Source organism: Vulpes lagopus, chromosome 13 (assembly GCF_018345385.1).
Source record: "Vulpes lagopus strain Blue_001 chromosome 13, ASM1834538v1, whole genome shotgun sequence".
Lineage (NCBI taxonomy): Eukaryota > Metazoa > Chordata > Mammalia > Carnivora > Canidae > Vulpes > Vulpes lagopus.
Window position 1 is genome coordinate 3,714,274 of NC_054836.1, and position 115,359 is coordinate 3,829,632.

Sequence of the window (115,359 nt, forward strand, 5' to 3'; positions counted from 1 at the left end):
AATAAAGATGTGGCTTCTGGTAGGGATGATGACGACCACCTGTCACTGGAAGTCCTACTTGTTTTGGTGCTTCCTACCCTGGACCTAATGAAAGCAACCTGGAAGACACAGTAACTGTGTATATCAGGGACAGAGCAGGAGCTTGGGCCAACCTCTGGACCAATGGCAGATATTTACTTGGAAAATATTACCACAAGATTCCAGAAATATTCATCAAGTTCCTGCTAGATGTCAGACACTGAGCTTGATGCTGGGTATATTAGAGAGAAGGAGATGGACAAGCTACCTGCCTTGAGGGAGGATGCGGGAGAGATACTGAGCCCTATTCTGGAGACACAAAAAAGCCATTAAGGTCGACATGGTGGTTAAGCCACTGGCCTGCAAATCAAGGCCAGGGGCACTTATTTTCTAGAGTTCACATGAGTGGAAATAGAGTGATGGAGGGAAAAAGAACACAGCCATCCTCCCCTTGAGCACACTTGGGTGGGCTGAGTGGTAAATCCTGGCCTGACTGGGTCAGCAAAGACATAAGCTGAGAGGATGCCTAATATTTGTGGGTTTCTTCTTGTCTCCCATAAAAAGAAAAACAAAACAAATTTCCTTCCAGCATGTTACAGTGAAGCTGAGCAAGTGCTGATGAGGGACTGAGAGCAGTCTGAGAGCAGAACTTGGAGGCTGATGTGAAGGGTAACCTTGCTTCCCAGCTTATGCCTGTGGTCCTAGTATCACTAGTGACATATCCATGCTGCTCATAAAGTGTCCCTGCATGAAGGGTCAATCACTCCACTGATACAGTGTGTTTTACAAACATTTAGGGGATCTGCACCTTCATTTCTATTGCCTTGGTTTACAACTCCGTCGGCTCTCACCTAGATTACTGTGGTAACCCCAGCTGGTCTCCCAACCTCTCCTCATTATAACAATACTAGCTAACCTTTTTTTTTTTAGTTTTAGTTTATTATAAAAGATTTTATGTATTTATTCATAAGAGATAAAGAGTGAGAGGCAGAGACACAAGAAGAGGAAGAAGCAGGCTCCATGCAGGGAGCCTGATGTGAGACTTGATTCCAGGACCCTGGGATCATGACCTGAGCCAAAGGCAGACACTCAACCACTGAGCCACCCAGGTGCCCCACTAGCTAACTTCATTAGCAACTGACCATGTGCCAAACCCTATGCTAAGACTTTATAAAGATCACTTAATCCTTACAACTCATTGGGAGGTAGATATTTAAAATATTATTTGTTTGAGAGAGAGAGAGAGTACAGCAGGCTCCCTGCTGAGCAGGTAGCCCAACAAGGGGCTCGACCCCAGGCCCCTGGGATCATGACCTGAGCTGAAGGCTGATGGATGCCCAACTGGCTGAGCCACCTAGGTGCCCCAGGAGTAGATACTCTTGTTAACACATTTCACAGAGGGTGAATGTGAGCCACAGAGGGGTTCAAGAATTTGCTTAAGGTCATAGAGGGAGTAAGCAGTGGGGCCAGGATCTGAGCCCAGTCTAACTCCAAAAGCCAATAACTCTGATTTCTTTCCAATCCACTTCCCTTCTATACTTCTAAAGAGCAATCTGTTTGAAACACAAATCTGACTACAGCTTCACCCTTGATAAAAGCCAAACCCTTTGATAGGAAATGACCAGGCGTATTTCTCCAGCCTTTCCACTTCCCCAGAGGCTGCTTCCCTCCCATCTCAAGTTCCCACCATGTTAAACTTAGTGCAGTTTCCTAAATGCACAGTGCATTTACATCCTGCAAGGGTGTGGCATGTCCTTCACTCTGCCCACGTGTCTTTCCTTGTGTTTCTTCCTATTGTTCTCTTGATACTTGACCTTATCAATGGAGCTCTATGCTCCTATCACATCCTGTGTGTGCCTGTTTATAGCCTTTCTCACACCATTATGGTTGTTTACACGGCCATTTCCTTGGTGGGACTAGGAACTCTTTAAGAACAGATGTCACTTGGGGGGGAGGGGGAAAAAAAAGAAAAAAAAACAAAAAACAAAAAACAAAACAAAACAAAACAAAAAAGAACAGATGTCACTTGCTATTAGAGTTCTTTGCCAAGAAAAGGAGCTGACTCTAATTTAAACCAAAGGGAATTTATTGGAAGGATATGGGTTAGCTCACAGATTCAAAGGGGCAGCTGAAAAGCCAGAGCCAGAGCCAGAGTTGAATGCACTACCAGCAGAATAGCTCCATGGATTTAGGTAAGGGCGGCCAACTAAACATCTCATCAAATGCTGCAGCAGGCTGGGTGGTTTCTCAGGAGAAATTGAGGGGTTTCACAAGAGAACAACTTGGAGAATGGATGACTGGTGGCCAATAATAACAAATGTGCAGCACAATGTGACTCTCTGCTCTGTTCAGAGAGGCACTCTGCCATGGGCCTCAAGCATCTCTGCTCATCCTTGCTATGTAAGCCAGATTTCAGGACCTAAATGGGTTGTTTTGCTCACTTGCATGTTTCTGGATAGGGATGAAGAGTTTTATTTATTTATTTATTTTAAAGATTTTATTTATTCATGAGAGACAGAGGGGCAGAGACATAGGCAAAGGGAGAAGCAGGCTCCCTGTGGGAAGCCCAATGCAGGACTCAATCCCTGGACCTGGGATCACAACCTGCGCTGAAGGTAGGTCAACTGCTGAGCTACCCAGGCATCCCAGATTGAAGAGTTTTAGACAAATTGTCTTACTCTTTGTGTTTTCCTTTGAAACCATGTTTTACTCAACACTATGAAGGATTCTTTTTTTTTTTTTTTTTTTTTTGAAGGATTCCATTTTGATGGGCAGACTACACAGTAGCATTTTGGGTCCCCCTTTGGTGTTAACTCAGAGTCAGTGGCCCATGGTTCTTTAAAGTTTCTGTGTTTCCCTTTTATGAGGGCACATTATCAGTGTAAATGGCCCAAGGTCTCTTCAGAGATGCCTAAGAGGAACATGCATGGTAGGCAGTTTACAGTATTAGTAATAGTGTTCCTAGTTAAGGATCCCAGGCTTCCCTTTATTCAAGGAGATGGGCTGTGAGCAGCTGTGGTTCCCTAACTGTATCCATGAGAGCCAGCTTTCACTTGATGATCCAAATGACCTGAATCATTGCCTCTCCATTTTATTCCTAGAGACCCTAACTCAGTCCTGATCTTTTAGTTGTCAACAGCCAAATCTAGCTAGTTCAAGCATAAAAGGAACAGCTGAAAGGATATCGAGTAGCTGACAGACTCTCTGGAAAGGCAGGAGAGAAATGCTTAAGGCTTCCAGTTAGGACAAGGAACAATAGCCCAGCCAGGCTGCAGGACGGCTCCAACAAAGACCCCATGCCCCACTATTGCACACACACCAGCTCCCCCGTAGCCCTGGCCTGGAGTCCATCATCCCTGAGTTCTAAAATCAGATGCTTCTACTTCCCCCTGCCTCCCAGGGAGACCTCTGTGCAGGGCTAGCCTCCTTATGTTGCTCATACCCAAGTCAAGGCCTCATGCAAGTTAGTCTGCTTGGCGGAATTCAGTTTACAGGATGCACCTGAGCCGAAAGGGGGGCTGGAAAAGTAAGGTCTGGTCCCTTTGAGGAGATGAAACTCATAATGTGTAAATCCCAAAAAAGAAGCACAGGCAGCCAGAAGGCATGAAAAATATCCCCCAAACACCCTTGATTACGTACAGACACAGAATCTCAAAAAGTCAAACCATTCTCAGCTCTCATTATCATGCATAACTATGTTTCCGGTCCTTGAGTGCCCCAGAATTCTCTTTTTTCCCACTGAGATTATAGATCCCGTTCACTAGCTTAGAGACAGCCTCTTAAACATTCTAGTGCTCTCTCAAAACCTTGGAGATGTGCAAGTATTCAGGGCCTTCTTAAAGGGATGGGGTCAGGCAAGGGCAATGGCAAGTACGTGATCCAACTCAACTTTGTCTCCCAAAGGCTTTGAATTCCTTTTTCTATATCACATCAAGGAATTTCTGGCCTCTCATTCTCTAATGTGAACCAGGTTGAATCTAGCTTTGCTTCAGCTAACACAGTAAACTAAGAAATATACAGCGCTGTGAGAAATAGCACAATTATGATGTAATCTCTGGTAAGAGCATCCATATCAGTAAAATCAGCCTTATCGAAAACTCTGCTCTCCCTCCTTGACGGAGTGCCTTAAAAGTTCTCCTAATCAGTATTCACACACTTGACTTCAATATGTTTTCCTGGGTAAATATTCTCTTCCCTTTGCTGATTCCCATACTTACCTACCCATACCTGCTGGGGCATCATGGCATTGAATTCTGGTTGCTGGCAGAGTACCATGGAGGGGATTGTTCAATACCCTCCTGTAAGGAGAGATGGACTTCCTCTCCCATGGGATGGGCAGCGGGGAGTGTTGAGAAAGACCTGAGGGTTTGGGTCATCCAGGTCTTCTCTGTTATCCCTGCTCCAGCTGATGGAATCTCGCTGTTACATTGTGCCTCTTTTACACAAGACACCAGATGGAAGCTGTGATCTTGACAGCCTTCATAATGCAACAACCGAGAGACCCAAATCTGTTTTCTTTTAACTTTTGTTCTTTTTAAGTTATTCGGTGTCATTAGAAGCATCTATTGTACCCCAGTGTCCTGGAATTCTTCATACCCTTACTATGCTCCTAAGGCAGCAAGCACCTACTTGCAGCAGATACCTTCTGCCGTCAAGTGGCCCTAGCTATCAACAACTGGTCATTTAATGAGCTGGGGACCATTGACAGGTACGTTCTCACCCCAGAATATTGTTGGAATCTTGCCACATTCTATGCCGTCTTGTTGGGCTACTAAACTCCCTGGGGACCTATGACCAGCAATCCACTCTTTAGTACCAATCTGTATATCAGAGTTCTTCAGGTGCAAGCAACAGGAGTGACTCTGAGGCAGAAAGAGCTTGGGTTTGGTGTCCTCCTGTCCATTTGAGAATGGCTCAGACAATCAAAGAGGCCATCGAAGAAACTGGAATGGCTGGAAGGGGCAGACCCAGGGCAGCACCCAGGACTTGGATTTAATCTATGCTCTGTTGGGACACTCAATGGCATGAATAAGTCTCCAGCGTGTTCTCTGTCCTTGTGTTTATTCATTTAACATTCAGTGTCCCAGGAATCCTAGCTTGGGCCTTGTGACTCCATGTGCCAGTTACTTCTCTCCTCCCTCCAAATCCACTCCTCCTTTCTCCCCCTTCTCCATTGGTTCCTGCCTCTTCTCCTTGGTTATCTGTATAGGCTACACCCAAGGGCCCTTTGCCTCTGGAGCCCAGGTGGGTTTGGCTAGTGGGAAGTCCAGGTAGGAGGTGAGAGGGAGGGAGAAGAATGAGGTCGAGACAATTCCTCCCTCCCTTGTAGTCACATAAGGTGCGATGTAGGAAAGATGTTAGGGTTCAGAGCCAATGGCCCAGAAAGAATTCTTGAGATGTCTTTGGTGCAAAAAGGTGGTTTTATTAAAGTCCAGGGACAGGACCCTTGGGCAGACAGAGCTGGACTCGGATCACGAGGAGTGGCCCATTATATATTTTCAAGTTGGGAGGGGGTTAGGGTTAGTGTGAGTCCCTGAGGAATTTTGGAAGCAAAGTTTCCAGGACTTGAGGGGACTAGCTATTGTTAGGAAAAGGTCATTTATTACTGTCTAATAAAACCTTAGTCATGAGACCCTTCAGATGTATATTGATGGGTCATATGCTTGGGGAATGATTGTTAACATGTACCTTAGGGGGTAGAGATAAAGGAAGTATCCAAAGGAATTTTTATATGTTAAAGTAGACATACAGGATGCTGGTGGTTGGACTAAGATTGCCTTTTGTCCTTAACAAAGCATTAACATCGAGGCAGGTGAATCCCTAGAGGAATGTCACTCTGCCTGTCTCAAGGACTTGTCACTGGGCTATAGGTAGTAAGGAAATGTCATTTTTCTTTGCCTTTGTTTTGCACATCAAGATGGGCTGGCTGTGTCCCTGAACAGAAAGAGACTGCTCATTTCATGGTGGCCTCTTCTTCTCAACACTTTCCTAGTGATGGATAGCTGGAAGGCAGGCAGGCTGGGACAAACGGCCCCCACCCTAAAAAGAAACCACCCTTAAAAGGATTTTATACCACTCTGGAAGGAGCCCTCCACCCTTTCCCACCTGATAGATAGATGACAAAACCCTGATTGGATGACAGGCTCAGGGAGGGGTCATGAGATTAAAACGGCCCACTAGCGAGCCCATTAAAACCCCTAGATTTAGAACTCCAGCACAACCGTCTCAGGTCCCCTCCTTCCTCTAGAGCTTCGTATTATCACTTTGCTACTGCTCAACAAACTTGGCTTTGCCCGCTACCACTCTATCTGGTCTACCTCTTCCTTCTTCAAAGCAGTGTGACCAAGAACCACAGGTACCAACTGGAGAAGAAAAATCCTGTAACACTAGTTCCAGGAGTCACTCACCCTGCTAACTCTTCAGGTCCATTGTAAAGACTTAAGCTGAATTTTCTATACTGAGCAGGAATGTCATCCCCTTCCTCCTGAAGTTTCCTCTTGGTAAGCTTCCCTCCACCAACCTCATCCTGTTCCAGAGCTATGACCAAGTGGCCCTGGCTACACGACAATTGCTGGGCTGGTCTATTGCTTCTCTTCTGGTTCCCTCCTATCCCCCAAACCTGGTTCCCTTAACTTTCATTTGTGGTAAAGACCTGCCAATAGTTTTCCAATGAATTCCTTTTGGCTTGGGTTGACCTGTCAATTTTCTGCTTACAGCCCTGAAGTGTAACTGTGACACTGTTCCCAGAAAAATGGATGCTGTGTAGGCAAATATGTCAACCATTGGTATCTTACTCGTTTGTGTATCCTCCAATAACTGGTTCCTGCTAGACACCCAATTAAAGCTTGTTAAATAAACCCGTTTCTGCCATAGTCAGCTCTGGTGCCCCACATCGTTCTTCCCAACCCCAACACCCCCCAACAAGGGAAGAAACTATGGCCTTTGCTGAATGGACTTCATCATTAAAATGATTCCTCAAACTATTTCTTAGATGAAAATAACACCAGGAGGAAACCCTGGGTGGCGCAGCGGTTTAGCGCCTGCCTTTGGCCCAGGGTGCGATCCTGGAGACCCGGGATCAAATCCCACGTCGGGCTCCCGGTGCATGGAGCCTGCTTCTCCCTCTGCCTATGTCTCTGCCTCTCTTTCTCTCTCTGTGTCTCTCATGAATAAATAAATAAAATCTTAAAAAAAAAAGAAAGAAAGAAAATAACACCACATGAGGGATTAGTAAAGCTTTTAATAGCCAATAAACACATAATTTAAAGGAGAAAAAAAACAAAACATTGTGATCCAGTGTCAATTAGAGCCCACCAGGATATGACATTTGCAAAAACAATTGTCAAAACAATGCAAGAATGAATCTTAAAGTTTCTGAAATGTCCTCAAGGAATAATATCAAGACAGACTCACTTGAAATGTGCGATGCAATGAGATTAAAGCCTCACAAATGGCATCTTACAAAAAATAACAGCTGGTCAATTAAGAGTCTAGTGTTATTGATGAGACAGCAGGTAGAGGAAGCAGAGATCCCAGGGACACCAAAAGTGTAGAAATGAGTGCTCTCGAAGTGCATCCTGAGGATACCAAGGAATTCACTAAGCTCTCAGAATCAAGAGCCTTTGATTTAGAAAACAAAACACAGAGGTCTTATTTTCACCAAGAATCCCATTAAGTCAAATTCACCAGAATCTCCCTTACTCCTCAGTATTTTCCATCTACCAACTCCCACCTGCCCCTTAGCTATACATCCCCACTTGCCCAGGTACACTGGGAGTTGAGCCCAACGCCTGTCCCCTCACTGCAAAATTCCATCATAATGGTCCCTATACCAATTGTGATAGCCTCCCCCTGCCCTGCCCCCACCATAAAGTCCTGCTTAAAAAACAAATAAAAACAAAAAAGAGAACAAAAAAACCATAAAGCCCACAAGGGTTCAATGAAATCCAAGTTCTGTGGTTTCAATACTGGGAAACAACTGAGAGTGGTAAAGCTTCATAAAACAGGCATTTACGAATGAACATTTAGAATTATTAAAGCTAAGGCCACTTACAGAAGCTATAACTTGAATGGAAACAACCAGAAATACAGCAATCTAGAGACATTTTGAGAAGGGGTTGTTGTGGCTTTTGCTCTGTCTCTGACTCCTGCCTGATTTAGGGTAAATGAATTTCCCCACTGGGGATGTGGATAATATTTTTTAAAATTAAAATATCACTAAAAATTCTAATTATGCCCAAACAAAACACTGGTTTTGAATGTTAATACTTGCAATAGGAAACATACCATGTGCCCATGCGTACAAAGAAATAGTCACAGATGGTTTATTCTAAAATGGTTTTACAGCCTCCTAAAGTCACCAGTTAAGCACTTTGCCTTGCACAAAGAAGGAAAGGAATTTCTGTCACAACCATTCCCTCCCTTCACCGCCATGCAAGGGACATATCTAGACGCAAGAAGAATGTGACAACTAGTGGTATGAGATTGTCACCCACGCACCCTCAGGACGTTCCACTTGTAAACGCTTTGCATTTTTGAAAGTGTCGCCACATCAACAATCTAATGTGACTCTCATAATTGTATGATAGCTGTTTTTATGAACTATATACTTCACAGATGGGAAAAGTAAAACCCAGAACAGCTTGGCACGCACTTCAGGCAGCTCATGAGTCTCAAAGTCCAGAGGGCAGAAGGACAATGGCCTCTGGGCCTCTTCTCGCAGGCGTCAGTCCCCATCGTGCCCATTGCCGTCAGGGTTATCAGAGACCTTTGGTTGCAGGCTCAGCCCAGCCTGGCTGCTAAACCCAGACGCCCAGGCAGCCCGAGAACGCGCATTCCTTCCCAGGACTATGGAAGCTGAGCGGATGACTGCCACCAGGTGGCGCGCCACAGCCGCTGGGACCCCGCTGGTTGGCTCAGGAGGCTGAGTGGCCTGCTCATCCTGCCATCCGCGTTGACTGCTTGGGACCCCACTTATCAGTTTATAGTGTAGTTTTACTATTTTATTGAGTAGCCGATTCAATATACCTTTACCGGTCCTTTTATATTTTGGGGTTGTGTTTTTTTTGTTTTTGTTTTTGGGGGTTTGTGTGTGTGTGTGTGTGTGTGTGTGTGACTACTGCGTTCTGGGTACAAGTTTCTGTTTCTTTTTTTAATATTTTATTTATTTATGATAGACATAGAGAGAGAGAGAGGCAGAGGGAGAGACAGGCTCCATGCCGGGAGCCGGACGTGGGACTCGATCCCAGGTCTCCAGGATCCCGCCCTGAGCCAAAGACAGGCGCCAAACCGCTGAGCCACCCCAGGGATCCCCCGGGTACAAGTTTCTGATCATATTTCATTTCCACCTCGGATAGAGTCCTGCACCAGCATTTACATATTGGAACATATATGATTTTATCATTGCTTTTTTTCTTTTATATTACAGCTAGGCTAGCATATTGACTTTTAAAAATAATATATATAGGTAGGTTATAATCACTGAATTTTATTTCAGAATGGTAAAGGGGGTGTTAGAGCTTGTCATGGAAAAGGCACTTGGGTCTGACAAGGCTGAGAAGCACTATATTGGAGCGCTGACCTTGTCGTCTACATTGCCCTCTTGCCTTTGATGATAGTTTAACAGCAACATTTAGCCTACTTCACTCTCTCCACTTTTTTCCCCCCACCTCACACTGTGGCTGCTCCTCGAAGCTGCTTTGCTCTGCTGGTTCCACTTCTTCTTAGCTCTCAGGGAAGCAAGCTCCCAACAGCATCACTTGGGCCCCAGGACCATCCCAGCCAGGCGTCACCCTCTCCTCAGGCTCTCTCCTGGCCCTGCTCCAGGCCCACAGCAACATCCTGCCTAGTCAATCTTCACCCCAACTCACTTCTCATCTCCAACCTCCTCCAGAAGATCTGTCCAGTGAGATGCTCTCTCCCGGCGGTGTTTAAAACATCCTCTTCTCTAAGTGGGGGTATATCCTGTACTCATGGGGTGATCTGTGTTGATTCAGTCAGAAGATCTGAAAAACAGAGGGCAGAGCTGAGCTTTTCTGCTTCTGCTGAGACAGTGCTGTGATCAACAGGGCCTCCTCCTCTTGAATATTTGTCTCTTGTTTTCCCTGAGCTGATTACTCACTCCCTCAGACTGCCTCTCACCAATTTAGGGGGGTAGGAGTGGATGTAGGTGATTTGTGAGAACACACACCACAATTATATTAACTAGCTTTCTTGCTCTGTTATCAGGCCATACTTAGATTTTCTGTTCTATTCTTTGGCCACCACTTAACCTCTTGTTAGGTTGCCACAAGTTAAACTTTTGCCATTTAAAAAATTATTGTGTATTTACTATGGATGTCAGAGGGAATAATTCTGTATGGCTTCTTTGCAGAGGCTGCTGATTATACACTGATATCCTTCACCCTTAAATAATAACACCCCAATTCTAGGTGGGCTCATGGGCATCCAGCTAAAGCTACACTTTCCAGCTTCCCTTGTGCCTGGGTGTGGCCGTATGACTGAATTCCGACCAATGGGATGTGAGCAAAAGTGATTATGCCATTTCTAGGTCATGCCCTTAAAAGGAATGAGTGTGCCCTCCCCTTCCCCCTTCCCCTTCTCTCTGGCCAGTATGCAAATATGATGGCAGGAGCTGAAGCAGCCACTTTGAAACACAGAGACAGATAGTGACATATTGACAATGGCAGAGGTACTCTACCAGCTCAGGACTGCCTATCTTTGGACTACTGTGTAAGAGAGAACCAACATTCTATTTTAAGTCACTATATTTTGAAGTCTTTTGAACATGCCTAGACTAAAGTATATTGTAGGTTGCACATCTCCTTTATCCAGGAACCTGTAGTTATTTGTACTTATTTGTGATTTCTTATTTCAAATTGTATATTCTGTGTCTTCCTTTTATAAAAAATTAAACTGTTAGCCAGTGGTCTAATTTTTTTTTCAAAGAACCAGCCTATAAATTTATTTATTCCAGCATGCTTAGTATTTGAAGATTATTTTTGCTTCCTTTACAGTTGAATGAATGTCATTCGATGTAAATCCCATCTATGGAATTATGGGTCACATCCTTTTTCTCCAACATTCTTTTACATTGTTCCATTGTCTCATAGCATCTAAAGTTTCTTAAGTCTGAAACTAGTCTCATTTTATTCCCCTTGGCAGATTCTCTGCTTCTTCTATCCAGACATTTGTAGTAGGATGCTTTTGTTAGGCCTAAGATTAAGGAACTTGACAAGAGCTATTCTTGTCTCAATGGTTTCTTTACTTAGTTTACGTGGAATAAAGTAAATCCCATTGTTTGCCAAATTGGGTCTTTTGTTTCAGAAATGGCTTTTCCTTTCATGTGTTTGATGACTTTTTCAATTCCATTTGTTCCCTCTTGATTAGGGACTCCAGCTATATGTTGGGTCAATATAAATGTCTCCCATGTCATTTTCTTTCTAGTCTCCTCATCTCTTGCTCTTCTTTATCGTGTTCCATGTGATAGTCTCTGACCTGCTAAACATGACATTGACGCCATTTGCTACCATGTTACCTCCATTCCTTGTGGTTTCTAATGTGACTGTCAGATACTGAGTGGGTTTTTCTTCTTTCCCCCGCCCTTACGTCATCAGGTCTCCTTTTCATTTTATTTTGGTGTCTGATTATGTTTGTTTGCTGGCTTGTTTCATGGGAACTCGAAGGTCCCTTGAGTGCAGAGAAGATTCTTGTCAAGGACTTTATTCTATTTCCTGGAATCATTTTTCTCCTGATATATATGTATTCTTTCAACATATTTTCCTATGGACATTCTTTGGGAGAGAAGAGTAATATCTTACATAGATCCCATGGTAGCTCCTTACTAAGAAATAGTGACTATTTTAATAAAAAAAATTACCTGAAACCATCAGCCCTTTAGATATAAATTCTATTTCACAAGAAAAATAATAGCTAGGCAAGTGAACTAAATAACATGAGGAAGTAACCAGACAAATCCAGAAGGTGAGATATTCTGTAGGACAACTACTTCAATTGTTCCACTAGTAAGTGTCCTAAAAACGGGACTGTATTAGATTAAAATAAACTTAAGAGGAATGTGAAGTCTTAGATTGAATACTGATTTGGATAAATCAGTTTTAAGAATAATTGGAGTTAATTGAAGAAATTTTGATATGCCTCAGAAATTAGATGAGATGAGATAAAAGTATACCAAAGTACAAAGGTAGAAAGTGTTGACTAAATCATTTATGTTATAAAAAAGTTATAAACAATTTTTAGAGTAGTATCTCTCTCTCTTTCTCATTCTCTCTCACAAACACACACACACACACACACACACACACACACACACACACACACCCATACCCATGGTTGTTGCAGTGATGTTGGAGGTAAGAATATGCTGTTTGTTTTTTAAACTTGTCTCTATTTTCTGATGTTCTACAAGCACATGTCCTGCTTACGTAATAGTTTTTTTTTTTTAAATAGTGACACAGATTTAAATGGGACAGATTTACCATGAAGATAATAAAGCTTATACTTTAGAGCCCTTTGTTCACATGGAAACTTCCAAGCCCCGATGAGGGCTTCTAACAATTTTGTATCATACTTTTGTGGGGATTTTTTATTTTATTTTTTATGTTTTAGAAATCTTTTACTGTAGTAAAATATACATAAAATTTACCATTTTAAGTGTACAGTTTAGTGGAATAATGTACACTCACATTGCTGTGCAACCATCATCAACATCCATCTTCAGAACTTTGTCATCTTCCCGAACTAAAACTGCACCCATCAAACAATAACTTCCTATTGCCCCATCCCTCCAGTATTTTTAAGTATCTCCAAAGTTGTATAAACTTTAAGCTCCTCAGAACCCAGGTCCAGCCCCAACTGACAATCAGATACTTGGTCATTCCTGAGCAAGCTTTGAAATGATATTTGACACTATACCGAGTGATTTTAGCCTCAAACCACAGACCATCACCGGAGTGATCGCCAAATGTGCCCAAAGCAATAATTGTGGCAGCATCAACATCTCTGCATGCACAGAATGATAAAAGTTGCAACGAGTTTCTCATATTATGGGGACATATATTTACACAACTTTCCTCCCCAGAAGTCACAAGTTTGTCAGTCTTAAGGTCCTGACTACCTATAAATTAACCTTATTTTCTTCATTGCTTAGAATTATTGGTAAATAGCCTCATTATATCCTGTAAAATCAGTCTGGAAGAATAGACAGGAGTTTTATATAGTTGTATCAGCAAGTTTTAAGTCTGACTCAGTATAACAGAAAACTCAAATTTATTTCTTTCATACATAGAGGAAGTCTGGATGTGCATAGTCCAGGTAGGACTAGTATGACAGTTTTATGATCATCAAGGAGCTGGAACCCTTTTATCTTGCTATGCTACCACCCGTAGAATGCCACTTCATGGCCCAATGGGACTGCTCAGGCTCCAACTGTCAAGTCTCTATTCCAGTCAGAAGGAAAAAAATAAGGAGTGAAAAAAGTATGCCCCTTCCCACAGTGTTTCCTCAGCACTTTGCACGTTGGGCTTACATCTCTGTCACATGGCCTTATCTAGCTGTAAGGGAGGCCAGGAAATGTAATTTTGATTCCAGAAACTTGTGCCCAACTAAAAATCAGGCATTCCATTGATAAAGAAATGGAGAGAATGGATATTGAGAAAGGCAAGCATCCATCAAGTGGTTTTAAAAAATATTAAGTGTGCTAGTTTTTGAGGTTTGATTGGGGGCAAGTAGGAAGGGTAGGCATCTTGAAGACATTTGATTATTGCCTGGCATTTTGTTTAGAGCTGAAAGCTCACTTCCTCACAATTAGCTTTCTAGACCAGGCACTAAAGCCTCTTTCACATACCACAGAAGTGGGCTGAACAGGAGAGTACAGAAAACAGAAAAAGTCATCTTCCCCACTAAAGGGGACCTTTGGATGTCTCAGTGGCCAAATACATCCAAACCATATTCCCAGACCAATAAGTTTGACTGTGGTAGACAAGCTTAACTTATACCAGCGTGTTAACTGCCATCTTGTTTGTACTGTGTGTTGTTTCTAGAGAAATGTAAATCTCAGAATGTGGTCTCTTGACCCTATCCTTAGAGAGTATTCCATGGAAGACATTTGTCCCACATGATAAGCAGAAGAAAATGAGGAACAGGAATGCAGAAGTTGCTTTGCCAACCAGGAAGCAGTTTCAGGTACTTGACCAGGGGCAAACTAGAAGTGACCAGGTGAGGGGCAGATGGAATCGGATCAGAAGAGTCTTGTGACCTTTCAGCTGCCTCTCTGACTTGATAAGGAAATACAAACATATATCTTCATGCTTGTACGTTGCATATATGAGTTGTCAACTCACTTTTCCAAAGAGATCACATTTGATTTTGATGGATAATACATCATTTAGTAAATTCCAGAATTTTGTTCAAATTAGAATACAATTTCCCCCCAAAGGGGACTTGAGCGGTGGTCAGCCTGCTTTGTTCTTTGCCCCTGACCTAGCCACAGCAGGATTTGGGCTCTTGCTTCTTCTGACTCCAGAATAAGGAATGCTGTCACTCTCTGAGAGGGGGAATATCTTGTTGATGTAGCAGAACTGCCCATCCCAGTTCTATTCCTCTCAGCTGGCACCCTCAAAAGCCAGCCTCTGGGTAAGAAACTAATTACTTGTACTCCTCCTTCAGTTTGACCCGCTACGGGAAATAGGCCTGCAGGAGTAACCACCCAGGCGTAGCAGAGCACAGAGCAGAGCACAGAGCAGGGCCCAGCAATTCCTTCCAAAACAGAAAAGCGTCCTGCAGATAAACCAGGTCACGCGTGTTCCCATATCATGCAAGGCTCAGTAGGGCTGGGTTTTAAATAGAGAACAGCCCTTCAAACTATTTGAGGTAGGTTGCACTAAAAGTAAGGGAAGGTTGAAAGGCAGGGAGGAAGATCGCCTCCCAGAAACCTTCCTTCCTTGTTTTCTGCCTGGCTCACCACTTTCTCAGCAAGCTCTGGGGGCACCATGTCCCGGAGTTCTGACAGGGGCTGGGGACCATCAGGGCATAAACAAGCCCTAAAAGCACTCTGGAGGAAAAGGGAGGCTCCTCTGCATTTCCCTTTCCTGCATGCCTGCCCTGGTTTTTTCATGATGTCATCCATTCATCATTGTGAGCTGATTGGCGGTCCCAGGCCTTGGCCAGCTGCCCAAGGCCACGAGGGAAGAGAGAGATACCAGGACAAACTTGCAGCAGGCCCCTGAGCATGTGCAGAAATGTTGTTATCGGTTCCACAGAGAAAGACTCGGTGGAAATCAAAGAAGACAGTAAAAGTCACAAGATCTTTTCCAACCTTCCCTCCTCTAAATGCCTGGGAAGAAGTCAGGGGCCTCTTGCCTGTGGATGGGGAGCCAAACCCTGGAGTGGGCCTGGGTGTAGAGGAGGGACTGCTCTGCCAGATGCTTCATTCTCCAGAATTCAACCTATTTCCTGACTCAGTGGTATTTGAAAGCAACTTTGTCCAGGTACACTTGGGTGGCTCAGAATGGCATTCCTTGATTCTCCTAACCCTGTTCCCAAGATGTGACTGGGAGCATCTGTCCCTGGGACTGGAGTGGAGTGAGAACTGAGGCAAGGAGGAGTCAGTGGGCCTGAAATGCATCTGACCCTGACTTTGCAGAGCCTCAGACAGGGCTTCTTCTGCAGGCATTTGTCATCGTGGGGACAGAGGTCAGGGGTTTTCTGCTCTCAGTAGATTTGGTCTCTGAATCCCTCAATTTGTTTCCTCCTCCAGGCTGTCAGCCCAAAGAGATGAACAAAGAGGCAGTGAAATGGGTTGCCCTTTGAGGGCTTGTAACAGAAATGCTGATTGGTAAAAGAGGAGCTGGGTACCAAAAGGGCCCCAGGCTCAAGAGTCTCTGCTTTCTTATCAGGAGGTGTCATTGTGCAAGTGACCTGAGTGCCCCAAATCCCAGTTTCTTCTATTATAAAAGGAGTTGGGCCTGGTTGTTACAGGCAAACATGGGAAGCAAAGGCCTTAGTACAATGGGCACTTCTTGCATTTTTTAATGATGCAATAAAAAAAGATTTTTTAATAAAAAATATTTATTTATTTATTAGAGAGAGAGAGCATGCTTGCACACAGGGGCAGCACAGAGGGAGGGGCAGAGAGAGAGGGAGACAGAATGTCAAGCAGACTCCCTGCTGAGCATGAGCCCATCCCAGGCTCAATTCTAAGACCCTGAGATCATGACCTGAGCCGACATATCAAAAGTCAGCCACTTAACCACCTGTGCCACCCTGGGCCCCTTAGCGTATCTTTGTTTCCTTGCCTGCACTTCCTTTCCTGGGGCTGGGGTTGGGGGAACCCCAAATAAACAGACCTTGGGAGTTGCAAGGGATCTTACAGTGCAGGGAAAGTGCAGGAGATAATTGGGCCCCTCAAAGAATGACCTTAAGGACAAGTTTTTCCAAGAAAAGCCAGGAAACAGTGTGGGGAGGAGCCACAGGAATGTGACACAGGTCAGGGAACTCCTGGGTTATGGTTCCTGAGAGCAGTTGTTAAGAGGAGGTAGTATAAATACTTTACAGGTATTTAACCAATACAGGTTTCAACAGTGCTTCTCAACAAGCGTTGATTTTGCCCACCGCCGCCAGGGGGCATTTGGCAATCCCAAATGGTTATATATATATATATATTTTTTTTTTTTTTTTTTTTTCTCAAATGGAGATATTTTTGATGGCCACAACTCCGTGGGGGAAGGGATTGCTACTAGTGTCTTGTGGGTAGAGACCGAGGCTGCTGCTAACAATCGGGCAATGCATGCGAGAGCTCCCTCCCTCAAACAAAGAATTACCCAGCCCCAAAGGTGAATAGGCCTGAGGTTGAGAAACCCTCTGCTAGAATACACTGCTGCTTCTGCCAAATGCTCAGGCTGTGTCCATGGGGCTGCTTTGCAGGTCAGAAAGGGCAGGAGCTGGATAGACATCTACAAAGCCTCCAACACCATGGCCCTTGGGGTAACCTCCTCTGTGCCTTGCCTGCCCCTTCCCAATATCCTCCTCATGGCTAGTGTCAAATGGCACCAGGGACAGAGCCAGACATGGAACAGACCATCTACAGCCCCAAACATCAAGCTGAAGAGGTAAGTATTGCACATGGGAACAGAGGATGAGTAGCATGAAGGGTGGACCCAAAGCAGAGGCTGCTTTGTGACTAAACTCCAAGTAGTGAGAAGCAGAGAAGTCACTGGCAGTGACATTATTTTTTTAGGCAACAGTAGCCCAAGACAAGGTGCACCAGAAGCATCAAAGCCAGGGTGGGGAAGGGCCAAGGGAAGAGTTATGTAGTCCACAGTGTGAAGCTAGTCAACATGCCCCTTCTCGCTGCACTCACCCCATTGAGCATAGAACATCTCTCCGACTTGGGCCGAGGGGCAAGGAAGCAATGAGGTCTGGCAAATGGAGCACTGGTGGGAGACATAGGTTCTAGTCTCTGGTATCCCAATGACTCCAAAAAGTTTTTAGTCTCAAGTTATTTGCCTCATCTTAGTTTTCTACTGGTAGAATGAGTGGAACTGCATCTCAGAACTGTGACATACAATGACATCAGACCTCTCTGGGATGAAACAGTTCTTTTGGATATTTGAGCTTCTTCCAGTAATCTGTAGGATATCTCAAGAATCTCTAGAGAGTCCCAAAATCCAGGAAAACCCTTCATTTCTCCATGTTGGCTGGGAAGTACAGCTCAAATCCTTGAACTTTAGCCTCTTTTCGAAGAGTAAAGCATTAGGGTCAACAAATGGACAGGCTGGACAATGCCACTCTGTGGCTGGGAAGGGCAGTTCCCTTTATGCTATCAAGAAGAAAACTGACCCCAGGCACCTTACTCCAGGGCTACCTCTCTCAAACAGGATCCCAGGGAGCACCAACATGAGAATCATGGCAGATGTCAGGGCAAGCCCCCAGACCTACTGAATCTGAGTTGTAGGGGATATCTTCAGGTGTCTGCACTTTATTTATGTATTTATTTTAATAGGGTTTTAAAAAAGATTTTTATTTATTTAATATAGAGTGAGAGAGAGAGAGCAGAGAGTAGAGGGAGAGGGAGAAGCAGACTCCCCACTGAGAAGGGAGGCCAATGTTGGGCTCGAGCCCAGGACCCTGAGATGATGACCTGAGCTGAAGGCAGATGCTTAATCGACTGACCCACCCAGGTGCCCCCAGGTGAATCTGGTCTCCCCAAAGTTTGAGTATCACTGTGCTAAGCATTCTCTCTCCTACTCCAAAAGCCTCAGCCCTGTAGAAGACCTTTCTCATTTTAACAAAGACAGGGTTAAATCAGAAGTGATAGGGTTGCCACCTTGTGTCCTCCCTTGTGGCTCCAGGATTCTCCCATTGAAGTTTGTGGAGCTCCAGGTCTACGACCAGCTTCAGCGCATCCTGCGGTTGAGGACAGTCACTGAGAAGATCTACTATCTCAGGCTCCACCCTGACCATCCTGAGACTGTCTTCCACTTCTGGATCCGACTGGTTCAAATTCTGCATAAGGGCCTGTCTATCACCACCAAAGACCCTAGGATTCTTGTCACTCACTGTCTGGTACCCAAGAACAGCTGCAGCCCCTCGGGAGACTCTAACGTAAGTGGGCACCATTGCCACCTCCAGCAAAGTCCAGAGCTGAACTATGGAGTTTAGGTGAGCTGGTATGCGAGCAACCTGAGAAGGTGATCCCTGCCTTAGGCCTTTGCTAATCAGCTTTATTGAGGTATAATTTACAACCATAAAACCCAACCCTTTGAAGAGCACAGTTCAACATTCTCAGTAACCATGGAGAATTGTGCAACCATCACCACAAACCAGTTTTAGAACACTTCCGTCACCCTACAAATTCCCCTATGCCCATTTGCAGTCATTCAATTGTTCCTATTTCTCTGCCCTAGGCAGCCATTGATATATGTTCAGTCTCTATAAATTCATATTTCTTAGACATTTCATACAAATTAAATCCTACAATATATAGCCTTCTGTGCCTGGCTTCTTTCAGTTAGCATAATGTTTTTCAGGCTCACCCATGAGGTCAACTCCATGGCAGAGTCACAAACTCTCCATATTGCTGAGTGGCAGGGGTGCCTGGGTGGCTCAGTGGTTGAGCATCTGCCTTTGGCTCAGGGCATGATCCCGGCATCCTGGGATCGAGTCTCACACCAGGCTGCCTGCAGGGAGCCTGCTTCTCTCTCTGCCTCTCTCTCTTGCTGTGTCTTTCATGAATAAATAAATAAAATCTTTTTTGAAAATTACTGAATAGCATTCCATTGTATAGATATACCACATTTTGTCCACTGGCGAACATTTGGATTGTTTCCAGTTTTTGACTATTATGAATAATGCTGGTATGAACATTTGTGTACAAGTTTTTGTGCAGACATATGTTTCATTTGTCTTGGGTAGACTCCAAGGAATGCAATAGCTGGGTCATAGAGTAAGTTTAGATTTAACTTTTAAAGATTTTATTTATTTTGAGAGAGTGAGAGGGAGAAAGGGAGCATGGGCAGTGGGGAAGGGCAGAGAGAGAGAGGGAGAAGCAGACTCCCTGCTTAGCAGGGAGCCTGACACGGGACTCAATCCCAAAACTCTGGGATCATGACCTGAGCTGAAGGCGGGTGCTTCACCGTGAACCACCCAGGCACTCCTAGATTTAACTTTTAAAGAAACTGACAAAGCATTTTCCAAAGTGGCTACACCATTTTACATTCCTATCAGCAGTACATGAGGGCTTCACTTTCTCCATATCCTTATCAACACTGGTATTATTTATGGTTTTTAGTAAAGCCATTCTAATGGATGCATAGTGGATTTAATTTGGGTTTCCTGAATATCTAATGATGTTGAGAAAGTTTTCATGGGCTTACTCATCACTTATATATCCTCTTTGGTGAAACATCTATTCAACTCTTTTGCCTACTTTTAAATTGAGTTTCAAAAAAATAAATTGAGTTTTGTCTTTTTATTGAATTGTGAAAGTTCTTTGTATATTCTAGATACACATCCTTTATCAGATATATGTTTTGCAAATATTTTTCTACCAGTCTGTAAGTTTCCTTTTCATTTTCTTAATGGTGTTTTTGGGTAGCAAGTTTTTAAGTTTGATGAAGTTTACTTTATCGATTTTTTTCTTTTCTTTTTTGGATCAGGCTTTTGGGGTTGTAGCGAAGACTTTTGTTCAACTGGAAGTCACAAAGATTTTATCCTATGTTTTCTTATAGAAGTTTTATAAATTTAGCTCTTACATTTAGGTCTATAATCTATTTTGAGTTACTACTTGTATATGATGGGAAGTAAGAGTTTAAGTACTTTTTTTTTACATGTGGATATACAGTTGTCCTATATATAATAAAGGATTTTCCATTTGTTGAAAAGACTATTCTTTCTCCAATGAATTGTCCTGGCATCTTTGTCAAAAATAAATTGACCATAAATTAAGGATTTATCTCTGGATTCTCAATTGAGAGTTCCATTGATCTGTTGCTTATTCTTGTGCCAATATCACATTGTCTTGATTAGTGTAGTCTTATACTATGTTTTGAAATTGGGTGATGTGCATTTTCCAGTTTGATCCTTTTTCAAATTATTTTGACTATTCTAGATCCTTTGCATTTCCATACCAATTTCAGAATCAGCTTGTCAATTTCTACAAAATAGCCTGCTGGAATTTTGACAAGAATATGTTGAATTCATACATTAATTTGGAGAGAATTGCCATCCTAACAGTATTGAGTCTTCCAGTACATGAAAACGAGATTATCTTTCCATCTATTTTGATCTTTCATTTCTCTTAATAATATTTTTGTACATTTCAGTAAACATGTTCTGAATTTCTTTTATTAAGCTTATTCCTAAGTATTTTATTATTGTCGATACTATTGTGAACTGAATTATGTTTTCTTAACTTCATGTTTGCATCACTCATTGATGGTATATAGATACACAATTGATTTTTGTATATAACCCTGTTCATTACAGTAGTTCTTGCAAATTCCTTGGGATTTTCTACATACATACGTATGTAAATATCATCTGCAAATAAAGACAATTTTACTTCATTTCCAGTCAGGATCTCTTTGTTTGTTTATTGTCTATTGCCTTAACCAGAACCTTTAGCACCATACAATATTTATTAGAAGTGGCAAAAGCAGATATCCTCACCTTGTTTCCAATCTTAGGAAAAATACATTCAGTCTTTCATTAAATATGATGTAACCGAGAGATTTTTGTAGATGTCCTTTATCAGGTTGAGGACGTTGCCTTCTATTCTTTGTTTATTCAGAGTTTTTATCATGACTGGGTATTGGATTATGTCAAATATTTTTTCTGCACCTATTTAGATGATCATGTGGTTTGTCCTTTATTAATATAGTGTCTTGCATTAATGAGTTTTAGATGTTAAAACAACCTTGTGTTTCTGCAGTAAAAATTCCACCTGGTCATGGTATATATAATTCTTTCTTTCTATATGTTGCTGGATTCAGTGTGTTAGCATTTTGTTAAGGATTTTTTGCTTCTATGTTCATCAGTGATATTAGTCTGTAGTTTTCCTGAGAAATCTTTGTGATACCCTTGCTTTGGTCTCGGAGTAGTATTAGCCTCATTGACTGATTTGGGAAGTGTTCTCTCCCCTGTTTTCTGAATTTTTGAAGAATTGGTATTACCATTTCTTTAAATATTTGGTAGAATTTACCAATAGAACCACCTGGGCACTTTTGCCCCAAGCCCTAAGACCAATTTGAGCTGCAATGTAAACTCCATAAAGGCAGTGGGTTTTCCCTGTCTTCTTAGCTGCTACATCCCTAGTGCCTGGCACATAGTTGACATTCAATAAATATTGAATGAATGATCAAATGAATGAATTAGCAGCTGGAGTACCTATGGGGGTATCACAGGCAACAGGAAAGAAAACAATTTTACCCAGGTGTAAAAAGCAGCTCAATGTAGGATTTTTCTTAGAGAAATTAATTTTTTAAGCATCCATTAAGTTCCTACAATAGATATTTGATCCCCTTACATTTAAATATAAAACCAAGTAGCAAAAACCTTATTACAGTTTTATGAATAGACTACTCAGGAAAGTATGAAGGTATGTTAATAAGAATAGATTATCTACTAAATTATGTCTAAAGTTTTCAATGACACCTTGAGGCACCAAAGGATATTTGTAACAATACAGGAGATATAAGCAAACAGAAATGGCCCCAGAATGGCCTCTCTGAGCAGCTGACATGGCAGCCCAGAGGAATAGTTCCAAGTTCCAGCACTTTCAGGTTGGGACCATGATTAGGAAAATGCAGAGACCCTGAGTCCTTAACCACCTGGCTTTGCTTTTTCTCTCCATCTAGTTAGTACAGAAGAAACCCCAAGCCTCCCAGCCCAGTGAGAGCCTCATGCAGCTGATGGCCAAGGGGGAGAGTGAGGCACTCTCTCAGATTTTTGCCGACTTGCACCAGCACGATGAGTTCAGGTACATACATGCCTTAAATCAGGCCAGCCTGCCGTCCCTTCTGCAGCCCAGATGGTCTGGGCCATACAATCCAGAAACCTAGTCACTTGGAAAAGGAGCAGAGGGAGGAGCATGAAATGCTGACACTCAGTATCCAGGTTTTTTTTCTTTGATTCAGAGTAACCTTTTCCCTCATTCTCTTTGCCTTATTCTCCTCCACACAGCAAGCATGTAGGCTTGACTCCAGAGGAGGAATGTAATAAAAAATAAAAAGTAACTCTTCAATAATAAGAATAAATTAGTAGCACAGGTGAGAAAGTAAAACCTAACTTCTAGTCCAGTTCCTAGTCCTTACAGAGAAACAACTAAAATATTGTCTACTGATTGAGTTCATTTACCTACTGGCCTGCCTCTGCTTGGACTTTACAGAGCTTCTGTAGTTGCTTTCTAAATGTATAACCTGTTCTGGAAAGCTCCATTGTACAGTACCATTTTCTCCATGCCTGAGGAAATGTCCCTAGATGTGTAGGTGACTTAGGGTTGAGTCTTAAGTCAGACGGTATGAGACAGGCATTGAGAACACAACAGGGACCAGAAATGCAAAGACAAAACAAAAAAGAAAGAAAGAAAGAAAGAAAGAAAGAAAGAAAGAAAGAAAGAAAGAAGAAAGAAAGGAAAGAAAGACAAAAAGTAGAGTTGGAGGGGGTCGTCTCTTAGAGTGGTTAAGAGCTCACACAGTCCTGGTCACTGCTCTATGAGCCCTCAGGCACATTGCTTCACTTTTCTAGTCCTACATTTTCAGATGGGCAAAATGGAAATTATGGTAATGCCAACCTCACCCAGATATTGTAAGAGTAAATGACCTCATACATATCACTACTTGGCATGCTTCTCAGCAGATTTAGAGGCAGACATAAGGAAAGCCTCAATAAGTATTAACTTGTCTTATTAACTCAAACGTGGGCTGGAAGTAGAAAAGTATTAACACAAGAAAAAGACTCAGTTGCCCACTGCCTGAGAATTTATACTGGAGATTGTCACTCTGTATATCAGAACCTTACCCACAGAGATCTGTAGTTAAGCAATTTCTAGGTAAGATGTCACGTTGCAGAGCTGGAGACCCCTGGACTCTAATAGAGCAAGATATAGTGAAGCAACTTCTTGACTGTCTCAAAATGTTAAATCATGGATTTTTAAAAAAATTATTATTACTGTTTGAAGGATAACTTCTGTTTATATTAATGGCCAAAATTCTGTCACATGGCCACACCCAGCTACAAGGGAGCTGGGAAATACACTCATCATTGTGCATAGCCATGGGCCCAACACAAAATTAGACCTCTGTTCCCAAGGAAAAAGGGAAGAAGGGATGCTGGGGACCCGTTGGCAATTTCTGGCACAGACAGTTTATAATATTTCTGGAAGGTCAGAGGAAGCTAAGACCAGAAGGGAAAATAGCCACTAAATAGATGAAGGGTAGAGAAGGCTGTACAGGTTGAGGGACCAGATGAGACCTTATCCTGAGGAAGAGATTTGGTGACTTTAGAAAGAAGGAGGGAAGGCCAATGGGGAAGTGATGGTGATGGACAAATGGACGGAAGTTGAAGTGGGCAGGGGCCGAGGGCTGTGCCAGGGTCCAGTGAGCCATGGGAATGAATTCAGACTTTAGTGTTGCAGGAGCCTTAGCCTCATTTTAAACTGAGAAGTGACACGATCCAATCTACTTTTTGGAAAGGTCCCGTGCCACCCCCCACGCCCCTCCCACCCCACCCCACCCCCTCTGTTGCTGTGACAGTTGATTTGAAGAGAAAGGGAGTATAGGCATGGAGAATGGAGAGACCAGCCAGCAATCTAGGGCCACCGAGTCTGGGCTGTCATGTCCCAAATGGATCAGAGGCCTGTGAGAAATCGGGGGAAGTGAATTTCTGCTTCACTGTTATCTCAGTAATTGCTTTGTATGGACTTTGGTTTCTTCTCTTTAATTTCCTAGAACGAAGCCCTGAGTGATGGTTTTTCTCTTCATTCAGGCAGGTTCTAGTCTGGTTCTGGTTGCAATTATATCCATTTTTTTGCACGTTAGCAACAACAAGCAACTTACAGCAAATAAAATAAAAGGCTGAGACAAAGGACCAAACAGATGGAGTCACACCCACTCCTCCTCAGCAAAAACAGCAGCATGGGCTCTGCTCTCCCCAGCTCCCTTCCCCCTTCCCCCTTCCCTACTTTTTTCTTCTGGTACTTTAATATGTGTCACACCCACCCAGTATAGCCACAGCTGGCCTTTTTCATATTTATATCTGCCTCTAAAGTGTTTGCATTGAGAAAAATATAACTAGAAACAAGACTTGAAATGAGAGTTTCATGCTCTGTTCTTTTCCTTTCGACCTTTGTTTCCTTGATCCTGAAATGGCTGGAGCTCCAGGAGCAGCAAAAAGACACAGACCAAATGGGACAGCTCAGGTAATAGAGGGCACAGGGCACCCGTTTCTCGGAGAACTTTCTGCACCACAGGTGTAGGAATATGTCCCCCTCCAGCTCCCCAGCCCAGCTTTCCTGGATCTCTGTTGTCTTTCCAGGCCTTGGTTTGAGTTTCTCTAGGCTCTTTGGCCACCATAGTCAATTTGGCAGTGAATATCTTACCAATTTCTTTCTTTGAAATATTTCTCATATTTTTCCTCAGTTCTACTCCCGCAGATTCTACCCTAGTCCACCTTACTGCCGCATGCCCAGCCTGCTCCAATAAACTTCCACTAGTTCATTCTTCATTTACTCATTTAAAAACATGCAGTGAGCCCTTGGTAAGTGTCCAACACGGTTGAAGGCTTTGGAGTCACAATGAAAGAAAGACATTGTATGAAACCCTTTGAAAGGGTTTATAATTTGGTGGAGTCAGATGGGTAGATCCTAAAATCACAAAACCTCTCTTTCTAGGCAACATTCAAAACTCGTGCCTGGGATACCTCAGGAGCACAAAGACAGAGGCCCATCCCCACTCCCAGGAGGCTGTTGGGGAAGGCCGGGCATCTGAGTCAAGTCATAGAGAGGGAGCACAGGCAAGGCTGGCGGAAACACAGGAGGCAGAGGGGATCTGTGTGAGGGAGCATGACATATTCTGGACACAGCAGCCAGTTCCCCATTTATTGACAGGTTCTAGTTTACCCCAAATCTACTCATTTCGGCATGCATGACCCTCTTACCATCTCACCCTCAAGCAGAAGCCCTGTGCCTTCTCTTCTGCAGGCCTAAACTGCTCTGGTCAACCTTAGCTCTTCTTCCCCATGCCTTATTCATCCCATCTGCTCCCTTCCCCTTGATGCTCCACCCTAAATTCTACCCGTCCTTCTAGATGAATCTTTCCTTGGTCATAACTTCTTTTAAATTATTCCCTAATTGTTTCATGGGCTTAAGTCTTATGTCTTCAACCAATATTCATTCTTTTCATGCCTCTGAATTATCTGCAGTGGCAAGCACAGGGCTAGGAGCACAATGGGAATTCAATAAACATCCGTGCATCACACTACTGATAAATTATTGGTTCAGAAGGCAATGAGAATATCATGTTATATTTAGGAATTTAGGGGAATGTGTAGATCCTGGAGAAGCTCTGCCAACTTTCGTCCAAACCACGGATTACAACTCAAACATCCGCAAGTGGTATAAACAGGTAGAGAGCCTAGACATCATATAAGAAAGGTTGACCTTTCTTTCATCTCCATTGTAAGTTAAATAATAGCTGGGCTGACACTTGGTTGCAGCACTGAAGAGGCAGTAGGAAGTGGTGGGGATGGTCACAACAAGAAAATGGAAGTTTCCATGAAGACTTCAATTGTCACCATGCTGGAACACAGGCCTGATGCTGCCAGATACTCTGATTTTTCAACAAAGGCAAAAATCTGGATTTTTATGTGACATACCCCCCTGCCCCATAAAAACTAAAACACAGTCTAGGCTGACACTTAGTGGGCAAACAAAACGTATCTGCAGGCCAAATTCAGCCTGGAGGCTGCCAGTTCATTTAGCCCCTGTTCTAAATGGTAAGTAGAGCTGGCTCACATTTTTCCAAACCTAGGAGTGCTTTCTCATGTCATGTGACCACTAAATACAATGATGATTCATTAATGTTTTCACACATACATTCAATCACACACATACTCAAAACATATCCCATGAAATTATGGCTGAAGAAGACAGAGAGAATATGTCAAGCTTATTTCTAGGACTTGGGAGAACAGCTTGATTTTCAGAGTCACAAGACATGTGGTGTCATGGAAACTACCACCACTCCCAAACTGTCCTGAGGCTGATTGAACGAATTATCCCAGTATGTCCTCAGAACCCTTCACTTTCCTTGGAACCGAAAGAACTCCCTTTTCTTTCCTTTTTTTTTTTAAGATTTTATTTATTTATTCATGAGAGACAAACATAAAGAGGCAGAGGCATAGGCAGAGGGAGAAGCAGGCCCCCTGCAGGGAGCCCGCTGCAGGACTCCATCCCAGGACCCCGGGATCACGCCCTGAGCCAAAGGCAGACGCTCAACCACTGAGCTACCCAGGCATCCCAGAACACCCTTTTCTTCTTTGACTTTGGAAGGACAGCTGTACCCCAGCCTCTGGGAACTTCTGGATGAAAAGTAAGAGAGAGCTATATTTGGAAAAGATTCAGGGGAATCTGAACCATTCAACTTCCCCATTAAGGGGAAGCTGAACCATTCAACTCCCCCATCAGTGGGGGATGCACATTCGGAGTCAGTAGTTCTGGATGGATCCAAGACTGTGCATTTCTAATGTGTTCCCAGGTGATGCCAAAGCTGTTGGGCTGCAAGCCATCCTCTGAGTAGCTGAAGCCAACTGGACCAAGAATGGGCTCTGGCTTAAGGCCATCCGGGTTCAAGGCCATTGCCAGTTCGGCTAGCTGAATCTCAGGAAATTCACTCAGTGATCCTCTCCAAGCCATGTTGTTTCTCTCCTTTTACTGGCACTGCCTTGTTCAAATGATATAATAGTTAAAACATGGGCTCTATTGCCTAGCTGCCTGGCTTTGAATTCTCGCTCTGACTCCTCATTATGTGACCACGGGTAAGTGACTTAACCTCCCTGTGTCTCAGAATACTAGTAAAACGGCTGACCTCTCTGGCTCATTGTGAGGATTAAAAGAGTATTCATGCATGTGATTGTTTGGAATGGTGCCTGGCTCATAATAAGCACCCCATAAGTGTTAGCTATGACCTGTGAGACTTCCCTGTGAATTAAAGTTACAAACAAATGCATTACCTTTTTGACCTAGAGAAAGACACTCCCAGCGAAGACAGCATCCCTTGCACGCGTGATCTCAGTTGGAGAGATTCATTCACTTATGGAGAGTGGGAAAGAGAGAACCCCTCTGGGCCCCAGCCCCTTTCACTCCTCAGCACCCTGGCAGCCTCCACCAGGCCACAGCTGACCTCACTCATAGGTACCGTGATGGGAATAATCTGATTGCCTTCCTGGGACAGGCCTGGAGTCCCATCTCAGGCTTGGGTTCAGGTCCTAGTCCTGGGGGTGATTCCAGGAGGATGTGGGTGGGAGTGAAGCGGTGCCTACCAAAGCCACCTCAATCCTCTTTGCTCCTGCTCTGTTCTTCTCTACCTCCAGCTGAGTTGAGTGAAATCCTAAATGTGGCAGCTCCCTAGAGGCCCCTGGGAGTTCTTGCAAGTGGCCCTGAAGCCACAGAGACCTGGACAACACTCTTGTGGCTAGACCTGCTTTCTCCCTGGTGGGGGGGTGGGGAGCGCTGACTCCACAGAGTGCCTCTGGGCTCTTCCTTTGAGGGAGTGGGATGCTGGCTCTCCCTTTTCCTTTCCAGAGCTCTTGGGGGAGCCCCAACCTTCTATTGCAGAGAGTGAGAAGGAACTAGGACAGAAAGAATGGGGTGGAAGTGATACTTCTCTGGAGCCCAGCCCTTATCTTTGCATGTTCCAAAGGTTCATCCATCCATCCATATATTCATTTGGCAACCATTCATTAGTGCCAATATGTGCCTCTGTTTGACCAGAGATAGATCCCTAAAGAAAGTAGGAGTGGTTTGTGTTTTCTCAAGTTAAATAATAATAATAAATTACCAACTCTTACAGAATACCTGTTATTAATAGTAGGCAATAAAAAAAATTACCTTAAGTGTCTATGTGTCCAGAGCTTTTGAGGCAAGCTATATCTAATGGGACACTTTTCTCTCCTACACTAACAGGAAATTCTATTTGAGCCACCCTTTTGCACTGGGGAGAATCTATGCAGCCCTCACCAATACCACTCTGCAGCATTCAGCTTTCTGAGGGACTCTGGATGTGGGGGAGGAGAAAGCTACAACTAAGGAAAAACCAGAATCATCTCACGCTGACAGCATAGCCTTTCCTTGGAAAACCATTTGGGAGCATGGCTCCGGGTAAGAAGCATTATTCCAGCATGTAACTCCAGGTCCATGCCACCACCCATCACACCTCGCCTCCGTTACCACCGCAGGGTGAGCATGAGAAGATGTGCTCTCAGAAGGGCTATGGCCAAGAGATGGAGAGAAGGAAGGAAATGAACGTAGGACCAGAGGACAGGTGGGAGAGAACAAAGCGGAATGAAGAGGAGGTAGAGGGAGGAAGTAAGACAAGAGGGGAGATCTCACGGAGAGGTGGTGACAGAAGAAAACAGAACAGCCCTGAAGGAGAAGCTGAGGAGGACAAGAGAAGAAATAGACCATTGACAGATGCCTCCCTAAGCTTCTATTTATCTAATTTAAAACTTGAAAGTAAGGCCATATATCAAAACAGATGTGTTTTCTTCTCTGTGCCAAGTACTCTGGATAACTATGAGAAGGCTAAAAACCAATTCCACCCCACGGCCTCTCCTGAAGCTTCCTTTTTTTTTTTTTTGCCACTTTTGTCGTTATTAGTCTCTTATTTTATTTTATTTTTTAAGATTTTATTTATTTGACAGAGAAAGAGCATGAGCACAAGCAGGGGGGGAACAGAGGGAGAGGAAGCCCGATGTGGGGCTCCATCCCAGGACCCTGATATGATCCTCGGACCCTGAGATCATGACCTGAGGTGAAGGCAATGTCCAACTGACTGAGCCACCTAGGTTCCCCCCTCTTCTGCTTCAAGTTTTGCACCCTCTTCCTTAGCACATTCCCTAACTTGGACTTGCTAGCCTGACCCTGGTGTGTCGAATGAAGTATTGGGTTTGAGGCAGCAGAAAGGTTCCTGCAGGAGGCAGTGTAAGACAAGGCGGGTGAGGTAGGGGGACTTTTATGGTCAAACTTTCTCTTTTGTCTCAGTTCTACTGACACTTGCTCAATTCGCATTGACACCCTTTTAAATGTTGACATAACTTGTTAGTGCTTATTAAACCAGAGATTTCACAGAGAGAGGTACAGTCTCAAAACAGGTAAGTCAGAGGTTCCAGGCTCAAAGTAAAGGTAAAATCAGCGGTTCACAGATTATAGATCAAGGGAGTCACAAAGGAGTGTCTAGCCTCTTTGTTTACAATATATAATATTTCACATTCAGTAAAAAAAGACTATGAGCATTTCAGCCAACCTTCTCATTGGAAAGCTTTTTTATTTTTTATTTTTTTGAAAGATTTTTATTTATTTATACATGATAGACAGAGAGAGAGAGAGAGAGAGAGAGAGAAGCAGAGACACAGGTAGAGGGAGAAGCAGGCTCCATGCAGGGAGCCCGACATGGGACTCAATCCTGGGTCTCCAGGATCACGCCCTGGGCCAAAGGCAGGCACTTAAACCGCTGAGCCACCCAGGCTGCCCTGGAAAGCTTTCTTAGATGTCCTGCTCTGATTAAAGATATCCTACGAGGGTTTTTTTCCTTCACTGGAGTAATTGAAATGGTTGGAGGGCTAAAAAGTAAGCTCCTGGATCACCATCACTTTTTCCAAGGATGAGTTTTGTCCTGATTCTTGGTGATTTCGATATTTACCTGGATGATCTCTCCCACACCCCGGGTCGCTATTCTTTGAGCCGCTGCCCCAAAATCCTGCCCGCTATACTCATCAGCCATTGTGATTTTACCCTGGAGTTTGTTAATAACTGCACCCCACCCCATGACTCCCACTTTCCAGCTCTACCACCTCCTGTCTTTCCCTGAGCCCAATAATCCTTCCACCCACTAATCCCACAACCTATTGTTCCTGCTGTCTTTTCACTGTCCCTCACTCTCCTCATGTCCTCATTTCCCTCCCCTTCAGCCTACATTCTAGGATCAGTTATTATTATTATCATTCTCTCACATGCACCTTCAACACCTTTGTGTCTCCTCCACTTGGTTCTATTTACTTGGCCAAGTTCGACTCTCCACCAGCTCCAATGCCTGCATCACACTGCTAAACTTGCCTGGAGAAAACCATGTGATGTACTTCCCAGTCTTATCTCAAAGTCATAATCTCCAGCCTCAGGAGCATCCTCAATATTGCCTGGAGATCATACTATGCCCACCTCATCTGTCCTCTCTGCTGAATGGCTGCTTCACACCTCCTCTTGCCTCAAACCCCCAGTACCTGCTGATGACCCAGCTTCCTTTTTCACTGAGAACATCAGCAACAGAAAGGAAACTTCAAGCTCTCTCCACCATGTCCACCACTTACCTGGATTGAGACCCATAGATCTACCTTCTCTCCTTGCTACTATGGAAGAACTGTCTCAGTTCTAAGCAAAGTCCAACTCTTCCCCTTTTGTACTAGATCCCATCCTATCTCTTCTACCCAAGGACATTGCTCCAGAAATTCCCCCTTTTTCCTACATCATTTTTTTCCTCACTCTTAGACCCCTGTCATCAGCAATACACTGGTATTTCTTCTAAACCAATTTCTTCCATTTAAAAATAGAAGAAAATAAAACTTCTCTTGGCCCTGCTAGATCTCTGCTCCAATTTTCTCCACCTTTCTTTTTCTTTTCTCCACCCTTTTGAAGTAAACTCCTTGAATAGGTTTCCAATCTTGCTTCCTATTCTCTCCTGAACCCCTCTGGTATGTTTTGGCACCCACCACCCCACCAAAGCTGATCCCCCACATTGCTAAACCCAATGGCTAATCATTCCTCATCTCACTGTTACCAGCACGTGACATATGTGACTACTCCTTTCTCCTGGAAATGCTTTCTTCACTTGGCTTCTAGAGTACTACACTCTCCTGGCTTTCCTCCTTCACTGACTTTTCTTCTCAGTTTTCATTCTCATCAATACTCCCTACCATCTCCAAATCAAAACTCATGGTTACATACCACACATAAACCAATTACTGCCACATTTATATCTCTAGTCCAGAACACTGTGAACTCCATAGACACATATCCAACTGCCTACTTGACATTTCTAGTGGAATATCTAATAGTCTCTCAACACGTCCAAAACTAACCTTTCAGTATTATCCCTCAAGACCTGCTCCTCCCAAGGTCATCTCTATCCTAGTAAATGGCAGCTCCATTTTTCTACTTTCTCAAAACTTTGGAGTCATCCTTGACTCCTCTCTTTCTCTCTTCCCCATTTCCAACCCACCAGGAAATCCTTTTAAACTACTTTCAAGATATATGCAGGATCTGACACTGCTACCACTCTGGACCAAGTCATCATCATGATTGTCATCACCTGGATTGTTGCAAAAGCCTCCTAAGTGGGTGGGTGGTTTCTGATCTCACCCTCTTTGGCTACATGTAATCCTTTAAAAATCTTAGATCATGTCACTTTTCCACTCAAAACCTTCCAATGTCTTCCCATCTTATTAAGGTAAAGCTAGCTCTGAAAGAGATAAATCGCAATATATCAGTGGCATTAAGTAGCCAATAGAAATTCATTTCTCAGAAAAAGTCCAAAAAAGGTGTTTCTGTTCAGTGAACAGTTTTTTTTAACAGGAACCTGGGCTCCTTCCATCTTGTGATGTACCATGGGTTCTAGGGCTACCACAGTAAGAGAAAGATCTTGAACAAAGGCACATGGCAAGTTTGTAAGGCAAGTACTAGAAGTAGTAGACATTTCTGCTATTTTTCCTTTGGCCAGGGCTCAGTTACCCATCCTGTAACTAGAACTGTAGTCTAGCTATGTTCATAGAAGGAAGAGGAAACAGTCTGGTAAATAGCCAGTCTCTTCCATGTCTTCTCAGTCATAGTAAAAGCGAAAGTCCTTACAATAGTCTAAAGGCTCTACATGCTGTTGCTTTGCTCCTTGCAGAAATCTCTGCTACCTCCTCTCTGACCTCATTTTCTCTACTCTCCTCAATTACCACAGTCCAGCCACATGGGCTCCCTGCTGCTTCTCAAACATTCCAAGCATGCTTCAGGTCAGGGCCTTTCTTCTTGTTGTTCTCTCCCACCCCCCCACCCCCGCCCCCATATGTTCTTCACTACCTTCAGATGTTCACTTATATGTCATCCTCTTTATAAGCCTTCCCTGGCCACTCTAAGATTGCAGCATCATCACTCCGGATAGTCCCAGCACTCTTCTCTCCTTCCCTGCCTTATTTTATTCCTTGGTACCTATCATTACTTCACATTCTATATGTTTTGCTTTTTTATCTGGACTATTGGCTACAGACCAGAATAAAAGCACCATGAGAGAATTTGGTCCATTGTGTTTATTGCTGTCTCCCCGATGCCTAGAACAGTGTCTGGCATATGCCTAGAAGAGTGTCTGGCACATGGGAAACAGTGTCTGGCACATTTATTTGTAGAGTAACTGTTCAGTAGTACCATATGGCAGAGTAGGGAATGCTTGAAGAACATCAGCCTTTTGAGGTTGACATTCTTGCCATAAACAGTACTTCAGTACTTCTCTGACAGAATCCAGGACTAATGGGCTTTGGGGGCAGCTAAGGTGACATTTCTCATGTGTCACCCTTCAAGTCCTCTTCCTTCACCACCTACTTTCTAACTCTGGGGCTCCCTTGAGGCATAATGTGCTTTTCTCTCCTCAGAAAGCTCACTTATTCTCATGGCTGCCTTGTCCAATGATGCTTCTAAGTATCTCCTCCAGCCTATTAACTCTCTTTATTTTCATTTTTATTTTAAAGATTTTTTTCATTTATTTGAGAGAGAGAAAGAGAGCACGAGTAGGGGGGAACGGCAGAGGAGAGGGAGAAGCAGACTCCTCCCTGAGCAGGGATTCCCCACTTGGGGCTTGATCCCAGGACCCTGAGATCATAACCTAAGCCAAGGGCAGATGCATAACTGACTGAGCCACCCAGATGCCCCTATTGACTTTTAGACTTTCCATATCTTGAACTCATTCCCCTTTTCTTACACCCATTTAGTTAATTCTCTCAGTTTCCTATGATTAAAACTTTAAATTTTTGAGAGCTCCTTCATTTCTTTCATGTGAGCAATCACTAAGTCCAGGATTTGTTATTTTCACTTTATGTTTTAAATTTTTCTCTTATATATAAGAGTTTTTTTTTCCCGTTTTCCTTGCTCTGCCCAGTCCAAGCCCTTAACCACAGGGAATCTCAGGGTTGGAGGGCCACATCTTTGGCAGAGTCGCACTACTTTATCCAGCTTCCTCTAGGACACTTTCGAGATGGGTGGCTCTCCCACTGGGCTACAGTTCCTTGAGGGTGAGGACCATGTCCTATTCATTGTGGGTTTATCAGCACCTGGCACAGTGCTTGACTTCAAAGAGGCATTTTTTAAAGTTTTGAAAATACTTCCTGATGCAGTCTATTTTATAGTTAATCCCTATTAGGAGATGTTCCTCCTAGAAAGAACCTCCTTCAATTTCATTGTACCACCCACATAGATGCAAGTTTAGAAACCTTCAGAAAAAAGATTCACAATTCCCACTGCCTTCAGCTCAGGCTCCTCAGATTAAGACTTGGTATTATTTAGAGAAACATATCTCTGCTTTTTATTCATGCCCCCTCTACTTTTTTTTTTCTTTCTTTTTTTTACCTCCCTTATCCCCTACCTGGCCTAAGAATTTACCTCCCCTCTCTGACCCCTACTCGCTCTTGTTCCTGTTACTGCTGTTGTTGAATAATTGCATTCAGGAATTCCTTAGTCCAGTCTGAGTCACACTTTCTTAGGAAGACCTCTCAGGCTAGCACCAAGGGTCACTGTCACTCCTTTGTCTGAATTTTCACAGCATTCATCCTCAACCTTTCATCTTGACACTTAAAAGTGCATTAAATGGCTTTGTATTTAACTCTTTCATCAGCATATCACTTACATCTGAACCGGAAATTAAAAAATCGAGGCTTTGTGTGCTAAGAAGATAGTAGGTTTATGTTCCATTTGTGTTGCAAACACAGTAGTGCTCATTTCATGTTTCTTTGAATTTCATGACCTGAAAATGAGTAAGTGAAACATTTCCCCTATTCCTCTTAAATCAGGGACATGCAATTGGCTCCACCCATTCGGTTCACTTAACATGGTTAAGCATTTACTCTGAACTGGACAGCAAGGTCAGCTGTTACATAAAGAGACGAATAAGGCAGATCTCCAGCCTGGAGCTTAGCCTAGAGGAGGACATGTGGAGAAAAAGCTTTCTATAGCAAAATCTGGCACAGCGCATTGAAGATACAAAGTGTTAGGAAGGCAAATAAAAGAATTATTATTATGCCTAGTAGGGTCAGGAAAGACTTCTAAAGTTGACTGGGACTGAAGCGGGACTATTATTGGCATCCATAAGGCAGAGAATCAGGAAAATGCACTTAGCCCAGGCAGAGGAGGTCACTTGATGAAGACAGATAAAAGAGATGTGAAAGGGCAGGCTGTTAGCAAACGCCGCGGTGGTGATGGCCAGAGCACAAGACATGCGGAGGGAGTGGTGGGAGATAAAGCTCAAAGATACACTGGAGCCAACGAGCAAAGGGCCTCCGGCAGTCTCCATCCGGGCGATAGCGCCCAAGGGAAAGAAGCTGGGATTGTTCAATACAGCCGGCGGCTGATGCAGGGGCAGTAATTCGGCCCTGTGTGTTCGTGGGCATGAGCATAACTAGCCGGTAATCCAAGCAGCGCTGTGGCGGCCGAGTCACGCGCTGTGCAGCGGGACGTGGCCGCCGGGCAGCCGCGCCCACACGCCGCCCGGAGGCGCGGGCCGGGGCCCGCCATCCCCACAGGCCGGGACCAGGGCTGGGCGGGAATCCGGTCCACGCACTCGGCGCGCTCGCGGGGACGTGGCGCTTTCCAGCCAATCCCGGTTACGCGACTGTAGGGCCAATGAATGTCCGGAAAAGCTGTACGCTAGCGGCGGGTTCGTTGATGATTGGTCAGGAGGCCGCCGGTGAGGCGGCTGGGGGCGGGCCGCGAAGCTGCTTCCGGTTGGGCGGGGCTTGCGCGCCTGAGCTGAGCCGGTGGGTGAGCGGCGGCAGTGGGTTCCTGGGCCGTGGGCGCTAGGAGGAGAGGTGGGTACCGCGGTCCTCCGTCCCTCTGCAGCCTCGCCCTTTTACGCTTTCTTTTTGTCCTCAACCCTCGCTTCCCACGCGGCATGGATCCCCTCCGTTTGGGGCCCCTGTTTGTGCTAACGCGGGGACACGGCCCTGAACCTGCTTGCGACCCCCGGGCCCTCGGCGCGCGGTCTGAGTGGAAGGCCGCCGCCCGCGCTCGGGCGCGCGCTGGGGGGTGGAGGGGCTGGGTCTCGGCGAACTGCGGCTCCCGGTTTGGCCTCCTGGGTGGGGGGTGCTGTTTTGTGGCTGACTTGCCACGTCTTCGGTCCCGGGGCCCCGTCTCTCGCCGAATCCCTCCTGTTTGCCTACCGAAGGTCGGAGGGCGGTGGGGTAGCGTTATTGTAACCGTAATCTGCCACCTCCCACTAAACTGGCCTACCTGTGTCCTCCAGCCCAGCCCCAAGGCCACATCCCGAGCGTAGGCTGCGTCTGCCAAAAAAGTCGTATTCGCTGACTTTGAGGGTGTAGAAACGGGGCGGGGAGAAAGCGGGAAGACACTTAGGTGATTTAAAAAAAAAAAAAAAAACACTTTGTAATTTTAAAAAGCCGACTGCTTTGAGCTTCCATGTTTGGCTACATACTTGTCAGCGACGGGAAATAGTTTATAAAGCTTAATTGGGGAATTGTAGTTTCCTTTTTTTTTTTTTTTTTTTCTGTTTCTAGCGCTGGACCCTAGTTCTGATTTTTGGCATGCTGTATTGAAAAGTAAATTCCTACAGCTGCCCTAATTAAGCGTGTGGTAGGTGGTTGGTAGTTTTGAAAGAAGCTTTTGCACCAAGCCAAAGTTTATTAAGGTCTTCTCCTAAAGTTGTAGGGCCCTTGATCTCAATTCCTAAGTGTATAAGTTCCCAGAATAATGTCTCTGAGAATTGAATTGCATTCACTTCCTGGCAACATGTACTGTAAGGTCAACGTTAATGAATTGGGAATAAGATTGCTTCTAATGATGGTTTCATAGGGGGAGTAGGGAAGGTGTAATCACTGATAAATTATTTTTTGCCCTAGAGTGGAAGAAACAAGACAAATGCATGTCTGACCTCATTCAGCAAATTTAGTTAACCAAATAACAAACGTTGGCCATTGCTGAAGACTTTAAGTAGTATAGTACACATTTACAGTACAAACCTGCAAATTGGGCTTGTGGATAGAGGATGAGTTGCCTAGGTCTAATCTGAGTTTCACGGTGATTTAGGGGTCTCCAGTAGGATTTTTTTGAGAATTGCAACTGGGAGGACTATGAACTGATTGGTAAAGATGAATTGCATATGCTTGAATGAGTGGTACCCAGTTACAGCTTTGAAATCAGCTCTTCATCACTCTCAATATAATTGTTTCCGTTCATCACAAGATACACTTATTGGTGGCATTTTCTATGCATTGCACCAGTATAGGAGGTCAGTAATAAATATTAACACAAATTTTCTATAACATAGATGTGCCAGGGGTGTCGGAAGGACAGAGGTATAGCTAGGGATAGCCATTGGAGAGGCTGGACCATAGCATCCGAGATCCTTTGTGAACTCTGAAATATGGGTGTTGTTGATGTTGTAACTTACGTATTAGAGTTAAAACAGCTGAAATAACACGTTGCCTGTTGCTGCCTGATGGCCAGATCAGGTAAAGGGAATTGGGGGTTGGGTAGCAGGCAGGAACTGCATTGCTGCCAAGTGCTGTCCAACCAATCAAGTAAAATGTATTGGTATATAAAAAATGCAAGACATTGTATTAGGGACTGTAGAAAGATATTAATTTATATTAGATGAGAGTCCTGCTTTTTAAAAAATGTTGTATCTATAGGGGAGCTAAGGAGACAACTTAAAGTAGCCTAAGATCATTATTGTGGAGTGGTACAAACAAGTTTTATAAAAGTTTAGAGGAATGGATACGGATTACTTCCAGATGGAGTAATCATAATAGATAGGTCTTTTCATCTAGGACTTTAAAATTATTTATAGACATTTGGCACTGAAGGGAGGTTGAACTAAAATAACTATCAAATTCTCAAGGACTTTATGTGTGTTAAACATACACTACAAAATTGCAACTAGAAAACAAAGCTCCTGTTCCTACATTCTGCAAAGCATTCCCATGGCAGTTAATTATGTTTTAAAGTTTCATCAGCCCCAAAGGAAATTTTTTTCTCCTAGAATTTTTAGAACTTTTTTCTTAATTTTTTTCACTCCGTAGCCAGAAATTTTTAATTTTTTTTTAAGACCTTATTTACTTATTCACGAGAGACACAGAGGGAGAGGCAGAGACACAAGCAAGCTCCATGCAGGGAGCCCAATGCCCGATCCCGGGACCCTAGGATCACGCCCTGGCCGGAAGGCAGGCACTAAACCGCTGAACCACCCAGGGATCCCCAGAAAAATTTAAGTTTTATACTGGGTTGCTTTGGTTATAGAACTAATGAAGCCTGAGTAATAGTTTATCATTCTCAAAGTTCTTCTGTGGCTAAATTTTGCAGTTTTTCTATTCTCAGCTGTCTAAAAAATTGTGCTCTCAGTACCACAAATATAATTAGAATGTGTTAATGATTTGCCTTGCCACTAGAGAAACATTGAATAAATGGTTTGTCATTATCATAACTTGTATCAGATTGTGAAGGATGACATTATTCCTTTAATGTGATAATCCATTGGTGGTACTTGGACTAAAGTTAAAGTTGTAAATGAAGAATGTCAGATAACTAGATAGCTCTAAATGTTTAGATTTCATAACGTGGGCCTTAGGATACTTAAGCTGCTATCCAACCCACAGTTGAAGTAGACACTTAGATCCTGTTTTTGCTGCATTATAGTGGATTGCCCTTTTTTGCTGAATATCCAGCTCAGAGAACTGGAATTTTACCACCACACCCGTTTCTCCCACTTGTTAACTTTGAGCAATGGGTCTTTGGTCAACCAGAATACCTGTGGGATCACTCAGTGCTAATGTTCTTGAGAAGTTGCATTTAATCCAGACATCTAAATTTCCCCTGAAACAATTTAAGTGTTCTGTGACCAATGACTAGAGGGAAGGGAGGGAAATGGCAAGAATTTAGAGCTTTTAAGGAAATTTGTGAATGGATAAAATAAACATTCTTTTTAAATTATTTTTTATTTTTAAAGATTGTATTTATTCAGGAGAGAGAGAGAGAGAGAAAGAGGCACAGACAGGCAGAAGGAGAGGCAAGCTCCATGCAGCGAGCCTGACATGGGATTCGATCCTGGGTCTCCAGGATCACAACCTGGGCTGAAGGCGGCGCTAAACCGCTAAGCCACCCGGGCTGCCCAATAAACAGATTCTTAAGGCTAATCTTTGTTATTGAAGGAGATTCAAGTGTATGCTATTAATCTTTTCTCCTTATAAATTAACAAGCAATTCATGAAAATAACTTTGCAGAGGATATTATGGATGACATACTTCAAAAGGATGTTAGTTACTTTATATCTTCCCCTGTTCTATTTAGTTTGTGTCTCTAGGGATGCCTGGGTGGCTCAGTGGTTGAGCGCCTCCCTTCCGCCCAGGGTGTGATCCTGGAGTTTCCAGGATCAAGTCCCACATCAGGCTCCCTGCATGGAGCCTGCTTCTCCCTCTGCCTGTGTCTCTGCCTCTCTCTCTCTCTGTGTCTTTCATGAAAAAATAAATAAAATCTTAAAAAAAAATTTTAGTTTGTGTCTCTAACATGGCACTATCCAGTAGAAATAAGGTATATGTTACATATGAATACATTTTCACCTGAAATTTTAAGACAGATTAATTTTAATAATTTAACCCAGTACATAAGAAATGCCATTCTTTCTATATAAAGTATAACACTTATGTCACATCTTAATTTACACTAGCCACAGTTCAAGTGCTTAGCAGCCACAGGTGACTCACACCTACTGTCCTGAACAGTACAGGTCTAGTTTTGTTTTTGTTTTTTTTTAAGATTTTATTTATTTATTTGAAAGGGGAGAGAGCGCCCAGGCATTTGCCTGCAGGGGCAGAGGGAGAAGGAGAAGCAGACTCTTCAGTGAGCAGGGAGCTAGATAGACATATCTATCTGTCTGTCACGTGGGGGACGTGATGCTAGATCATGACCTGAGAGGAAGGCAGATGCTTAACCGACTGAGCCACTCAGGCACCCCTAGATTTTTTTTTTTTTTTTAAGAAAAATTATTAGATGTTACCCTTGGTGAGGGAGAGACAGAATTTTATTTTTATTTTATTTTTTTTATTTTATTTTATTTTTTAAAAAAGATTTTAATTATTTATTCATAGAGAGAGAGAGAGAGAGAGAGGCAGAGACACAGGCAGAGGGAGAAGCAGGCTCTATGCAGAGAGCCTGACTTGGGACTCTGATCCAGGGTCTCCAGGATCACGACCTGGGCTGCAGGCGGCGCTAAACCGCTGCGCCACCGGGGCTGCCTAGAGACAGAATTTTAGAAGAAATTACAGGCCATTTGAGAAATAGGAGATGGGGAGATGCTTTTTTGCACAACCATTCGTTTACTTTCTAGATCACATGGTGAGCTTTCATACAACTAAGTTCTTCGTTTATGTTTTCCTGATACTCTGTTATCCATTGATGTGTAGTTATAATGAAGAGGGAAGGAGAAAGAGAAGAGCCGTTTAGTTTTCTATCATTTGATTTCAGTTTGGTTAAAAAGAGAAAGATGCTTCAGAAATAACTGCACTAATGTAGTTCTTCAAATACCTTGTGTGAAAAGTTGTTTTGTACTGTTTTCACATCTTCCCACATAAAATATCCTTTGTCTTGGGGAATAGCCTTTGTTTCTACTTGAACATTTTTATGTATTGTATGGATTTAGATAAATCTAGTATTTTGGGTTTTTTTGTTTTGTTTTGTTTTTTGGTGTCTGTATTCATAGAACAAGAGGCCTTTGTGAAAGTTTCTAATAGCCAGGAGTTAGTATATTATATGTGGGCACAAAGCATATATATATTTTTTTTTTTTTTTTAAGTTAAAGTTCAGGGTTTTTTATTGCCCACTGCAGAGAGTGGAAGGTAGGACCATTGACTTTGTCTATCAAGTGATCCTTGATGACCTTTTTTTTTTTTTTTTTTTTTTTTTAGCACAAACACATTTATTTACTAACCAAAGGAATGATCCTAATTAAATCAACACTTTGAAATAGTTGCATGTAAAATGTTTGTGGTAAAGATAATTGAACACAGTAATGAAAAAAAAAAGCAGTATGGAGATTTGCTCATTGAACTGAGCTTGTTCATCCTCACAGCTAATTCCTGTCCAAAATGATGATGGAATTTTTACTCTACTTTTTCATAGATCCGTGTACAGGTGACATTGTTCATGACGCATTCCACCACCAATTTCCCATCTTCCAACTTTCTTGTTATTGTGCTTTCCTTCCCATCCCATTCCTGATGTTGAACCAATGCGCCGTCTGTGAAGTTGCAGACAGTCTGAGTTTTTCTGCCATCAGCTGTAGTTTCTTCAAACTTCTCTCCCAGATTACACGAAAACTGTGTTGTTTTCAAAGTGCTCTCAGTTTTTATGGTAAGGTTTTTGCCGTCAGAAGAGATGATACAATCTGGTTTGGCCATTGCACCCACTTTTCGCAGAGCCATTCCCACTCCTACTTCCTTCATGTATTCGTCAAAGCCCTTGCTCTCCACTAAGCGCCATCTTCCTACCAGCTGCTGAAGGGTGGCCATGGTGGGCGCGGGCGCGGGCGGGCGTGCGGAGCGAGCGGAGCAGCGGGGCTGGCCCCTTGATGACCTTTTTAAGAAGCAGTTTAGTGGGGCACCTGGGTGGCTCAGTGGTTGAGCAGCTGCCTTTGGCTCGGGACATGATCCTGAGGGCCTGGGATGGAGTCCCACATCAGGCTCCCTGCAGGGAGCCTGCTTCTCCCTCTGCCTATGTCTCTGCCTCTCTCTGTGTGTCTCTCATGAATAAATAAATAAAATCTTTTTTTTTTTTTAAAGGGCAGTTTCATCAGTGGTAAGCAGCTAGATTTCAGGGTGGCAGTAGGTGGTGAGGAGGCACAGATAGCAGCCTAGACACTCTTGCTGGTGAAGGAAAGGGAAGGGCAACCTTGAATGGATAGTGAGGTCTGGGAAAGAACTGATTTTGGATTGTGGAAACCTGAGAAGTATTGATTGACAAAATGGGGGAAGGAGCCTTTAGAGGCATGGGATTGGAAGGTTAATTCAAAGAGAAAGAAAAAGGGATCGATAGATGATAAAGCTCTTGACTTTTACTCTGGAATTCTCTTATCTCTTACCCTTGTTATCTTGTTATCAAGATCTTAGGCCTCAAATTTAAGTGTAGTTTTGCCTCTAAATCTCAGTGAATCAGTGTTACATTTCCATATATTTCATGTATAAAAACTTTGTACAATATCTTTTCCAGGCCTGGTAATGGGCTTACGCATTTATTCATATTGTCACATTTGAGATTTGCAAGAATTGTTGGGGTATTTTATTCTGAGGATATAATTAATTATTTATAAAATTTTCCTAAAAGTGAAGTTCCCTTATTAATAGGCATAAGGAAAATCTTCTGTTGCAGTGACTTGATTTTACTTGATTTTATAAACCTCTAGCAGTATATAGAAATCGTTGGGATATATTACAAAATATCAACAACAGAAATTTGTTCCTTATCTCTAAAGAGTTTTGTTGGTTTAAAGAACTATTTGTAGTTTGAGATGGAAGCTTTATTTTGCCCTTAAATAAAGGCATACTCATTTTGGCACTTAAAGAGAGCCACTAAATCTCTAATTTTCTTTTTTGTTCCACTGATTTGATTGATCAGTTGAATTATTGAAGGGTAAGCTGAAGTGTTATTCTAGAGCAGCATGTTTTATTTTAAAAAGTTTATGACTTAAGAATAGTGGGTTTTTTTTTTCAGTCTCCTTTTTCAGTCTGGAGAAATGGCTTGAAAGTGTTTTATTTGCAGGGCACCTAGGTGGCTCAGTGGTTCAGCGTTTGCCTTTGGCTCAGGTCGTGATCCAGTCCTGCATCAGGCTCCATGCAGGTAGCCTGCTTCTCCCTCTGCCTGTGCCTCTGCCTCTCTGTGTCTCATAAAAAATAAATCTTTTAAAAAATCTAAAAAAAAAAAAAAGTGGGGATCCCTGGGTGGCGCAGCGGTTTGGCGCCTGCCTTTGGCCCAGGGCGCGATCCTGGAGACCCGGGATCGAGTCCCGCGTCGGGCTCCCGGTGCATGGAGCCTGCTTCTCCCTCCGCCTGTGTCTCTGCCTCTCTCTCTCTCTCTGTGACTATCATAAAAAAAAAAAAAAAGTAATACAGGCAATACACTGTGTATTCATTTACAAAATATAGACAACAAAGTACAATATTAAAGTTCACACCAGCCTCACCACCCCCACCTCTTCTCCCTTGAGCCTGGGGAGATACCACTGTTTACAGATAGATGCTTATCCTTCCATGCCATTTCCATGCATATGTGTTCTATATTATACAAATATAAATAATCGGAGAGGTTTGGTTTGGGTTTTATTTATTTTTTTAATTTTTTTTAATTTTTATTTATTTATGATAGTCACAGAGAGAGAGAGAGAGGCAGAGACACAGGCAGAGGGAGAAGCAGGCTCCATGCACCGGGAGCCTGACGTGGGATTCGATCCCGGGTCTCCAGGATCGCGCCCTGGGCCAAAGGCAGGCGCCAAACCGCTGCGCCACCCAGGGATCCCGTGGTTTGGGTTTTAAATTGACATTGTTTTGCAACTTGCTTTTTTTGTTGTTCCCTTAACATGTCATCGTGAATTCTCCGTTTCAGTGTAGATAGATCCACCTCATTCTTTTTAATCTTTTGTATTGTCCCATAATATACATTTAATATGTATTTACTAGTTCTCTGGTTTAGTTTTCTATTTTTTTAATCATTATAAACTGTCATCATTGAATATCTTTGTACAAGTGTCTTTGTATACAAATTTGGGCATTTGGGTGAGATAGCATGAAACAGGATGCTGATTAACTTTCAGAAGCATAGCTGAGTTCTAACATTGGTGGGAACAGCTTAAGAAAAGGACCACCTTCTTCCCGTTTCTCTGACTCTCTTGGTCTGGCTTTCACATTGCTTAGGGGTTTTCATCAGTCTCACCAACCATTCAAGTAAGAGTACCTTTTTTTGGAGAATGGGCATTCCAGGAGTGACTGCCTCCCGTCATTTCCTTAGCGGCATTCTGTTTTGGACTTTTTGGGGCTGTCCTATTTAGAATACTTTCTACTTTCTAATGATGAATCCTCTGTTGTTTTAGGGCCTTCTCTCCCTTCCGCACTGTGCTGCTTTCCCAGGTATTAAATACAGACAGTGTCCTTTTATGCTTTTGCAGCCTGAAAGTTATTCATGGAGGCCTCAGGTTGTGCTTTCTTGAGGGTTACAAGAAAAACATAATTAAAATATGTCTAATCTGGGGCAGCCCGGGTGGCTCAGCGGTTTAGTGCTGCCTTCAGCTCAGGGTGTGATTCTGTAGACCCGGGATCGAGTCCCATGTTGTGTTCCCAGCATGGGCCTGCTTCTCCCCCTGCCTGTGTCTCTGCCTCTCTCTTTCTCTGTGCCTCTCATGAATGAATGAATGAATAAATAAATAAATAAAATCTTTTAAAAAATAAAAATAAAAAAATAAAATTTGTCTAATGTAGTGGCATATTTAATTTCTTTTTTCCCTGGAACAATTTATTCCAGGTTTCAAAAACTTTGAGGCAGGATCAGATAAATGCAGTTTCTTTGAAGTATACTTTCAGATCAAATTTCTTAAGAGAATGCTATTTGAGAGGTTAGTTAAAATAGTGGTTCACAACCTGGTTGCCTTTTCAAAATATTAATAGGTAGGGGTGAGACTTAGTGATCATATTTTCTTAAAAGTCTTTGGGTGATTCTAGGGTGCATGCAGTCTAGGTTGAGAACCACTAATTTAGGAGTTAGGCTGAAAGAATTTTCATGTTTTTAAAAATATTTACATATAAATTGTGAGCCCTTGGACTAGATGGTTCCACTAAAGACATCCTGAGGAAGGAAAGTCTAGCTAGTTTAATCTGCAAATTAGGGTAAAGTAACATATTTATCTTTTGTGTGTTGCATGAGCCTTAGTTTCCTTGGGCTGCTGTAACAAATTACCACAAGCTGGGTGGTTTAAAAGGTCAGATATTCTCTCATAGTTTTAGAGGCTAGAAATTAGAAATCAAGGTGTTGGCAGAGCCATGCTTTGTCTGAAGGCTCTAGGGGAGGATCCTTCCTTCCCTCTTCTTCGCCTCTGCAGTTGCCAGGAATCCTTGACATTCCTTGACTTGCAGATGCATCATTCCAATCTTTGCCTCATCATAACTTGGTATTCTCTTCTCTGTGTGTCTAAATTTCCTTCTTTCATAAGGATATCAGTCATTGGATTAGAGCCTACCCTAATCCAAAATGACCTCATTTTAACTTAATTACATCTGCAAAGATCCTATTTCCAAATAAGGTCACATTGATGGGTACAGGGGTTAGGACTTCAGTGTATCTTTTTGGGAAACACAATTTAACCACAACAGCAAGCCTCATGCCTAATAACCATCTGCCTATCCAGTTAGGGGAGCCATTGGTTTCAAGTGGAAATGAGTAAGAGATAACTGAATTTACAAAAACTGACTCTCACTGTAGGGGAAAGGCTTTCAGAATTCATGTTCTTCTGGTGAAAGATTAGTTAAAATATGAAAGTTGGAAAAATCTTTCCCCATAATTTTTACTTTTATTTTATTTTTTCTGTAAGACTGTAACTTCTCTAGACAATACTGTGGGACATTTGTAGAGTGTGCTAAACAAGTTACCATTCTGCAGCTTGTCTGCAATTTTTTGGTCAACACTTTTTGATAAAGTGTTCTAGCCTTGTGCATGTTCATTAGAGTCAACTGTGACTATCAAGATTCTGAAGGTATGGAGTAGGACCTGAGGATCTGTGCTTTTGAACAGTACTCCAAGCAGTCCTAATGCCTGGGCAAGTTTGGGAAACACAGTATAAGGAATGCTAAAGCCAGTTGTTCTCCATCACTGTACCATCTGAATGGTTTGATCTTTGAATTTGATTTGAGGTTGAGCATGGGTATGGGAGACAACTTGGTGCTGTATATAAGGACAAGTAATCTCAAATATTTCATGGTTCCTAATCTAATGATCATCAGAATCACCTGAGAAGCATTTAAAACTTTAGGTCAGGGACAACTGGGTGGCTCAGTTGTTGAGCGTCTGCCTTTGGCTCAGGGCGTGATCCTGTAGTCCTAGGATGAGTCCCACATCGGGCTCCCTGCATAGAGCCTGCTTCTCCGTGTCTCTGCTTCTCTGTGTCTCTCAGGAATAAATAAATAAAATCTTAAAAAAATAAAACTTTATTTATATTCATTCAATTTAGAGATTCTAATTCAGTAGGAGACATTTTTTAAGGGTTCTTAGGTGATCCTAATAATCATCCAGGTTTAAAGACCAGACCCCTGATATAGTACAAAAAATAGTTATTTGGAGTCGGTAGACCTGAATTTAAACTGGTGAAAATTGGGAAGTCTGATATTTTACCATTCTTATTTTATGGATTAAATAATAATGTTTGGTTTAGTATCAAGTTGGTTGTGAGCCAAAAAAAATTGGTTATGAGCTTTTAGTTTCTTATTTAATTAATTACAAAGCACATGGCTTCCTGAATTAACTAACTTCTGTTTTTCTTTAAGATCTGATTATCATGGACCTGCGACAGTTTCTTATGTGCCTGTCCCTGTGCACAGCCTTTGCCTTGAGCAAGCCCACAGAAAAGAAGGACCGTGTACACCATGAGCCTCAGCTTAGCGACAAAGTTCACAATGATGCTCAGAGTTTTGATTATGACCATGATGCCTTCTTGGGTGCAGAAGAAGCAAAGACCTTTGATCAGCTGACACCAGAAGAAAGCAAGGAAAGGCTTGGGTAAGGTGCCAACTCTCAGGGGGCTAAACTAATGACATTTCTTTATAAAAATAGCTCATTTTTTTTTTTTCTCTTTTGGCTTGGCCACACAGTAAAGCTGTTTTGAACTACACCTGAAAACTAACCAGAAATGCTACCACTAAAATTAATTGCTTGCTTTCATACATTTCTCCACTGAGTAACAGTTTTACCTCATTCTACAAAGCAAAGTCATTTTTGCATAAAAGTACCAAATGCTACAGGACCCAGATTGAATTGCATCTTATTTTCAAAGGAATGTTACATGGAGGGTTTCTCGGCCCTGATGCTTTTAATTTTTACGTACAATCTGCGACCTATTCATTGTTCCCCAAGCCAAGCCTTTGAGTAAATGAAACCCCTGGGCTAATTTCTGTAAAGTTGATGATTTCTGAGAATGTCTTTTACCTTGTTTTCATTCTCAGATATTTTCTTAATTACAAAAACAAAAGCAAGGAAACCAGCCTTGCCTTTTAGATTATAATAAGTGATAGGTTTAATGTCAGAGTATGAGTTGCTGTTTTTAATAACAGCTGGTCCAAAGTTGGATTCTGTGGCTCTCAGCAGGCATCTTTTTTACCTAGTGAGTTGGTTTGGTAGATTTCTGAGGATCTAAGAATGTCTTTTTTGGCTCTTCCAAAGCCTTGCTTTTTTGAGGAAGTGCAAGTTAATTTAGTGAACATTTCCTCCTTAATGAGCACCGTTGATGTAATTTCCTGAACTATATTAAAGAGATTTGTTTGGAAAGTTGTGCCACGTAAGAACTTCCAAAAGTATTTTGCCATCGTGGATAGTACTATGATTAGAAGACACTATAGAGTGTGTTTTGGGCGATACTTCAGAATAAGTCTATCTTATCCTTTCATTAGATTATCTGTTAATTGAAGGGTACAATATTTTATTCTGAAACACTGACAGAAATACAAGATTTTGCTATGTGGATGAGAAACTATCTTCAAACACCTGAAGGCACATAGAGTCAGTCTTCTCTTAGGTTGCTTTTCTAACTTTAAGAGACCATGCTCACTTTTAATTTTAATCTTATAACTGTGCTAACACTTGGGCTAAAAATAGGGATGCATGAGGGTGTTCTCCATCTTTGTCTTATACCTATTAATGTGTATGTCCGACCCCTATTTGGGTCTCATATGGCTCTTCACAGAATTATTCTTAAATAATGAAGGGCCTTTAGACTTGGTGTCAGTACATTCTGGCTCTGTGCAGGTAGTGGAATAGCTCTGCTAGCAGTTTTCAGTAGAGAGAATGTTCCTTTTTGTCATTAAATAGCAAAAGTTCAACACATGAGCAGACTTCAGATTTGTTTAGAGTAAGATAGTTAAAATGTTTTTCTTTTTTCTTTTTTTTTTTTAATGTTTTTCATAGAATGTGTGAACAAGTACTATTTTCTTCTAAATTTTGGAGATAAGGAGAAATAGAGTGATGTACCGCTATTAGAAACAAGGATACCAAGTGATTTTTTTTTTAAGATTTTTATTTATTTATTCATGATAGACATAGAGAGAGAGACACAGGCAGAGGGAGAAGCAGACTCCATGCAGGGAGCCCGACACGGGACTCTATCCCGGGACTCCAGGATCGCGCTCTGGGCCAAAGGCAGGCGCCAAACCGCTGAGCCACCCAGGGATCCCTGATTTTTTTTGAAGCTTATTTGCTATGGCATTTCTTTCTCTTTTTTTAAGGATTTATTTATTTATTCATGAGAGACACAGAGAGAGAGGCAGAGACACAGGAAGAGGGAGGAGAAGCAGGCTCCATGCAGAGAGCCTGACATGGATCTCGATCCCAGGACTCTGGGATCACGCCCTGAGCCAAAGGCGATGCTCAACCGCTAAGCCACCCAGGCGTTCCTGCTGTGGCATTTCTAAACATTGTTTTGGTAGGGGACTGCACACCAGAGGTTGGGAACAACAGATTCGGCCCACCCTCTGAATTTTCCATTTATATAGAAGGCAAGTGATTAGGAGAAAAGAACATTGTTTACACCTGTAGTTGCAAAAATTCACTACTATTTTTAAATCTTTAGTAATATCTAAAACATTTAATTTTAGTGTAGTTTTCCCTTTTTCTTAAGAATGTTGACAAATAGAACATTTTTTCTTATGTGTGTATTCTTCCCCTCCCACCGAAGAAGTCTTAAGTATACTTTTCATTTATGTGTCCTTCAGATGAAGTTTATTTGTTTTAAGGTGGTGGTCCTTAATATTAAACAGTTTTCACCGTTGGTGTATTTGTTTAAGAAATGAACTAGAGCAGTTCATCATCCTTTTTTAGGGCATAGGCCACCCTCTTTGAGAGTCTAAGGAAAGCAAAGAAGTCTTCCTCAGAAAAGTGCACATATGACTATATATAAAATTTTGCATGCTGAAAATTTCAGGAATATTGTGAATCCTCCTGGAGCCTACTTACCCAGGTTCTTTAAAAAACAACAACAACAAAGGATTTGCTTTTTGACTTTTGAAATGTAGAAGCATGTCTTATCTCTTAGGAGAAATAACATAAGGTCCGCTAAGTACGTTGTGTCTATCCTGAAATAAATGCTTATTTGGTGGCATCCTAACGACATCTGTAGAGTTCTTCAGGGTCGCAGGAAAACAACACCATTAGCTTCATAAATTTGCACAGGCTTTAAAGATCAGAGTTTAGAGCTTAGTGCCTAAAATAGGACATACCTGCTTCCAGTGTACCTTCATAGCTCCCTACAGGCTGGATGGCCAGCAAGATAAGAATGGCTTTTATACATATATAAGTTTGGGTTTTGTTTTTTTTTTTTAAGATTTATTTATTCATGAGAGACACAGAGAGAGAGAGACATAGGCAGAGGGAGAAGCAGGCTCCATGAAGGGAGCCTGATGTGGGACTCGATCTTGGGTCTCTGGGATCATGCCCTGGGCTGAAGGCAGGCTCTCAACCACTGAGCCACCCAGGCATCCCAGCTTTCATATTTTTAAATGACTATTAAAATATAGAGATATGGGATTCCTGGGTGGTGCAGTGGTTTAGTGCCTGCCTTTGGCCCAGGGTGCAATCTATCCCTTTGCAGAAAAAGTTTACCACCCTCTGGGTTAAAGCATTTGAGATATTTCTGTTGAAATACATAGAGTAGCGTTCAGCCAACTTCATTAACAAAACCCCATCTTGAATAGTCATAGGTCTCTTTATTTGAGTGATCCTTCTTTTTAGGCTATTTATAATAGTTTAAAATTTTCATTTGAGAACAGGAGGCATTCCAATACCTTACCCTTTTTTTCTTTTTTTTTTTTTTTTTACCCTTTTTTTCTTAATGGTACAGTGGCACTATTGGTAGTCAGTACCATTTGGACATAAAATGGGCTCCATTATAGATGATGCAGAAGTTTTTAATACTGGTATGAATTAATGTGTTAAAAACTTTTTAGACTCTCAAGGGTTAAAGTTGCAAAAAAAAAAAAAAATTGTCTTATGTCCATATAGATAGAGGAAGATATTTAAGAGAGAGCTTCTTACTGCTTTACTTTTTCTATTAACATTTTAGAGTAAAAGCTAGACGATTACACATTCCCTGAAGGAAAATGCTTGTTACATTACAGAGTTTAAGTAAATACTAGACAGTTAAGGCTAACAACATACCAGTATCAAAGTGAATCTCTTTTCATAGTGTCAGGAGTCCTCTGTGATTTTTAATCACTTTCCAGTGTTGTATTCATGAAATGAGTGCAAACTGGGAAAAGACAATCTTTGCTACCAAGTGACAGACTTCTTTCAATTCTGCAAATAGTAGAGGATAGGAGTATGCCAAGATTTCAGATCTCGTAGACATTTTTTTTTTAATTTTTTTTTTTTTATTTATTTATGATAGTCACACAGAGAGAGAGAGAGGCAGAGACACAGGCAGAGGGAGAAGCAGGCTCCATGCACCGGGAGCCTGACGTGGGATTCAATCCCGGGTCTCCAGGATCGCGCCCTGGGCCAAAGGCAGGCGCCAAACCACTGCGCCACCCAGGGATCCCTCCTCTCGTAGACATTTTGAAGTTCCCGTTCCAAACTGGGCTACTTACTTGGGTGACTTTACATAGATTGTCTGTGTCTCTATAAGTTAGAGTGGTGGCATCTTTAGGGGTTTTCATATCATGCACATATTTCAAAATTCTTAAACTTGAGATGGCAAACCTGGAAGAAAAGCTCATGAAGGATGAAGTATATTGATTCTTTAGTTTTATAGTTTTGCTTTATCATCTATATCCTCACCCTCTCAACTTACTAACATTCTTCTAAGCTCAGGTATGTTAGGGGCAGACATTCTTATCACATCATTTCCTCGGAGTTCTCTTTCTTTGTGGTTATATGTGAAAGTCCAATTCAACATAATGTATAATTAGCTGCTAGCTATTTTTTAGAACAAACATGCATCTGTCCTGCCTTTGTGTCACTGTGGGGGGGCTTGGGGTTTATGGGGGGAGGGGTTGGGTCTTTTTGGTTTTGGGGTGTGTGTGTGTGTGTGTTGTGTGTTTTGGTTTTTTGGCTTCTGTTTTTAAATCTTGACTTGAGGTGTAAGTGATCACAGAACTGTCTTTGTATTTTTATATTTTTAACAAAAGTGTTACCTTTTTAAAAAGCAACTGATTTTTTTAAATTCTAGTGTAAATTTTTTATTTTTTAGAAAATCCTACCAGTGATTGTGATTATTTACCAAGAAATTGAGATTCTCTCAAAAGCAATAAAGAAAAACATAAAGATTTGCATGTTATTTGATGCAAAGAATGAAGAATCCAGATAGGAATGGATATTCACTCCTGAATTCTGACCACTGGCTATAACCTGCCCTTAAAGGGATGAGATTGGGTTTGCATGTGAGTGCACCGACTATGAACTCTGCTTGCCTTATCTGGAAGGCTCATTTCAGATCAGTAACAGGCCATTTATGAGAAATATTTTCAGTTGCCTGTCTGGAAGGTTTTTTTTTTTGGAGACTTCTTTTATATGTCCATGCTTTAGCGCTGGGCAACACTTCTGGCTACAGCACACACCTGGCTAAGTCTAGAGCCTTGTGTCCTTTTAACCTCTTGCTGGATTTCTCTGCATTTTCTACAGAAAAATTGTAAGTAAAATAGATGGCGACAAGGACGGGTTTGTCACTGTGGATGAACTCAAAGACTGGATTAAATTTGCACAAAAGCGCTGGATTTACGAGGATGTAGAGCGACAGTGGAAGGGGCATGACCTCAATGAGGACGGCCTCGTTTCCTGGGAGGAGTATAAAAATGCCACCTACGGCTACGTTTTAGGTAGGTCCCTACTATCTGGGGGAAAAAGCCTTGTGGAGCTGGCACCTTGAAACGTAACTGTTTTGTCTTGTAGAATGATTGTAGATAAAATAGACGTGGATAAAGATGGGTTTGTGACGGAGGGGGAGCTGAAATCCTGGATTAAGCACGCCCAGAAGAAATACATATATGACAATGTTGAAAACCAATGGCACGAGTTTGATATGAATCAAGACGGCTTAATCTCCTGGGATGAGTACAGAAACGTGACTTATGGCACTTACCTGGGTAAGGGGCAAGATGTCAGCCTGATAGAGACCATGGTCTTGAGTCAAAGAAACAAATGGGTCACACAGTGAAAGGAGGAAATTGTACTTATTTTAAATAGTCCAATTCTGAACTGATTTTTTTTTTAAATTAACTTTAAATGTATATATTAAGTATTTAATTTGGTTTTCTAAGGTCTGGCATCTTATACATCTTTAGCAATTCAGATATTATTTTACCAATTTTTTCTTTCTGTGATCCCTCAGAGACCATGGAGTAGATATCATCTAAAAGGCTACATTATTTTAATAATGCAAAGCAGGAGACCTTAAAATGTCTCTTGACATGGTCACATTAAAGTATTGGACATGATGGGTGTTTTATATGCAACTGATGAATCACTAAATGCTACTCTGAAAGTAATGATACATTACATGTTAACTAAATTGAATTTAAATTAAATTTTTTTTAAGTATTGGACCTGAAATTCAAACCAAATTAGATTCCTTATAACTGGTGAGAATAGGAAAATTGCTCTTTCCTTAATGAAGTAAATATCAAGTATAATAGCTTTTCTTGGTAAAATTTAACTATTTTAGTATATCTGCCTATGAAGTTTAGAAATGAAAATTTCCCATTTGTTTTCTCTGGCACATGAGTTTATCAGCCTGCTATGCAAATGCTTCAAGGCAAATAAATATGACTTTGATTGCTTTCTGTGGATTTAGTAGTTTGTGTGCTTGGGCCACCTGTTAGTAATTTTCTTTTCGGTATTACACTTGCCTGTTGCTGAATGCTAGGTGGCGATCTTACTGAGTTGAAGACTTAGGATGTTTTTGTTAGTGAGATTCCCCTATGTGGTTACAATTTGAAATAAGATGTATATTAAATGTTACTTCTTGCATTTTTATCCTGGAAATTAGGCAAATTTCTGGGTTAAAGGAGGCATTCTCTACCACTGGTTAATAAGCAGTGAGTGTATAATGGTCTGTTTCTCCCACTGGATAGCCAGCTGTCTGTGTTAATTACAGGACTGCATGCATTTCTAGTGAAGAGACTTTTATTTCTGTATTGGGCTTGTTCTCATTCCTTAGACTAAAGTGGCAATCTCTGTTCATGCTTGACACTTAGCCAAGAACCAAACATATCCTTCACCCAATTAAGAACCTGTGTATTAAAAAGTCAGTGCAGATGGAGAGGCACCCGTGCTTCTTGCTTTCTGGCTGAGAGCCAACACCCTCCTGATTTATTTGGACTTATAAAAATAGAGTGAAGGGTAAGTTCTTGGTGATCTAAACAAAATGATATGATAATAAATCTCTATTCAGACCTAGACACTCACTTGCTACCCAGAATGAATCTTAAACCCTTTGTATGATTATGCACATAAAAAGCTGTTGAGAGCTCTTTTGCTGTCTTGGTCAAATGATTCAATGTAATGGGTATTTCTACTGAGGCTGAATAAGCTGAAGCACTCACTAGAGAGGAAATATCTTTATAAGGCACCTTTCCCTTGAGGCATGTGGGTGGATATTGCTGGGGCAGTAAGGTGGCTTACAGAAGTGCTAAGGGGTTTTTTGTGAGCTGAGAGTACATTCTTGATTGAATTTTTGAGCTCAGGTATAAATCATCTTAGCTTTTAATTAAAATCTGTCTTAATGAATCTGCTTTCCACAAAAGGAAAGTTAACACTGTCTCTACCACAAGTCAGATAAATACTAAGATCCATTCTAGCAAAATTAGATAAGAGCCTATCAAAACTGTGTAGGCTGGATAGCCCAGTAAACTGTACTTAGGATAGATCTGGCAATCAGTAATGACAGCAAACACATGAGTTTAATTGTTAAAAATAAAGTTATCTTCCTTTTTCATCCTCATATTTGTGCATGTATCAGGGTACTGGATTGTAGCCACCACATTTTACCTTAAGGCAGAGAGGAGGGCTCTTAGTTAAGAATCTAGTCTTTGTAAGTTGTCTTCTGTTATCTTATTTTTTTGTTGCGTAGTTAGTGCTGAAACTTTGTTTAGAAGAGATGACTCAGTATCTTAGAAAAGTGTATTTTCCTTAAATTCTCCCATCTTCAACCTGTTATGATTTTGAGTATGATTCAATAAGCTGTCTTACAGAATTTTGACACTCAACAAAGAATAAAGCTTCAAACTACCCAACTCTGAAAATAGAACAGTACTTTTTGTTTTCCCAACAGTGCTTAAAGTATGGAAAGATTGAACTACAGTATCAAAAATCAGTGTGATGTTATTGCTAAAGGGGCCCTGTGGGTCTTTTTATAAAACTAATGCCATATCTTTTTTTATTTGATCAGTATGTTCTAGGAAAGATTGTTTCTTAGCTTTAATGCGGTGTCTTTTACATTTCATAATATCTTCACATGTTATCTTTTGGTCCACACAGCAGATTGAAAAGATGTTTTTTTGTTCGTATGTTTTGGGGTTTTTTTTACTACAGATAACTCCACATTTTCTCAACTTAAGCTGAATTTCATTCTTCTAGATTCTTATATAGAAACTAAATAACTACTTATGTAGTTCAACATCCTAGCAGATGGGTAGGTCCAACTTCAATTTGGTTGTAATCTAATGCTTATTTTTTGTAACAGCTTTATTGAGGTATAATTGACATACAGTACATCGCACATATTTCAAAGGAACAATTGATGAGTTTTGCCATAGATATATACCAGTGAACCCATAACTACAATCAAGATCAATGAATGTATCCATCACCCCAAAAGGTTTCCTCATGTCCTTCTGTAATTCTGCTCACCTTCCCCCTATTCTTAGGGGACCCGTGACCTATTTTCTGTAACTGTAGATTAGTTTTGCATTTTAGAATCTTCCATAAATCTTCCGGGGGTGGGGGAGATGATAGAGTGGCAGACAGTACCTGTAACTTACGGTAGATCTGAGTTCACTGAAAAAAAACAAAAGTGTGACCTTTCAAAGGGTAATATTCTGTTGCTTGAATCAAAGTGTGCTTAATATGAGATAGGGGGCCTTTGGTATCTAGCTTCTCAATGGGAGCCTAATGTTTATTTTTTTTAAGATTTTATTTATTTGAGAGAGTGAGTGAGAACACAGCAGGGCGAGAGCGGCAGAGGCAGAAGGAGAAGTGGGCTCCCCACTGAGCAGGGAGCCCAATGTGGGGCTCCATCCCAAGACTCTTGGATCACAACCAGGGCCGAAGGCAGATGTTTAACTGACTGAGCCATCCAGGTGCCTCAGGAGCCTAATGTTTAATAAAAACAGCAATAGCTAACATTTGTTGAATGCCCACTATATGCCAGGCACTATTCTAAGCACTTAGATTTATTCGCTCATTCCACAGTCCTGCGCAATAGGCACCACTGTTATCTTCATTTTACAGATGAATAGATTGAAGCACAGTTACTTGCCCACAGTCACACAGCTAAAAAGTGGTAGGATTCAAACTCAGATAGTATGATGTTAGCACTGCCTCTCAAATATAACCAGAAAGCTTGAACCCTCATAGCCTTAACTTCAAAAATAGCAAAGCATCATGTAATAGGTTACATAGCTAAGGAGTCAGGGTTCCATGTGGAATGGCAAACATTTACATTTAATTTGCACCTGATTTTGATTATGAAAACTGAATGTTTTCACACTGTTACAATTTTACCTTTGTAATCACCTTATTTCTTCATTACTTGGTTCATCTTGGAAATTGATTCCTCAGCCCACACATTTTCATGTTTTGTGGAAGTCTTAAGATTTGACGTAAATGTTTTGTTTTCTAGATGATCCAGACCCTGATGATGGATTTAACTATAAACAAATGATGGTTAGAGATGAGCGGAGGTTTAAAATGGCAGACAAGGATGGAGACCTCATTGCCACAAAGGAGGAATTTACAGCTTTCCTGCACCCTGAGGAATATGACTACATGAAAGATACAGTAGTACAGGTTGGTGAAGAGTGATAATTCTCAACAGAAACTCAGTTTCTTTTTGTTACTTACACTGTCTTTCCTCTTTAGCCTTTAGTTTGTATCTGGAAGAATGATTTGCTTTTATTTTTAAGTAAGCTCTAAGCCCCAGCATAGGGCTTGAATTAATAACCCCTAGATAGAGTCACATGCTCTACCGACTGAGCTAGCCAGGCACCCCAGGAAAATCCTATTTTTAAAAATATTCCATAACCAGTTATCAGGCACTAATAGTAATACTTAAAGAATTCTCACAGGAGGCAGTTACCAATAAGACATAAACTATAAGCTTTATAGTTTTGTAAACATGAAATATAGACTACAGCTATTGAGCTATTTGTCACATCTCCCGTTAGAATGACTTCAGCATGACTGGGGCTATTCCATATCATTGTGGGCTTGATGGGATAGGTCATTGAACAGTGCTAGTGTTCCTCCAAGAGGGTTCATAGTTATTTTGGGTTGAAGCATAAAAAATAAGTAATGTTTTACCATTTTTTAGCTAGAAAAACAGCAATTTCCTATGGTTTATTTTATATATATATATATATATATACATATATATATATATATATATATATTAAAGATTTATTTATTGGGGCGGCTGGGTAGCTCAGTGGTTGAGCATCTGCCTTTGGCTCAGAGCATGTTCCTGGAGTCCCAGGATCGAGTCCCACATTGGGCTTCCTGCATGGAGCTTTCTTCTCCCACTGCCTGTGTCTCTGCCTCCCTCTCTCTCTCTCTCTCTCTATTTCTCTCTGTCTTTTATGAATAAATAAATGAAATCCTTTTTAAAAAATAAAAAATAATGATTTACTTATTTGAGAGAGAAAACACAAACCATGGAGGGAGAGGGAGAAACATGACCACCCCCACACCTCCCCCTCCACCCCACCCCAGCAGTGAGCCCTACACGGAGCTAGATCCCAGGACCTGAGCCAAAGGCAGATGCTTAACGAGCTGAGCACCCAGGTGCCCTAAGCAATTTCCTGTGGTTTAATCATACCCACACATATATGTGTATGTATGTGTTTTAATGATAAATTATTGCCTAAATTTCATCTAGATACTAACTTTAATAGTCTCTTCTTATTTTCTTCTGCCTAGGAAACAATGGAGGATATAGATAAGAATGCCGATGGTTTCATTGACCTAGAAGAGTATATTGGTAAGTCTGTTTCTACTGTTTTTTCTAGGAGAAGCTGAGAAGCAATGGAAGTGTATTTGCCCATAGAAATAATTTGGCCCCCATGGGTCAACTCTTAGCACAACATTAAGGCCAGACCAGCATGAGTAATAGTGGGTGGTGATAAAGTATCTGTAGCAGCACTATCCAATCAAAATGTAAATGTGAGCTACATACATATTTTTACTTTTCTGATAGTCACATCAAAAAAAAATGTTTTAAACGTGATTCTTTTTTTGAGGTCGTGATATCTTTGTGGGTTTTTTTGGGTTTTTTTTTGTTGTTGTTGTTTGTTTTTTTTGGTTTTTAAGATTTTATTTATTCATGAGAGAGAGAGAGAGAGAATTAGAGGCAGAGACACAGGCAGAGGGAGAAGCAGGCTCCATGCAGGGAGCCTGCCTGACATGAGACTCGATCCCGGGTCTCCAGGATCACACCCTGGGCTGAAGGAGGCGCTAAACCGCTGAGCCACCTGGGCTGCCCTAAACATGATTATTTTCAATAATATGTTTTATTTAACCTAATATTCTAAAGTACTATGCTTTCAACGTGTTATCAATATAAATTATTAAGGATTTTTTTCATATTGTCTTCTAAAGTGTATTTTACACTTACAGTACATCTCAGTTCAGACCAGCCACATTTCAAGTCCTTGATAGCTCCATGTAGCCAGTGGCTACCATATTGGATAGCACTGATGCGGTTCATCCCAGATGTCTATGGAATCGACAAAGAGTTTCAGGGAGCCTAGGCTGCCATTGGGAAACCCAGGAGAAGAAGATAGGGAACAGAATAAAAGAGATCAGTGGGTGAATAAATGACCATGAGTTGCTGGTTTCTCTTAGAGCCTTTGCTTCTTTCCATGGTGTTCTGTTTGTATTTTCTGTCTAGGTCCTCTGTCTCCTTTTTTTTCCACCTGTCCCTTGAATTAAATGAGTTACTTCTTAGATTTTTATCTAATTATACTTGCTACTTACATTTAGGGTTATTATTCTAGTTGAATTACTCCTGAATACTTAACCATTCTTTTCTTTAAAGACTCAGTGATGTGTTTTGAGTTTTTTAAAGAAAGGGATGAGCAGTAGAAGATTTTTTTTTACCAAAATGATTATTTTTAGTGGAGTTCATCACCGTAGTGGAAATAAATGTCTGGGTGCATTTACTTTGAGCCTGTTTCAAAGTTGACTATTTCTACTTTGCAATATTTTATCCTTTCATTCTTGGCTTTTGCCATTTTATCACCATTGCTAAAACTGAAGAACTTATTTGAACCTCCAGAGGAGAGGAATTAAGTTTTATAACTGTTAAGTACCATCATTTATCAAGCACCGAGGTCAAATAAGGAGAGATTTCTTTCTGCATCCCTATCATAGAGATTCAAGGGCAGAGGAATTGTATTTTGAAACTATTAAAGCTATCAGGTGTGTGTGTAGTTGCTTTCTTTTACAAATCATCAATTACTGTGAACACTTTTACATTAGGGATGCTGGGCTTTGTAAACCTGAAAGTATCCCAAACAGTTTCTTCCAGTTTGGGGGGATATGCTAGTTTCTACCCTGTTGAGGAATAAGATCATAAGTAAATGGTCCTTGTCTCTTACATTTAACATTAATAAGAAGTCCCTGGAGTTTTACTGTTATTTTTATTCTTTAAGTTTGTTATAGAACATTGCAAACATACACAAAATTAGACTAGTATAATGAACCACTATGTACCTAATGGCCATCAGCCCATGGCCAGTACTTTTAAATCTATACTGCTTCCTTTTTTTTTTTTTTTAATTTATTTTGAAGTAAATCCCAGTCATCATCTCATTTCATCTATAAGCATTGGGTTATGTATACATCTCTAAAACCTAAAAGAACTTTTTGAGATTATGTTAAAAGAAAGATTGAATCCTTTTTAAATGGAAAATTAAATAATATTCTTTACTCATTTAGCTTTAAAATTTACTTAGATTATGTCATATATTCTTGCTTCTATCAAAAGTATGTCTTTTAAGGGGCGCCTGCGTGGCTTAGTTGGTTCAGCGTCTGACTCTTGATTTCTTTTTCTCTTTTTTTAAAGATTTTATTTATTTATTCATGAGAGACACAGAGAGGGAGAGACAGAGACACAAGCAGAGGGAGAAGCAGGCTCCATGCAGGAAGCCCAGTGTGGGACTTGATCCCAGGTCTCCAGGATCACGCCCTGGGCTGAAGGCAGTGCTAAACCGCTGAGCCACGGGGGCTGCCCTGACTCTTGATTTCTGCTCAGGTCATGATCTCAGACTGAGTCCCAAGTCAGGCTCTGCACTCAGCATGGAGTCCACTTATCCCCCTCTGCAGTCAACCATGCTCTCTCTCTCTCAAATAAATAAATAAAATTTTTAAAAAAATAAAAAATATATTAAAATTTGTCTTTACAGCACACATTTATTCCCTAATTCAGAATTTCCTCATATGTACTGTGAAAGGTCTCCTTGACCCATAGGACAGCTAATAAGGTGCACTGGGCCTAATGGATCATACAAATTCTACATTTTCTGAATATGCTATGGCATAGGAAAAAAAACTGGCAAGTCCTGCTCTGAGGTACTCCTCCTTTGTTCAAAAAAAAGTAGTTCTAAGCCTTCAAGTTGGGGAAAATGACAGTAGCAGCTGTCAATACTGTTTAGTAATGAATTCATCCTTTATTCAAGGGAAAACAATCTATGGATTGGGGAGTGCAATGCCTCATAAGCAGTGGAACACTCTTCCCAAGGGATTTTGAGTAAAACTGGATTTTATAAAGCATTAGAAGAAAACATTGCAGAAACAGCATGATTGGCTAGAAGGTCAGGGATTTCCTTATAGGGCTAGTAGGTTCTGTTTTCTAGGGTTAGGTAAGTTAGTTAGCTAAAGCTGAGTTGGAGAATTATGATTGGTTTATGTTAAATTTCCTTGGCAGTGTAGTGTTTCCTAGAAGTTAGGTTTAGATTTATGGCGTAGGCCATGCTACTAGAGCAGCCTCCATTTTGTGGGTTTCAACATATGAGTTACTTTTATCACAACTAAATAACTACCTTTGCTTAGAACTGCTAGAAACTATTTAGACCTATGTAATATATGTAATATATGTTCCCCATACCTTGCATGCAAGGTATGCAAACTTGCATGCAAGTTTGATGTATAACTTAGGAATTTTCAGACTTTTCCACTCACATAATTCTAAAAGTATAGTCTTTATTTTTTCTGGATGCTAGTCATTGCCCCTTATTTCTGCATTTCCTAAGAGCTAAGGACTCTCTGCACTCATAAAATCAGCAGAAAATATTCTTTTTAAAAATAATTTTTAATTTAAGTTAAATTTAGTTAACATATAGTATGTTATTAGTTTCAAGGATAGAATTTATTGATTCATCAGTTGCATATAACATCTAGTGCTCATTACATCAAGTGCCCTCCTTAATGCCCATCACCCAATTATCCCATCCCCCCATCCACCTCCCTTTCAGCAACCCTCAGTTCCCTATAGTTAGGAGTCTCTTATGGTTTACCCCGTCTCTGCTTTTATTTTTTCTTCCCTTCCTCTATATTCAACCTGTTTTGTTTCTTAAATTCCACATATGAGTGAAATCATATGGTATTTATCTAGCTCTGTCCATGTCTTTGCAAATGGCAAGATTTCATTCTTTTTACTGGCTAATATTCCATTGCATATATATACCACATCTTTGTCCATCTGTTGATGGGCATCTGGGTTTTCCCCATATTTTAGCTATTGTGGACATTAAGCAGTTGGAAATATTCTTGTTACAAGGTCATTAAGTAAGCCTCGGGAAAATGCCTTACTTGTTAAGGCCTCTCTGACCTCAAATATCAAATACCCTTGTTACTGCTACTAGGTCCTGTACAAATGGATGAGAAAGAAGAGTTAAGCCAGATTACCATGTGACAGTCTTAGAGAAAAGACAGACTCACCTTTTGCATTATATACATCTGTGCATGCAGGTGACATGTACAGCCATGATGGAAATGCTGATGAGCCAGAGTGGGTAAAGACAGAAAGAGAACAGTTTGTTGAGTTTCGAGATAAGAACCGTGATGGGAAGATGGACAAGGAAGAGACCAAAGACTGGATCCTCCCCTCAGACTATGATCATGCAGAGGCAGAAGCCAGACATCTAGTCTATGAATCAGACCAAGACAAGGTAAGTCTGGCCATGTATAAAGGACATAGCAGTGAGCGAAGTCTATTTCTGGGGTGTTGCCTAAACCATTCCTGTTAAGGTACATAGAGCATGCAAGGTCTTAATTGATCTAAGTCTGCTACTAATCTTAAGTCAGCTATTGAAAACTTACAGGGCAGTGCTAGCTATCTGATTTTAGAAATCCCATTGCCCAGTATTCACACATTGAAGGCATTTGCTTCAGAAATGAGCCTCTGTATGTAGCCTGTGTCCAGCATGCATCATCTGTTCTGCATCTGTTCTGCATGATCCCCAGAACATTTTCTCTGCTTTTTTTTTTTCCTTTGTTCTTTTACCTGTTACAGGCTCATTTTGCTTGCTCAAATTTGATTGTTTCCTCTTTAAATATACTTTTTAAAATTAAGTTCTTTGTAGTGGATTATAAATCAGCGTTTCTCTGGAGTTTGTTAAAATTGTCCTTCATCAATTATCTGAGGCATTTATTTCATTAAAAGAATTGAAGTCTCACTAAGCTGTCACCTTTTCACCAATCTGCTTTTCAGCAGTCTGAATGCTCTGCTTAGAGTATGCTGAAAGTCAATCTAAAGATGGGGGGGCGGGTTTGGTATGCTGAACATTCTCCTATCTAGGCCAAACTTCTGTTTCAAATGCAGTGTCTTAGCATTAGGCTTTTTTAAGGGTCAGTCTGTTTTTGAGTTCTTGCTTTAATCACTTTAGTAGCCAGGTGCTGTGTCCTGAGATATGTGAGAAAAGGAAACTCCCAAGGTCATCCCTTCGGAATCTGGCCTAGATAATTTTTGAGCTGAGTGTCTGAGCCTTCATTTGGAGTTGTGTCTGGAATCTGATTGGTGGCTAAGGCATAGCGGGGGTGAAGACTATGCAAGGACGTTAGCAGATTTCATTGTTCCTGTTAGGCAATGACTTGATTCACTTTAAAGTATTTTCCCCAATTCTTCCTGTCTCTTACCTATACATAGGAGATGTCCCACATTTTGTTTGACGTATCTCTGGTGTTCAGTTATTGAGCTGTGTTATTTCCATCCTTCCATTTTTAACTTTCTTTATAAGAAAACTGTACTAATTGCTGTTTTCTTCCTTCTTTGTGTGTGTGGTGTGGGGGGTTGAGGGTGAAGGTTGAGTTCACATTTAATTTAGTGGGAATTAGAATCATAAATCCTGACTAACCCCTTTTGTTCTTTAGCAGTGTTTCTAAATTTGGAGTGGGAAATCTATTTTGCCTCAATTCACTCTTCTCTCTAATTTCAGGATGGCAAGCTTACCAAGGAGGAGATTGTTGACAAGTATGATTTATTTGTGGGCAGCCAGGCCACAGATTTTGGTGAGGCCTTAGTACGGCATGATGAGTTCTGAGCTGTAGACAGAGGAACCCACATTTCTTCAAAAGTAATTTATTTTTACAGCTTCTGGTTTCACATGAAATTGTTTGCGCTACTGAGACTGTTATTACAAACTTTAAGACCTGAAAAGGCGTAATGAAAACCATCCCGTCCCCCCCGTTCCTCCTCCTCCTTGAGGTACTGGAGGGAACTGTGCTTCTGAGGAACAACTCTAATTAGTACACTTGTGTTTGTAGATTTACACTTTGTATTATGTATAACATGGTGTGTTTATTTTTGTATTTGTTCTCTGGTTGGGAGTATGATATGAAGGATCAACATCCTTGACTCACGCTTGTGGGCAAACATTAGCCCTTCAGTCTTTCTCAACCCTTGCCATATAATTTTTGTAATTTTGACTTAACTAATTTTTTAAGCCTGAGATCAATAAGAAATGTTTAGGAGAGAGAAAAGGAAAAAAAATATACCCCAAAATTTATATTTAGAGAGACAACACTTAATCTTGGCTATTGAAAAATATATTTCATAAGTAGTAGGGGCCACATATTCCGTTCAATTGCCCTAAGTCTAGCAATTGATTGTGGCAATATCTGAGCAAGGACAGATCCCTGTGCTGTCAGAAAGCTTGGCTTGACTTGATTTCATTCTTTTTTTTTTCTTCCCAGTAGGACTGGCTGTTTGCTAATTTTGCTAGGCACAGCTGTGGTGGGAAGAGTTAGGGCCATGTCTTGAAAATCAATCAAGTAGTGAGTGTGATCTCTTACAGAGCTATACATAGAAACAGCTGGAAAACTAAGGGAAAAATACAAGTGTTTTCAGGGCACACACTTTTTTCTGGGTGTGCATCTGTTGAAGTGCTCAAGACTGTCTTGCCTATTGAATCACTGTAAGTGCCCCGTTCAACTCCTTTTTCCCCAGGTGTTCCTAGGAATTAATCTTGCTTTCACTACAGTTAAAATGTACTCCTTGCCAATTATGTCATTTCATTGAAAGTGCCTTTAATGAGAGAAATGATCACTGAAAGAGGGTTCTCTTAAGAAACCCTGAGATGAAATAGAGATTATTTGGGCCACCTTATATGAAGCTTACAACCTCCCAGTATATTGGGGATTTTTTTTCTTCCCTTTCTCTTTCAGACAGTGGTTAAATAGCAGTATTAGTTAGGAGCTTGGTTGCAGTGTTCTTATCTTGTGGGCTGGTTTCCAAAAACCACATGCTGCTGAATTTACCAGGGATCCTCATACCTCAGAATGCTAACCACTTACTCCCAGGCCTGTTTCTGTGTCAGCTGAAGAGCTTGAACTCAGACTCAAAGATGAGAGGGCCTACTGAGAGGACTCTTTGGTTTGAGGACCATTGCTCAACCTTCTTGCCTTTTGACCCATCAGCCCCCATCCCCACTGCCCCCCAAAAAGTTTATCATGGATCAGCAAATTGTCAATCCTTGTCAAAGAGAGGGACACTGTAGAAAGAGCTGAAGAAGCCACCTTCTGTTCCCAACTCACTTTACCCATATCTTATGTAACATGAACTCTGTCTTTTTTGGTCCTTTTCTTACAGATGGACCTCTTTTGAGAAGAATTATTGTATTCCAAACTTTTTAGCCCTCAGGTTACTAAGATAAATATATGTATATCTAACCTTTATTATTTCATATATCTTTTTGGATAATACATTCAGGTGGTGCTGGGTGATTATTATAATCTGAACCTAGGTGTATCCTTTGGTCTTCCATGATCATGTTGAGGTGGACTACTTAGCCTGGTAAAAAGCCAGATTATCACTTAACTTGATCCTGGCCTTTACATTGAGCTCTTGAGAGTGGATACACTCTTTTAAAGTCTAACCCCAGTATAGGGGAATATAAATGCCCTGCTCTCCAGATTCCCCATTTTTATTGTTAAGAAGATCAGAGATAATAATGTCAACCTGGGATTAGAGAGAGCACATTATGAACTGAGCCCTGCAGCTCCCTAGGTACAGAGAACCCAGGCCTTATGTTAGAGTCATGCACTTAGAAAGCAAACCTTCGAAAAAAAAAAAAAAGAAAAAAAAAAAAGAAAGCAAACCTTCATATGCTAAAATGGCAACTTCTGGATGCTGGGTGCTCAGCAGCAAGTGTTGTACTCTAATCTCTAATGATCCCCCTGGATTATCTTTTTGTTTTAAGTCAAGCCTGAGGCTGGTGAACAGTAGCTACACACCCACATTGTGTGTTCTGTGAATGCTAGCTCTCTTGAATTTGGATACTGGTTATTTTTTATAGAGTGTAAACCAAGTTTTATATTCTATAATGCGAACAGGTACCTGTCTGTTTCTAAATAAAACTGTTTACATTCATTGTGGGGAATGTGTATGTCCTTTATTCTCTTAAGAAATGAAACTCACAGGCAGCCTGGGTGGCTCAGCGGTTTAGTGACACCTTCAGCCCAGGTCCTGATCTTGGGGACCTGGGATTGAGTCACACATCAGGCTTCCTGCATGGAGCCTGCCTCTCCCTCTGCCTGTGTCTCTACCTCTCTCTCTATCTTTCTCTCTGTGTCTCTCATGAATAAATAAATAAAATCTTTAAAAAAAAAAAACTCATGCTTAGAATTATGGATGCTATATAATGTCAAGAAAAGGAGGTCTCGGGATCCCTGGGTGGCGCAGCGGTTTGGCACCTGCCTTTGGCCCAGGGCGCGATCCTGGAGACCCGGGATCGAATCCCACATCGGGCTCCCGGTGCATGGAGCCTGCTTCTCCCTCTGCCTGTGTCTCTGCCTCTCTCTCTCTTTGACTATCATAAATAAATAAAAATCTAAAAAAAAAAAAAAAAAAGAAAAGGAGGTCTCTTAGAAGGTTTACCACACTCCCTCCCCATCCAACTTCTGCCTTCTCCCAGATTAGTTATTCTTTTTCTATTTCTGAAATCTTCTGGCATCTTTCTCACTACAGCTGTAACCCTTCTTTGCTTTCCTTGGGCCATATAACTGGAGAGGAGTCCAGCTGCTCATTACATAATTACCTGATACCAAACAAGCCATTCCTGAATGTACACACATTTATCTTTTATTTCAAAAAGGCTCTTTTTCAGAAGGTGCAGAGGGGAAGCATAAATTATAAAGGTAAAACAGTTTTTTTGAACATTCTGGTATAGTTTATAAATGGTATTAAGATGTGCAAAGTCATTTTGAGAACATGAAGGGAATTAAATATTAACTTTACTAAATAATGCAGCTTTAAGAGAGATATATAGGGTTAGCTAAATTGGGTGGGAGAGCACCTAGAATAACTCATACTGGCTCAAGAACTTCTGGACATGGCTGTCCTTGCCAGAGCTATAGGGTTACTGGCAGTGATGGCATAAAGTTCTTTCAAACTCCTATTTTGGGCTTACTCAAAGTTTCAGTTTTTTTCTTTCTCTCTCTCCCATTTCTAAGGTGTTTGAGTTCTAATTCAGAATGTATCCTCTCAGATTCCCAGTAGGAAAAATATTGGCAAAAAGGAAGATAATTATTATCCATACACTAAAAAATCAGCCATACTCCTTTATTGTCCCTCATATATAATCAGTTCTCCAAATGCTATGAATGATACCACTTAGGAGTAGAAATCGAGGATTGTTGACATGGCCATAGACCATGTCAGTAGACCCAGTTGGAACAATAGCTTTGTAGGTAGGAAAGGAATGGTAGGAAAATGGAAAATTGACTCCCTGAATTACCATTATTCCCATCCCATCTGTTTTTGCTTTGTTAGTAGTTTGGTTTTTGAGAGAGAAAGAAATTTCCCTAAATGTAAAACCCTTGTTGCTGCAAATAAGCCAGTATGGCACCTTAGTTGGGGCCAACTTGACTGGGAGAGACAGTGGAGACTTCTGTTTTCTGGGAGCTGGACATTTCAGAATCATCTGTCATGGACTTCCCACACACCATCTCCATGATGCAGGCTCGGAACTGGAAGGGAAGGGCCACTATTATTAGAAGGTGCTTCTGGTTGGAAAGAATTGCCAATTTTGTTTCCATTGATGGGTTTTGAATCCATCTCTGGGGACTGAAGAAACAAAGTTATTTATTCTCAAAGCAAGGAGTTTGCCCCACAAGACAGGAACTCTCCTAGATTCACCTAAGTTTGGGTTTTCATTAGATTCATGATTTGGGATAGGAGGCCACCTGGAACCTTCAGATAATAGGATGTGTTAGAGATTTATGCATGTATTGTGATTTCTGTGCTTTGCATATGCTCCTGCGGGCTAGAAATAGGCAAGGAAAGGACTAAGAACTTGTAAAGTGGAAGGATTAGGAGTTTAGGGAATGATTATTTTTCAAGAAAACAAAACCCTTTCATTTCTCATCCTGCCATTTGGAGCAACCAGATTTTTTATGGCTCAAGTTCTATTTTCTCTGGGTTCTATTACTTTGTCTCGACGACCGACCACACGTATCTCCCTGTGCTTACCAAAGGCTCCCCTTGTTCACTCTTAGAAACCTTTTGATCAAAAGTTGTTGGTGAGAAGAGAACCAGGTCTTATGAACTGGAATCTCCTAGGAATGTAATTAGCTTTACCTGCTTATTCATGAAGCAGTAGATGACGGGGTTGTAGACACAAGCACTCTTGGAGAAGAAGGCAGGAATGGTGACAAGCCGTAAGTCCAGTCCATGATTCCGGTTGTTGACCATATACATGGCCATCGCAGCATAGGGTGTGTAACAGAGACAAAACGATCCCACCATCACCACCACCATACGGCTCACCTCCCTCTCGGCCTTCTGGGTTGAAGCTGACTCCTGTTGCTGGGCTGCAACCTGGGCAGAGCACAGAGAAACATCCTCTTCTCCCTGGCCCTCAACTCTCACATCTCCACCCTTTTCTATTGGGGCTGACAGCAGGGGAGTGGGGGGGGTTGCACACATCTACTCCAGTTGCCTCTCTTCTGTCCCAGCTTCTGGCCTAGTGCCTCTTGCTCTCCTTCCTTGAGGAAGGCAAGATGGAGATGGCACTCTAGTCTGTGACACTGGAAGAGATCACATGAATCTCTCCACACACATTTGAGCAGAGAGGTCCTCGCCCTACTCTTCACACCATTTCATCATTCTGCCTGCCCCCACTTCCCTCACTGCTTTTAGATATCCCCTCTACCTGACTGTGGGCATTTCCAGATGTCTTGTGTTCTGAAAGCACCCACTCATTCTTCCCTCCTCTGGAGTTCCCTGACCCTTTCCTCCCTGACCCTCAAAAATCACTCACAGCTCTGAGGGCTCTCAGCAGCTGCAAGTAGGAGAAGCAGATAAGGGAGAGAGGTACAATGAAGCAGAAGATGAAGAGGAACCAGGTATAATACTCGCTGCGGTATTTGGTGCCCACGGTGTACCAGTCGGGGCCACAGGAACACTGCAAGCCCTCCGGGATGAACCTGCAAGGGACCAAGCACTCACCCACTGGACAAGCACTTGCTCGCTGCGGGGCTCACCACAAGTATGAATGGAGTGGGAGCTGAGATTCCTGGATTGTGCTCTCCACTTAGAGGATGCTCAAGGACTTCATGCAGGGGCAGTTTGTGTCTTTACCAGCTACAGCTATAGCAATTCCAACTGCAGGATAAATGTTAGCACTTGCCTCTCACAGGCCTTGCCTCACCTAGTCCACCAGCTCTTTAAAAGTGCAAGTCGGGGGTGCCTGACTTAGTTTCACCTGGGGCAGGTTATGAGATCTAGTCCCACATCAGGCTCCACGTTCAGGGCAGAGTCTGTTTAAGACTCTGCCTCTGCCCCTCCCCGACCCCCGTGCGTGCACGAGTGCTCTCGCTCTCTCTCTCTAAAATAAATCTTTAACAAAACAAACAAAAAAGAGGTCAGAGACTAAATTTATACCCAACTCTTTCCACCCACGCCAACCTGAGCTCCGAGCTAAATCAGCACCACTGCCCTACACTCTCACCGGCTCCAGCCAAAGAAGGGTGGGATGGAGACGCCAATACCAATGGTCCAGGTAGCCAGGACCACCATCAGTGCGTGCTTGGAGCTGAAGCGGAAGTTGCCGAAGGGCTTACAGATGACAATGTAGCGCTCAAAGGCCAGGAAGGCCAGTGACCAGCCTGTCACCAGACCTGTAGTGAAACGTGAGGGTAATTGGGGTAGACAGCCCCACCCAGCCTGGCAGGCAGAGCGGGGAAAGAGGCGCTTTGGGCTGACGTTTGGTGTGGAGTTTGGGACTCAGTTCGTCAAACTTCTAGTCCAGGGTGCTTTGTACCCAGATGATAAGGAGCACCAAATCCCGTCCCCCCAGGCCTCTTTAGGGACCCACTCTAACCCCACAGTCTGGTCCCTGGTTCCAAATCTGGAGTAGTCCTGTCTCCCCCCAACCTCTTCCCCTGCAGTACCTGCTGTAGAGCCCAGGAAGGCCTCCAAAGCACAAACATGGCGGCCAAAGACGAAGTATCCCTGACAGCTGGCAATGAAGACGGTGGAGACAGAGATGCAGTAGAGGAAGCCCCCCAGGGACACATTGACCAGAATATAGTTGAGTGGCTGTCGCAACTTTTTGTAGCGCAGGGTAGCCACCAGCACCGTGCCATTGAGTGGTGTCCCTGCAAAGAAGACAAAGCCCATGAAGACTGCCTGGAGGTGGAAGGCCCAGACAGGGGCGATGTGGTACTGAGGCCCATCCCATGGCCCCACCAAGGAGATGTTCTTGAACAGATAAAACTCCTCTTCCCCTGACATCTTACTCATGGGATGTCCACCACCCTCTCTGATTCCTCTTATAGATTACCATCCCACCACCACTTCTGCCCCACCCTCCAAAGCCCCTTCCGGGCTCCCTGAATGATCAGTCCTGATCCTAAGCCTCCTAAGGACAAAGTTTGAGATTAGAGCTGTCCAAGCCCCCACCTCATCCTCCTTTTGTGGCCCTAAAGCTGATTGTGTGTTCTTGAGAGGATAAAAATATTGGGCTCAAAGAATCAATATGCAGTACTGGGTGCTAGAATGAATAAGAATTGGCTCACTGCAACCTGGGGGTGCTGACCCATATTAACAGAGCTGTGGCCACCATTGTGTGTGTGTGTGTGTGTGTGTGTGTGTGTGTGTGTGTGTGTCCTTCGAACGAAGCTATTGAGGGCATGCCTTTCCATTTGGCGTCCAGCACCACTACATCCCTATATGTTTCTCTTCCCATCTGCTCCTTTGTGGAAGGTGCCTCCTAAGTCTCCCTCTCCAGAGATCTTGGACTCACAGCCAGCCTGGGGAGCAGCCTCATGCCCCAGGAAGGGGCAGGGCCAGGGGAGCATCCTGGGGAGCACCCTGGGAGCAGCTTAGTAAACAGCCTTCACAGATGGGCACAAGGGCAATTGGACAATGCTTGAAGTCTAAGGCCTCCCTGGCTGCCTGTTTCTTCCTGTTAACCTTACCCAGAGAGGGTGTGCTTTCTGCTCAGAGCCCTCATGCCCCCATCTCCCCCCTCCCTCCCAGCCAGGCTGAGGTTAGTTTGCTCCCTGGTCCTGCCTTGAGCTCAGCAGTGCCCAAGCCCCCATCCTTTTGCCCTGCCTGCTCTCAAGTCCTGCCCAGCTGTGAGAGCTGGACTCCAGACCTCTTCCGCACAGCCCACCCCAGCGAGGCCAGCTGTGCCCTAAGCTCTGCCCTAAGCTCTGCCTCCAACACTACACCTCAGCCCTGTGAATGTGCCCTCTGCCCCACCTCAGCAGACCGTGAGTATGTAGATAAAAGCCACGCACTTTATTTTTTTTTATTGTTTTAAAGATTTTATCTATTTATTCATGAGAGACACAGAGAGAGAGAGGCAGAGACACAGGCAGAGGGAGAAGCAGGCTCCACTCAGGGAGCCCGACGTGGGACTCGATCCCGGGTCCGACGTGGGACTCGATCCCGGGTCCCCAGGATCACACCCCGGGCTGTAGGCAGCACTAAACCGCTGCACCACCGGGGCTGCCCCAAGCCACGCATTTTAAATACAGCTAAGTGGAAGCGAAAGGATGGCCCCTGGTGGCACAGTAGTTTGTATCAGAGGAATCCCCCCTGGGGGGTAAATTATAAACTGGACAAAATGTGCGAAACATCTACTGGAAAGCGCTATAAGGTACACCAAAGCAGGCAGCAACAGAAAGGACCCAGTCCTCGAATGAAAGGAACCGTCTACAGGTAAATGGATTATTTCCTGAGGACACTCCCCAGGCTAACTGGCAAGGGACAGCTGGAACTCCAGCAGAAAAGTCCCAACCTTTATGCCTGAAGAGTCAGAGGACAGAGTCTGGGACTCCAGAGTAGAAGAGTGAAAGTAGGTTTCCTGGAAGGATGGCGCCACAGAAGAAGAGGACTTCAGATCTGCATGCAAACTCCCCTCAGATTGCAGGCCGCCTGCTGAACTCTGCCTGGAGGAATATCCAAGGAGCCCCCAAAAGGCAAGAGCTGGTGGTCTGGAAGCTGAGCAGAGGCTCGAGCTGCTCTCTAGGGCAGCAGAGAAAGTGCTTGAGTTTGATTCCACCAAGTTAGGGGAGCTGAGCAAACACTTGTGGCTTTCCATCTGAAACTCCGAAAGTCCACACCTTAGGACTGAAATCTATCCTTTGAATCCTGAGCTAGAAAGGCTCAGAGAAGACTTGCCAGCCACTTGTGAGAGACTGGGGTCTCCGTGTCATGTGTGCGCACGGGCACGCACCCACAGCTAGGATCCTGGCAGAGACCCAGCTAAGCATCCAGGAAATGCAAGGCCACTTTGTCTCCACTAGATGCCTGGGTCAGCTGGTCCTCTGCCCCAGGCAGGCTCTTCTGACCTGGGCCAGAGGCCATCCCAAAGGCCGTGTTTGAAGACCTGCCTCTGGGCAGGCCATGGGGCCTGTTAGCCTGTGTTGAGTAGAGCGAGTCAACCTCTGCTGTCTTCAGGGCTCTGCTGAGCTGCCACCTCTGTAAATGGTTCTGACAGGAACCCTTGGGCTTGGGCTAGCATCCCAGCTGATGTGGGCAAAAGATACCCCAAGGCCCTGTCACTGCACTACCCAGGTGGCTGCATCTTTGGCCCCTCCTAGGTCGGTCCTGAAACCTTTCCAAACAGTCCCTTCTGACCATATTCTACCCAACATCAGAGGGAGGGGCAGTGGGCCCAAGCTGGAAGCAACTCAGCCCTGAGTAAGATGGGGCAGATGCCTGGGCTCAGAGTGCGAGGTGGCGGTGGTGGACAGCTCAGGCCAAAAAAAGAGCCTTACCCACGCATAGAGTATAAACTGACGCAGGGGACAACAAATTTTCAGAGTCAGTGAAGCCATAGAGTAGGGAGCAGAAAGATTTTGAGGATGGTACAGGGGGTAAAGTGAAGGGTAATGATATAAAACCTGAAGACATTTTAAGTACATTTAATGTATGCGGTGCACTTTTTGGGTTTAAAGTCACTTTATTGATTTAGGAACATGATAATATACTAAGGCTTTACAGAAAATTATGTCAGGTATATTTTGTTGTTGAGGGAAGGGCAGCTGTCTTACGCATTGTAGGATGTTTAACAGCATTCCTGACCGTTAGTCACTGGCTGCCAATAGCACTAGCTCCACCTCAGTCATGATAACCAAAAATGTTTCCAGACACAAATATCCCCTGAGAGGTAAAACCATTCCATGTCCCCTACTCTCCAGTTAAGAACTACTGATTTAGTTTTACACATAAATGTCCAGAACCAAATGGTCAAGAGGAAATTTGTTTTTCCAATCATTCTAATTGTCCAGAAAAAGGGAAAGTCCTAGAAAAGGAGGATCTTTTTTAAAGGTTCATTTATTCATTTGAGAGACAGAGAGAGAGAGAGAACAGGGGGAGGGCAGAAGGAGGCAGAGGGATAATCCAAAGCAGACTCCGCTCTATGGTAGGGTTAAATGTGGGGCTAGATCCCACCACCCTGAGATCATGACCCAAACTAAAACCAAGGGTCAGATGCTCAACCAACTGAGCCACCCAGGAGCCCCCAAAAGAGGATCCTTTTTGAATAGTTTTAGTGTTTGGGCTTTTTTTTTTTCCTATTCTCTTTAAGAGTTTATTCATTTATACTCCCACCCTTTCCAGAAATAGTTCGACAGAGGTTTGTGGGGAATATATGGGCCACAACAAGAAGTCATGAATCAAATGTAGGAGCAAAAGAAGAAAGAGAACAACAGTGAGGAGTTCAAAAGTCAGGAATTAAATTGAAATATGACCATACATGCATGCTTTCTAGCAGTTACACATTTACATAATTCAGTGTCCAGAAAGTAAATGCAAACCAACTGTTCTTGGGATTATGACAGACAAAAATGCCTCCGTGGGAACTACACAAAGGAGCCGTTGGTGTGATACAATAAACAATGTCCTCAACAACATTCCCAAGTAGACAGAACAACCAGTTTCACAGGATTGGGTATACGCCTATTACCCCTCAATACAGACTCAACACAAAGTATAATTCAAAACTGGACATAGACCAGAACTATTAGGCTGGGAGCCAAATACCAGCTCCACTGGCCTGTTCTGACCCAGAGGATACTGAGTCTCCCTAGACTCTTGAAATATATTTCTCGTTGCCCTCTCTAATCATTGCTTCTCTCTGCTTAGATTTCCATAATTTAATTTGTTTTTGAGTGGGTTATAGACATGTCCAGGACTGAAAATTCAAAAAGTACAGAAGAATATACAGTGAAGGGGCACCTGGGTAGCTCCATCAGTCTGCCTTCGGCTCAGGTCATGATTTCGAGGTCCTGAGTTCGAGCCCCAAGTCAGGTTCTCTGCTCAGCAGGGAATCTGTTTCTTCCTCTCATTCTCCCTCTGTGCTCTCTCTCTTGAATAAATAAATAAAATCCATCTATATATATAAAAAAAGAATATACAGTGAAGAAGCAGCTTATTTCCCATCCATTTCCCCTCTCTCAAGGCAACCAGTGTTGACTTTTGTTGTGTTGTTGATACATAGGAGGTGACAATGAACTTAAGATGATGTGTTGTGACAATGCTGTCTGTTAAATACTGACCCATAAGGGTTCTCCAGACAAATGATGAGATAAGAGAAAGGCCTACATGCTGTCACAGAAATGAGGAATCATCAAAGGATTTGCCTGACTTAAAACTATCCTCTCTTGAGACGAAAGGGAGGAAGCCCCTAGAGGTAGAGCCACAATTGTCCCCAGAGAATTCCATCTGTGGCTTGTTAAACACAGACACAAACAAGTCATTGAGGGCCTTAAAGGCCTAGTGCCCACAGCAAGGCCACAGTAATTTTAGCCTAGGGAAAAAGGGTAGGTGCCAGTGGATTCCCACCAGAGCAGTACTCCTCTCCCCATCCTCTCCCCAGACCCCTGCCATCCTGGAGGTATTTGGCTGTGTGTGTGTGTGTGTTTGGGGGGGGGGGGTTCTGGCTGTCTCAACAGTGAGGAAGGGATTACTGGTATTTAGTGGGCAGGACACTGTTCCAGACAGGCCACAAAAAGAAGAATAATCCTGCACCAAATTTGAACAGCACCCCCAGAGAGAAGCACTGGCTGAAATCCAGCCCCGGTGTCATCCTTGAAACATTCTTAGCCCTAGGAGCCTCTCTTGGAGCAACCTCACTTCCTGGCACATCTACCAAAATGAGCAATTTAGGGAATGTGTGCTGAGGTAACAGAATGACGTGTTGAATGTGCTATTATTTATAAGCCAGTTCATAGCTGGGGAACAGCTACCCAAAAAAGTCTCTTTGGTTTTAGAATAGATGAGCTGTTGCCTTTCTTCCTGGCCATGATTAGTTAGCAGAACCAGTTGTCTGGTCTGGCCCTCCTGGATGGAGACAATAATCCCCCCACCCCCACCCCACCCCCCGCTGAGACAAACGCTGGCCAATCCTCTCCCTCAAGTGAGGGGCCATTCTCTTCCTGCCTATTCAAGAGAGGAGTTGGTTCATTAGGAAGCCAGCTTAAAAGCACAGAAGGCAGGAGGGTTTCTTCAGGCTTATGGTTTCTACTTGGAGCCAAGAGATGAGGATTGACCTGAATATCTGTTGCCACTAGTGATTTTTTTGTGTACTCTCATGAGACTTTTCTTTCACGTACTCACTCACTCATTCATTCCACAGACATTTGCTAAGTGATGTCTACAATAACAGTTGTGCTGTGAAGATGAGATTAATTTGGTAAAGTGATTACACAGAACCCAGCACATAGAAATGCTTGGGAGTCATTGTCAGCAGGATTGCCAAGTGCCAGACACAGGCAGGACCCAAAGACTAACAAGACAGGGCTCTGCCTTCAGCAAGCAAGCACGGCTGGGTGGTAGTGGGTGGGGAGGAGGGTGATGGATATGGTACAGGGGAAGTGCAAAAGAGTTAGCCAGGCAGGGCCCCTCCCCCACCCTGGGGTCTCCCCCGAGACCCCAGATTCTGAACCTCCCCCTCGCTCTCCTTTGGGAGGCGGAAACTCGCAGCCTGCAGCCCTAAGGTACCCACCCAGGCTACACTTACCCTGTTAGCAGGTTTTTCCCTGAAGCCTCCCCTGGGCAGGATGAACAGGGCAGGCTGGGGTGTGGGAGGGAGTGTGAGTATCTACAGGATGTATTCTCATCTCTAGTTTTCTAGAAAGTCTGGGTAGCAGTATGTACTGTGTTTAAAACAGGCTTTAAACTTAGATAAATGTCCCTCTTGTAAGCTGAATGTAGATATGTTTCTTTTTCTTACAGGTGTCGTCCCGACACCTATCTTACAAGGTTGTTATGAGGCTTAATAAGAGCTATAAAACATAGAATATATTGCCCAGCCTATTTTAAGCATTAAAGAGCAACTTTCCTGTTGAGTCTTTCCGCCCCCCCGCCCCACCCCCATCTTGCCATCAGAAGAACTCATCTCCTTCATACAGCCCCTTACAGTTTGTAGACTGCTTTCACAGACATTGTCTTACCACTAAGACACATAGGGCAAGTGTTACTTTCCCCACCCACCGACAGATGAGGAAACTGAGCAATTTAGCACATGTCTTTTAGTCAAGGTGATCTAGATCAGTCTTCTACTTCCTCATCTAAGAGGCTAATGATTTGGAGGATTTTTTTCTGGTGGTCTAATCATGAAGGAAGAAAGAAGGGCCGTTCCTCATGGGGCGCCAGAGATGCCAGACAGGCTTCCTCAGACCTGGGGCTCCCCTGGAAAGTGGAGGTTGCTGGACCCTGGCTTCCTTTCAGCCTTTTGCCACCAGCACCCCCACAAAGCCCACGGGGGAGAAACGGCTGGTCCTGGGGAAGGGGCCCTGCCTGGAGCATCTGTGTGGCTCCACACTGGGCCGGGGAGGAGCGAAGAGAGCCAAGAGAGAGGCAAAGCCCGCTGGAGTGCAGCCGGCCTGGGCTGGTTGCCAGCCTGGGAGAAGATTCCACCTCTAGGAACCACAAACTGCGCCTGCTGCTGATGTGGCAGGGAAGGCACATCTGGTTAGACATAGCCATCAGTGGCTCGTTGGTCTAGGGGTATGATTCTCGCTTAGGGTGCGAGAGGTCCCGGGTTCAAATCCCGGACGAGCCCTGGTTTTCTTAAAATTTTTTCCATTACCCCAACACACACATACACTGCATGCCCTTTTTAGGGTAGAGGCATAAAGATGGCCTAGTGGTAAGTGAATAAAAGACCCCCCCAAGGATAAGCTGCCAGTCATTCTTCCCATTAGCCATGGCCTATATATAGCCCATTATTTCCACTGAGGCCAAATGGGGAAGGAGGGGACTGGCATCAGGAGCTGAGCTAGAGAAGGTCAGATCCAAAGGGTTGCATTGCATTAGGCTGAAAGAGCCTCTCAGAGGGCCTCAGATAAAGAGCAAATGATCAGCATAATTTGGGGAGTGGGTCTGAACTGGAGGTCTAGAAAAGATAAGCTCCTCGTATAAAGTCCAAGCTATGAAATGCACTGGATTTGAAGTCCAAAAGGTAGGATTCAGGGACACCTGGGTGGTTCAGTGGTTGAGCGTCTGCCTTTGGATCAGGGCATGATCCCGGAGTCCTGGGATCGAGTCCCATATCAGGCTTCCTGCATGTAGCCTGCTTCTCCCTCTGCCTATGTCTCCGCCACCCCCGCCCCCGGTGTCTCTCATGAATAAATAAATAAAATCTTTAGAAAAAAAAAAAGTAGCAATTTTCAGTCTCAGTTTTCCCATTGGTAAAATGGGAACAGTAACACTCATTCCTTAGAGTTGTTGGGAGGATTAAAGCAGAAATTGTATGTGAAAGCTCTTTGCAAACTATAATGCACCTTACAGCATTGGGATTATTTGGAATGATGCTAAAGATAAAATCTAGAGAGGAACTTGTGGCAATGGGATAGGCTGAACTAGTGTAGCTATCTCCTCACCCAGTGCCCCCTAAAACACACACAGAAAGGTTGCATAAAATAGAATTTAGGGACACCTGGGTGGCTCAGTGGTTGAACATCTGCCTTTGGCTCAGGGCATGATCCTGGAGTCCCAGGATTGAGTACCACATCGGGCTTCCTGCAAGGAGCCTGCTTCTCCCTCTGCCTATGTCTCTGCCTCTCTCTCTGTGTCTCTCATGAATAAATAAATAAAATCTTAAAAAAAAAAAAAAAGGCAGCCCCAGTGGTGCAGCGGTTTAGCACCGCCTGCAGCCTGGGGTGTGATCCTGGGGACCCTGGATTGAGTCCCATGTCAGGCTCCCTGCATGGAGCCTGCTTCTCCCTCTGCCTGTGCCTCTGCACGCCCCCCCCCCCCCGTTTCTATGAATAAATAAATAAAATCTTTTAAAAAATAAATAAAAAATAATTTATAAAAAGAATTTAAAAATTAGTATCAGAATGCCTGGCTGCTTCAGTTGGTAGACCATGTGACTCCTGATCTTGGGCTTGTGAGTTCAAGCCCCACACTGGGTGTGGAGAGTATGTTAAAAATTAAAAACAAAACCAAAAACAACATTAAAACAAAATTAATACCTGGATAATGTAAATTTTTATTTTATTTTTTTAAAGATTTTTATTTATTTGAGAGAGAGAGAGAGAGGGAACGAGTAGGGGGAGCGACAGAGGGAGAGGGAGAAGCAGACTCCCCGCTCGGAGGGGAGCCTGACATGGGGCTCAATTCCAGGACCCTGAAATCATGACCTGAGCTGAAGGCAGACACTTAATCAAATGAGCCACCCAGGCACCTCCCACCCACCCAAAATTTATTTTAAAAAAGGAAATTCCCTGGGGCACTTGGGTGGCTCAGTTAGTTAAGCATCCAACCATTTACGTCAGCTCAGGTCTCCATCTCAGGGTCATGAGTTCAAGCCCAGCATGGAGCCAACTTGAAAAAAAAGAAAAAGAAGGAAATATCTCCAAACATCAGAATTAAGGAATACAAAGCCAAACAAAAGAGAATAAGGGGACACCTGGGTGGCTAACTCAGTTGAGTGACTGACTCTTTATTTTGGCTCAGGTCATGATGTTCAGGGTTGTAGGGTCAAGTCCTGAGTGGGTCTCCTCACTCAGTGTGAAGTCTGCTGGAGATCCTCTCTCTCTCTCTCTCTCTCCTCTGCTCCTCCCACCATTTGTGCTCTCTCTCTCTAAAAATAAATAAATCTTTAAAAAACAGAAAAGAAAAGATATGAGAAGAGGGGGCTATCATAGTGGCCCATGGTGGGTTTCAGACACAGATATATACCCGGGAACCTGGAACTATGTTTTAGTGCTTCCAGTTATAGGGCATGTCACTTCAGCCCACCAGAGACTGAGAAGCTGGGGCTGAAAACCCTGCACAAAGCTCAGATTATCAAAGATCTACTTTGTTCATGGAAAAAACATGAAAACAACACACACCAGTCCAAGGAAGCAATGAAAAGGAATAGAAACACAAATCAACTCAGAAATTAAAGTCCCAAACCTGAGCAAATGCTTGTATTGCATCTGGATTTATGTTATCTGCATGATGCTGGATCCTCAAGCAGAGAAATTAAATCTAACCCTGGCTTAGGAAACTTAGAATACCATATATCTCCAGAGAAGCAAGAAAGAGCTCTGTCATTGGGGCAACTGGGTGGTTCAGTCGGTTAAGTGGCTGACTCGATTTTGGCTCAGGTCATGATCTCAAGGTCCTGGGATCCAGCCCCAAGTTGGGCTCCATGCTCATTGGTGAGGCTGCTTAAGGATTCTCTCTCGATCCCTCTCCCTCTGATCCTCCCTCTGCTCATGCTCTCTTTCTCTCTTTATTTATTTATTTTATTTTTTTTATTATTTATTTATGTAGTCATACAGAGAGAGAGAGAGAGAGAGGCAGAGACATAGGCAGAGGGAGAAGCAGGCTCCATGCACCGGGAGCCTGACGTGGGATTCGATCCCGGGTCTCCAGGATTGCGCCCTGGGCCAAAGGCAGGCGCCAAACCGCTGCGCCACCCAGGGATCCCTCTCTCTCTCTTTAAAATAAATAATTAAAAAAATGTTTTTTAAAGAAAAAAGAGCTCTGTCACAATGTTTTCATAACCTAGGGCATATGAGACTTTCACAAGACAATCAAACATCCAATGACGAAGACCTCACAATATCATAAACTGGACAAGGAAGCAAGCCACCATAAGGAAGAGTCAGCAGACACAACAAATAGGAGAATCAACATTCCAAGAACTGTGCATAAGAAAACAACATGAAAAGCATTATATAATAAGTATACTTAAAACTATTACAGATTAAAGATAAGAAAATAAACCAAAATGAAAGTATTGCCCTATAAAAAAAAAAAAAAAACCTTATTGAGGGAAAAAGTAAAACATAGGGAAAGATGCATCATTGAAATTAGACTCAATGACCCATTGAACAGTAGACCAGACCTGGCTGTTAATTTTTTTTTTTAAAGATTTTATTTATTTATTCATGAGAGACACACAGAGAGAGGCAGAGACATAGGCAGAAGGAGAAGCAGGCTCTACGCAGGGAGCCCGACATGGGACTTGATCCAGGGATTCCCAGGTCACACCCCAAGCTGAGGGCCAACACTCAACCGCTGAGCCACCCATGTGTCCCATAGACCCGGCTGTTAAGAGAATTAGTGAATTGGAAGATGGAGCTAATGAAATCATTCAAAATATGGAGGGGGGGGGAATATGGAGGAGGGAAGTGATGAGATATGAAATACGGAAGAATAGTTAAAAGACACTAGTGAAAGCATTAGCAACAAAAGATTATAGAAAAAGAATATCTTCCAAAGGCCAAGAGAAAGCTCTCAACCTAAAATTCTATGCCCATTAAATTTCTATTTAAAAAAATAAAAATAGGGATCCCTGGGTGGCGCAGCGGTTTGGCGCCTGCCTTTGGCCTAGGGCGCGATCCTGGAGATCCGGGATCGAATCCCACGTCAGGCTCCCGGTGCATGGAGCCTGCTTCTCCCTCTGACTGTGTCTCTGCCTCTCTCTCTCACTGTGTTCCTATCATAAATTAAAATAAATAAATAAATAAATAAATAAATAAATAAATAAATAAATAAAATAAATAAATAAAAATAAAAATAAATTAAAAAAATAAAATAAAAAATAAAATAAAATAAAATAAATTTCTATTTAAATTATATGATATAGGGGCACCTGGGTGGCTCAGTGGTTGAGCATCTGCCTTTGGCTCTGGTCGTGATCGGGGTCCTGGGATTGAGCCCCACATCAGGGGGTCCCTGCAGGGAACCTGCTTCTCTCTCTGCCTGTCTCTGCCTTTCTCTGTTTGTCTCTCATGAATAAATAAATAAAATCTTTGGGGAAAAAAGGTTATATGAAACAAAGATATTTGAGAATGTTTACTGAAGACTTTCACTGAAATGCCACCAAAAGATATACTTCATAAGAAGGGAAGCAAATAAGAAGGAAGGAAAGAAATGCAAGAAGGAATGATGAGCAGAGAAACTTATAAATATGCTAGTGAATCTAAATGAGCCCTGGAAGCCATTGTTAATGGATCGTAAATTGGTCCAACTACTTCTTAGAGCAATTTGGTAATAATATGCAAAGTTTAAGATGCACATATTATTCTATGACCCAGAAATTCTACTCCTCAGTATCTACCTTAGAGAAGTTCTTATATATATGTGCAAGATGCATGTACAACACTAACCACAAAGGCACTGTTTTCATTTTACTTATTTTAGTTGTTTATTTATTTTAGAGAGAGAGAGAGAGAGCACCTGAAAGTTGGGCTGGGGAAGGGGCAGAGGGAGAAAGAGAGAAGCAGACTACTGGCCAAGTACAGAGATGAGTAGAAGCCCATGGGGGCCAATCTCACATCCCTGAGATCATGACCTGTGCTGAAATCAAGAGTCAGATGCTTAACCAACTGAGCCATCCAGATGCCCCTAAAGCATTGTTTTCTAACACAGAAAACTGGAAACAGCCTAAATGCCCATTAACTGAAGACTGGATAAATAAATTGTGGCATGTGCAAATACTGAAGTAGTATTCAGCAGTTAAAATTCATGAATTGGAGCTAAATGAAACATGGATAAATATAAAAAAAAAATGTTAGATAAGAAGAAAGTTTGCAGGGCAGCCTGGGTGGCTCAGTGGTTTAGCGCCGCCTTCAGCCCAGGACCTAATCCTGGAGACCCGGGATCGAGTCTCATGTCAGGCTCCCTGAGTGGAGCCTGCTTCTCCCTCTGCCTGTGTCTCTGCCTCTCTTTCTGTCTGTCTCTCATGAATAAACAAAAGCTAAAAAAAAAAAAAAAGGAAGAAAGTTTGCAGAGTTTTTCCTTATTTATTTTTAAGTTATCTCTATGCCCAATCTGGGGCTCAAACTCAGGACCCAGAAGTCAAGAGTCACATGCTCTATGAAGACAGTCAGGAGCCCCCAGATAGATTTTTTTAAATACACAAATCAATATTTTGTTGTTCATGGATACATACATATAAAGCAAAACTGTGAAACTATAAATAAAAGGGCTATCTCTGAATCAAATGAGGCAAAATGAACAGTTGCTGGATTTCAGTGGTGAGTACACAGATATTTGTTATTATACTCTGTACTGTACTTTTCAAACATCTGCATGTTTGAAATATCCACATTTTTTTTCCTTTTAAATGGGCCTTTAGAAATAAAGGCAGAGGGGGATAAATGGCTGCATCGATCCTCAGAGAGGATGATCTGTTGGGATGGGATTAGGAGGAGGCTGAGTCCAGAGTCCAGGGATTACAAGGATTAATTCAGATCATCCTCCTAAGCTGATTACCTGGTTGGCATCTCCACCACTCCTGGCCCTTCTATGCATCCATCCCTGGACCACAGTCCATTTCCCACCCCCTGCCTGCTAAGCCTTTACCTCTTGCCCCCTAACTTCACCCCCATCCTCAATCAGGATTTGCCCAAATTTGGGTCCTGAAAATGGACTGGTTCAGGTCTCTCCTGAATATTCCCCAAATCCAAGGTGAATGGTGACCAGCACCCCAGGAACCAAGCACAGATTAGTCCTAATACTCAGGATAATAACTCCCTGAGGAGAGCCTGGATCACAGGATGTCACAGTTGACAACTTCCTCTCTGCCCCTCCCTCCATGAACCAAGAAGTCAGCAGTCAAGGTCAACTGTTAACCAAACTTGCTGGCTAAACCAGGACTAGAAGGAGCCATGCTTGGGCAGAGCAAACAGCTATTGGGCTTCCAGCCTTCCAGTGTCATCAATGCCCAGGCTCTGTGCCCCCATCCTGATGTCTTGCCACCCCCACACCAGCCTTGTCTGGACAAGCCTGATACCTCGAGCAGGCTCTCTGAAAGGGGTCTTCATGGGCTTGTTCAACAGCCTTTCGCCACATCTGGATCATCTTGACCAGAGGACCTGGGGTGTAATCCTGCCCTCTGGGGAGCAAATGAAACCTCCTTGATCTGTGTTCATCATCTTTCAGAGCACCAGGCTGGGGGTTTGAGAGGGAGGGAAAAAAAGGAGATGGAGGGGGGGAGGGAGAGAAGAGACTTACAGGACATTATACTTAATAGGCAACATTTCACTCCATGTGAAATCATGTGTTAAATGATAAGACAGAGTATTAGTTGTGTAGTTGAAAGATTTACCTTACTCATTTATCGTGTCAGATACTTTGTCAGATGCTAGACATACAAAAATGACTAAAGTACTTCCCAATCTTCCAGAAGTTGGGCAGACACAGAAGTAAAAACCTGACCTTGACAAAGTGACAGGTGCTACCCCAGGAGTAGAGGACAGGCCTCTACTGGTCTAGGGGTGGGCATCAGGAGAGGCTGCCTAGAGGTGACTCCTGACTGAGGGTTGTAGAATAAGTAGGGATGTCTAGGCAAAGGAGGGCTTCTTTCCTGGAGAATACAGAGGGCTTGTGAACACAGACAAGGCACGTCCATAACCTGGTGAGTAGATAGCCAAGAAAAGGGATTGGTGTGTGTCCCTGGCTCAGGAATGTCCTAACACTTTCCTGGATGCATTGGGACTGCCTGGTTCCCAAGTGTATCCACTTCTTTCCTGGGTGAGACCTGTAGAGACCTGAGAACGATTGCCTCCTCTGATCCAGCCCCAGGTAGATGTTCCCTGAATGAACGATTAAGTGAAATAAGCCCTCTGGGTTTCCACATCTCCGTTGCATGAGAGTGAAAATCAGCAGTGCCCACTCGGAGCAGGCTCCAGAGGCAGGGTGGGTAGAAGTCGTGGATCGCAGCTCCTTGGGTGTGGGGCCAGGGGGGAAGGCAGAGTGGTGGAGGCAAGAGGTCTTCAGGCAGTGAGGGCTGCAGGGGCCAAGGCACCGCCCTCCCGAGAGGGTTCGGGCTCTCGCTTGGTTGGGGCGCGGGGAAAGCAGAGGGGTCAGGGCCCTGCGGTTCACAGATCTCGGCCTTGGCTCCCCTTCTCCTGCCTTCACGCGGCCGGTCCCGGGACGCAAGAGGCCACGGCGCGGGGATGGGGGCTGCGGCCGGGGTCCGCGCTGCCTGCGCAGGTGGACGGGGCCCTGCTGGGCGGGCGTGTGTCCGCGCGTTTGCAGGAAGCAGCAGCGGAGGATTCGTCCAGCTTTGTCCTCTTCCTGCCCCATCCCCGCGCGGGACGGGGCTCGTCTGACACTTGGCCCCGAGAGGTCTCCGCGCAGCCGACTCGGGCGGGACCCTTCGCCGGAGCCAGGCGACCTCGTGGCCACTCCTGGGACGGCCTCACGCCCCGAGGGGCTCCCCCCGCGCCCCGCCCCGGCCCTGGGGTGCGTCGGGGACCGGCTCCCTCGCCCCCGCGCCCGCTCGCCGCCCCGGGGCCCGGAGGGAGGGGGAGGGAGGGCTTCCGGGCGGGGTGGCGTCAGGTGGCCCGGCCAGGCCCCGCCCCCTCGGCCCGCCCTCCCTCCCCTGCGCACCCGGCTCCGGGTCCCCGGCCTGGCGGCTGCGGCGTCTCCTCCGGGCGGCGACGGCAGCGGCGGCGCGAGCGGCCATGGAGGCGGGCGCCGGGGCGGGCGCGGGCGCCGCGGGCTGGAGCTGCCCCGGCCCAGGTCAGAGCCGCCCCCCCCACCTCTCCCCCGCCACTCCTTCCTCTTCTCCATCTCTCCTCCCTCCAGACCCCCACGTCCTCCGCCCCCCCCCGCCGCTCCCACCTTTCCGTCCTGTCTTCCTCCCTCCATCCTGCCCCTCACCCCGGGCCCGGTCTCCATCTTTCCGGGCTGGGTCTTCCCCACACCGGTCGCATCCTCCCCTGGCGGTCTCGCCCTGCACCCCTCCACCCCGTCGGTCCAGCCCTGGGGGCCCCAGACCCTGCGCCCCCTCCGGCCCGAAGGCTCCGAGCGCAGGGCGAGGATGGGGCGGATGGGGTCCAGGCAGGGAATGGAGCGGAGGGGAGCGGCCCCGGCCCGGAGCCCCTTGCCACATGCCCCCCCCCCATCACCTCCTTCCCCTTCCACGCACCGCCTCACCCTCTCAGCCTCTCTGCCCTGGCTCTTGCCCGTCTCCCTCACAGCTAAAGAGACTGTGCTGGGGGAGAGGAGCCTGGAACTGGGGATGCCGAGGAGGTTGGGCAGCGCAGGGCGGGATCCCCGCAGGCCCAGCTCGAGGGGCGGCTGAGGGAGGGAAGTCGCGGCCGGGGCTGCGTGAGCCGAGCACTTCCACCTGGATTAAAAACTCTGGGGCTCCAGAGGGCTAGAAGGCACGTCCCCCTCTCCCTCCTGTGCACCCCAGCCCCCAGCCCCCTTAGTAGCCCACCGTGTCTCCTCTCTTCCTACCCACAGGACCCACAGTGACCACTTTAGGCTCCTATGAAGCATCTGAGGGTTGTGAGAGAAAGAAAGGCCAACGCTGGGGGTCCCTGGAGCGGCGGGGGATGCAAGCTATGGAGGGTGAGTTTCCCAAAGAGCTTTCTTTCTCTCCCCTCAGCCAACTTCCCTTCCTTCCTCCTTACCCCATCTGGTCCCCAGAGCTCCCAGCCAGGACAGAGCCCTTCCTGTAGCTCACCTGAGCCCCCTCTACCCTTCAGGTCTGAAATCTACCCCTCCTCAGGGCTCAGGCTTTGAGGGAGGTTCTGGGTGCCTCCCTTTGGGGCCCTAATCACCAGCTAACCAGGTTGTGTGTCCCGGGGGGAGCTGCCAGACAGAGAAAGAGGCCTCGTTGGACAGAGCTTTGAAGCAGCCTTTCAGCAGGGGGTTTGTTCTCACTGCCACCCGACCCAGATCCCAAGCTGTCTCATATTTTTGAAAAGCAGGGAAGTGAGCATGTGAAGTGAGCATTGTCCTTCTGGTGCCACCACCACTAACTTTGAATGTAAGCCTTTGTGGCTTTGGTTCTCTTAGGATCCCTTACCGCCTGAAAGAATTGCCTGGGAGGGGGCAGGTGAGAAGGCCAACCTCCCAACACTCATGTATCCCCACCGCACCCATGTTACTTGACAGTTGCTGCCAACACCAGACTCCTGGAAGGATGCTGATCCGTTTCCCAGGACTCCCTGTGAAGTGTTCCCAGGTCTTCACGCACACTGTGTGGGCAACCCTGCTCCTTTAAGGGGGACAGATGACACAAGGGGTCCCAGATGGACCTTAGGCTGCTGTCATGAGACCAGGGATTCAGAATTGTAAAACAAAGCAAATAATCAGTATCCTGACAAAATGTCGCTATTTCAAGGAACTGCATTGCAGCAAAGGAGGGGGTACTCACCAACCAGAGGCTGGGGACCAGTGCACCCCAGTTTCCTGATGCATTAAAATGGTAGGCTTTTTTTTACACACAAGTACAGCCTTGGAACTGAAACCTGAAGTTTCCTTCAGGTTTGAGGAGGGAAGTTAGGAGGAGGGAACTCATAACACTTGAGGAGGGGAGAGGCCCCCTAACAGCAGAGAAAAGGAAGGTGGACTCTGCAGAAAATTTCAGAACAGCCATGTGATAGAATACATTTGAAAGGGCCTCAGTATTGGTCCAGTAAAACATTTAAAATCGCTTCATTCAGATGTTTTCTTTTTCTAACTACCGATAGGCAATCCTTTCTTATTCTGGAAAGGCTAATTTCTTCCAAGCCACCTGGATAATTTTTTAACTTTGGACAAACCCCAGACTTTAACTCTTGTCCCATTTGGCCTAAAGACATGGCCAGCATCTGAATCCTTTCTTGAGTACTTGTCCCACTATGCAGAGACCACCAGGATTGCAAGAAGCATGTATCCTTGTGCAAGCTCACATAGCTAACCAGCACCCAGCTGCTCAGTTTGCCCGAAGTCAGTAGCAAGAGGACACCTGGTACAATACTGGTCCAGGAAGGGCCTGGGTGGGGATGGGCTACCTCCAAACTTGACCCTTACACCTGAGGACTCATCACGAGTGCAGGTCCTGCCGAGGGGGCTCCTTGGGGGACACCAGGTGGCACTATTATACCATCTCTGCCCTGGGACAATGAGCAGAGGTGCCCTTGAAGGACATCTGGAAAAGAAGTTGCCTCTGACCCCCTGGTGGGATGGGTTTCTCTCCTAGGGGAAGTGTTACTCCCAGCTCTCTATGAGGAGGAAGAGGAAGAAGAAGAGGTGGAAGAAGAGGAAGAGCAAGTGCAGAAAGGTGGCAGTGTGGGCTCCCTGTCTGTTAGCAAGCACCGGGGTCTGAGCCTCACAGAGACGGAGCTGGAAGAGCTGCGGGCTCAGGTGCTACAGCTGGTGGCAGAGCTGGAGGAGACCCGGGAACTGGCAGGGCAGCATGAGGATGACTCCCTGGAGCTGCAGGGTGAGTGCCTGGGAGGGGGCCAGAGGGTCTGGGCTCCCCGGATCCCAGGATCATGCCTGCTACCTCTCTCACTGCAGGACTCCTGGAGGATGAACGGCTGGCCAGCGCCCAACAGGCAGAGGTGTTCACCAAGCAAATCCAGCAGCTCCAAGGTAATTGCCAGCACTTAGACTGGATGGAACGTGGCCATCCAAGTACTTTTGTCCTGAGGGTTTGACTGTAGCATAGCAGACAAATATAAACTAATTCAGTACTTTCTCCTCATTTTTCCCTTACTATTCTCACCTTTTCCTCCTTCTCTCCCCATTCTCTTTTTTACCTAATTTCTGTTCTTCTTTGCATCTCTACCTGGCTCTTCTGCCTTCCGCTGCCCTTTGTTGCCCTACCATTTCACATCTTCTTTTTCTGGCTAACACTCTCCCTTTTCTCTCATCCCTTCACACCTATATCCCTTTCCCTTTGTTCTTCGGGTCATGGGGTAGGTAATCAGGGCTGAATTCCAAACCAGACTGTTTTTCCCTGTCCCTACAAGGGCACCATGGGAAAAGCAATGAGCCAATGAGAAGTGACTGAGGGGACTCTACATCTTTTAAGGGAAGCAGATGAGAACGCTTTTCTTGCTTCCTAGGACCAAGCTTGTGGCCCCAAATTCCTTTCTTCTAACGCCCACATCCCTTTGTCTCTGGAAAGCAGCAAGGCAGGTGTCCCACATTCCCCTGTACTACCAAAAAAAGAGGCAGCTTTTGTTACTTCCATGGGCTTCCAGAAGGTTTAGGGAAGCTGCCCTAGAAAACAGCAGGGACTCTCCAGGGAGAACTGAGATCAAACCAAAAGAAAAATATAAATGGAGAAAAAAGGAAGGCCGGGTTTTGGGCCTGGAGAGGAACAAGCAAAGGTAGAGAAAGGGGAGAAAAGAGAAGGGAAAAATGTAAGCCAAGATAGATGCAGGAGAAGTAGACAATGAATGGGAAGAGGGTGAGGGAGAGAAATGGCAGGAGATGCATTGCATCTGGGAAGACAGCATTTGTTTCGGATCACCTAGATTCTTGGGCCCAACTCTGCCACTTGACATGCTTTAGAATCTTCGGCAAGTCACTTTTATCTCTCTGAGACTCAGTTCCTTATCCATAAAATGGTGCTGATTTATTTGTTTATCATTCATTTATTGAGTGCCCATATACTTGGAGGACAAGCTATGAACAAGACAGACCAGATCCCTGCCCTAATCAAGAGTACATTCTAACGGGGAGAGGCAGAATATAAACAATATAAGTTCAAGTGGCAATAAATGCTATGAAGACAGTATAACAATAGGATATAGAGAGATGTGGTGAGATGGAATTTTTTTTTTTTTTTTGATAGGGCAGTTAGAAAAGTCCCCTTTGAGAAGATGACATTTGAGCTAAGACTTGAATAATGAGAAAGATCTGAGGGAAGAGCATACCAGGCAGAAGGAATAGCACATGCAAAAATGCAGAGGTGGGAATGAGCTTCATGTGTTTGAAGGACAGAACAAAAGCCACTGTGGCTGAAGCAGAGTGCATGCGGAGGACCCTAGTAAGAGAGAGTGTTCTGAGAGGTCAGGCTGAGGCTGGATTACAAAGGACCTTATAGGTCAGCTGGGAGGTTTGGTTTTTATTCTAAGTACAGTAAAAAGACATGGGAGTGTCTTATATTGAAGGTGGGGCCCTCAGGATTTCTGATGAATTGGATGGGGTGGAGGGTGGGGGAGGGGTGGGAATAGGAGAGACATGAAAGATCACTTAGCCTTGAGAAACTGAATGGACAGTGCTGTCATTTATTGGGATGGGGAAGACTTGGTAAAGAACAAGTTTAAGGGCTAGAGGAACCATTGGAGACATGTTTTTACGTGTTGAGTTTGAAATGACTAACAACAATAACATCTAAATAACTATGTTAAGGGGGCAGTTGGATATATGAATCTAGAACCAGGGGAGAAATCAAGGCTGGAGATATAAGTTTGGGAGTCATTAGCATATAGGTGGCATTTGAATCCCTGAGAGATCACCATGAAATCACATGGTGAGATATAAGAAGAGGAAAAGGCCAGTCCCAGGGATACTCCAGTATTTAAAGGTCCAGTAGAGGAGATATGAACAAAAGAGACTGAGGTAGGAGGAATGGCAAAGGTATTTCATGTCCTGGATGCCAAGAGCAGAAATTTCTTCAAAGAGATAATGATCAACTGTCAAAAGTTGTTAAATCAAATAAGATGCCTGTTGCATCTTATTTGGAGGGCTCTGAGATATTTTAGTGAGGACAGAAGCCCATTTGGATTGGGATTAAAGAGGAAGGGGGAGTTGAAATAGAGGAGGTGAGTACAGTTACAGTAGACATGTTCTGAAGAGAAGCAGAGAAATAAGGGGAGAGGAAATGAAGTCAAGGGAGAGTTTTTTTTGGGGGGGGTGGTTTGAGATAGGATTCGCTACATTAGATCATGTTTGTATGATGAAGGAAGCAATCCTGTAGAGGAGGAAAAGACCTCTTTGCTTGGAGAAGAGACATACTTCCTTACAAATAGGAGGGAAGTCAGTAGAGTTGCAGGTTGGCAACTACTTGGGAAAACTGAAATTCAGGAGCGATTCTCTACTAAGTAGGGTTGTTTCTACTAAGCATGAGGTCTCAAGCAAGAGAGGGGCTGAGGGTCCGCTGAAGACACACACAAACTGCACCCTGCCGGATGAACTATAGAGACCGCCCTTGTGCACGCGCGTTGCCCGTTTCCGCCAAGAGGGGGCGCACGCGACCTCAGAGGTAGCTGGTGTTGAGAGGCCGTTCTGGCCGCCACAGCCCCGCAGGGGGCCGGGACCGCCGGTGGCGGGAGGCCCCCCAAGGAGACCGCCTGCGGGGGGGGGGGGGGGGGGCCCGACGAGATGGAGGCCATAACCAGTGAGTAAGAGCCCACTTCTGTCCCGCAGCCCGATTCCCGGGCCCTAGGCTTCACTCGGACAGCCCCAGACCCACTGTCAACCGGCGCTAGCTCTTTGGAATCCGGGTCTGGCACCCCAACTCCCTACCAGGGGCCGCCCCGCCCAGTTTTCGGGCAAGCCCCTCCCCCTCGGGCTTGCAATCCCCGCCCCTCTACTCTGGGCGGGCCCTGCCCCTTTGCGCTCCCAAATTATGAACTTTTTTGGATGAAGAGGACCTTCCTCCATACTCCAGTGGATCTGAGGAAGCCTTTTTTTTTTTTTAAGGCCAGACCCCAGAGGGGACCCTAAAGGAAAGTTAAACCCTAAGATCAAGGATGTAATAAGGAAAGTGAAGGACATAACCATGTTTGGTTATCATGTGATGAGCCTACATTTTCATTTAAGCTGAGAACTCTAAATACACATCAGGGGCCAGTACTAGGCAGTTCGTGGGAGCTGTGAGGCTCTGTAATTTCTAAGCTTCCAGACTGAATAGATGAGAATAGTCTGGGCAAATTTTTTTTAGTCAGGGAATTTTTGGAAAGACTCAGTGCATCAGTAAAATACTGTAAATTAGTTTTGATCTGCAACACAGGAGCACTTAATACTTTTTGTTTGCAGTAGCCTAAGGGGTTGCTTTGGTGCCAGGCCTCAGAATCTCCTTTTCTACTCTACCTTCCTACATGGAGTCCTCTTTATTCCATAGCAGATGGAGCTATACTTCTCTGATGGGATAGAGACTAGATTTCCAGTAGTTTCCAGATAAGAAATAAGTCTGCCTTTAACTTTCTGCTTCTAGAACATGATAAGTCCATTTATCCTCTTGACCATGCCAACCTCTGGGCTTTGCAGGTGAGTTGCGGTCTCTACGAGAGGAGATTTCCCTGTTAGAGCGTGAGAAAGAAAGTGAACTTAAGGAAATAGAACAGGAGTTGCACTTGGCCCAGGCTGAGATCCATAATCTGCGGCAAGCAGCAGAGGATTCCGCGACTGAACATGAGAGTGACATAGCATCCCTGCAGGAGGATCTCTGCCGGATGCAGAATGAACTCGATGACATGGAGCGCATTCGGGGAGAGTATGAAATGGAGATCACCTCCCTCCGTGCAGAAATGGAGATGAAGAGCTCTGACCCATCCAATAGTTTAAGTCTTTCAGATTTCTCCGAGATGCAAGGTATAAGAGGGCAAACCCCCTTCCTGGCCTGCCAGTAAAGCCGAGCAGAGGGAGTTAGTATCCAAGAAAATGGTGGAAGGTGGTCTTAGATCATGAATTGGGAACCTCTAGAAAAAACCTCCAGAAAAAACCTCCACGTTTAATTCAAGACCATAAGGGAGAAGAATTTATCTAGATGTCACATAACCAGTCAGTGGTGGTATGAGAAATGACACTATGGAGGTGTATTCTGAGAATTCTTCCTCAGAGAGCCATTGGACGTTTGTTGATTTAACTATGGGAAAGCGCTTCCTGAGAAAGTCTCCAGTTCTGGGATGGGAGGATAAGGGGTTGATCACCTTGGGAAACTTCCTGCTGCTCTGGCATCATGGCAGTTTGCCTGGACTGCGCGTTATGGGCAGGGGGGGGGGGGGGGGCTCCAGTCCTGCTCCCAGGTCCCAGGATGCTAATGCTTAGGCTCCTTGAGCCCTCTCCAACGTAGAAGCTTTAGGGGGCAACAAATCAGAGCACAAGACAGCTGGAGAGGAAGAGAGGTTATTTCCAGTAATACATGAAGTACTAAAAAGCTTAGAGCTCTGCTTTCAGACAATGAGTCTCCCAGCTAGTTGCTAGGATTCATGACATCAGAGTTTGCCTTTATTCTGAGGCTAGATTTATGATTTGGGTATAATGGGAGGCCCTGTATTAGGCCAGGTCAAGCAGAGGCAATCAACAAGGAATCAAAAAACTGTGATTTTTCCCAGCTGTAACAAGTTTCTCAGAAGAGCATTTGGGCTGGTGGTGCCAGGAGAGTGAGGCCAGCACAGTGGGAAAGCTTGGGTCAAAGTTAAACAGACCTGAGTGCAGAACCACAGTTCTGCTAATTAGTGGGGTGAACTTGGCCTGGTTATTGTCTCTCTCTTAGTTTCTGTGTCTGTAAAAATTGGTTAATAAAACTTTACAGTCAGAGGGGATCCTGAAATAGGAAGGGACCTTAGGGAAAATGGAGAGGAATCTGAATAAAATGTTGAGTTTAGTTAACAGTAATGTATGAATATTGATTCCTTAGTTGTGACAAATGTACCCATGGTAAGATGTTAACAATAGGGGAAATGAGATGAGAGCTCTCCCAGGGAGTTTTACACTATCTTTGCAACTTTTCTGTGACTCTAAAGCTGTTGTAAAATTAAAAGTTTATTTTAAAAAAAGGGAAAGCAAACCTTACAGGGCTATTTTTGGGATTAAATGAAATGCCTAGTATGTTGAAGTCCTCACAGACTAGCTAACTGGAAGGCTGAAACCATCAAGTCTAATGCTTAGCACATGGTTGGCTTATATTAAAGGTTAGTTTCCTTCCTTCCTTCCATGGTAATCTGCAGTACTCCAAAAACTTTTGGTTGGAATAAAGAAGGAACGTTAGATGTGAATTTCAGGGTGTTGACTCTTACAGCAGGTACGATAGACCTTGTGTTCTAATTGGAGCAAGTCAGTATTCTTTAAATATCAGTAGAATTGGTATTCTAAGATAAATAATTCTTAATCAGGAAGAAACAAAATAGAGGTGTTTGTTTGATTGTAGCTCCAGAAAGTATTAGTAGCTGGTACTTAGGGACATGTGCCGGGTCATTGCAACCAGATCTCTGCTGATGATTGAGGATGATATGTGGGTCTGGTGGGGATGGGCTCTTCTGTCAGCTGATAAAAGATCTTCAGAATGAATTCTTGACCACATGCAGGCCAGTGTATTTGGTGTGGTGATAAAGTAAGTAAAAGGACGTTCAGGATGGCCAGGTTGTCTCCAGAAGGCCAGGACTGGCAGTGTGACGTGGCAGTTTCACATCCCTCAGCTTTTGTACTAAAAGAGTAATAGGAAGGTAATCATCAATGGAAACTTGAAATATAATAACCCAGAAACTCAATTAAAACCTTCACGAGCTCCTAAAATCTCAAGACTCTTCCTCTGTTGGGGTTCTGAAGATGGGTACACAGGGCAGATCTGGGCAGATGAGAAGAAGGGCAGCTATGTGAAAGAGGATAAAGACACATAGTGTGGAATTTGGGGGGTTTTGTCTTCTAAGCCACTGCATGCGGTGTCTCTTCAGTCTTTAGAAAAAGAGAAGCTATTCAGCTTTCTGCTATCTGATTTCTAAGCAGGAAAATTAGGGGCTGATTACCAGTGCTTCTTCCCCAGGATCTCACACGTCTCCATTTGTCCTCTGCAGAAGAATTGCAGCAACTGCGAGAACGCTACCGCTTCCTGAACGAGGAGTACCAGGCCCTGCAGGAGAGCAACAGCAGCCTCACGGGGCAGCTTGCAGATCTGGAGAGTGAGAGGTATAACCAGCAGGCTAGGAGGACTCTTAGGACTCTGCTTTTGGCTTTTCTCTGAATAGAACCAGTGAAGGGAGATGCTAGGCTAATAAATGTCCCTCTACTTCTACCCAGCCAGTCTTTTCCACAGATGCCACTTAGAAGCAAACATGGAGAGCCAAGTGTCTCAGGACTGGAGTTCTAAAATTTAGTTTACTTCCATTCTAGGGATTGGGGTCTGGTTTGCTCTGCCCTAGAGTTGATCACAGTGATTCCTTTCTTGTCCACACAGGCTGAATTCAGTCAAATGGTGTAGTACCTCCCTCCAGATTAGAGCTGGCTGGACACAAGGCCCAGCCTTGAGCCCAACTAGACTAGCATTGTTAGGTCTCCCAGAGCCAAGCATGCCTTGATTGAGGTACTGGGACTTTTTCTTCACCTTCTTGACATGTTTATTTAGAAGACAAATCACAATATAAGGCTCTTTACCATCTTTGCCTAAAATAAAGACATCAGGACCAAGCACCCTTACCAGGTGATGCCAGGCAGAGCACTTTCCCAAACATGGCTCTGGGGTTCTGGATTATAGGACACGAAGAGCAACAGAAAAGTGGCTGGAATCCCAAATGCTAAAGAATACGATGTCAGCAGAGTCTCAGACTTCAGAAATGGATTTTCTAGAACCGGATCCTGAAACCCAGCTGTTGCGACAACAGCTTCTGGGAGCTGAAGAGCAGATGCATGACATGCAGAACAAGGTAGGGGAAGGCAGGCACCGTCACTGTCTCTCTTTTACCCTCTCCTGGCCTACAGTAGCAACATCTCCTTAGATACAGGGCTGACAAAGGAGGCATACACTATGGCAGGTGATAGTACTCTGGGTTCTCGTTTGCTTGCTCGATGGAAATATTCCAAAAAAAGGAATGCCATATCCTTTCCAAGCCTATTCTTTTTTTTTTTTCTTCCCCAAGTCTAGTTTCTTTTTTCTTTTTTCTTTTTTTTAAAGATTTTATTTTATTTACTCATGAGAGATAGAGAGCGGGAGAGAGAGAGGCAGAGACACAGGCAGAGGGAGAAGCAGGCTCCATGCACCGGGAGCCCGATGTGGGATTCAATTCCGGGTCTCCAGGATCGCACCCTGGGCCAAAGGCAGGCGCTAAACTGCTGCGCCACCCAGGGATCCCCCCCAAGTCTAGTTTCAAAGTGTGTGTGGCACCTATCCTCAATCAGCCTTTCTGTTCCGTCTCCTGTACAGTGTAAGGAATTGTGTTGTGAGTTGCAAGAACTACAGCATCATCGTCGGACCAGTGAGGAGGAGCAGAGGCGGCTGCAGAGAGAGCTTAAGTGTGCACAGAATGAGGTGCTTCGGTTTCAGACCTCTCCCAATGTCACCCAGGTAAACACTGATGGGGGAAGGGAGTATGGGGAGGGCGGAAGGGCCTCCGTGAAGCTGCTGCATCAGGGAAGGATGAATGCAGAGCAAGGCTGTGCTTGGCTGATTCTTGCCCTGAGACCAGGGGTACAGTACTGGAGACCAGTTGGACAAGTCACATAGCTTTGTGTTCTAGAAATGGTAGCCATTCCTGAATGTCTGCCTCAGAGAAGAAACCCAACCTTAGACCTGTGGGAGCTCCTCAAGATGTCTACGTCTGGAAAGGACCCAAACTGGTCTGTAGAGGGGTCTGCTGTTTCTCTTGAGAGTAACTGTTCTACCTACGTCCTCCCACCACAGAACGAGGAGCTGAAGACCAGACTCTGTGCCCTGCAGCAAAAGTACGATGCTAGCCAGGATGAGCAGAATGAGCTCTTGAAGGTGCAACTACAGCTTCAGTCTGAGCTCCGGCAGCTCAGAGTCTTGAAACCCACAGTCGTAGAAAGCCCAAACGAGAAGGTAACCACAAAAGGAGGTGAGGGGCAACTGAGGTGCTTAGAGGTTTTGGGGACGGTGGATCAGAGCAGAGTTAAAATAAGTCCAGCTGCCACATGCGCAGCACCACTGGTACGGATCTCCGGCCACCCTTGAGCACGGCGCTGGGCGAGAGGACAACTGGTAAGCAAGGGGTAGGGAGAAGTCAGGTCTTAGACTATCCGTGTCTGAGAGTGACTCAGGCAGAAGAGTGAACGGGTTGAGGACCACAGAGGTACTGCCCACAGCCCCCTCCACCGCAGGAGTTACTGTGCCGGCTACAGAAGTTGCAGCTTCAGTACCAGCACATCACGTGCGAGAAGGATAAGCTGCTAGAAGTGCAGCGACAGCTGTGCGGGGACCTGCAGTACCATGAGGCGGAGGTGCAGCGCCTCAAGAACGTCGTGGCCTCCTTCCAGGAGAGCAGTGAGAAGGTAAAAGAAACTCCACGTGAGGGAGAATATAGCCAGATGGAATCTTCTGTGAAAGCAGTAGTACCAAAGAGGAGGGGGCACTCATGGCATTCTGTAGTATAGCCATTGGTATGGGGGATAAAGAGGTGCCTAGTAGAAGGGTGATTTCACAGAGTCATGATGCACGCAGCTTCCTTTGATTTTAAATCAGAAAATCAGCCAGTAAAAAGGTAGCTCTCTTTTTCTTCCCCATCTGCCCAAAAGGGAAGCCCCAGAAGGCCCCTGCGTCGAGCCTGTTAGGGTCTGGTCCATCTCAGGTAGCCCCCATTGGGATGAAATTGGGACTGGAAAGGACCAGGTAGGACCCCTTAGTCCCTGTCTGTGAAGAGAGAGTGCAGCTGCAAGGGCTTCTGGGATGATGGTGGGGCCTGCCTCCCCTACCCCAGAACGCAGAGATGCACGCCCAGCTTCAGGAGATGAAGCGGCTGTACCAGACCAGCAAGGAAGAGCTGGAGCGGCAGAAGCACATGTATGATCAGCTCGAGCAGGACCTCCTGCTTTGCCAGCAGGAGCTGAAGGAGCTCAAGACCACCCAGCCCATCCCAGAAGACAAGGGGAAATGTGCTAATAAGGTAATTGTAATTAAGAGAGGTGAGGTCTCCTGGGTACTTCCTCTGGAGAAAGGAGGTATAAGGGCAACAGGTGCAGTCATCCAACCAAGGGGCTTGATGAGCTCCCTGTCTGTCCAGTCACAGCTGGGTGTGCAAGTCAGGAAACAGAAGAAGAGTCCCATACTATTTATTTTTAAACAGTTTGCCTTGATCTTGACTTTGAGCCCAAGCCACAGCCTAATAGGATCAGTGCAGCTGCATCCAGTCTGAACACCTGAGGGTTTTGCATGTGATTCCATATGTGTAGACACTTAGACCTTGTTATTAGAACTTATAGTGATATCTTGTCATTTGCAGAGAACATACAGAAAAGCCCACATATGCAACTTTTATCATTAGACCTAGAAAGAGAAGGTCCAGTTTTCTCAGGCAGATTGCAGATGCTCTTGTCAGGTGATGTGGTCTTGTGCAACTAGACCAGGGTGCTGATTGGATATTAGAAGGACCTAGACTCTTCTAAGGTTTCCTCTGTGACTTCAGAATAGAGAAGTTCTCTAAGCTTGAGTTTTACCCTCTTTAAATTGAACAGAATACTATTCCTTTCTTACTTGCTTCTAATAATAAATCCTGGTAGTGATAAGTGAGGCTTTCCTTATTCTCTTTTTTTCCATAGTGTATAAAATGCAAGTCATTATCAGTTATCCTTAGACCTTGTGTTGAGCACTTTCAGCTCCTGATCACTGATAGGAAATGGAAGATGTTGAAACATGATGGAGAAAAGGCACGAGATTCTCAAAGTATGGTAGAGCAAGTCACCTTTTGCCGGAATACTCAGTGGCTCCTACCACAGCCAGCAGCAGGCTGTGTCCCCAGGGAAAAGCCTTCGGAAGACCCAGAATGGGGAGGTTATCTGGACCACCCCAATGGTCCACCTGCCTCTCTATGCCCAGGTTCACATTTTCTTCTTCCATTCCCACTCAGTCTAGAGGCCAGAGTGTCTATGACTTGCTCACCCTCTCCTCTCCTAGTAGAAGAGACTACAGAGAGGGAGCCAGCTCGCTGACACAGAGCCAGCTTTTCCTCTTGTCCTAAAACAGCATTGAGATGAATTCGATATTAGAAGGTCTGGTTTCATGGAATCATGGGATAATTTAGTCTTTTCAATCCAAATTCAGTAGCCCATATTTTTCTAGAGATTTAAAAAGATGATAATGAAAACAAAAATGGGGACAAATCGGGTGGAGTTTTTATTGGTAAGAAGTATAATTAGGTATAAAACCAACTGGGGTTGGTGACAGTGACAGGAACCAGAACTCCCAGCAGGGCAGGAGAATGATCTTTACCAAAGGGAAGGGCCAAAGGAAAGGAAGGTGGGGACCTGAGAAGGGAGGGGTGTTGTTAACACTCCCTTCACAGGGCTCTCAGAAGGGGCCAGAAGACGAAATTTACAGCATAACCGGACAGTCCTGAGCAGCCTGGTGGGGTTTCCCATTTGGTGTCTAAACCTGCACGGGTGCAGCATGGCTTGGGGCCGTCCAAGGGCACCATACAGGGAGGGAGCCTCTGGTGAACCACAAGATGCAGGAGAGCACAGAAGGGCTCTGCTTGCCGGACAGTGCAGACAAATGCCTCACAGAGTAACCACCCCCTCCACAGTGTGACACACTGCTGTCCAGACTGACAGAATTGCAGGAAAAGTACAAGGCCAGCCAGAAGGAGATGGCGCAGCTGCAGATGGAGCAGTGTGAGCTCCTGGAGGATCAGAGGAGGATGCAGGAGGAGCAGGGGCAGCTGCAGGAAGAGCTGCACAGGCTCACGTTCCCACTGCCCAAAACTGGTCTCATCCCTAAGGTAACCCCAGCCAGGGAATGGCTGCTGACTAGGGAGAAGCTGCTTCGAGAAGCTTCTGAGGTGTGACTATACTTGGGGAAAAGATCAGGGTGGGGATCAAACCTTTTCTCAGTCAGCCATGGCTTACTTTGGTCACTGACTCTTCAAACCCAAAAATTGAGTATAGCTGAGTAGGTTTTAAATATTAAAATACATATTGTACTCTGGAACCTGCCCAGCATTTTCTCCTTAGATTTTTAGTCCAACTGGATAAAATATACTCTGAGAGAACTTTGTAAACTACAGAATGCCTGCACCATACGAGATCATGACTACTCACCTAGCAGGTCTCCACAGAAGGACCACTCCCCCACCACACCAACCCCATCCCAGATGGCTGTTCAGAGCCAACCCAGAAACTCCTAAGGGAAGGGTCCCCAGCAGGAAGGAGGAGGCATGGGTCTTCTATGTAGCTACCACGGTTCCTGCCTGCTTCCTTCCCACTCCACCTTACAGAGTCAGGAGCTACTTACAAAGTTACAAGACCTGTGTGAATTACAGCTGCTCTACCAAGGTATGCAGGAAGAGCAGAAAAAACTGGTGCAGAATCAAGAGTGTGTGCTCAAAGAACAGTCAGAGCTGCATGAGGAGCTGCATCATTTCAAAGAGTCTCGTTTCCGGGATGTGTTGGAGAAGCCCGATGATTCCAAATCACCTAAGTCCTCCAAGTGTGGTCAGAACAAGGTAACCAGAACAAGAGGCAGGGAGATAGTTCCTGGGACAGCAGCATGGTAGGGAAGAGGGCTCCATGGAAGGGTCAAAATCAGGAAGGCCTGTCTGGCCAAGTGTAAGAATGAGCCTGAGGCCCCCTCCTTCAGCCGTGCCCACCCACAGGCTCATTAAGATGTGGCTTTAGCTATGACCTGAGGACCTCAATCAGGTACATGCTCAGTTGAAGTGCTGTGAACACTGAGAACTGGGGGTAACCCAGGAATCTAATCACTTGATAATTTGATGCAGCCCCTTTAACATCATTTTCCAGATTTAAAGTATCAATTTAGTGTTTGTCTGGATTCCTTGGGACTGACTCTGAGCATGTCATCCCCTTCTCATGAGCTGGTTGATAATTGAGCAGTATACTTTCCAGTGATCAAAATCTATCACTTTTTGGTGTTCTACCTGCCACAAATCTGGGGCCATTCATTTCCAAGGGAAGAATTCCTAGCATGTGGCATTCTTGGTACTGACCACATTATCTTCATTGGAACTTTGGTGGCAGTAAGAGCCACGTGATGGGGGTTAGACTAGAGAATCCATGCATCTCAAGCACCAGGAAGGGGCCATGCCTCTGAGGTCACACTGGTGGAGACTTCTGCACAAGTCTCTTCAGGATTAAGGGATGCCTTTGGTCTGAGGTCTCAGGGTGGGCAGGGAAGAGCAGGTAGAGAGTTCCAATTTAGGCTAGCCCTATTCATTCAGATATTAGCCTAGATAGGGAGAACCAGGAAATTGCAGAAGTCCAAACAGATTTGGTCAGATTCCAAGGGCATCAGATTTCAGCATGGATAACACTGACCAGGAACCAGGTATAACTATTTCCTTAACTGATCAGATCTCATCCTGGGCATTAGCAGCCAAGAAGCCAGGCGCAGAGGGCCTGGGAAACATGCCCAGAGGCCAGATTCAGAATTGGGACAGGAGGTACAGGGACTTGTAGTGAGACCTTAATTCCAGGTCCACATCTTCTGAAGGAGGAATTCTTGTAGGCTCACATTGCTCACATTCAAGGCCAGGGCTGGTTTTAGAATTGGGAATAGGGGAGGGGACTGAGCCCCAGGGTTAGGATATAATGGGTATATCCTGACTGAGAAGATGGGAGGGGAGGGAGGCAGAGTGTTCTTGATACTCACTCAGCTCTGCTGCATGGAGAGACGGATGTACCAGAGTTTAGAAACCAGCAGGAACGGGAGCCTGGGAACCATAAAATATCTGCCCTGGGAAGATTATCCCCAGTGTGAGAAACTGACATGTGACAGTAGCTGCAGGCTGTTAAAGACCTAGGCCATGGTGAAATGAGTGTAGGTGTACAGGTCCCTGAAGTGCATCTCAGACATCTGTCCCAGGAGGGGTGCAGCTAGAAGGATGGCAGTGTCTGGAATGTTGGTAATGTCTCCCCACCCACTCCCGGCAGTCCAAGATGATCATCGCCCAGATGCAGGCTCTGCAGGTGCTGTATGAGGGGACTCAGACCGAGCAGGAGCTACTGCAGCAGGAGCAGGGAAGGCTCCTCGAGGAGCGGAAGAGGCTGCAGGCCGACCTACAGCTCTGCCTGGAAGAAATGCAGCTGCTCCAGGGCCAGTCCCCTTCCATAAAAATGAGCCTGGAGTCCTACAAGACCTATGGCGATATGGCGACTGTCAACGAGAACTGTCGCCGGAGTTATAGTAGCATTGATGACAGTGAGAGCTATCACAAGAGTTTTGGGAGCACTCAGGCCAGCAACGAGAGCTTTCTCAAGAGCTATGACAGCGGCTCCAGTGCCCATGAGAACTTTGAGAAGAGTTATTGCAGCAGCAGCAGCAGCGTTACCTATAAGAAGAGTTACGGCAGCAGTAGTAGCTCTGACACCTGTTACAAGAGTTACATCAGCAGCACTGACGATGAGTTTGCTGGGCCTGAAGATACAGAGGTAAAAGTAGCCAAAGGAGAGGTCAGCCAGGGAGAGAAGTTTCTTGTCTTACTAAGAGATAAGTCATCAGTGAAGGGTGCAAGAAGTGAGGTGGGCAGCGGGGTCAGGGCTGAGCTGGGTCACTGGAAATGAACAAGGCACTCCGCCTGTCTAATATGGAGATGCTCCCATCACAGCGATGGTGCTTTATGGGAGGAAATACAGAATTAGCCCCTGGGCAGCTTCAGATCCTTGCCGCCATTGTTCTGTACCCAGGTAAGGGCCTAGCAAAGAGAGTGGGGAGGAGGGCAGGTCCTCCCCTGGGTGCGGTCATTACTCCTCCACCCTCCGCAGCACTGTGAGGACATGGTTGCCAAGGTGGTGATCAAGCTGCAGGGGGTGCAGGCCATGTACCAGCTCAGCCAGGAGGAACACGATCGGCTGCAAGAGCAGATGAAAAAGCTGCTGGACAGGCAGAAAGAGCTGAAGGAAGAGCTGGACGCCTGTGAAAAGGAATTCAAGGAGTGCATAGAAAGCCTTGAGAAGCCCACTGCCTCCCCAAACGACAAGAATGAGGTAACTGCTATCTAGGAGGCCAGGTTTCTTCCAGGAATTCCTAGAGCCAGAGGAGGTCATAGGTCACAGCCATATTGGAGAGACTGAGGAAAGAGGGCTGGGAGCTCACTGCTTGCTCTGCATAGTCGCCCCCTTCCTGGTCAGAGCTGATGGACACTGCTCAGTGCTCACTGTGCTGAGAGTTACTCATCATCAAAACTCTGAATAGCTTTTCTCTTTGTCCTTTTACCATCTCTCTCCTTTGTAGGTCCCAGAGCACTTCTGTGGAGTTGTATTTTTTCACCTTTAGTTATTTGGGGTCTCTTTAGCTAGATTGTGAGCACCTTGAGGACAGAGGCTTGCCTTCTTTCGAATCTCATTATGCCAAGAAGGGTGCTGTGCATCTGTGAGGGATGGGACAGAAGGCAGTCTTTCTAAACCCAGGAGTAGTCCACAGTCCAGCGGAGCTCACCATGTGCACACAGGAGAGTTCACAGAGCAGCCAGCGCGTGGGCCTCGGTTGCTTAGTATTGGTACCTACCAGGGCAACCAGAAGTGATGCCAGAAGTCAGGAAAGACAAAACCAGAAATTAGAGAGCAGCATTGGAATTTGCCTATGTTTCCAGGGTGAGGTGTAGGAGTCCAGGCACGCTCTCAGGAGTGGACCACATGGTTCATTAGGTGGTTGTACCTAATAGAGAAATAGCTTGGGCAAATAAGAGTTTCCATCAGAAAGATTATCTGTAATAAAGCCCCGAGGTTCAGAAAAGGTAGCCCTATAGTTCTTCCCCAGACAGGTCACAGTAAAAACATAATTTAAATCATCCTTTTTGGATCACATTAGGTGTAAACTGTCAGGTACCTCATTCAGAGCCTACTTGTGAAACTGCAATAGAGACTCGTATCCTGCAGTTTAAAATTTCCTCTCGTCTACTCCCCCTTGGGCCTTGGCAAGGCACACTCTGGGAGTTACCCCCAGGCAGGGCTCCAGCTGACTGACTAGGCCAGGCTGCCGCTGATTGGCCCTCTGCCCCCCCACCCCGGCAGATCAAAGAGCTGCATACTAAGCTGAGGGAGCTGCAGCTACAGTACCAGGCGAGCATGGATGAGCAGGGCCGGCTTCTGGCAGTGCAGGAGCAGCTGGAGGGGCAGCTGCAGTGCTGCCAGGAAGAGCTCCGCCAGCTCAAAGAGAAGTCCTCTGTTACCAAAGAAACCAATGGGAAAAATGGCAATAAGAATATGAACAAAAATGCCAATGGGGTTAAAAATAAAAAGGTGACCATACCAAGCCTGGACTGTTCTGAGGGCAGCTATGAGAACGAAAAGGTGAGTAATAACCTTAGTAGCCAGATAAGCAGAAAGGCAGACGAGATCTTGGGAAGAAAAATCATCACCGCCACCATTTTGGCCAGGAGAGGTATTTGTAGAGAAGCTTCTGGCCTCTCTCTTGTAGCAGAGTATTTCCCTCTTGGTGGCAATTCCATACTCCCCTTTCCTGTGTATTTAAAAGCAGTGGAACACAGATCACTTATACCTGGTGGTGCAGCCCCAAAGGACCATATCCCCTAGGGTGGACAACTGCTCCAATTAGCTCAGCCCAATTTTCTTCCTGGGTTACATGCCCAAGAGAGGGACCAAATGGATGCAGAGAAGGAATTCATTCAAAGCAGTTGTGTCCTAAGACGAGAGGAGGGTGGGGTCAAGTAGGAGTCATGGTCACCCTGTGGGGTAGGAGGCAGCAGCTGAGGGTCAGAGCTCAAGATTCTAGCTCTGGTAGCCATCTTAAATGGCCAACGATGGTTGTGTCGGTCCAGAGAGGCTGGATGTGACTGTCACCGCTCTATGCTCAGGGAGAGACTCGGTGCCAGAATGTGCTGCTGCCTGTGCACCGAGCACTCTGGGAAGCAAAGTGCTCTTGAGATAGTCCAGCTTTGTCACCAACGGTAGGCATCTTTGCGGTAACCGCAGCCCCACCCTGCCCTGCCTCCACCCACAGAATCTGGAGGTGGTGCTGCACTACAAGGCCAGCCACACGGATTTAGGTGATCTAACAGAAATGGAGGAGGGGAAGGAAAAAATCAAGAACATGAAGCAGGTCCTCTGGAATGAAGTGGTTTCTGTGATGTCAGAGCCTCCAGAGGTGAAGTCCACAGAAGATGAGGACGGGGTTTATGAAGAGTCCCAAAAACAGGAGGGCAAGGAGGAAGACAGCAAAGATGAGAGCACTGATGATGCTTGTCCCGAAGCTTCAGAGGGAAGCAACCCCCTCAAGCTTTCTGAGAGCAAAAAGGTAACCACAGTCAAAGGCTGGATTGAGTGGGAAGTGGGCTCTGGGCTCCCTTAGGTGCCCTTGTGTGGAGGGGTGATCCAGCCTGAGGATGGACGTCTGTAGGAGCAGAGGCCAGCCAAGGCCTGAGGCGCAGCACTTGGGGAGAGTGAAGATGGAGCCTGAAGTGGTGGAGGTGGGCTCTCCACGAGAGATGGTGGGCTCAGGCCCACGTGCTGTGGACCTATGGCTCAGAGATCTCCTTTCCTGGGAAGCGGGGTGGGGCTCTTGCCATCCTACCTCCTCTCACTTGGGTGGTAGCCCTTGTTTCTCATGTCAGGAGGGCTCTTCACCCCTCACCTGGCGCTGCGCTGAGGATAGGACAATGTGAGGCCTGCTTCAGGCCCTCTCAGCCTGCATTAGTGGCTCGGTCCTGCTTCCTTGAGGTGCCCTGTTGGGTTGACCTTTGTCGTTGCTGTCAAGGGTGTGGGGAGGCTGCTGTGCCTTACAGGTTCTGTGTATTACAGGGCAGGAGGATGGGGGTTGGTCAGAAGTGGTAGAGTATTTTAGTCTGCACAGCAAGGGCCATTGGCCCATCCGGGGAGCCACCAGAGCCCTCACCCCAACTGTACAAAAGTATTTCTGTAGTTTAACTACTGGTACATCTGCATAGGTACGAACCAACTGATTTCCTGCCCTAGTTGAGGTTAACTGGGGGCTCCGATTCCCTGAAGAGTCCTTCCTGAATAAGTCCTCAGTTTACAGGACAAGTTCTTTCCATCTCTCTAAACACAGGGGAAGAAAATAAGTCTCTTGTGGTGGGACGTCCCAGTCAACTCCGTCCGCAGCGCTGGCTAAAAATCTAGTGTGCAGTTCTCTGTTAACCTTGTGGCAGAGGACCATTATTTAGGATGTAAAAAGTAGGAGCAACCACAGCCCATTCCCCAGTGTTCCAGTTTCTTCAAATTCATCATATTCCACCACATGTTGGCTCAGAGCCTCCTAGCTTTCCTTGCCTTGGGTGCTGCATCTCTAAACGCCAGCCTGATCCTTGAACTTCACAGTTGAGCACATTCCTTGTGTCTACACGTGGAGGTGTCCCTTTGCCTCCCTGTGGCCCGAATCTTTTGCAGGCAGCTCTGATGGCATGTGTGTCACTGCCTGCGAATTCACTTGCTCTCTGGAAGATTGTTGCAAGTCGAAGCACTAACACTTCTCTACTGTTAGCCTGTTCTAGTGCATGTTGTCCCCCAACAACAGCATTAGACTCCTAGGGGATCGTCGGGACCAGAGCCCAGAACACTGAGACCTGGTGGTGAGCAACCAGAACAAGTGGGCTACTGGAGGGACGGGTGGCCTGGCAGGAGACCCAGTGACCTGGAGAAGTACACGTCCTCCTCATCCGGAGAGCCCAGCATTACTCTCGGGGCATCCCTTTTCAAGAGTCACTGTCCTACAATAACGGTCTAGTGCAGATCACCCGCTTGAGAGGTCTATGGTGAGCCAGGAGAGTAGCCCCACTGCCTGATTTAACCCATTCAGGTTTGCATCTTCCACAGGCTGCCAGTGGGAAGATCCAGGCCCCGGGCCAGGGGAGAGATATGGCTGCCCTCACTGCCTGTTGTTTAACCTCTCAATCTCTTTCTCTTTTCCCTTTGTTTTCTCATCTTCATTATTCATTGGATTCATATGTTTCTGTCTTTTTATACCACCCCCCATCTCCTGGCCTCTCCCTGTGCTTCCTTCTCATTTGGTATGTTGCAGCCATCCCCTGCCCCCAAGCCCCCCATCTTCTCCTTGCCTCTTGTAGGCCTGGTGGTCATATCGGCTTTGCTCTGGTGCTGGTGGGCTGAGACGTCGTCCTAACACAGGTACTGGTATTGAGTCCTCTCCTTCCGAGGGGTAGAGGGAGGGTGCAGGTTGCCCTGGCCTCTCCTCTTTCCCCTTTCTCTCGTTTGCTTGCTTCTTGCTTTAGCCATCGGACAGCAGGATACACAGGGCTGACTTTTAGCCCTGACTTCTCCTCGGGCTACTGCAGAGCCCACATCTCTGAGCACGTCTTCCTAACATATAGTGAGTTGGAATGCATACTGTTGACACAGTTTGAGTTTTTATCCTCTGGCTGGGAAAGCCTTGGCTGCTACCAGCACTGTGGCTACTTTGAGAAACGCTTGACCACTTCTGGTGAGCTGACATCTGTTGGCAAGGCTGTCTCTGTTTAGCCCCAGAACCACGCTCTCACTACTGTCACCACCCAAGAGGGCAAAATAAGGCATCACTGCCTCCCCTGTTGGGTGAGAGAGGAATTCTGGTCTGCCATGACCAGCCCCCAACCCCAACCCTAATCCCTCTGCCCAGGGGCATTTGTATGAGGGCAGCCTCAATTTGTCCTTCAAACTTGGTGAAAATGGAATAGAAACCCCTACCATATTGTGTTCTTTCTACTAAGGAATTCTCTGGTTTCGGACTTCTGGTCTTAGGAAAAATCAGAATAAGAATGCCAGTAAATATTTTATAGTTCTCTGTTTATCCCTTTTGGGGTCCAGATTCTATTGTAATTGGCTTCCCAAACCAGGCTTTCTGGAGAGAACGAGGTACTTGTGAAAAGAGCGAAATGCAAGTGTTCTCAGGGCACTGAGGCTGACATATTCTGGGCACCTTCCACTTGGCCTTGGTCCATGTAATCTGGTCTGTCAACAGGATACCAAATTTAGGAGGCAGAATGTGGTCTAGAGGGCCCAAGGTAGAGCCCTAGGGTTCCACCTATCTTTGGAACCCATAAACTATTCTCTCCTGGCCTGTTCTGGCTTCTTTCTCCTGCTCCCCTGTCCACCCCACTCCCTGCCCTCCTTTCTCACCCCTGCAAATGGAGTGCAGCTGGCTTAACACACAGGTTGGGGTGGCAGCTGAAGCATGTGTTGGTAAGGACTCACCAGCATCCTTTTCCCCTTGTTTTCCTCTGCATCCTTTCTCCCCTCTAAGGCATTCTACTTACTCCTTTGGTGACAGAGTGTCTCCCTATACTTGTTCTTCTCCGGTCCATATCCAGATTTCTCAGTTCCTAGGGGAGACCCAAAGCATTTGGATGTAACCTTTCTGCAGCTTGGCCAGGCCCATGCAGAATGAGAGGAAGGAACCCTGGGTAGGGCGCTCTTGGGGAGCCTGGCTGTGCCTCTTGCTCTGCAGCTCCCAGTCCAGGAGCTGAGGCAGTGTAGCCCTGTAGAAGGTGTGGCTGACCAGTGGTCAGAAAATCTGGCCCAGTCTGTCTCTGCCTCTTCCTTTTAGTCCCAGTGGGCAAAATGTATAATGAGAACATTCGTTTCTGAGATGACAGCAAAGGATGGTCAAACAAACCTCTGTCTTCCTTGTGTGAAGATCACAGGAGTTCATGTTTATGAAAGTGCTTCATAAATGGTAAAACACCCCATAAATAATTTTAGAAGAGTATATACTTACATTATACATACTATGTGATCGGCACTGTTCTTATCACCTTATGTATGTTAACTCATTTAATCTTTGCAACGACCCAACGAGGTAGCTTTTATTATCATATAATAAAACCAAGGCATGGAGAGGTCAAGTAATACCACCACTGAATTGTGAGTTGGATTCTAAGGACTAATATTAGCAACAGCTAAAATGCCAGTCTTGCTTCCCTCCTTACCATCTCTCCACATTTTGAGGAGTTTTCCTTGGTTGCTTCCATGTAATTAGGAAGACCCCGTACTTCTCTTAATGTAGCCTCCAATGGTGTTAGCTCTCGACAACTAATGTCACATTGTTAACTCAGGGCATGCATTGTTTATAAAGCCTCTTTGCATATTGCATATGCTAAGCATCCTCTCATTTTCTACCTGCAGTTGATTTTTTGATCCAAGGCAGATTTTTTAATTCATTCCCATTAGGTATAGTCCATTGATGTAACTTGTGGAGTTTGGGTTTGTGTTTTTCTTTTTTTTAATCTTGACCTTGTAGTTTCAAATTACCCATTTCTCTGCCAGCTTTGCATCCTCCTCAGAGGTGACCAGCCCACCTTTATATTATGCATTATTTTTTTTTAAGTTTTATCTATTTGATCTCTACACCCCACATAGGGCTTGAACTCACCACCCCGAGACCAAGAGTTGCTTGCTCTTCTGACTGAGCCAGCTAGGCGCCCTGTTCATGATCATCAAAGATGAGGGCTGAGCCTCTAGAGTGTTGTCTCTCCAGGCTCTCTTTTATCCAGCTCACTGATCACTTATTAAATGGTCACACAGAAAACTGTGCTGGTACCCTACTCTTATTTCCTCCCATCCTCTCCAAGGATATCATGGAAAGTCTGTCAGATGTCTTGATAAAGTCCAAAAACATTTCCTTGGTCTGCCAACTTAGGAACCCAGTCTGAAAGGAGAGCCTGATGTGACTTACCCTTTGGGAGCAGCCCTCCACTCAGCCAGTCTGGAACTTGCATCTCTGGTATAGAGAATACTAGTTCACATTTATGGATCAGCTCTATCTTCCATTTTATTTTATTTTTAAATTAAATTAAATTAAATTTTATTTTATTTTATTTATTTGAGGAGGGGGAGGGCCAGAGGGAGAGGGAGAGAGAGAATCCCAAGCAGTCTCCATGCCCAGTGTGGAGCCCAACATGGAGCTGGATCTCATGACCCTAAGATCATGATCTGAACTGATATCCAAAGTTGGACACTTACCTGACTGAGCCCCTCAGGTGACCTTCCAGTTATTTTGTTACATAAATTACTCTATATATCCATCTCCAGCATTGTGCTTTCCATTTTATTTGTGCTGCTCTATTTAGTAACTACTTCTACAAATGTAGGAGATCTTTGTTCTTTATAGCTGGCTTAAAATCCTCTTTTTAGTTCCATTATACTCTGAGCAAATGCATTCTGAGCATCAATGGGCTATACTCTGCTCTTACCTAAAATCCTCCGCATTATTATGCCATAGCTTAGGACTCAAAACCCAAATTTGGTCTTTCAAGTAATACAGTAAAAAAAAAAAAAAGTAGTAACAATAGGAACTATTTTCCTAAGTATGTATTGTCCACAATTTCATGTGCCCTAAATGATGCTGCTTTGTTGTCCCACGAATCAGCAGGATTCGCTGTGGTCAGCAGAGTCTAGAAGACATAGCACAGTGGCACATGCTCTGGAAGTCAACACCCTGGTGACCAGGGGTGTTTTAAGGACCCTGGCATTTGCCTTCTAGACCAGTGACCAGCTTCCTTGAGTTTCCCCAAACCAATGTCCTCCACAAAAGGCTTTGGCTGCCTAAGAACCTCATATTTGCCTGTACTCCATGGTGTGCTTTCTTTACTTCCCCCTCCATTTTATCCTTTTGACTGAGTTCACTTCTCCTGCATAATGCCAATGAGGCACTGCTGCTTTTCCCAAAGACCCCCATTTACCCTCTTTTTTTTCTTGCCATGACACTTGATCCTTTCTCATTGCGACCATCTGGGTACTCTTTGGTCTGCCTCCTGAGCTTGCTTCTACACACAGGAACTGGTATTCTCCTCATTCCATTGGGCATGCCTACACGCAGTCAACTCAGGTGATCTACCTGGCGTTGTTCCAGATGTCCAACACTGCCAGAACTCAGGCCACATTGTCTTCAGCAGTTACCCAGGAGGTGAGAGAGACCAGACCATGAGGTTCCTGATGTCTCTCCAGTGCCAGTAGACAGGGGAATCTCTGGCTTAGGGAAGGGTTCAGAAGGCTGAGCACTCACCATTTGTCTTTGGTCCCCACAGAACTTGTTTGGGATGTGGAAGCCTATGGTGTTCTTGGCTATTGCGGCTGTGGCTCTGTATGTGTTACCCAACATGCGACCGCAGGAGTCAGAGTTCTGCCTCATGGAGTGATGGCAGACCTGGGCCAGCCGAGGGAGCAGATCCCCAGTGGCCACTATCCTCAGCTTTGGGCAGGACACTCTGCGCCAGAGTCCCCACCTCACCCATGTGTCCCATGTGTCCCCATCTCCTTAGCCTCAGTCACCCAGGCTGGAAAGGTTATGGGGAGCTGCTGGCTGCCATCTCCTGCCTTGTGTAAGAACCCGGGTTCCGTGTAATTAAATATCAACCTAATTACCTGAGACTTTGTGGCTTTTTGTTTGTTAAACAGAACCTCACAACACAACCAGAACAGAGCAGTCCCCCTTTAACCAGGTACCTCACTTAAGGATCTGGTTCCTGAATATGATTTCTCACCCTGCAGATGACCTCAGGATGAGGGTGGCTCCCTGTGCTGCCAGCCGACTCGCAGATGCATTGGTCTGCACATATAAACCCCGTCTCTAGGAGCTCATCCTAGCTCAGGGAAATGGAATGAGCTGGGTACTCTGTGTGAGGGGGGTTAAATGACTTGCCCTTGGGTCTGTGCCCATACCCGTCTGTAGTGAGAAGAGTGCCCTGAGAAGATCTGCATGTGAGCATTCAAGGCTCAGTCCTTGTGACTCCTCATGGGATTCGTGCTCAGAGAGGACTTACTGATCATGTAGGCTCCTGCAGTGAATAGGGGGTGTATTAGAGCTTTAACTTTAAGAGTGTTTAGTGAAGGGACTCCATGCAGGCAGAGTTAGGAGAACCAGCAAGGAATAGTGAAGTCCTCAGGCACCAGCAACAGTTGTCACCCTTCCCAGCCCTGAAGGGGAGAGGGGAGGAAGCAAGGGCTAGAGGCCTGGAAAGGGACCCCAGACCCACAGGGGGTACAGCCTTTGCCAGAGCCTGATACCCTCTTCCCACCTGCCAGTTTCCTGTTGGCACCTTTCATTGGCTAATCCCAGCTGGCAGCCAGAGAGCAGAGATGCCTAGGGGACATAAAGTCAGTCTCCTGGAATTCAGAGCAGGGCAAAGGATGGAGAGTGGGTCAAAGTGGGGACAAGCAGGATGATGAGGGTAATTTAGGAGAGTCCTTGTTTTCCTCCATCTCTGTGGAACCCTTTGTGATTCGTTGTTTCACATGACTGTTCCCAGAGGAGGGCCTGTGAGTATATACATAGCCCACAGTGGGCAAAACAGCACCCTGACTGCTGGCTTCCCGGAACCCTCCTCTCTGCCTCTTTTTTACCTGATGCCACAGGACCTTGTTCCATTCACTCAAATATCCAAAGCAACACATACCTATAGAATGAGGCACTGTCAAATTGAACACCAATAAAAAATAAATTTATTATTAAAAAAAAAAAAAAAAGAATGAGGCACTGTGGTGGGCACTGCCAAATATTTGATTAATTCATCTCTTCCCGGGCAGCCCCGGTGGCGCAGCAGTTTGGCGCCGCCTGCAGCCCGGGGTGTGACCCTGGAGACCCAGGATCGAGTCCCACGTCGGGCTCCCTGTGTGGAGCCTGCTTCTCCCTCTGCCTGTATCTCTGCCTCTCTCTCGCTCTCTCTGAATGAATAAATAAATAAATCTTTAAAAAAAATTGCATCTCTTCCCTGGCCTTTTCCCAGGGGGCCTGGGGCTGGTGCTAAACTCGTGACCAATCCGCATGAACAAGGCTGCACCTAGGCAGATTGAGGGCAGGGCCACGTGTTCCTTTTACCTCCCTTTGAATGACTCCTCTTTGAAACAAGCACTGATTTAGGGTGGCCTAGCCCCTTGCTACTCAAAGTGTGGCCCACAGACCAGGAACAGCAGCAGCAGCATTGTTAGCTTGTTAGAAAGACAGATGCTCAGGCTCTATCTCAGACCTACTGACACAGAATCTGGATTTTACCAGGATCCCCAGTTGATCAGCACGCACAGTAAAATTAGAGAAGAACTGCCCTCGGTTACATTAGGTCATGTGTTCTCAGCGGTAACGTAAATTGGAGAAATTCCTTCACAACCCACCTGGTACCACTAGCCCCTTGCTGTTGAGTGTTAGTGAGACCCTGGGTTTTTTTTTTTTTTTTTTTTTTTTTTTATCTGTTTTATTCCAGCCACCAGTTGGCAAGAGAACATATGTGGTGGAAAGGACTGGAAGATTACCTACCCGTGAGGATCACTGATTTAAGTTGGAATTAGAAGCCAAGATGGAGGTCACAGTCTGGTGTGCGTCAGTGTCCAGTTAGGATGCTGTGTGTTCCTTCCCAGGCCTGAGCCTAGAGCCTGAGCAATGGCAGGAAAGTGGTCCTGCTTTCCCCCGGCCTTTGTGCTTTGAATACAGAACTCTTCCCTTTAGGACACTTGCTCTTGTTGGCTTGCTTTAGAAAGCCATCCTCTTTATCACTGGGGGCTTTGTGCCTCCTGGTCTGGTTGATACACTGTTGCCCCGGTAGAGAGGCCTCTCTGTGTTGAATATGAAACAGCCACTTAAGCTAGCTTTATGTCTGCAAGGGTTTCTCTTAGAAGCCACAGGCAGGCACACACCTGGGCCAAGGTACAGCTAGAATCAGGACTCCAAACACCTTCCCCCCTACTGTACTCTGCATGATTGCTCCCTTTCTGCACAACGGCCACCTCTGACTCTCCCACGCCACCACCTGCCACTCCTGGGCGGTTCCACAGATCAGAAGTACTCCGGTTTGGATTCTGGCAGATGGGGAAGGGAATTGGGGAGCAGTGTAGAGATCCTGGCAATGAGCTCTACAGGGGATAGGGAAAGCCGTGAGGAAGGGCTAGCTCACTAGAAACTACATGGTACCGGCAGAAAAAGCAAACTCACTTTTTTTTTCTGATCACCTATTGGTTGCCAGGCACTGTGCTAATCATTTCACATGTTGTCACCTTTCGCCTTCACACATTAAAAAAAAAAAAAAAAAAAAAGTCCTATGAGGGTACTAGTAACTCCGTTTTACAGATGAGAAAACTGAAGCCCCAAAGCATTAATATTACCTGCCCAAGGTTGCAAGACCCAGAAGTGAAGAGGCTGGATTTCAGCCTATGGCTCTTTCTACACTATCACAGTGTCCCTGACCTAAGTCAGGGCCACAGTCAGTATCACAGATTGATTAAAGCGCCAACTTTGAGCTTGGCCAACCTGGTATCATCACAGGTGACTATAGAAATGTCCCTGGTTCCAGAAAAACAAGATTTCCAAACATGGCCCATTAGACCTGGTCACTTAGATTCTGCTCAGCCTGTTATTTTTTCTTTAAGATTTTATTTATTTATTCATAGACACAGAGAGAGAGGCATAGACACAGAGACAGAGGGAGAAGCAGGCTCCATGCAGGGAGCCCAATGTGGGACTCGATCCCGGGTCTCTAGGATCACACCCCAGGCTGCAGGCGGCGCCAAACCACTGTGCCACCCGGGCTGCCCTCAGCCTAAGTTAAATATGGCCATTGTCAGTGGCTGACAGGCATTGCCCCTTGGTGGGAAAGGCAGGGCCAGGTGAAGAGCCAGGCAACCTGGTCTCCTGAGACAGGTCAGTGGGTGGTGAGTCAGGGGGGCTATAAAAGGCCTGTGGCCCCAGCCAGCACTGCCCCAAATACTCAGCTGATGAAACCCCCTGTAAACCCCTCTCTGTGCCCCTGCCTGACTCAGGGAGGAGCACATCAGCCCTCCTCAGGGAGGGGGCCCCACTTGGCAGGCCCCAGGACCAGCATTGTGCACGGTCTGTTCCAGCTTTCATGGCTGGGCCCAGGCTCATGGGCTATATTGAGGGCTGAGTCACCAGCCTGTGCCTGGGTCAGGCTGACTGTGACTGGCTGGCTGGGGCCTGAGTCAGGCCCCGATTTATCCTGGAGAGCAACAGGTTCGGGTTTCTGTGGGAGGGGGTGAGAAGGATGCCGGGAACCATCCTTGGCACTGGGCGCCCTTGTCTGCCAACCATTCACTTACTCCTCTGGAGCCGCACACAAACCTCTCTTGAAAAGAGGGAAGGAGAAGGAGGAGAGAGGGGAGAGAGAGGGGTGAGGGAAGGAGGAGGAGAGAGCCAGGAAGCTGTACTTGGGAGTTCTTTCTCCACACACTGGCTTCCCCTCAAAATCCTCCCCTCCTCAACAGACTCCCTCAACCTACTGGGGGACCTCAGGTAATGCCCACAAAACAGGACTGTGAGCCATCAGAGTTTTTTTTTTTTTTTTTTTTTTTTTTTTTAAGCCATCAGAGTTTGTAAAGAGGCTGTCAGCTCCATGCATCCCACCCTACCCCTTTCTCTCCTTTGCAGGAGAGATGTCTCAGATCCCTACCTCAGTTTCTTCATCAGGGCTTCAAAGACAACCTCACTGAACCCTGAGCTGGCACATCAGACTGGGTATCAAATGTCTACCTTTTTACACACACACATACACACACACACACACACACATCCCTGTGAGACCCAGCTATGTGTCATGTGTCTGCAGCTGGGCACCTCTCCACAGGAGAGCTCAGCCTCTCAAGTCGATGGTCAGTACTGATGCCGGATGGTTGATTTTGGACCTGGAACAAAGGTGGCATGGGGGAACGAGAGTTCTGGAGACGGGGGGTGCCACTAGCAGAGTGGAATTCCTGAGCACCTCGTCACAGGCAGCCGACAGAACATGAGCCGCAGGACCCAAGCTATTTATACCTCGCCTGTCACTATCAGGGCCCCCAGAGCTCCCCCCTCCCAAGTCACACACAGCAGGTCTCTTTTCTGTTTTTGGTCCCTTCTCTACTCCTCCCCCTCCCTACATTATGAGAAGGGAAAGAAATCATTCCCAGACCCTCTTTTACATAAGCACTGCCCCCCCCCCCCACAAAACCCCTGAACTTCTTCCTGAGCCCTGTAACAGGGACTGCCTTCATTCTACCCTTGAAGAGACACCCTTCAAGGATGCCTACTGTCCTCTTCGTTTTCACCATGCCTGGGGGTAGAAGAGGAATAAGATAGAATGATTCAGAGAAGGTCCCAGAACCTTCCTGAATTCTAATCACCACACACAGTTTAGGTTGGAGATTGTCTGGCCCAGACTTACTGGGTCAATAAGGTTGGGGCAGCTGAGAAAGTTTGGCCTAGAAAGGGTACTGGGAGGTGTGGAACATATGTATGCTACAGAATTGCAGACTATATATCCTCTATATAAGTATGCTCTCTAGCTCTTTCACCTCACCAAAGCAGCTCCTCCGAGTGCCTCAGTTTCCTTGCTGTCACCATACCCTAGGCCTCCAGCTGCCCTTGGCTTACCCTGAGCCCAGTTCCGCCTAGGCTTTCTGGCCCGCTCCCTCAGGCTCTCCCTGCCCACCAGCCCTGTCACGTTTCCCCTTGGCTGTTCTGCGCTGGGCTCTCCCTGTTTCTGTCTGGCTAACCCGCCCTTTTGCTGGAAGGATCGGCCTTGTGGCTCAAATGGGCACGCTGCCCAAGGGGCTCCCTGGTACAACGGGACAGAGTCTCTCCCTGCCCTCTCATCACCTTGGCTTGAGTCAGATATAGGGGGGACACAGTCTGACTCACCAGGTACTCTTTTCCTGAGCTCAGCTTCATTTTGAGGAGATGAGGCCAAGTGAGCTGGTGACAGGGACACTGAGTCAGGGGCAGCCTCAGTCTTTGCCCTGGGACCCTGGATTTGGGCTTCCAATGAGGCTTTTCTACCTGTAAAGTGGAGAGCCCCCACGCCTGCTCCCTAACTGGCCCGGGCAGTGTCCCTGCTTCCTCTCAGTCCATCACAAGCACACACACTTCCTT

General features: G+C 44.8%; 5 protein-coding genes and 1 non-coding gene across 13 annotated transcripts; 4 read left to right on the forward strand and 2 right to left on the reverse strand.

Moving 5' to 3' along the window:
* The first annotated feature begins 15,275 nt into the window (after positions 1-15,275).
* On the forward strand, positions 15,276-28,844 carry FAM71F1 (family with sequence similarity 71 member F1). Its single transcript, XM_041727981.1, has 7 exons — positions 15,276-15,524; positions 16,960-17,144; positions 18,387-18,639; positions 22,392-22,513; positions 24,909-24,952; positions 27,776-27,943; positions 28,715-28,844. Exons 1-7 carry the CDS (start codon positions 15,276-15,278, stop codon positions 28,726-28,728), a joined length of 1,035 nt encoding a protein of 344 aa, XP_041583915.1. The 3' UTR covers positions 28,729-28,844.
* A 6,878-nt stretch (positions 28,845-35,722) lies between these two features.
* CALU (calumenin) lies at positions 35,723-65,372 on the forward strand. Of its 2 annotated transcripts, none has more exons than XM_041727822.1 (7): positions 35,723-35,856; positions 46,576-46,807; positions 51,914-52,107; positions 56,130-56,296; positions 57,425-57,485; positions 61,475-61,674; positions 62,941-65,372. In XM_041727822.1, exons 2-7 carry the CDS (start codon positions 46,587-46,589, stop codon positions 63,043-63,045), a joined length of 948 nt encoding a protein of 315 aa, XP_041583756.1. In that variant the 5' UTR covers positions 35,723-35,856; positions 46,576-46,586; the 3' UTR covers positions 63,046-65,372. The 2 variants fall into 2 exon arrangements, with proteins under 2 accessions (XP_041583756.1, XP_041583757.1); XM_041727823.1 differs by lacking the exon at positions 51,914-52,107 and adding an exon at positions 52,181-52,374.
* Positions 40,943-41,616, reverse strand: LOC121474734 (fatty acid-binding protein 5). The gene has a single exon (XM_041727824.1). It carries the CDS (start codon positions 41,563-41,565, stop codon positions 41,158-41,160), a length of 408 nt encoding a protein of 135 aa, XP_041583758.1. The 5' UTR covers positions 41,566-41,616; the 3' UTR covers positions 40,943-41,157.
* A 1,454-nt stretch (positions 65,373-66,826) lies between the features above and the next one.
* On the reverse strand, positions 66,827-69,746 carry OPN1SW (opsin 1, short wave sensitive). Its single transcript, XM_041727980.1, has 5 exons — positions 69,395-69,746; positions 68,953-69,121; positions 68,263-68,428; positions 67,581-67,820; positions 66,827-66,970 (listed from the first exon to the last, which is right to left on the reverse strand). The coding sequence occupies exons 1-5, from the start codon at positions 69,744-69,746 to the stop codon at positions 66,851-66,853; spliced, it is 1,047 nt and encodes a 348-aa protein (XP_041583914.1). The 3' UTR covers positions 66,827-66,850.
* A 6,703-nt stretch (positions 69,747-76,449) lies between these two features.
* Positions 76,450-76,521, forward strand: TRNAP-AGG. The gene has a single exon. It is a non-coding gene; the product is annotated as a tRNA-Pro (tRNA).
* A 7,770-nt stretch (positions 76,522-84,291) lies between these two features.
* Positions 84,292-109,878, forward strand: CCDC136 (coiled-coil domain containing 136). Of its 7 annotated transcripts, none has more exons than XM_041728075.1 (19): positions 84,292-84,431; positions 85,161-85,268; positions 86,887-87,129; positions 87,207-87,281; positions 90,912-91,235; positions 93,437-93,548; positions 94,114-94,282; positions 94,780-94,920; positions 95,257-95,415; positions 95,694-95,864; positions 96,290-96,475; positions 98,111-98,305; positions 98,801-99,028; positions 100,476-100,973; positions 101,307-101,528; positions 102,555-102,833; positions 103,504-103,797; positions 105,584-105,644; positions 109,538-109,878. In XM_041728075.1, the coding sequence occupies exons 1-19, from the start codon at positions 84,374-84,376 to the stop codon at positions 109,852-109,854; spliced, it is 3,840 nt and encodes a 1,279-aa protein (XP_041584009.1). In that variant the 5' UTR covers positions 84,292-84,373; the 3' UTR covers positions 109,855-109,878. The 7 variants fall into 7 exon arrangements, with proteins under 7 accessions (XP_041584009.1, XP_041584010.1, XP_041584013.1 ...); XM_041728076.1 differs by having other exon boundaries at positions 98,846-99,028; XM_041728079.1 differs by lacking the exon at positions 105,584-105,644.
* The last annotated feature ends 5,481 nt before the right edge of the window (positions 109,879-115,359 follow it).

Coding starts and splice junctions, on each gene's coding strand:
- FAM71F1 (XM_041727981.1), top strand. CDS start 15,276: ATGTTGTTATCGGTTCCACAGAGAAAGACTCGGTGGAAATCAAAGAAG. Junction 22,514..24,908: donor CACCAGCACGATGAGTTCAG/GTACATACATGC, acceptor AAATGGCTGGAG/CTCCAGGAGCAGCAAAAAGA. Junction 24,953..27,775: donor GACCAAATGGGACAGCTCAG/GTAATAGAGGGC, acceptor TTTTTGACCTAG/AGAAAGACACTCCCAGCGAA.
- LOC121474734 (XM_041727824.1), bottom strand. CDS start 41,565: ATGGCCACCCTTCAGCAGCTGGTAGGAAGATGGCGCTTAGTGGAGAGC.
- CALU (XM_041727822.1), top strand. CDS start 46,587: ATGGACCTGCGACAGTTTCTTATGTGCCTGTCCCTGTGCACAGCCTTT. Junction 57,486..61,474: donor TGACCTAGAAGAGTATATTG/GTAAGTCTGTTT, acceptor CTGTGCATGCAG/GTGACATGTACAGCCATGAT. Junction 61,675..62,940: donor ATGAATCAGACCAAGACAAG/GTAAGTCTGGCC, acceptor CTCTAATTTCAG/GATGGCAAGCTTACCAAGGA.
- OPN1SW (XM_041727980.1), bottom strand. CDS start 69,746: ATGAGTAAGATGTCAGGGGAAGAGGAGTTTTATCTGTTCAAGAACATC. Junction 69,122..69,394: donor CTTCCTGGGCTCTACAGCAG/GTACTGCAGGGG, acceptor GTTTCACTACAG/GTCTGGTGACAGGCTGGTCA. Junction 68,429..68,952: donor CCCTTCTTTGGCTGGAGCCG/GTGAGAGTGTAG, acceptor GGTCCCTTGCAG/GTTCATCCCGGAGGGCTTGC.
- CCDC136 (XM_041728075.1), top strand. CDS start 84,374: ATGGAGGCGGGCGCCGGGGCGGGCGCGGGCGCCGCGGGCTGGAGCTGC. Junction 87,130..87,206: donor TGACTCCCTGGAGCTGCAGG/GTGAGTGCCTGG, acceptor CTCTCACTGCAG/GACTCCTGGAGGATGAACGG. Junction 95,416..95,693: donor TAGAAAGCCCAAACGAGAAG/GTAACCACAAAA, acceptor CCTCCACCGCAG/GAGTTACTGTGCCGGCTACA.